At 41.0% G+C, this 144179-nt stretch overlaps 2 protein-coding genes across 4 annotated transcripts; one reads left to right on the plus strand and one right to left on the minus strand.

The window, feature by feature from the left end:
- The first annotated feature begins 293 nt into the window (after window positions 1-293).
- On the plus strand, window positions 294-18299 carry RTRAF (RNA transcription, translation and transport factor). Its single transcript, XM_003408607.4, has 8 exons — window positions 294-454; window positions 1650-1774; window positions 6430-6529; window positions 11274-11360; window positions 12309-12397; window positions 15160-15228; window positions 17807-17855; window positions 17973-18299. The coding sequence occupies exons 1-8, from the start codon at window positions 394-396 to the stop codon at window positions 18125-18127; spliced, it is 735 nt and encodes a 244-aa protein (XP_003408655.1). The 5' UTR covers window positions 294-393; the 3' UTR covers window positions 18128-18299.
- A 114-nt stretch (window positions 18300-18413) lies between these two features.
- NID2 (nidogen 2) lies at window positions 18414-98836 on the minus strand. 3 transcript variants are annotated; one of them, XM_064292475.1, is made up of 21 exons: window positions 98468-98835; window positions 97487-97795; window positions 79916-80148; window positions 73950-74680; window positions 63879-64028; window positions 63188-63433; window positions 61323-61523; window positions 57805-58035; window positions 50698-50841; window positions 49690-49818; window positions 48562-48705; window positions 36039-36158; window positions 34776-35006; window positions 27849-28070; window positions 27099-27268; window positions 24333-24462; window positions 23456-23627; window positions 22537-22694; window positions 21239-21362; window positions 19457-19569; window positions 18414-19131 (listed from the first exon to the last, which is right to left on the minus strand). In XM_064292475.1, exons 1-21 carry the CDS (start codon window positions 98699-98701, stop codon window positions 19121-19123), a joined length of 4203 nt encoding a protein of 1400 aa, XP_064148545.1. In that variant the 5' UTR covers window positions 98702-98835; the 3' UTR covers window positions 18414-19120. The 3 variants fall into 3 exon arrangements, with proteins under 3 accessions (XP_064148545.1, XP_064148544.1, XP_064148546.1); XM_064292474.1 differs by lacking the exon at window positions 18414-19131 and having other exon boundaries at window positions 19186-19569; window positions 98468-98836; XM_064292476.1 differs by lacking the exons at window positions 18414-19131; window positions 48562-48705 and having other exon boundaries at window positions 19186-19569; window positions 98468-98836.
- Window positions 98837-144179: the final 45343 nt, after the last annotated feature.

Genomic DNA, 144179 nt, shown 5'->3' on the forward strand with positions numbered 1-144179 from the left:
TACTCAAAATTCTGAACAGTATGGTATGGCCAATAGCAGAATCTCACATAATACTATTTTCTACATGCTGTATCAAGAAGGTGAGGAGAACACGAGGAAACTTGCTTCTCGGTTGCTTTCTACCTATTGTTCAGCTAGGGAGCTGACAATAAAGTTTATTTGCGCGTCGACGTGCCCCGACGCTGGCCCCGCCTCCCCATGCGGAGCCGCGATTGGTGGGCGTTCGCCGGCGGCCGCCGTTCCTAAGCCGCGAGTGGCGAAGGCCGCAGTCATTCTGGAGCGTCGCGGCGCCGGCCCACCCTCTCGCGGCGTCGTGGGTGCCTGCGCCGCTCGCTCTCCTTGCCACTCCTCTCCCGGCAGAAGCCCGGGGGACCAGAGCGAGAAGCCGGGGCCATGTTCCGACGCAAGCTGACGGCCCTCGACTACCACAACCCTGCCGGCTTCAACTGCAAAGGTGAGGTGGCGGCCCCGCGCACGTCTCTGACCCCGGCGGCGGCTCCTCTCTCAACACCCACCTCTTCCCCGTCTGGGACCCTCCGCGGCCTTGTTTCCCTCGTGGGCCTCCGGGCGGCCCCTTTCCCCCAGGCCACCACGCACCGCGGTTTTCCCCCGCACCTCCCCACACCCTTGGCTTCGGAGCCCCAGCACCCACTTCCCTGTCGGCCTCGCCACTTTTTCTACTTGGTTAACTCCAAGCACCCGTGCCCCCTCTCCTCAGCTCACAAAAACGAAGGCTTTCGTTTTATAACTTAACTCTTCAGCTCCTTCATCCCCCGGGCAATTAAATGGACGGTACCTTGAGTACCTGCTGTGGGCCCGCACGGTGCCGGATGTTGAGGAAGGTGCTAAGTAACTTGAAGACAAGTTCACCGCCCGCCAGGAGCTAAGGGGTGGGGGTCGGGGGGCAGTCAGAGCCCATGAAGCAGTTAAGACATCCAGAGAGTGCAAATGAAGTCCAGTACCAACAGTGGAAGAATAGACGTGTATAGCAACGTGCCAATTGTGTAGGCATCGTGGAAAAAAGTTAGTAGCCGATGAGCCGGGCAGCTGAATTGTAAATACAAAAGTATTGGAGGCTTTACTGCATTAAAAACTTTAGAAGTAGTAACACTACTACCCAATATTACTTTACTACCCCCTTCCACTCATTTCCTCCCATAGTGCTTGGCCTGGGGTAGACTAATACGTTTGAAAGTGAGTATCAAGTACAACCTGTGATACCAGACCAGTGTATAGTTCAAGACTTCATAATGGGAGCTTGAATTTGACTCACAGTTTGAAAATAATTTACAAGAGAAATATTATCAGTGTTGTGTTGATACATAGAAGCATATCAATTTATAGAATTTTGGGCTTCTTTCTTTTTTTTTTTTTTTTTGCCTTTTACTTAACAAAAAGAGCCTATGACAGTAGCACTTAGATCTGGATTTGCATCTTTGAACCTTAGTTTTCTCTTTGGTAAAATGGGTGTTTTACCTACCACAAGAGAATACTTTGTCGTATATGCACTTAATGTACCCATAACGTAGTACTTATGTTGTCTCAATTAACTTTTTATGTCGGGGTTAATTTCCCACAAGACCCTTTACCTGTGAAGTAAGTTTTCTACCTATTACTTATAGTGATTTTTGGTGATTTTTTTGTTGCAGATGAAACAGAGTTTAGAAATTTTATTGTTTGGCTCGAAGACCAGAAAATCAGACACTACAAGATTGAAGACAGAGGAAATTTAAGAAACATCCACAGCAGCGATTGGCCCAAGTTCTTTGAAAAGGTAATTACGAGAAAGCAAAGTAAAAGTACAGATAACTTCTTTAAGGATTATATGAAGACAGACAAGCTTAAAATTTTTCTTTTTTAAATAATGACAATCATTGTTTGAAAACCTGGATTTCAGGGGTTTAACTTTTTTCTTATTGTTGTTTATTTTGATTTAGAGCAAATTATGTAATCTCTGCGAAGCTTGAAATAGTTTTCTCTGAAAACATTGTGAGATTTCTTTAAAAAAACAGTGATATTCTATAAATGGTGATTAATCTCCCTTTAATTACATGGCCGAAATTAGGTTCTTTACAGTAGACTAAAAATATTACAATAATACACTTTTATTACTGCTGTTATATCAATAGAAGTCATTATTAACATGCTTAAAAATTAAGACTGTTGTGTTATGGTTATATTTGATGTACACAGGTGTCCCTTGCTTGTACAATAGAATTAATCTAAAATTCTGTATCGCATATTTTTGTTGCTAGAATAATGCACCCATTGACTTGGTCTAATTTTTGTAATATTTTCATAGAAAAAAGAATGGTTTTCAAATTATAAAAATTACATTTTAGAATGTCACCACTTATATTAAACATTTTCATCAGCTATATTACTTGGATGAATAAGACATTTTTCCTTCAAAATACCATGAAAACCAGCTGAACTTTTCATTTTATAGGGCAAAGTGATAAGGTATGTAACATTATCCTTTGAATCAATGACTGTGTGAATTAGGGCATTATATAACTTGCCTGCTAGCTTCTACAAACTTGAGCAAATTTATTAACCTCTATGTTTCAATTTTCTCATCAATAAATAGGGATAACAATGGTACTTACAGAGGTGTTGGGTGTTGTTAACGTCCCTAGGTGGTACAGACAGTTTGTGCTTCACTGCTAACATAAAGGTTGGTGGTTTGAACCCACCCAGGGGTATTGTAGAAGAAAGGCCTTGTGATGTGCTTTCTTAAAGTTTATAGCCAACAAAACCCAGTGAACCATTTCTACTACGTAATATACGGGGTTACCGTGAGTCCAAGTTGACTCAAGGGTGATGGGTTTAGGGGGCATTGTTAATTAATGATTCACCTAAAGTGTTCACAGAGGGGGCCCATCCATAGCACCACCCATATTATTACCACTGCCTCTACTGATATTAAAAAAAAAAAAAAAGTTACTGAGGAGTAGATTCCAACTCATGAGGACTCCATATGTGTAAGAGGAAAACTGTGCTCTACAGGGTTTTCAATGACTGATTTTTCAGAAGTAGATCACCAAACCTATCTTGCAAGGCACCTCCAACCTTTCAGTTACCTGCCTCACACATGACTGCACCACCCAAGGACTCCTACTGAGTTGTTTTCCTTTGCTCTTTTTTTTTTTTAATTGTGGTTTAAGTGAAAGTTTACAAATCAAGTCAGTCTCTCATATGAAAACTTATATACACCTTGCTATGTACTCGTAGTTGCTCTCCCCTTAGTGAGACAGTATATTCCTCCTCTCTACCGTGTATTCCCCGTATCCATTCAGCCAGCTCCTGTCCCCCTCTTCCTTCTCATCTCGCTTCCAGACAGGAGCTGCCCCCATAGTCTCATGTGTCCACTTGAGCCAAGAAACTCACTCCTCACCAGTGTCATATTCTGTCTTCTTATAGTCCAGTCCAATCTCTATCTGAATATTTGGCTTTGGGAATAGTTCCAGTCTTGGACTAACACAAGGTCCAGGGACCATGACCTCTGGGGTCGTTCTAATCTCAGTCAGACCATTAAGTCTGGTTTTTTTACAAGAATATGAGGTCTGTATCCTGCTGTTCTCCTACTCCAGCAGGGATTCTCTGTTGTGTTCCCTGTCAGGGCAGTTACCAGTTGTAGCCAGGCATCGTCTAGTCCTTCCGGTCTCGGGCTGATGGAGTCTTTGGTTTATGTGGCTCTTTCTGTCTCTTGGGCTCATAATTCCTTTGTGTCTTTGGTGTTCTTCATTCTCCTTTGCTCCAGGTGGGAGACCAATTGATGCATCTTAGATGGCCACTTGCTAGCTTTTAAGACCCCAGACGCCACTCACCAAAGTAGAATCCAGAACGTTTTCTTACTACACTTTCTTATGTCAGTTGACCTAGATGTCTCCTCCTCCCCTGCTACTCTGTCCCTCAAAGTGTTTGGTTGTATTCAGGAAACTTCTTTGCTTTTGGTTTAGTCTAGTTGTGCTGACCTCTCCTGTATTGTGTGTTGCCTTTCCCTTCACCTAAAATATCTGATTTCTACTATCTGATTAGTGAATACCCCTCTCCCTTTCTCCCCACCCTTGTAACTATCAAAGCAGACTTTCTGTGTTTAAACTATTTCTTGAGTTCTTATAATAGTGGTCTCATACAATATTTGTCCTTTTGTAGCTGACTAATTTCACTCAGCATAATGCCCTCCAGATTCTTCCATGAGATGTTTCACAGATTCATCGTTGTTGTTTATCATTGCGTAGTATTTCATGGTGTGGATATACCATAATTTATCCATTCATCTGTTGATGGTCACCTTGGTTGCTTCCATCTTTTTGCAGTTGTAAACAGCTGCAGTGAACATGGGTGGGCATATATCTGTTTGACAGCTCTTATTTCTCTAGGATATATTTCAAGGAGTGGGATTGCTGGGTCGCATGGTATTTCTATTTCTAGCTTTTTAAGGAAGCACCAAATCGATTTCCAAAGTGGTTGTACCATTTTACATTCCCACCGGCAGTGTATTTTACATTCCCACCAGCAGTTTCTCTACAACCTCTCCAACATTTATTTTGTGTTTTTTGGATTAATGCCAGTCTTGTTGGCGTGAGATGGTATCTCATTGTAGTTTTGATTTGCATTTCTCTAATGGCTAATGATCATGAGCATTTCCTCATGTTATCTGTTGGCCGCCTGAATGTCGCCTTTGGTAAAGTAGCCTGTTCATATCCTTTGCCCGTTTTTTAATTGGGTTGTCTTTTTGTTGTTGAGGTTTTGCAGTATCATGTAGATTTTAGAGATCAGACACTGATCAGAATTGTCGTAGCTAAAAATGATTTCCCAGTTTGTAGGTAATCATTGCTCTTTTGGTGAAGTCTTTGGATGAGCACAGGTGTTTGATTTTTGGGAGCTACCAGTTACTTAGTTTCTCTTCTGGTGCTTGTGCATTGTTAGTAATGTTTTATATACTGTTTATGCCATGTATTTGGGCTTCTAGTGTTGTCCCTATTTTTTCTTCCATGATCTTTATCATTTTAGATTTTATATTTAGGTCTTTGTTCCATTTTGAGTTAGTTTTTGTGCATGGTGTGAGGTATGGGTCTTGTTACTCCTTTGCTCTTAGAAAGTATTTTTTGAAATTTTAAATGGACTTTTTAAGACTTAGAAATATATTGTTAAAATTTTATATTTGTTGGTCATGTCTTACTTATGGCCCATTCACGTGTACAAGATTGTACAAATTTCTACATATAGAAGAGTATTTGATGAGTATAGAAAACCGAAGCAGAGTACCCAGAAGTGACAGTAAAGTAATGTAACTTAAAGATAAATATACTGGAACTTATACATCCAAGCAGATGTTATACTAAAAGTTTGCCTCTTTGGAATGATGAGGTCCTTTCTTAAGGCATACTTGGAACTTCTCTTTTGAAATTACTTTTAGATCCTAGGTCACAACTTTTGAATATCTTAGTATGGACAGTTTGTATATTTTGAGGGTATATTTGCTCTTTTAATCATGACTAAATCTTATGACTGAGGTGTGTTTCTTAGTAGGTGGATAACATTTTTTATTAGAAAATGAGTTATGGCTAAAAAGTGCTGATTTATTATTCCTAATAGGCTTTCCAAAACGGGACTCCAGAAGTTTTGAGTAAAGAGTGTCATTGCTGGAGTTAGATTTTAAGGTCCCAAGTGATTCATTTGAAGGACAACACTCGTTTGAATATACAGCTGCTGACACTTATTTACATTCCTTGGTTAGACCTTACATGGATATTACATGGCTTACTTTATTCAGTGGCCTTTTCATAACATGAAAGCTAAGGTTTACATAATAATTGATTTATCTGTATGTCCTCCTTTTTTAGTTGTCCTTTTTATTTAATTGCTGTGTGTGTACTGGGACCTGGAATCAGAAATCTTTGATTCCAGTCCCAGATCTAACGTGTATGACTGTTGGCAAGTGTCATCCTCTCTAGGCCTCAGTTTCTTCATCTGTAAAATGAGCATGTTCTAGATCAGTGATGTCTTACCTGGCATTTGTAAAGGTAAAATTTCAAAAAGCATGGTGGAAATTTTATTTTTTCTCAATAAGATGGTCCAACTTAAATGTTTCCTTTAAGTTATGTAATGCATCAAAAGTTGGGTAATATAAATGAAGTTTTAATTGGCAGTTATATGTGTCTGATTTCTAAAAAATGGGAAAACGAGTTGATTATAGTTGATTATTACTTACTAATGGCTGTTGTTGACAAACTCTAAAATCATGGGGAGGTCAGATGTAGACCAAACCTAAAAAAACCAAACCCATTGCCATCGAGTTGATTCCGACTCCTAGACCAAGAGGTCTTAAATGAGGGGATCTGAACAAAGGTCTCTTTCAACTCTCATTTTCTTGGTTCTTATTTTATGGTAATAATGAAACTGCCTTTTTTTCCCTCACAGTATCTCAGAGATGTTAACTGTCCTTTCAAGATTCAAGATCGACAAGAAGCAATTGACTGGCTTCTTGGGTTAGCTGTTAGACTCGAATATGGAGATAATGGTATGTTTTGTGTGGAATATGTGTTTTTAGAGATAGAAGAAAGGTTGGAAAGACAGTATAAAGATTTAAGGAACTTACTAGTTTGTGTTTTTGTCTTATATTGCTTTACCTTTTGTTCATATAAGATTTATACTTCCTCACACCCCCTTTCAGCATCTATTTAGAAATTTACATTTTATTTGTAACGTTTCTTCTGCATCCAGTCCCCCCCCAACTCCTAAATTGGCTACGAAAGAATTTTCTAAAACTAGAGTCTCTTTATTATCACAAAAAATTAAAAATACTTTATGCTGTCTTTCATTGCTATTTGGATTTTTCTTCTAGAATTTGAAAATGTTGTCGTCTCACAAAGTGACTTACTTTGGTGTATTTGCCACCTTGCACAGTCTGCTCCTTAGCCTTTCATGTTTAGAAATTGTTGTTAATGTCCCAGAATTGATAGGATTTCTTTATGTTGGGAGCGACAGGTAATTTCACAGTTACCTGTAAAATAATATCTTCTCCGTTACCACTGCCATAACCCTCCTTCAGGCTCTTACCACTTTCTGCTGAGGTTATTTTAATATCTTCCAAACTAGTCTCCTAAACATCATTGGCTTTCAGTTTTCTACAGTAGCAACCCCAAGCTCCTTATCCTGGTATTCAAGGCTTTCGATGACCGGTGTCCAACCAGTGTTTACACACTTGACATCCCGCCAAACAAATATCCATTTCCTATTTACATTCTTTTTTTTCTCCCTTCACTTTCTTTGTTCACATTTTTCCCTTGGCTAATATGCCATTTTAGTATATCTCTATAAATCTAAATCCTTCCCCTCCTTTTAAGATCCAGGCTCAAATGCCACCTAGCTGCAGTAATCTTTCTGAATTTGCATAGCTTTTACTCGGTGCCTTTTAAGTCATTCACCACTTTCTATTTTTTACATGTCTTATTGACCCCACTAAATTTAAGCTGATTTTCACATTGCTTTCTTGTATGGTTCCTGTATTAGTTTTCTATTGCTGCTGCAACGAATTACCCTTATCCGCCAGGCGCTCCTTGGAAACTCTACGGGGCAGTTGTACTCTATCTTATAGGGTCGCTATGAGTCGGAATCGACTCGACGGCAGTGGGTTTTTTTTTTTTTTTAAATGACTTAAAACAACACAAATTTCTTTCTTACAGTTCTGGGGGTCAAGGTTTTGGCAGGGCTGGTTCCTGTTGGAGGCTTTAAGGGACAATCTGTTTCCTGGGCTTTTCCAGTTCTAGAAGCCGCCTGCATTCCTTGGCTCATGGTCCCTTCCTCCATCTTCAAAGCTAGCAGCCTATGACCTTCCAGTCCCTCTCTGACTCTGCTTCTGTCGTCATATTTCCTGCTCTGACTCTGGTCCTCCTCCCTCCCGTCTTATAAAGGCCTTGTGATGACTTTGGGTCCATTTGTATAATCCAGTATAATCTTCTCATTGCAGGTTCTCAATCACATCTGCAAGTCTGTTTTTGCTGTGTTAAGCAATGAATACGTTCACAGGTTCTAGAGACTGAGACATAGGCATCTTTGGGGGAGCCATTATTCTGTCTGCCAGAGCACCCAGCATATGTCCTTGCACATGGTAGATGCTTATCAACCTCAGTAAATACTTGGCCAGTGCAATATGTGAGTGTGTACATATGCCAACTTGGAGGATCAGCCAGATTTTGCTCGTGCCTTAGACTTTAAGTTCAGCCATCTTTTCGTAGCAATCTGAAGAAAACCTCTAATTTGAAACTTTACTTTCCATTTTAATTTAAAAAGAAAATGCTTTTGCATTTCTTTAGAAAATAACTTACAAGCCTTGTGCCACTGGTAGTATTACTTGATTTTCAGGACCTTTTTCCAAGTGCTTTTTATCTGTGTGAATTAATTTGCAGTAATTTTTTTTTTTTTTAATATATTCCCTAGTTTATCAAAAGTATTTTTCAACTATTCCCAGACAAATTGGTAGTCATTATTGCAATTTCTGTTTTACACTTGTTTATTATATTCCATTTGTCCTCTGTTTTTTAATTCTTTCAACTCAGGTCATTCAGGTACAGAGAATGGCGGGTGCTGTATGATTGCATATCCCTGCAGTTGACTGTAACTCTAAATACATTTCTCAGTAATAGTATGGTCTTTTTAATAAATAAAAGATACTGAGAAGCTAGTTTGTGTCTGATACATAGTAAATTTTTGATATTGAAAAAGAAAACATGTAGTTAAAAGGTAAATGGCCTCAGAAGTATATTAAAAGTCTAGAAAGCACAATTTTGTTTAATCTAAAAATTCAGACTTCTAATAACAATGACTATTTCATTTAAAAAAAAAAAAAAAAGTTAAAGTAGTAATACTGTCCCTTACCAGTAGAAGGTGCTCATGTTCTGTTGTGGTTTTCCATTAATATGTTGCATTTTTCTTGACTTTAAATACTTATTTTAAAATGTTATTCTTATTCAATGAAAGTATTGTGAATTTTTATTATTTGTTCCTGTCGTAGTTATCTAGTGGTGCTATAACACATACCGCAAGTAGGTGGCTTTAACAAACAAATTTATTTTCTCACAGTTTAGGAGGCTAGATAGAAGTCCACGTTCAGGGTTCTGGCTCTAACAGAAGGCTTTCTCTCACTGTTGGCTCCGGAGGAAGGTCCTTGTCTCTTTTCCGCCTCTTTTCTGCAGCGGTCTTCGTGTGGCTTGGCTTCCATCTTCCCCCATCTCTGTCTGCTTCTCTGTGCCTATCTGCCCATTTTTATGTCTCTGGGTGATTGGTTTAAGGCACACCCTACACTGATATGGCCTCACTAACATAACAAGAAAACCATTCCCAGATGGGATTTCTACTACAAGTATAGGGATTAGGATTTACAACACATCATTTGGGGGGACACAGTTCAATCCATGACAGTGCCTTAACTTTTTCTTTTTTTAAGCCTTATATCAGTTTGTCAGTTAAGGTGATTAAAACCTGAGTTACATTTTTTTTCCTTTAACTTTTTTGACATCATTTCAGACTTACAGAAAAGTTGCAAAAATACTAGAATTTTCATATACTCAGATTCCCCAAGGGTTAAAACTTTATTTCATTTGCTTCATCCTTCTTTTTTCCTCCCACACACACACACACACGCACAAATTTTTTTTCTGAATCCTTGATAGTAAATTGTAAATGATTCCCTTTAACTGTTAAATATTTCAGATTACATTTCCTAAAAACAACATCGTCTTATATAACCATATCACAGTCATCAGGAAATTAACATTGATGTGCTACTGTCACCTGTAGACAATGTTCGTATTTCATCAATTATCTCAATAATTTTTTTATAGGGAAAATCCAGAATCACACGTTGTATTCAATTGTTGCATCTATTTAGTCTTCTATAATGTGAAAAGCTTCTCACTCTTTGTATGTTGTTACACTGATATTTATTTTGTATAATGTCCCTCAATTTGGGTTTGTCTGATGCTTCTAAGTGATTAGATTCAGGGTTTGTACTTTTGTTAGGAAGAACACAGAAGTGATGTTAAGTGCACTGTAATAGGAGGCAAGTGATGCAGGCTTGTCCCATTACTTGTCATGTTAACTTTGACCATGTGATCTTGTGGAGTAATATTTTGAGGCTATGTCAATATGCTGTCATTTGTCAAACTTTCCTCTTAGCTTTAGGACCCATTTGATGTTTTTTACCTGAATCAGTTATTATGATGATGATGATTGTCAAAAGGTGTTTTTCTAGTTCCTGTATTCCTTCTCCATTTCTTCGTGGCTTTTACTATAAGCAGGTTTTCCTTCTCTGGTTTATTTATTTAAATCAGTGTGGATGCATGGATTCTTATTTTATTCAATGGATCATAACCCTTTTTTGCCATCATGTGTTTTGATGTTTACGTTGTCCCAGATTTGGCCAGTGTAAGCCCGTTTGAGCTGAACCTTGTCTGACTTAAATTTTAGCGCTTTTATTTTTCCACCTTGATTTTTTAGTAAAAATAAAAGCACTGTAGTCAAAGATACTTTTTGGGTATTGAGTTTAGTGAATTATTATCAAGTATTTGTGTGTGTGTGTTCTTTTTAAGTATTTTTCAAGTGAAGCTAATAAAATCTACCTTTGGAATTCTGGAATTTTCAAATCTTGAAATAAATTTTAAGTTGAAGTATTGATTTTTTTTTTTAAAGTAAGGTTTTTAGATTATATATATATATCATTCAAATGAAGGTTTTGGAAGAAACGTTTTAGTGATTTTTTTTTTTTAATTTTATGTAATCTATACTTGCCTTTCTTTCTCCTACCCTTACCAAGTTTTAGGGAAGCAATGGATTCAGATTTCTCCCCCTAAAACTTACATAATGTTTGGAATGTATTACCTTTAGAATTGTTAATGAAAGTGTATTTGTGTCGAGCAGTCCAGTAATCGATTTTATCTTAATCAAAAAACTATAATCATATTGTCTTCTGTTAGATATTCAGTAGAAAAAAATGTTTTGATTGGATGCATTGCCTTGTACTTATAATCCGTTTGGCTTAAAGTCAGTAAAGAAGCAGTGTTGATTGTACTGCGGAAGAAAGACGTGGCAGGCACGCTGTTTCTGTAAAGATTTACAGCCTCGGAATCCCTAGGGGGCAGTTCCACCCCGTCCTGTAGGATTGCAGTGAGTCAAAATTGACTCCATGGCAGTGGAGTTTTGTTGTTGTTGTTGATTGCACCTTAAGTTGCAATTCTAAAAATTTTATTTTTTACCTGTTTTTACAGCTGAAAAATACAAGGACTCGGTACCCGATAATGCAAAAAATGCTGATAATGCAACTAAAAACGCGGAGCCGCTGATCAACTTGGATGGTAAGTCTGTAACTTAACGTGTCAAGTTTATCACCGGTGCGCAGTGCCGTAAACGTTGTTCCGTCCTAGAATGAAGTTTAGATTTACTTGGTTTCAGTAAAACCGAGAGCGTTTTGCGAAGATAGCATTAGTGTTGAAGTTTCATTCTCTGTGGTGCTTCTAACCTTGAGTTACACAGTACGCCTTCTTCCTCACCACAATTGAATATCTGAATGTTAAAATCATATTTTTTGATTTGGTTATAATAATTTGGTGGTTTTGATTTGTGTTTAATCATGATGCTGATTGCTTGCCTTCCTGGGTGTATAAATAATTTTCTTTGGTCTGATGACACTATGAAACAAGTAATAAAATTTTTCACTGTTTTAAGTACCAGTTGCCTTTTAGCAGTTTCTCCCCTTTTATACAAATATGAAGATTACAATTACTTAGATTATGAATTGTGTTAAATATTCTTCCACTGGCTGATTTATTGTGCCCTCTAATTTATAAGTTATCCTTATGAATTAATCAACTTCTTGGACACTCCAGTGCTGCTGCTTAGAGAAAAGGTTTTGAGAAAATCGTCCATCAAAGGGACCTATGTACTGAAATTAATAGCCTTGGGAAGAAATGTTAATTAAAAGTGCTGCATAAATGGGCCTTGCATAAAAAGTTATAAGACAAATCTAATGTGAGTTAAATTAGTCATTTATTGATTGTTCAGTTTGACTGATGAAGTTAATAGGAAAACTATTGACCTCACCGTGTTGATGCTCTACGCTGCTTTATGTTTTTTTCTCTTGCCTGCAGCAGTTATAAAAATGAGAAATTTGTTATCATTGTTACTGGGAAATTAAAAATGTTTTTTGTAAGTTTGTACGTTCACAAATATATGGCTATAATTATGTAAGTTTGCAGAGTTACAAGTTTTTTCTGTGTGTGTTTGTTGTTTTTAATATTTTATAGTAAATAATCCTGATTTTAAGGCCGGTGTAATGGCTTTGGCTAACCTTCTTCAGATTCAGCGTCATGATGATTACCTGGTAATGCTGAAGGTCAGTTTCATATATTTCATTCTTGACAGAAACTGTACATGTAGGAAAATTTCTTCATTTTTCTAAAAATTGACTCTGGTGTTTACATTAATGGTTGAATGACTAAAATAGAGAAATGTGGGATATAAAACACTTAATGGCCTCATCTGTTTTTAGATTGTCTAATAATAATAACTAATATCAAGGATTGAAACACTGTGCATCTGCCACTGTGCTAAATCATTTGCAAAGATTATCTCATTTAATCTGCCTAATAATTGTAGAGGTAGGTGCTAATATCTATATGTTAACATAAAAACGAATTATATATGCAAATATATATTAAATATACATAAAACGTGTGTGTGTGTGTACATGTAGATAAAGAGGATAGATAATGTCCCGGGTGACACAGAAAATGATAGCACCAGGATTTTAATCTAGGCGCTCTGACCCTGTGATCCATTCTTTTTTCCTACACTACCCCAGTTCTGTTTAGTCAGTCTCTTTAAGGATTCATAGTCTATGCTCATTAAGATAGTAGAAAATGTCAAATTAGTAGTGGTAAATTTGATCGATAATATATGCCCTAATACCGCTCTGAGTAAAGGTTTCCATCTTCTGAGTCCTGTATCTTAGTTAGGCCACTCAGTTCACCTTTACTTCAAGGAGCTAAATAGTCGGAAATAGGTCTCTTCTATTATCTTTTTCAGAGAGAGAGAAAATATACTCATCATATTCCAGAAGATTTATATCTAGTAATTGTGTAAGTACAGTAGGGCTTGCAGGTGGGAGGAGTTAGATCCCAGACTTGGAAATTATTTTAGAAATTATTACTGCTTTTATGAAAGATTAAAGAGCTTTTGACTTGACTTTGTGCATGTAAGGAGCCCTGATGGCATAGCGATCAAGTGGTTGGCTATAACCAAAAGGTCAGCGGTTCAAACCCACCTGCAGCTCTGTGGGAGAAAGATATAGTCTGCTTCGGTAAAGATCTATAGCCTTGGAAACCCTATGGTGCAATTCTGCTGTGTCCTATAAGGCTGCTATGAGTCTGAATCAACTAAATGGTGATGGATTTTTTTTTTTTTTTTTGGTGATACCTAGAGGGGCTTAAGCCATAATTTATTTTACTTCTTATAATTATATGTATTAAATGGCAGTTGTAACAAGAGAAGGTTATTATAATTCCTTGTGCTATATCTGAATATTAACTTGGATTTTCTTGATCCCAGATCGGATGCCAAGAGACCAAAAAATTATTTTTAGTGAAATTTAGCTCTTTCAAAGGCTTGTTCCTTACTCAGACTATTATGTAAATTGCCTTGGAGCAGTTCTAGCTGATCACGTCAGCTTTAACCATATACTCTGTGAGAGGAGACACAGACAATGCATAGCATAGTTGGGGTGCTTTTGTTAGACTTTGAAAACCCAATGGGAAAAACTATAAATCAGCTACAATGAAAGCTTTATAAAAATTCCTATCCTAGCTGCGTGTTTGTCCTTTGAGTTATTTTAAGAGGCATTCAAAAATACATGATAACATAGAAAACATCTTAGGTTTGCCAAGTATAAGAATGAGAATATTTAACTGTTTGACAGGCAGATTATTTACCACTGTTAAAGATTGGTCTGAGGGTTCTTTTCAAATACATAGTATTTGGTTTGTTTATATTATTTAAAAATATTTGTTTTCACACTTATTTTTGAGTTGTAATTGTCATCCTGCTAATTTAAATTCCCTGAAAAATATCTTGTTTTGGGGGTGTATTAGTTTCTTAGGTCTGCCGTAACAAAGTGCCAGAAACTGAGTGGCTTAAAACAACACATTTATTCTCAGAGTTCTTGAGGCTAGAAGTTGAAACCTGGGTGTCGGCAGTGTTGGTTCCTTCCGAGAGCTCTGAGGGAGAATCTGCTCTGTGCTTCTCTCCTAGCTGCTGGTGATGGCCAGCAGTCCTCGGGGATCCGTTGCTTTTAGCCGCATTACTTCAATTTCTGCCTCTGTCTTCACATGGTGGGCTCCTTGGGTTTCTCTTTTCCCCTTCTTATAAGGATACCCGTCAGATTAGGACCCACCTAACTTGAGCATGACCTCATGTTAATAAATTACTATATCTGCAAAGACGCTATTTCCAAAAGAGGTCACATTTCACAGGTACTGGGGGTTAGAACTTGACTGTATTTTTCAGGAGACACAGATCAACCCATAACTTGGGGTGTGTGTGGATGCATGTGTGTCTGCCATAATGAAATGCCATGATAATTTTTTTTTTTAAGTATCCTTTGAAAGGTCTGAAAACACTGTACTATAGTTAATTGAAAAAAAGCAAGATACAGATAAGTTTGTATGATAGGCTCTCCTTTGTATTAAAGATGTGCGTGCATGTGTACATGCATGCTTGTAGTGTCGGTCTTTTAAGGGTACACAGGGATCTGGTAATGGTTCTTCTGAAGAGGGGGATTGGTTGGCTAAGGCTGGGGATTGGGAAGGAGACTTACCTTTTACCATGTTTCCTGTATTTTACCATGTTTATTGTATTTTGTATGATGCATCTATATTACCTATGCAAAAACACTAATTGTCATGAGCATCTCTTTGTTACTAAATATTAAAAGTGTGAAAACTTAATGTAATAGATTTTTTTTTAATTTATTGGACAGTTTGTTAATGAAGTAGGTCTAACTTGATCAAATTAGACATCCTTATTCTCCTCACTCATAAGAAAAACATGACAGTTAAACAGTCTTTAAAAAAGTAGAAACAATATTTTTGGGTGTTACAGGCAATTCGCATTTTGGTTCAGGAGCGCCTGACGCAGGATGCAGTTGCTAAAGCAAATCAAACAAAAGAGGTATGTATGTTTTTATAAATTACAAATTAACTATTAACAATCATTTCTTTTGGTATTACTATGGGTTTAAGCTTTGCAGGTACAGCTTAAATTTTGCAGTTTAAAATTATTCATTCTATGTTAGAACAGCTCAGAGAAAAGATAGCTTATTTCGATAGGATTGAATTTAGTTCTTAAGCAAGTTGAAATTTTGGCAGGAATTCCAGGATGTATCTAGTTGCCGGAGGTCATTTGGATTTGTTATCTCACTTCATACCTTTGCTGCTCCACAGTCTGCCAGTACAAACCATGGCACATGCCCAGTTGAGGTTTATTTGAAGGCATTTGCCCTTGTAAAACTTCCTGGGTCATTTTGACTCATTGCTGAAAACACACCTTGTTACTAATAAATTTTCTTCTCTTTCAACGTAAATTCTATCCTCCCTCTTTTGTTTTCTTCAGAGAAATTGATTCTCTTCTCATTTTATTCTTTCTACTTCCAGGCATAAGTGATTATAAGAAAGTAACTTGCCTGAGGTCACCAGTTGATAAGTGTTGAGCTTAGGCAGTCTGATTCGAGAACTATGCTCTTCCATGGTGGGTGGGAGCAAAAGTCCATGTGCAGAGGTCTGGGTGAGCGTAGATCAACCCAGGTGAAGGAGGAGAAAGGGCTGTTCTACAGTGGTCTAAGGTTCAGGGTGCAAATGACTGAAGCATTATCATCCTTCAGTCCTGTTATGTAAGCTGAGAATACACTGTATACCACAGCTATCTTTCCCTTAGAGAAAAAGTAATACTTGTGGGGGAGGAATTTTTAGATTAACAGTACCAGAAATCCAAGTGTCCCCATAGTTTAATCAACTGTGGGACAGTGCAGAGAAAATGTCCCCAGGGCTTAGCATCAGCAAGTGTCTGGTAATGCCCCTCTCCTGCTGTGTAGATGCTGCAGTGAGGGCCTTGGCACAGCCGCCATTCTGGATTCTAATTACTCTTTTTTTGTCTCCCACCCGCATCTCACCCTAAACAATGCCTTCTGTTCTCTGACTCCTTAGCCAGGCTCAGCAGCCTTAAAAGGTTTTTAATACCAGGGTAATACATTTGCCTCTGAAAAAGTACTTAGTCTTCTTTTAAAGGGTCTTACCAGATTATTAATTATGTATGGATCAGGGCACTGGAAATTGTGTTAAAGATCAGGTTATTTCACCCACATTGTAGAACAGACAGTAAATTGTTTTGGTCGCTCATTCATTTAGCGAAGGTTTGGAAGGCGATATAGATGAGGGCTTAGCTAAATCTCTTTGCTCTTGTTTTCAAAATAAAATTTAATTTTCAAGCCATTTCAAAAGATACCAGCCTACAATAATACTTTTGAGTTCTTACAGTTTAGTGTTCTCATAACCATTCATAAGTGGTATTTATGGTATATGTGGCAGTTTTCAGGCATAGCTATTTCTTGGTGGTCTCTTGGCAGACAAGGAAAAATTGGAGCCTCTGGTACTAGAATGACTAAAAAGACACTCATTAAAATTCTACTCTTTAATTTTACTCACTGTATTTTCATACACATTTGTTACTTCATTTTATACCTTTTTTCAGCCACTTTAAATCTAATGAGATCTTCATTAATAGATTTGGCAAGAATACTAAAGCATTTGACTAGTTACAGCCTAGAAGATGTAACATTAAAATTATAGGTAGTGGGTTTTTTTTAAAATAGTAATGGTTTTATGGAAACCCTGGTGGCATAGTGGTTAAGTGCTACTGCTGCTAACCAAAGGGTCGGCAGTTCAAATCTGCCAGGCACTCCTTGGAAACATGGAGCAGTTCTACTCTGTCCTATAGGGTCGCTATGAGTTGGAATCAACTCGACGGCACTGGGTTTGGTTTGGTTTTGGTTTAATGGCTTTATATTGTATAATTAGCAGAAAGTCAAGACTGCTTGTCCTTATTTGATAATTACTGTGAAGTCTGTACAGGTTGGCATCATCAAACAACAAAATCACAGTCTTTGCTGTATGTCTGTGTATAGGTGCTGACTAGTTAGCTCTAGATGACTTAGTTTCATTTTCCTAGACTATTTCAAATGAACTATTGAAAATAAAATTAACGTAGGTAATCTGGTAAACATCAGGCTAACTGGGAAAAAAAATTTTTTTTTTAAATAGCTTTGTCCAGTTTGTAAAGACAATGTGCTCAGAAATAAACTTGCCTGGGGAAAATAATACTAAAAGTAGTCCTATTCCATTTGTCCTGTACACTGCTTACAAAATGGGCTAACAGCAGCACTGCTGAACTTCCCTACCACAGTGGTAGTGACAAAGCACTGCTGCAGAAGGGATTTACAGGCCCAGTCTGAAAGACTAGATTGGTTATGGCGCTTGTTAGTATGTTTAAGGGCCATTCTTTCCTAGTGGGTTGTAAGAGGAAAACCACTCACTACAAAGCAGATTTAAACAAAGAATTCTCAGTCCCCTTGCCACTGTAGCTAAAAGGGTTAAAAGAATAGTGTGCTGGTTCTCACAGTTTCAGATGAGAGGAGAGTGTTATTCTTAAGTATAAATCGTCTCATATTATCTTTTTTTTTTTTTTTTTTTTTAAGGGCTTGCCTGTTGCTTTAGACAAGCATAGTCTTGGTTTTGACACAGGAGGTAAGTGATTTTGTTTAATTCCAACTATTTTTATAGACTTTTGACTATTGGGAATAAATAACCTTAAATAAAAATTTATAAATAAATTATTAATGCAGTTCTTTTGTTATAAAACAGATGCAGTTCTTAATGAAGCTGCTCAAATTCTGCGATTGCTGCATATAGAAGAGCTCAGAGAGCTACAGACAAAAATTAATGAAGCCATAGTAGCTGTTCAGGCAATTATTGCAGATCCAAAGACAGACCACAGACTGGGAAAAGTTGGAAGATGAACATTTTAGGATTTCAGCTTCTGACCTACTTATAATTGGCAACTATGTACACTTCCGGCATGTGTTTGGAAATCAAATGTCACATTTTCTAGGGAGGAATTCCAGAAAATTGACTGTGTTCTAAAGATTTATCATCACTGCTTTATTAAAGAAAAAAAAAGTTTAGGAAGTAGATTTTTTTTTCCTTTTTAATGGACTATGTGTTGCTATGATTAATTTGCTTCCCCCTTTGTGATGGTACATCAACCCCCAACTTCATCATAGAGACATACAGATCCTCAGCTCATAGGAAAACTTAAAATATTTTATTGGCGTGATCTAGAAAACTTGGGACTATTACATCTTTGGTATTTATAAATGTAGTATTTTCTGTGGGTAATTCTACGGAGGCACAGGATCAGAAAATACAGATTTAATCACTTCAGCACCTTTTAATATAAATAGAAATGCATTGATGCAGAGGTAAAAAAAAAAAAAAAAACCTTGGAACTTTTTGTTAGGAAACTATAAATAAGTTGGTTCTTTCCCATCCATTCTGTATAGCCTTCTCTAACTACATCAAGGCTTGTGATATTTAGGATTGTGTTTTTACACTGATTACATGTACTTTAATCTTTTGGCCAAGAAGAATCCATAGCAAAAGTCGTTTAGAGTTTTAATATACTCTAATCGGTTCTCAGTTGAATGAATTTGACCTTTAAATACGATATAAATGTTTATGAAAAGTTGCTTTAATAAGCAACAATTAAAATTTGTTATTTTTTAAACTTGCAATAGCAACATTTGTTTTAAAAAATACAGTAGTAAAGACTGAGGTATAAACTTTTCACAAAATACTTAGTCTTTTTGCACTTAAAATGTTCATCTTGTTCTATATCCAGGAACTTCTAATGGCCAATTCCTCTTTCACTTTCTTCACCTTGTAGTGTTTGCAGTAAACGTCAGGGTCAAGATTCGGACTGTAAACTCCAAGTCCTCCTTCCGAATGTACCTTTACTTTCTTCCTGTGAGGGGGGAGTAGAGGCGTGGGGGTGGGGTCGGTGAGTATTTCGTAACCCAGAGTTGCAATAACAAGTCTTATAAAGGGAAAATATCCCAATATGCTGACCATTATGTGTGTATAGTCGTTAGGTGGACTTAAGGTCTTCAATCTGGACTCCCCAGCATGTTTGCATTAACTGTTTAAGCTCAGGGTGGCTCTCACTGGTGGTGGAGAGGGCAGTGTTGGTTATGCCAGTAGCAGCAGCCAGTGTCTGGGTCAAGGGTAATCAGATAAATTCCTTCCCCTCCCTGCTAACCCAAAGGAACACCCTGAAGAATGTTCATTACCTGTTGGGCAGTAGGGGTAGACTGCAGTTATCCCATAGAGATGTGATCGCTGCTCTGGGAGATACTCATCTGTAAACTGGCCACTGTCTTTATTTACTGATATAACACCATCCCTGGTAGCAAAGGAAGAGTGAATTTATAACTCATTAAACAAATTTAAGAGGTTTGATAGAAAGTTTTAATACAGAAAATCTCTGCCAGCCATCTAAAGTACATTTTTAAAGTTAATTTAGCCTAAGGAATTTTGACTCATGTAGACAGAATTTGTCTAAATCAGTGGTTCTCAAAGTGAACCCCGAACCAGCATCACCTGAGAATTTGTTAGAAATGCTAATTCTTTGGCCCCACCCCAGTCCTGCTGAGTCTGAAATCACATGTAGTCTGTATTTTTACATGTCTTCTGGGTAATTCTGATGCACACTAAAGTTTGAGAACCATTGATCGGAAATCAGTGGTTCTCGACACTTGCTGCATATGGATCACTTTTTTATGGCCTTTCTAGCCATGGTCTTGTAACTCCCACCAAAAGATTGGGTGGGACTGCAAATAAAGTGCTTGTGGCCCCCCAAGGGGATTAAACAGCTTACTAATAAGGTGCATGACACTTGTGGGGGTGGAACTGTGCAAATAAGGTATATGGAACTCTAATGAGGGGATTGGTCAGTGTAGCTTAAAAGAGCCAATTCCAGAGCAGAGGCAGACTTGACTACTATCAAAAAGAAGAGATGGGAGCAGTGTGTGTCCTTTAGACCTGGGATCCCTATACTGAGACAGTCCTAGACCCAGGAGACAGCTGTTTAACACCAGAGAAACAGCAGTGGAGAAATGGTGACAGCAAAACCAGGAGACTGGCAAGAGAAGGCTCCCTGCCCATAGAGCGGGAAAGCTGAGCGCCTTCAAGTAGGAGGCTTGCTGGTGGAGTGCCTTGCTCCAGGCACTTACTGGTAGAGCTAAAAAGCTTTATAACATTTGTCTGAGCAGGGCAGAGGCCAGGCCAAGGGAACAAAGGCCAGAGAGAGGCCTGCTTGTGGTCACGGTTGAGAAGAAGCTGTCCTGATCGAAGAATTGTATCCTGAATTGTAACCTTTTACTTCCCTAATAAACCCCATAGCTGTGAGTATGGTCTGTGAGTTTTGTATGGCCATTGTAAGGAATTATCAAAACAGCAAAGAAGTAGAGAGTGCTGTGGGAGGGATGGCTGGTGTAGAAATTAGTGAAAAAGATGGAGGGTGGAAGTATGTTTGACCTCTGCCTCCTAGGAATCAGCCTTGGGCTACTGACTTTGATTTTCCTTCCACCTTCTGAAGTTAGAGGAGGTCAGATGCTTCTACCACCAGGTTTTTTTTTTTTTTAATTTCCCCAGTTCCTTATTTGAGAACTCTTAGTCTATATTACAGTATTCCTTAGTTTTCCAGGCAGATAACTAATATGACCACAATGTCATAAAAAGACTGAAAAAACTTAAACCGTGTGATATACTTCATGGTACCACTTAAGGGGGTAGTCTTTTTATTCCTTGAAGAACAGATTTAGGTTAATCCCATTTTTGTTCATTACTTTAAGCTACATGTGACCAATACTATGAAATTTCTGTGTGAAGTAAAACTGTGACTTTAAAAGAAGTGATACTTGAAGGATGCTCTCTCTCGATGAAGAGAATGAAATGAAAACCTCAATAGAGGCCTTAATTACGAAAGTCACTTATTGACTTTTGGTTGAACATCTGGTGTGTCCTCCAGAACAGTTTGCCTTTTCAGGCCAACGTGTGAGGGTTGGGCTCACCTCCTCCAGTCAGTGTGGTAGAAGTGATCTGCATAGCTGACAATGCTGAAGGGGTAGTTGAGGTTGTGTTGGATGACACGCCGTCCAGTTCCATCAGGTAGTGTACACTCCAGTTTTTTGGTTCCTTTTAAAAACAGCAAAGGGAAAATGAGCCTTTTATGCCATGGTGGGTAGAGGGGGAAGCTCCTTTGCAGGTAGATTGCTTCTTAAGGAAAATAGGTAGAATAGGAAACAGGGTATTCTACTTCTATTGCAGACATAAAAAATAGCAACTAAAATTTCCGGTTCTATTACTTAGTCCCCAAATAGTTTTGTTCAGTAGCATTCAAGTTTTTAATAGAATTCAAACTCCAAATTCGTTTTTGGAAGAAAGGACTGAATTTACTGAAATCTGGCTAAGTTTCTCCCAAAGCAAACCATTAGAAGCATTTTTTCTAATTTATATATCAATTCTTAGCTCATAAATTATAAACATCTATGTAAATACTTGTCCTTGTAAGCAATGTATAGTAGCTAACGGCAGCCCTTTTACCAAAATCTAAATATTTTTAAAAGAATATTCTAGGTTGGAAAAAAAAATGGAAACATTACTCATATTTTTCAATGTAGTTTGGCCGCTGTAAACAAAGCAGTTTTCAAAAAATTATAATAACTCAACATTCAAGAATTTACAAGTTCCACATCTCAGAGTCCTGATTTAAATTTCAAATGCTTTTAAAAACTAACTTGTTTTAGACAAGTGTAAATGTTAATTTAGACTAAATTCTTCAAGAAGAGACTTTTTCATATTCTTTAGTATAGAACTAGACATATCCTTTCAGTTCTGCTAAGAATGAAAAGCACATGATAGAAATAGATGACTAGGTTATAAGCCACCCAAATTTATTACCGAAGGAAGCCATCCTGCCACATCACTTTTCAAATAATGTCTGCATAACAGCATAGTAACTGATAGTAAAGTAACATATTTGTAAGTAAATTATAACACCAGCAAAAAAGAAAAGAATAACCTCTTGTTAACAGGGCAGAGCTGTACAAAAATGAGTTAGACATAGTACTAGCTTTCAAACTTAACTGGCTAATTCAACTCACCCCAAACCCTACAAAGTTCCTTATAAGAATTACAAAATGTTCTTAAAGTTTACAGACCAAACAAAGGAATAGATTACCTGCTGTGTTGTCATAAATTTCAGCCAAATGATCTGAGTGGTGGGATTTGGTTTTGTAATAAAACCTGTTCTGGTGCTAGCACCTACTGTAGTGAAGGTTACCTCTTTGCATTTGATCTGTAGTATTACCTGCATCTGCCCAGCAGAGCAGTTTGGAGAAGGGGTCAAAGGTTAAACCATTGGGTAGCCCAATGTCTTTATTCACCAAAATTCTTCGGTTTTCTCCATTTAAAGATGACGTTTCAATTTTAGGAGCTTCTCGATTCCAGTCTGTCCAGTACAAGTTACTGTGAATAAATTAAAAAACCAAGATTGTAAAGAATAGCTGTATAGCCTGTGGTAGGCAGCGCCACATGCTTAAGGAATCCCCTTGAGGGTGGGCTGGATTTAGTGACATGCTTTTAGCTAAAAGAATGTGGCAGAGGTAATGGGATGTCATTTCCATTATTAGGCTTCAAAAAAGACTGTGTCTTCTCAGGTGCCCTTACTCACTTGCTCTGAGGCCAATTAGATGTCTGTTGGGAACTACCCTGTAAAGAGGCCCATGTGCCAAAGAACAGATGTCTCTGGCATTGGGTGTCTAGTTATTCTCGCTGTCTAATGGAGGTAAACCTTAGAGGTAAAGTAGCTTCAACACTATGGTTCTCAAATGTGTTGCTGAAAGAGACCCACTTCCCTTCCAGTTTAAGTGTTGTCTCCTCAGAGAGGCCTTGCCTGATCTAAGTAGCCCCAGTCACTCACGACACTATCTGAATTCTCTACATGTCACATCACAGACTAATATTTTTCTTGTTAGTTTGTTAATTTACTCTTACTACCTCCTGATAGAATGAAAATTCCATGAAAACATAGACCCTGTCTTTGCCTATAACAGTGCCTGGCACCTAGTGAAAAAGCACCTAGTAGATACCAATAAATCTTTGTTAAATTAATGAATTTGAACTTTTACTCTCTTCTTCTGACCCTCCCCATACTGCATTTAAAATCCAAGGGCTTCAACTCTGGATTCTACAGATAACAGACAAGAATTAGGAAAAGGTCAGCTGACCCTCTGATTGGATCCACAGTGATGGCTCGGGGATTCACCAGCTCTGTGTGGAAGAGGACCCTGCGCTCAGAGCCATCCAGCTTGGAACTCTCTATCTTATCCAGGCCACTGTCTGTCCAGTACATGGTTCTACGGAAATGGTCGATGGCAAGCCCCTCAGGGCTTATTAGACCTGGAAATAAAACAAAGGCAGGACTGGAGCATTTGCAGGGTATGAAGGGTAAATGTGAAGCAGAGAGATCTACTATGTTTAAATACCTTAAAAAAAAAAAAAATCCCTGAGAGTGCCTAAGTGCCAAGAACCAGGTTAATAGAGAAACAGATCATTTTGTTATTTTTTCTGCCATCTCTAGTTTCTTCTAGACTAGCTGACCTATCAGCCTGATGGCACTAGGTAGCCACAGTGCTGGGACCTGTCAGCATACACTATTGTCACACCCTGAATTCTTACCTCAAGCCTTTTCTTTCGAGAAGCTCAAAGGTCTTCTGTCACCTCATTCTTTATGTATGAATATCTTTGCATACTGAGGGGCTGGTCTCACACAGCTCAATGAAGTAACTTGTATAGAACTTAACTTCCCTGGGTGGTGCAAAAGGTTAACATGCTCAGCTTCTAACCAAAAGTTTGGAGGTTCTAGTCCACCCAGAGTTACCTCAGAAGAAAAGCCTGGCAATCTGCTTCTGAAAAATCAGCCACTGAAAACCCTACGGAGCACAGTTTTACTCTGACACACGGGGTTACCATGAGTCAGAATTGACTTGACAGCAACTTTTTTTTTGGATGAAAATAGAGGTGAGACTTTGGCATAAAAGAGGCAAGTAACTTCGAGTTAGTAGAATCAGACGAAATACAGATTTGTTTCATGAAGCTGCTGACCTGTATTAATGACCGTCTCAGGCTCTGCTCCTGGTTCCAGACTGGCGCGGCTGATTGTTCGTCCAGCAACATCTGTCCAGTACACCATTCTCTCCCGGCAGTCATAGTCAATTCCTACAACTATGGAGCCCTTCATGGACCAAAACGTAGAATTGGCAGAATTAAGACTCCTTGAATGTCCTCCAGGTTTATGCTCAGCTGCCTCTCTCATGCACAGCTGCAGTGAGCAACCCTGCACTATGGTCTCATGGGCAGCCAAGCAGAGTGTTTGACATGTGGATTACGGAGGCAGGCTTCCTGGGCTCAGAGCCAGGCGTGGCCACTTAATTAGCTGTGTGACTTTACTTAACTTCTCTATACTTTGATTTCTTCATATGTAAAATGAGGGTAATGACAGTACCTGTTTTATATGGTGGTTGTAAAAATTATTAAGATAAATGTTTTGTCAAGTGCCCTGGTGAGTAATTAGTATACAATAAGACCTCAGTAAGTGCTGTTACTGTTGGCAGTTAAAACAAAAGTGACTACATGAAAAAAAAAAAAGCCCCTCTTCAGTGATTAAAGGACAAAAGTCTCAGCAAAATAAAACCTGTTGCCCTTGCAACTCATAGCGACTCTATAGGACAGAGCAGAACTACCCCATAGGGTTTCCAAGCAGTGGCTGGTGGATTCAAACTGCCTACCTTTTGGTTAACAGCCGAGCTCTTAACCACTGTGCCACCAGGGCTCCCTTGGCAAAATAAGCCTTTAATATTTTACTGACTGAAAACTTACCCCTTTCAAATGTTAGCAGCACTTTTTTGAAAGAGCCTTCCTAAAATTTGCCAACATACCCAAACAAAAGCAACTCTCCCCACCCATGAGTGTGATGAGAGCTCTCCCCATCCAAAGTGCAATCACCTTTACCCCCACTTCTGCCTCTTATACAACTTAGGTTGTAGTCTTGTGTAAAAGAAAGGCTATAATTTGATGGGTTAAGGAACTGGGGAATGGCAGTCTCCCAACCAACCTCTGGCTAGAGGTCTCCCCTCCTTATTGCGGAGAAATTCTAAATAAATGACAGTCTTTGTGAAAATGCTGAGTCTGATCTTTCCACAACTGCTTCATTCCTTTTCCAGCCCAGCGGATGTGCAGAGCCAACACTGAAAGGTAATCCCGCTGTCCTTGAAGTCATACCAGTTCCCTCCTTGCTTAACAAAGCCCCTGGGGCCTGGCTCAATTTATGTCCCTGGGAGACTAGGCAGCACAACAAACACTGTACAAAGCAGGATTTGACTCCTGTGGAAAAGTGGGCAGTTTATATGGGGGGGACACAGGTAAACTACAATTTAACTTGAAAATTAAGATTATTAAATCAGTTGTCTCAGGCAAGAAGGTCCATCAATATGAGTATCTCGTAACCCAGGGAATCATGGGATTCATTAACCCATTTAAAGAGTTCAAAATTTCTTGGAAGAAAAACATCCCGGTTTAAATTTCTCCAACATGTACTTATAACCCATATCCCATTTCTCTTGTCAGTTCCACTGCCACTACCCCACCCAATTAGGGGCCCTTTTAGAAACAAAGTTAAGCCATCTGACTTGGCTATAATAGATAGCCTGAGGTGACAGCAATTTCTTACTTTCTAACTCTTCTAAAGAAGTTTTTACAAAATAACATGCTAGTGTTTGCTGGGGGCGGGGGGGGCCTCAAATCTTAAGAAAATACATCTTTTTCTGAACACTGGCTGCTTATAAACTTTTTTGGAACCAGATAAGGAGTTAGTTTGTTAACAGAAGTAAATTACAAACATGAACACTATGCTGTTCTTGTGGATTAGCAAATACCTGGAGCATGAAGTTGGAGCCCTGATGGTGCAGTGGATAAGAGCATGGGTGCTAACCAAAAGGTCAGCAGTTAAAATCTACCAGCTGCTCCTTGGAAGCCCTATGTGGCAGTTCTACTCTGTTCTATAAGGTCTCTATGAGTCAGAATTGATGGCAACAGGTTTGGTTTGGTTTGGTACATGAAATTGGGAAACAGAATTGGAGGATAATCCACTGTAAGCGTCCATGGGATACCTTTGGGCTAGCCCCCTTCTCTTTTCCTTATTCTAAAAAGGAAGTGTTTCTCCGAAGTGTGGTGGCAACAGGGAGGCTGCTGGTTCAGGATGCAGCAAGCATCCGTCCCTCAGGGAAAGCTCAGACCTCTCCCAGCCTGGCTTTCCCCAAACCTTCCTCTATAAAGTCAGAGCAAGTAAGGAAAGAGGCCCTATCACAGAGACAGAACCAAAACAGGAGTAGAGAGGATTGCAACAGTGGAACAATCGTTAACTGATTTTTGATTAATTGATTTCTACTTGGGGTTTTTCGACTGATCACAGAAACCACAGAAAGGCGGTTTCTGCGGTTTTGATTTCCACAATCTATGGAAATTGATGTCTCTGGCATGGGAAGAATGCTGGGGACTTTGGTTAAGATCCTGTCAATTCTTCCTTGGATCACCATCCTGCCTACATATCTTGACAACCCTGGACTTCCCTTTCCATGTATCTGAAACCCTGTGAACCAGCTGGAGACAATGGCCTTGGTCAGTCAGAGGTGACTCCCAGCCACAGATTGCCCTACTTTCTGCAGGGGTAGGGGCAGGCCCATAAAGATGGACTACAGCCAAGAAACCCTGCAAACCTTCCCTCCACCCAGGCCCTTGCCCTGAGAGGCAGCCTGCACTGGGCCTTCTGGAAGCCCCGCCTTGGCCTTGCCCCGCAGGAGGAATCCACTTTACATGTAGTGACAGCAGAGTCTTAGCCGCGTCCTTCTGAAGCCTGGTCCCGTTGAGGGGCAAGTGACCGATCTGCTGGCCCTGGGCATAGACCAGGAAGGTGCCCACGGAGGGAGGGGTCACATCAGGGCGGGGGGTCGGCCGGACCATGGGTGGAGCAACCGTGGGTATACCTGCCATAAAGAGTAGGAGGTGTGAGGATGGCTGAGGAAAGGAAACAAGGGCAGGGCAGGAGAGAAAAATGACTTTCCCACATACCAGAATCTCTAAGAACATTGAAAGTTCTTCACCCTAGACAGATGTGCTCCAGATGTTCTTTAAATGAAATTCTAATTTCTAGGTTTTTTTTTTAAAGATCAATTACGTAAATCACTGCTAATTACTAGGGAGGAAGACAACAAAAGACTTCCCTCTGAACAAAGCAGGGTTTTTATTTTTTTGTTGTTTTTTTAAGGGGAAAAACCAGAGCCAATATTGTATCAGCTTCTCTGTGGGGCCTCAGGGTGACACGTGTCCCCTTTCACTCTGGGCTGGGGAAGGGAATAGTAATCACGTTGAATTGGATTCCAGATGTTATAATTATAGAAACTGCTAATGACAAAACCAGACATGATTTCCAAATTGGGATCTTGGGTGGACCAGATTATAAATTAACACAGCCCCTCACTTGCCCACCTTCACCCACAGCAGGCAGCTTCCCTACAGAATAAGCCCTCACAGGCAGCTGAAGTGAGGGCTGGTCCTGGTGCTTACATGCAGGGGTTGTGCCTGGCTGGGAGCGGGTGCCCTCCACCTCTCTGCCATCTTTATCCACACACCAACAGAAGTCGCTCTTCCCGTGGCACTGCAGGGGGATGAACTGGCCTAGGTCGTCGCACTGGGGCACATACTGGTCATCGCGGGCTGTGCCACCATAGTGCTCCAGCAGACTTTCCCTCCAGCGCTCACAGACGGTCTGGGGCCTCTGGGTGGGCTCTGAGCATATGGAGAAGAGAAGCCTTTGATTGTGGGCCAAGGATAGCATGCAGCATGAACGCTCCAGATTCCCACACCTGGCCTCCCTCCCCTAGTATCTGCTAACAGAGGGTTGAGCCAGCCCCTGAACCCTAGGCAACAGCAACAGACATGCTTTGAAAAGCTCTCTGCCAGTTCAGAAGGGGCTGTCCTGATGTTCCTGTCTCGCAGGCCAGGAAGATCTGTCATCAAGGCCCAGCCACATAAGGAAAGAGCAAGTGGAGCTGAGATCAGGGGTGCAGGGCTCATGCGGCTTGGGACAGAGCAGAGACCCACGGGGGCCACCCCACTCAGGCCCAGGGTGGCTTCTGCTGACACAGCATTCGTAAAGACTCTCCTTGGGGACACAGTGGCCTTCATGATGCTCAAAGACAGCTATTTTTTCCCACTTGCTTAAAGCTACAGAACATGCTTCGGAGAGGGTTATCTTGAGACTGGCCAGTGTGTGTCTTAGGAAATATTTACTGAATGCCCTACTTGTGTGACCCTCAGTATCTGTCCATTGGAAAACTTAACTGAGTAAAAATAAAACTGTGGTGTAATGTGTGTATATATGTGTGTGTGCATGCATGTGTATATACACACATAACAAGAGATGGTACAAACAAAACTGACTCCCAGTTCCTAGAAATCCTTTGGCTAACCGGCTATGAAATTATCAAAGCCAAACATTTTTCTGCTGGCTCCAGCTTCCTGCCTCCTTGCTCTGCCTTTCCTTTTTCCAGCATCCTCTGCCCCTCCCTCCCAGCTCACCACCATCTTTAAACTCCTGTGAGCTTCTCAGGCAGAGCAGTTTAGCCACCTACAGCTTTTGCCCAGGCTGCTTCCACAGGGCAATCAAGGCCCTGCCCCACACTGCACCTGACTCTGCTGCAGCCCCTGTTGAAAGAACTTTTCCATCCGTTTATGACAGTATTACCTCAGGACCTAAAATAAAAAGACGTGCTTCTTTCTGAAGCCACGGTGGTTCGAGAAATCCCTGAAACTACTGACCTGAGATAATCTTTAAACTTTAAACCAAAAATAGCCCCTGAAGTCTTAAAGCTTAACTAGTAAAAAATTGTCTATCTTAAGCATTGTGCTCTTTTAAGAACTATCTATATGGGATCTAACTGATAACAGCAACTCGAAAAGTTACATAGGAACCTTGGGGGCAGTGAGTTTATGTTAATGGGGAAGGAACAACTCAGAAAAGGAAGGTGAGAATGGCTGCACAACTCGAAGAATGTAATCAATGTCACTGAATTGTACATGTAGAGACTGTTAAATTGGTGTATGTTTTGCTGTGTATATTCTCTACACCAACAAAATAAATAAAATTTGAAAAAAATTAAGACAAGGTACTTCTCCTTTCTTTTTAATTCCTACATCTCGAAGCCTATGAGCTCCAGACTCATATATATATATATAAGAACCTACTTGACACCACCATTTGGGTATGTAATATGAATCTCGAGTACAGCTAAAAAAACTGGGCCCTTGCTTTCCCCATCAAACCTGCTCCCCCCGGTCATTTCCACATTAGCAAACTGTACCTCTACTCTTTTATTGCTCGGGCCCCAAACCTTGGAGTCATCCTTGGTGCCTCTCTTTCTCTCACTATCCACATCTGTCAAGTAATCCTGTCAGCTCTATTTCCAAAATACAGTCAGAATATCTTCATGTCTTGCCACCTCTGCCCCTATCGCCCTGATCAAAACCCCATAATCTCATGCTGGGATTACTGCAATAGCCTTCCCACTGGTTTCCCTACTTCCACCCTCCTCCTGACCCCTCAGTGCAAGCTCAACCAGCAGCCAGAACAGCCCCTTTAAAACATTAAATCATTTCATGTCACTCCTTTCCTCAAAACCCTCCAATGGCTTCGAAGGACAAAGTTGGAAACATTATGATTGGGTCCATGCACCTACAATTTCTCTCAGAAATCAGGAAGGTGGTGAATAAAATCCTCAGAGATCAAACCCATCTAGTTAATTGCAAGACTCACCTTGTTTGGGGGGAGCCATTCTATCTCATGACCCTTATTAGTACCTCATGGAGAAGGTAGGACCCTGACTACCTCACCCAAATGTATCACAGGGAACCCAGAAAGGGAAATGACACTTCTTCAAACACTAGCCATCAATCCCAAGGTGGGTTGCCTGGAGAATCTCCCAACACCACCCAGTCCCACACCCCTAATGCAGAGGACTCATCTTTGGTTCAAGGGACCACCCACCTAGGCAGAGCTATTTGTTTGGGATGCAGACACACAGCAGAGTCAACTTCTGGAAAATGAGTGCTTCAAATCATTTACATGTCGGAATCCCTCTCATTTCATACTATTTGAAGCTACTTAGTTTTCAACCCATTTATGGATTTCTTACTCTTCTGCTTCTGGTTAGCAAGGGTTATGGATTGAACTGTGTCCCCCCAAAATTTGTGTGCTAATTCCAAACCTCTATGTCTGTGGTTATAATCCCATTTGGGAATGGGTTGTCTTTATTATGTTAATGAGGCAGGACAAGTGTAGGGTATGTCTAGAGCTGATCCTCTTTGAGATATAAAAGAGATTAAACAAGCAAGGCAAAGAAGAAGAGATGGGGTGAGATAGATGCCAAGCCACACGGAGATCTCCAAGAAACCAGGAAGCAGAAGCTGAAGAGACAAGGATCTTCCTCCAGAGCCAATAGAGAAAGAAGGCATTCCCTTAGAGCCAGCACTCTGAATTCAGAATTATAGCCTCCTAAACCGTGAGAAAATAAGTTTGTTTGTTAAAGCCATCCGCTCATGGTATTTCTGCTATGGCAACAATAGATAACTAAGACAGAATTTGGTACTGGAAGAGTGGGGTGCTGTTCTAACAGATACTTAAAATGTGGAAGCAGTTTTGGAATTAGATAGTGGGTAAAGACTGGAAGAGTTTTAAGATGCCTAATAGTAAAAGCCTAGATTGCCTTGAAGAGATTGTTGGTAGAGTTATGGACACGAAAAGCAATTCTGGTGAGAATTCAAAAGGAAGCAAGGAAAGCTATAGAGAAAGTCTATCATCTTAGGAGAATACATATGGCACAAGCAACTGAATGTGCTAGAAATGTGGATGTTAAATGTGCTTCTGGTCATACTTTAAAAGAAAATGATGAATATGTGATTGGACAATGGAAGAAGGGTAACACTTTTTATGCAGTGGCAAAGGACGTGTCTGAACTTGTTCAAATGTTTGGTGGAAGGCAGAACTTGTAAGTGATGAACTTGGATATCTGGCCGATGACATTTCTAAGCAAGATCTTAAATGGGCTGCATGGTTTCTCCTTGCTACTTATAGTAAAATTCAAGAGGAAAGAGATGGACTTAAAAATGAACGGTGCAAAATGAAAGCAGGACTTAAAGATAGAAAATTGTTGTACAAACTAAGGACACATGTCTAGATGTTCTCCAAGGATGTGGCTACAAAATCTTTTGTTAAAGAAATTAAGCCCGTGACTGATCGATCTAACCAGTAACCACAGCAGAAAACCCATCAGCTTAGACTGAAGGGGACAGAGAAAGAATGAAAGGAAAGAATGCTGTCTGCCTCTTAGAATTCTACAGGCAGGAAACAGGCCAAAGGAACTACAGCTGTTATCCTCAAGAAAAGAAAAGGACCATCCCTGCTGCAGCTCGGAGAGCAGCAAAACTCTTGGAAGGAGCACGGGAAGCAGGGCCTTCTTGTTTTCAAAGGGTGGGGCCATGGTCTCCTGGATCTCAAAGGGTGGGGCTACAGCCTCCTAGGCTTTAAAGAGTTGGATCTTTGCCAACTTGGTTCCAGAGTGTGGGGCTGCTGTTACAGTGTGCCAGAGGGGTGGGTCTGCCATGCCAAAGTGGCATAAGGACAAGGCCTGCTGGGGCCAAGGCAGGGGTGGGGGGGGTCACTATTCAGATGGACTAGGAGAATGGGGCCACCTAAAGCCAAGGGAGCAGAATTGCTCTTCCAGAGGGCCTGGAGGGCAGAGCTGAAACTCAGGGCCAAGGGGCCTTCATCCAGAATCCAGAGGGTATAGTCAACACCCAGAATCCCCAGGGCAGGGCCATTGCCCAGATGGTCTCAGAGAAGAGGATTATTTTCAAGCCTTGAGAGCTAATGTAAATTGTTCTGCTGGGTTTTGGACTTGCTTGGTGCCCATTATCCCCTCTTTCCCTCTCATTTTTCTCATTTGTAAAGGAAATGTCTACCATGTGCCTGTACCACCACTGTATTTTGGAAACAGATAACTTGTAATCTAGATTTCACAGGTTCACAGATGAAGAGAAATTTTGCCACAGGATGGAATACGCCCAAAGTCTCACTCGTATTTGATTTAGATGATGCAGAAGTACAGATTTTGAACCTGAAGTTGATTTAAGACTTTTGGTATGATGTGATGGGGTAAATGTGTTTTGCATGAATTTTGGGGAGCCAAAGGGTAGAGTGTTATGGATTGAATTGTGTCTCCCCAAAATATGTGTTGTAATTCCTAACCTCTATGCCTGTGGTTATAATCCCTTTTGGGAATGTGTTATCTTTGTTATATTAACGAGGCGGGATTTGTATATGGTATATCTTGCGTGAATCTCATTTTGAGATATAAAAGAGATGAAAGAAGCAAGCCAGAGAAGCAGAGATGGTATAAGATAGATGCCAAGGCACATGGAGATCTCCAAGGAACCAGGAAACAGAAGTTGAAGAGACAAGGACCTTCCTCCAGAAAGAAAGCCTAGCCCTTGAGCCGGCATTCTGAATTCAGACTTCTAGCCTCCTAAACTGTGAGAAAGTAAATTTCTGTTTGTTAAAGCCATCCACTTGTGGTATTTCTGTTATAGCAGCACTAGATAGCTAAGATAACAAGCGTTAAAATATTTTGGAATCTTGGGCACAGAGTGTTTTCTCCCTTAAGCTGACCCAATTATGCAGATGAAAGGTCAGAAATGGCAGCTGAGGCCAACCCAGCACCAGCAAGACAGAAGTCTGGGTCCATGGGAAAGAGTCTGCACAAAAGAACACGTTCTCATTTTAGTTATTAACTTCCCAGTCTCTTGACTCTTTTTAGAGTCATTGTCTTTCACACATGCTTGTCTTAATACATTTAATAGAATTCTGAGCTGTTCTCTTGCGACGCTTCCCAGCCATCTGATTTCTTCAAATCTCAGTTGGCATTAGAAATAAGACTTTTTTAAAGAAGACAAAGCATGAGTGAAACAGGATTTCTCTGTACTCTTTTTTTTTTTTTTCCTGTAGGATATTTTTCCAAAATATGGGGACAGAGAAGAACCAGGAATATCACTGTGAGGACAAAGTATCTGTATCTAGATAAAGCATTACCAGTTTTTACCTCTATGGGTCTTAGAGTCACTAAAGTCCTGGCCATAGCAATTAATACTGTTGAAAGGATTAAACTTGTCAGTAATTCTCCAGCCCCTTCTTCTTTCCTATGTTAAAAGCAATGACCAATATTTATAGGCCCTTTCTCAGTAGTAAAAATGGATGTAGGAATCATTTTGGCTAAAATAGTACCAAGCCAATGCTATGCTCTTCATAATAACATTCTTCTCTATTAATATAAAGTTCTTCTCATGTCTGAAGAATTCAAAATCATGACAGCATGACGCAGAAGCCTACCATGTCCCACATGAGCGGGGAGTGCTCAGATGGTAACAGACACGCTCATCATCAGCATCTCAGATCCTGAGACCTAATCCAACAGATCCCTGTGCCTCTTCTGAAGGTGGTTGGGGCAAAAGTGACTACCAGCTGACATGCTGGGCTAGACTATAGTGGACTGGAGTTATCAGGTTACAGCAAACTGGTCGGATCCACCTATAAGTTCCATACTTATTTTTCCTATTAACACACTCTTTAGACTGTTTCCTGCAATTTCAGAAGGCACAGTTAAGGGAGATAGTTACATAGGAAGGCAGTTTTCCTTCTGGACACGATCCTCTAGCTCTCTCTAAGCTATCTTAACAGATCCAGGGCAGCCTGACATACACACTCTATCTAAACTTCCAGTCGTGTACTATTTAAGGGTCAAAGATGAAATCTGGTGTATAACAGAGATTAAATGTTATGTGTGTATGTCTGTGTGGCTCTATAATATGAATGTGTATGTATGTGTGAAAATATTCTTCCTAGGAGGAAGGAGCCACCACCCATCTGTCAGTTTGTTGTACTGTGGTGGCCCTGGATATTGCTATGATGCTGGAAGCTATGCCACTAGTATTTCAAACACCAGCAGGGTCATCCATGGTGGACAGGTTTCAGCAGAACTTTCAGACTAAGACCAGGAAGAAAAGCCTGGCAACCTACTTCTGAAACTAGCCAGTGAAAATGCTATGGATCATGACAAAACATTGTCTGATATAATGCTGGAAGATGGGCACCCTAGCTTGGAAGGCAGTCAAAACACACAGTGGCCACAACAATGGCCATACCAATGATCGTGAAGATGATACAGGACCAGGCTACATTTTGTTTTGTGTGTTTGGGGTCATCAAGAGTCCGAGCCAACTCAACGGCTACTAACAACAACAGGAGAAAGAAGGCTGTGAAAGGATGCTGAGTGGCCCTGAGTCTGTGTAGTCTGGGCAAGGGTTATAACGACCCCATAGTCAGTGCCATCCTGCTTCTTGAACCCAAAGCCTAACCTGGAACAAGATTCCTGGTTGTCTTACCTGGTGCTCCGCAGTGAGGCGGGGTGGAGCCAGGGGGAGTCCGGGTGCCAGGGATTTCATGACCACGTTGGTCAACGCACCAGCAGAAGCCTGTGCTGCTATGACACTGCAGGGGCAGGAAGTTGCCTTGCTCATCGCACTGGGGGATGTGGAGTGGGGACCCAGGATAGGCAGGTTGTACCTGGACATAGCGCTGCTGGTGTTCACAGGGTTTCAGTCCTGAGACAGAGTCTTCAGGGTCCAGGGCAGAAGCAGACAAAGGGAGAAATAAAAGGCATTGCAACCTATTCTCTTTTACAAGCCAACCAACATCAAAGCCTCCTGTGCTGAGAATTTTTTTCTATAATTGGAAAATAGAATGACATGGGAAAAATAGCAATGCACTGGAATTTTGGAGTCCTGTATTTTCATTATTTGTGCCACTATCTATCTAATTTCTCCCCAATTTTCACACTTCACCCTAAAAGCCCTCCTTGCTGACTATAAGTAGTAAAGTAGACTCTTTCTCAGCCCTCAGGGTCCTATTGCTTTCTGGGTAAAATGAAGAGCAACCCATGGTTTCTCTCCAAACAGAGACTTTGGAGAAAAGAAGTGAAACTCCATTCATTCCTGGAAGTCCAGAATTTAAATCTGAAAAGCTCCATGTCAACGGTGGTGACCCAACTCTACTGTGCTGGCCAAGTTCCCCTACAGCAGTCACCAAGGGTACTTCCTACCGGCACACTAGTGTATACAGCTCCTGTTTAGTAAGCTTCACCTCAATCATCTAACTTGTAATCATCAAGGCAAAGGAGATAAGATAAGGAACAGGTCATACTTCAGGATTCTAACAATGCTAATAACTAGTGAACTTCAGTAAACTGCTATCAGTAAACACAGGAGTCTTGGGTGGTAGAGTTAAGCACTTGACTATTAACCAAAAGGTTGATGATTTCAGTCCACCCAAAGGTGTCTTGGAAGAAAGGCTGCGTGATCTGCCTCTGAAAGATCACAGCCTTGAAAACCCTGTGGAACACAGTTCTACTCTGCAACACAGGTAGTTGCCATGAGTGGGAATCAACTCCATGGCAACTGTTTTCCCCCTCCCCCTTTGGTTTTATCTGTAAACTAGCCAGCAGGAGGTAACTGGAAAATTCTAGAGCTTGAAAAATCTACCAACTAAGGCCTCAGACCTGAATAAATCCAGAGTGAACCAAAGTCCTGTAGAAATCTATTAAAAACCTCGGGAGTTTTATGTGCCTAATCTGGCCTCCCAAATTTTACCAGGTGTGCACTGAAATCCATCCCCATGATATCCAGGTTGGCAACGGCAGGAGAAGGAACCAGGGGTATTGTAGCAGGTAGCTGCAGGGTGACATCTGTTTTCCAAGCATTCATCAACATCTGCAGAGGTCAGCAACAGGGACAGAGAGAAGGTGAGGGAAGGAAGAAACAGGGTAACTTCATTGCACACCATCTACTAAACCCGTTGAAACCAAACCCATTGCCTTCGAGTCTACTCACAGCAACCCTTAGGACAGAATAGAACTCTCCCATAGAGTTTTCAAGGCTGTAATCTTAAACAGAATCCATATCGTTCTCCCACAGAGCAGCTGGTGGGCTGGAACCGCTGACCTTTTGGTTAGCAGCTGAGTGCTTAACCACTACACCACCAGGGTTCCTTATCTGTGCTACTACATGGTCTTAATGCACATGGATCAACAACAAGTTGTCAACTTCAGATGTTCTGCCTGAAATGGGCTCAGAAGAACTTCAGGCAGGAGTAGAAAAACCACTCTCATCTAAAAAAAAAAAAAAAAAAAACCAAACCTGCTGATGTCGAATCAATTCCGACTCATAGTGTACAACTGCTCCATAGGGTTTCCAAGGAGCACCCAGTGGATTCAAACTGCTGACCTTTTGGTTAGCAGCCGTAGCTTTTACACACTATGCCACTAGGGTTTCTGTCATCTAAAGGCAAGTAGAAAAAAGTCGAGGACCATGTGAGTTAATCCATGAGACTGAGAATGCTCAGTGGAAATCAAGCTTGTGTCAGTCCCTCACAGAAAAAAAAATATTCTGCAGTACATTTCTAGAGCATTTTTTAACCACACTGAATTTCAGGAAGTTATTACCTTTGAACTAACCTTTAGACTATAAATCACTGAGTTCCTTTCAGTTGCACTACAATAAAGATAAATATATGTAACAATAGTTTTTCCTTTCATTGTTGGCACTGTCTCCCCATAACTCTCATTTATAGATGCAAGACCCAGACATATACTTTTTCAATTAAGTTAGAAGTACATTTAGTCTTGCTTCATCCGTGTCCTAATACCTGGAACCCCAATAACAAGAAATTTTCTTTACTTTCCACTTTTAGAAGAGAAAAAGTATAAGAAAAATACTACCAGGAATTTTGAAACAACACTTAACAAAGAAAATCTAAATTTGTCAGGCATATCACCGTAAACAATTCGGGTCTCTACAGTATACATGGTAACATGAGGATTAATTTTCATAATATCTCTTAGAATTACAAAATCCTGAAACTTCTACAAGTGAAGTTATATTCCTTTTATTTCCTGAAATTAAAAAATGACGACAATAGCAAAACTGTGAGAGTTGAACTGTTAAAACCAATGCCCAATGGATGAGATAAGCTATCTTGAGACAGGAAGTCTTCCAGAGTAAAAAGAGGATAAACAAAGTGTGGAGGTCTAATCAAGACTCCACTGGAAATAAAACAAAGCAGTAGTCATATCCGCAATAATGACAAACATTTTTTTAAACGTGTGCATAGTAAAAATGTGGAATGAGATGTTCAGTGTGAAACCTAGAAAACGGGAGAAACCAGGACATTGTGTCAATTCGGTACAGCCCACGGCAAAGACTCGCAGAATCTGGGAAGCAGGAGACTTAAAAAAAAAAGTTGCTGCCAAGATGACTCTGACTTATGATGGTCCCATGTGCGTCAGAGTAGAATTGTGCTCCATAAAGTTTTTTTTTTTAATTTACTTTGTTATCGTTGAGAATATACCAGCAAAACACATACCAATTCCCCAGTTTCTACATATACCATTTAACGACATTGATTACATTCTTTGAGTTCTGCAACCATTCTTACCCTCCTTTTCTGAATTGTTCCTTCCTGGTTAACATAAATTCACTGTTCCCTAAGGTTCCCATCTTTCAAGTTGCTGTTGTCAATTTGGTCCGATACAGATAGTTCTTAAAAGCATAATGCTCAAGGCAGACTAGTTAAGCTAGACTGTTGTTTGTTTTTAAGAAGACTTCAAGGGATATTTTTGGTTTAAGATTTAAAGATTATCTCAGGGCAATAGTTTTAGGAGTTCATCCAAACTTCAGGGCTCCAAGAAGTCTGGAGTCGATGAGAATTTGAAATTCTGCTCTGCATCGGTATGTATAATAATATAACAATGATTAGGATTCTTCTATAGAATCTTTGATCAAAATGTTCAGTAACAGTAGCCAGGCATCATCCAGTTCTTCCGGTCTCACAGCAAAGAAGGTAGTTGTTCATGAAGGCAATTACCAACACATTCCATATCCTCCTTCCATCCCTCTTTTTCCTTTGTTGCTCCAGGCAAATAAAGACCAATTGTTGTGCCTTGGGTGGCTGCCTGCAAGCTTTTAAGACCCAGGGCACTACTCGACAAACTAGGAGGTAGAATAAGAAGCACTAAACGTGTTATTAGGCCCATTAACTGGGATATCCCATGAAACCATGACCCTAAACCTCCAAACCAAGAAACAAAATCCCATGAGGTGTTTGGTTGTACGTAAGCAGCCTCAGCAGTTTTTTTTTTTTTTATATACTCATTGTTGTAAGTACATCACACAACTTTTGCCAATTCAGCTTTTTACAGGTATACAACTTATTGACAGCAATTGCAATAAGCAATGCTGCAACTCTACCCTTAAAGAGATTATTTCCTTCACCATCAGCATCCCTCCTTCCCCCTCCCTCCTGCCCCTGGTAACCACTGAAAAATTTTGTTCTCTATATGTTTGCCTTTTCTTTTTCTTTTTAATATAAGTGAGGTCATAGAATATTTGTCCTTTTATGATTGGCTTATTTCACTTAGAATAATGTCTTCCAGATCCATCCATATTGTAGTATGTATCAAGACTTCATTTCTCCTTCTGGCTAGTATTCCATTGTATGTAGGTACCATATTTTGTTTATCCATTCATCTGTTGATAGGCATTTAGGTTGTTTCTACCTTCTGTCTGTGGTGAATAGTGCTGCAACAAAGATTGGTATACAAGTTTCTATTTGAGTTTCTGCTTTCAAGTCTTTTGAGTATATACGTAGGAGTGGAATTGCTAGGTCATATGGTAGTTCTATTTTTAGTTTTTTGAGGGATTGCCACACTGTTTTCTACAATGGCTGTGCCATTTTGCATTCCCCACAGCAATGGGAAAGGGTTCCAGTTTCCCCACATCCTTACCAAAATTTGTTATTTTCAATTTTTTTAATGTTAGCCATCCTAGCGGGAGTGAAATGCTTATCTCATTGTAGTTTTGATTTGTATCTCTCTGGTGGTGAGTGATGCTGAACTTTTCATGTGCTTGGTGGCCATTTGAATATCCTCTTTGGTGAAATGTCTGTTCAAATCCTTTGCCCATTTTATGCCATGTTATGATTGGGTTATTTGTCTTTTTGTTAAGTTGTTGAAGTTTTATACATATATTTTGGTTATTAGCTTCTTGTTGGATATATGGCTTCCAAAAATACTCTCCAGGTCAGTAGCTTATCTTTTCACTTTTTCAGTAAAGTCCATAGGATTTTCAATGACCGATTTTTTGGAAGTAGATTGTCAGGCTTTTCTTCTGACATGCTTCTGAGTGAGTTCAAACCACCAGCCTTTCAGTTAGTTCAGTGTTTAACCATTTGTGTTATACAGGGACTCTATGAAGGAGACTTACAGCCCTGAATTCGATGTGAACTCTGCCAGGGGCGGGGTGGCTCCTCACTTGGCTTCGCAGGACCCGGATAAGATCTTTCCTAGGATTATGCCCACCACCCTTGCTCTGACCACACTCATAATGAGCCACCTCCTGATGACTAAGGTATTTTCCCAGGTACCAGTAAGCAGACACTCTGGACACTAAACAAAGACATTCTGTTCACTGGAGAGGAATCTCCTAGATTGTAACTAACAAATTAGCATTCTGTTTATCCTGTCTCTGGAGAGTTTAGTCAGCATAAATCAGCTCCCTCGAGTTCAAAAAAATCCTAAATGCTCAACATAACCAAGTTTCAGACCACCCAGAGAGGCTCTGCCTAGGTAAGCAGGTGGCTTCCCTGGTTACCTTCATTTTACCTACAAAGGCGCAAAGTAGACTGATGAATTTATCTCCAAGGTTAGAAAGAAACAAGGTTGTCTGGTTAGTTTCTCAGTTAACAAAATATAAACCAATTAAAACAATAACGTATGAAAATATTATTTCCAATATAATCGGTATGAGTTTTATATTGTCATATTTGGTTATCCTTGAGGCTGGTTCTCTGTCTCTTCAAAAGATAACTCAAATGCCCAATTTGGTGAAGCTGGTGACCACCCAGGTCCTTGGGCCTGAAAAAGGCTATAAAACTGGCTGTAAAACCAAAGCTGTTAAGTATCAACATCCAGCCAAATGCAGGAAACCAAAGCTATTCACAATACATATGCTAAAAGTATTTCTAATGGTAACAGGAATCCCAAGCAATGGCAGGAAGCAGGAATTCCTGAGACACAAGGCCTATTTCTGGAACCTGTGAAGCAGTTTCTTCTGGTTATTTTTGAACTAGAGAGAGGGGATTCCTCAGAGCTGTCAAATCACTTATGTTCTTAAAGCCTGTGGCCCAGGAATTCCGGCCAAAGCTGAGAAACCTGCCTTCCTCCCCACAGATGCTGTTGCTGCTGGTACTAAAGTTATGGGCAGCCAGTAACTGTTATGAATGACCAAAGAGGGGAAAGTCCCTGGAGAGACTGAAGGCATCACATTGAGAAATCCCTGTAATGAAAAGGTAGAGAAGGTTGAAGATCACTGAATCAAAGCCCCTGACATCCTCCTTGGAGAGCCTCACACCATGATAGCAAGCTACAGTCCAGTTAGCCACTCCAGGGCCTGAGCTCAGAGTGGGCTGTGGCCTTGCTTCAGGAGTGCAAACGCTGAAGGGCTTTAGGGGAGTCAGAGCTTTTGTATACAGAAAGAGACCTCTTCCCTATTTCATAGGATGTCAAGTGTCGTGAAAGAAAAAGTGGAGACTTTCAGTCCCTTGCCAAGGGGGAGTTTTACTTATGTATTATTAGAGGTGGGGGACTGTGACTTATGCTTAACAATCACCGCTAATGATCTTTAGAGACTGTTAGAACATGGAGGTCAAGACAGTAATGTTCAAGGCATAGTAGAGCCCCTGTGCCATTTAGATAATGAAAAATGGCTCATTCCCAGCATAACTCTCCACACTATCATCCATAAGCTAATAAAGAACACGTTTGGGAAACCTGAGAGACCATAATTCAAGCACCTCCCCTCCTGAGCAAAAATGGCTCTGAGTAACAGGCCATCTGTACCCCAGTTTCCTCAATTGACTGACTTGCTCCTCCTTGGGAAAGTCCCTACTTAAGACAATCTGATTTTGTACCTGGCAACGTCACCAAGATCTAGAAAGACAAAGAGAACTATTATTAACATGACTGAGAAATATCCACTCACTCCAATATAGGGCTTAAGTCAATCCAGACTGAGGGAAGCTGGAGAAGACTGAATTCTACTTGGGTAGAAAAGTCTCCTGCCAGTGACTCAGACAAGATGAGAACCCAAAGCCAAGTGCAGCCTCTCCAGGAAGCCTGGTTTTTAACAAACTGTGTCTGGAGACAAACTCACACGTACCTTCTTATTGCTAGTTTGATAGAGTAAAAATATGTGTTTAAGAATATACACTTTTTAAGAAGTAAAAGTATCTCTATTTGCAGATGATATGATCTTACACACAGAAAAACCTAAAGAATCCACAAGAAAACTACTGAAACTAATAGATTTCAGCAAAGAATCAGGATACAAGATAAACATACAAAAATCAGTTGGATTCCTCTACACCAACAAAGAGAACGTCAAAGAGAAAATCACCAAATCAATACCATTTACAACAGCTCCCAAGAAGACAAAATACTTAGGAATAAATCTAACCAGAGATGTAAAAGACCTATACAAAGAAAACGCCACAGTAGTCAAAACAGCCTGGTTCTGGCACAACAACAGATACATAGGCCTACGTAAGTGGAAAAACATACCCTGCTCATGCATAGGAAGACTCAACATTGTGAAAATATCTATTCTACCCAAAGAGATCTATAGATACAATGCAACCCCGATCCAAATTCCAATGGCTTTTTTGTGTGTGTGTGTGCTTTAAGTGAAAGTTTACAAATCAGGTCAGTCTCTCATACAAAAACTTACACACACCTTGCTATGTACTCCTAGCTGCTCTTCCCCTAATGAGACAGCACACTCGTCCTCTCCACCCTGTATTCCCTGTGATCATTCAACCAGCTCCTGTCCCCCTCTGTCCAATGGCATTTTTTAATGAGATGGAGAAACAAATTACCAACTTTATACGGAAAGGGAAGAGGCCCTGGATAAGTAAAGCATTACTGAAAAAGAACAAATTGGGAGGCCTCACACTCCCTGATTTTAGAACCTATTATACCACCACAGTAGTCAAAACAGCCTGGTACTGGTACAACAACAGATACATAGACCAATGGAACAGAATTGAGAATCCAGACATAAATTCATCCACCTATGAGCAGCTGATATTTGACAAAGGCCCAAAGTCCGTTAAATGGGGAAAAGACAGTCTGACAAATGGTGCTGGCATAACTGGATAACCATCTGCAAAAAAACTGAAACAAGACCCATACCTCAGACCATGCACAAAAACTAACTCAAAATGGATCAAAGACCTAAATATAAAATCTAAAATGATAAAGATCATGGAAGAAAAAATAGGGACAACACTAGGAGCCCTTATACATGGCATAAACAGTATACAATACATTACTAACAATGCACAAACACCAGAAGAGAAACTAGATAACTGTGAGCTCCTAAAAATCAAACACTTATACTCATCCAAAGACTCCACCAAAAGAATAAAAAGACAACGTACAGGCTGGGAAAAAAATTTTGGCTATGACAAATCTGATAAGCATCTAATCTCTGAAATCTATAAGATACTGCAAAACCTCAACAACAAAAAGACAAATAACCCCATTAAAAAATGAGCAAAGGATATCAATAGGCACTTCACCAAAGAAGATATTCAGGCAGCTAACAGATACATTAGGAAATGCTCACGATCATTAGCCATTAAAGAAATGCAAATCAAAACAACAATGAGATACCATCTCACCCCAACAAGGCTGGCGTTAATCCCAAAAACACAAAATAATAAAAGTTGGAGAGGTTGTGGAGAGACTGGAACACTTACACATGGCTGGTGGAAATGTAAAATGGTATAATCACTTTGGAAATTGATTTGGCACTTTCTTAAAAAGCTACAAATAGAAGTACCATATGATCTGGCAATCCCACTCCTTGGAATACATCCTAGAGAAATAAGAGCCTTCACATGAATAGCACACCCATGTTCGTTGCAGCACTGTTTACGATAGCAAAAAGATGGAAACAACCAAGGTGCCCATCAATGGATAAACAGATAAACAAATTATATTATCTTCTCACAATGGAATACTATGCAACCATAAAGGACAACTACGAATCCATGAAACATCTCATAACATGGAGGAATCTGGAAGGCATTATGTTGAGTGAAATTAATCAGTCACAAAAGGACAAATATTGTACAAGACTACTATCATAAGAACTTAAGAAAAGGTTTAAACACAGAAGAAAACATTCTTTGATGGTTTTGAGGGTAGGGAGGGAAGGAGAGGGGTATTCACTAATTAGATAGTAGACAAAAATTATTTTAGGTAAAGGGAAGGACAACACAGAGGAAGTCAGCACAACTGGATTAATCCAAAAGCTAAGAAGTTTCTTGAATACAACCAAATACTTCGAGCGACAGGGTAGCAGGGGAGAGGGTCTGGGGACCATGGTTTCAGGGGATATCTAGGTCAATTAACGTAAGAAAGTGTATTAAGAAAATGTTCTGCATTCCACTTTGGTGAGTGGCATCTGGGGTCTTAAAAGCTAGCATGCAGCCATCTAAGATGCATCAGTTGGTCTCAACCCACCTGGAGCAAAGGAGCATGAAGAACACCAAAGGCGCAAGGAAAAAATGAGCCCAATAGAAAGAAAGGGCCACAAAAACCAAAGACTACATCAGCCTGAGACAAGAAGAACTAGATGGTGCCCCACTACCACCAGTGACTGCCTTGACAAGGAACACAACAGAGAATCCCTGATGGTGCAAGAGAAAAGTGGGATACAGACTTCAAATTCTAGTAAGAAGATCAGACTTAATGGTCTGTCTGAGACTCGAGGGACCCCAGAGGTCATGGCTCTCAGACTGTTAGCCCAAAACCAAAACCATTCCCAAAGCCAACTCTTCAGACAAAGAGTAGGCTGGAGCATAAGACATAAAATGATACCGGTGAGGAGTGTGCTTCTTAGCTCAAGTAGATACATGAGGCTTTGTGGGCAGCTCCTGTCTGGAGGTGAGATGAGAAGGCAGAGGGGGACAGGAGCTGGTTGAATTTTTTTTTTCGAATGGACAGGGGAAATACAGGGTGAAGGAGTGTGCTGTCACATTGTAGGGAGAGCAACTAGGGTCATATAACAATGTGTGTATAAGTTTTTGTATGAGAAACTGACTTGAACTGTAAACTTCCACTTAAAGCACAATAAAAAAAAGAATATGCACTTTCTAAAATGTAGAATCTCCAACAAATATCCTTTAGTCTCTGGGACACATGCACACTGTGGAGATCTTTATATATATTTATAATCTTATTTTGCAAGTCACCTTCATGATTAGTCCAACCTGATATGTGTGTGGGTCTTCAGGGAAACGACTATTCATTCTCTCCTCTCCCACAATCTGAAAGCTTGGAAAGCAACCACACTGTAACTGGGTGTGGCGGTGGTTGTTGTTAGGTGCCATTAAGCCACTTCTGACTCAAAGCGACCCTATGTACAACAGAATGAAACACTGCCTATTCCTGTGCCTCATCACAATTGTTACTATTCATGAGCATATCCTTGTAGCCATGGTGTCAATCCATCTCGTTGAGGGTCTTCCTCTTTCACTGACCTTCTACTTTACCAAGCATGATGTCCTTCTCTAGGGATTGGTCCCTCCTGATAAGATGTCCAAATTACATGAGACAAAGTCTCACCGTCCTCACTTCTAAGGAGCATTCTGGCTGTACTTTTTCCAAAACAGATGTGTTTGTTTTCTGGCGGCTCATGGTATATTCAATATTCTTCTCCAACACCATAATTCAAAGGCATCAATTCTTCTTTGGCCTTCCTTATTCATTGTCCAGCTTTTGCATGCATATGAGTTGACTGAAAATACTATGGCTTGAGTCAGGTGCATGTTAGTCCTCATGGTGACATCTTTGCTTTTTAACAATTTAAAGAGGTTTTTTGCAGCAGATTTACCCAGTTCAATATGTCATTTGATTTCTTGACTCCTGCTTCCATGTGCGTTGATTGTGGAGCCAAGTAAAATGAAATCCTTTACAACTTCAATCTTTTCTCTGTTTCTCATGATGTTGCTTATTGGTCCCATCATGAAGATTTCTGTTTTATGTTGAGGCGTAATCCACACTGAAGGCTGTGGTCTTTGATCTTCATCAGTAAGTGTTTCAAGTCCTCTTCACTTTCAGCAAGCAAGGATGTGTCATCTTCATATCACACGTTGTTAATGAGTCTTTGTCCAATCCTAATGCCATGTTCTTCCTTCATGTAATCCAGCTTCTTGGGGTGGTAGGCAGCCTGTAAGATAACCCCCAGTGATCCCAATCTCCAGGTATTCGAAGTCTATAATTCCCTTAAGTAACTTGCTTCTAACCAATAAAATAAAGCAACATTAAGGGGATGTCATGCCTGTGATTATGACTTTTATCTTTCTAGCACACTCTCTTTCCCTGGTATTGATAAATAAACTGCCATGGTGGAGAGGCCCATGAGGCAAAGAACTGAGGGTGGCCTCCAGGCAGTAGCGAACAAGGAAATGAATCCTACCAATAGCCATGTAAATAAACTTGGTAGCAGATCCATCCCTAGGCAAGCCTTCAGATGACACCTCAGCCCTGGCTGATCCCTTTCATAAGACCCTGAAGTAGAAAACCCAGTTAAGCCATGCTCAGAATCCTTACCTACAGGAACTATGAGCCAATAATATTTGGTGTTTAAGTCACTAAGTTTTAGGGTAATTGGTTATGCAATAATAGAAAACAAATACAGATTTTGGTACCTGGAAATGGGGTGCTACCATAACAAATACTTAAAATGGTGGGAGTGGCATTGGAACCAGCAATGGGCTGAGGCTAGGACAATGCTTACAGTATGATAGTGAAAATTGCCTAGAACACACTGTTAGTTGAAATCTGCACTTTGACGATGCTGTCAGCGAGGGCTCAAAAAGACGCGAGGAACATGTTTTTGGAACTGGAAGAGGGGAGTTCCTTGTTATGTAGGGCATAAAGCTTAGCAACATTGTTTCCTGCGCTTATGTGGAAAGCAGAACATCTATCTGATGTGTTTGTTTATCTAGTTAAGGAAATTTCCAAGCCAAGTGTTGAAGGTTCTGCCTCCTTTCTTCTTGATACCAATAGTAAAATATGAGAGGAGAGTGATAAATTGAGGAAGGGACCATTAAATAAGAAAGAAACAGAACTTGATGATTTTTAAAATCCTGAGCCCCTCCAGAGGGAAAAGATGCTAAAATTAAGAAATGGCTTCTATGTACCATTAGGATAATACAGCCTAGAAGTAAAATTTGGTTTAGAGAGTAAAGGAAAAAGGAAAAAGAGGAAAGTGGTACAGAAATAAAGCCAAAGCTGTAATTATATAACATTTTGTTAAAAAATCTAAGACCAAAGGATCAAAGTCATACAAAGGACCCTTTAAAGGGATTATGGGTATGCCTCGCAGATCCTCTAACTAGAGCTGGGAGTATCAGATAGCTTCATAGTCTTGTTACATGATTGAGTCAAACACCAGGACAAACAGGAATCACAACTGAGAGTGAACATCCTTCAATAACTCAGCACCAAGTATTCCTATTTAGGGGAAAACAACAACAAAATAAAAACAAGGCTGACCCGAACTTTGAGTTATTTCAACATAAGTTGTGAGTTTTCAAAAGAAACCATACAGTAGAACTTCTGTAAAGAAATGGGCACATCAGTTAATTGAAGAGCACAACTCAGACAATACCAAACAGCCTGACACATTCTGGGAAAGAGTGGAGGGCTGTGCTGCCCTTACACATTTGTTCCAACAATAGCATGTGACTTCAGCCTGCTTCTCTAGTCAGCCTGTCCTGCTGAAACCAAAGGGAAAAAGGAGCAAGGAAAGGGAAAGAATCAAACACCTGCTGAGGAGGGAGGGGAACCCATGCTGTTTAGATTCTCTCTGCAGCTCCCAGAAGTTACAAGATGGTTCTTAGTAAACCAGCTTAGTGGGCCCAGATGTACAGTGGTAGAAGCAAGCAGCAGTTCAAGGAGGGGTAAACCCTGCCTTTTAGATTTAAATTCCCCAGACAGACCTTTTTCCATTCAAAGCCCTTTTCCCAGCATTCTCTCATTCCCAGTATCACATTTCACCATAAGTTTGTGGGTGCTGCTGACAAACAGCATGAAATTGAGTTCGAGTCCAATTACATGTCACTGCAGATGTTCCGAACACCTCTAGTGGTTTATGTGGATTCACTGTGTAATTCCTAAAGTACTACTAACTGCAGCTCCATGAACATTTTACCTAGAGAGTTATGTGAAGTTTTTAAGCAACGGCTTCACACATTCTATTATTTCTGACAAAGTTAAATTGAGACAGCCCTGCATCCTTGTTTAGTGGTCCTGGTAACATACAGTACAAAGTCTTAAAGGTAGTTTGATTTCTGGGAGAAAAGTTTTGAGCAATTAGGTATGCATTAACATCCTTTTACACTGTAAAGTTCTTAATGAGGAGAGAGGAAGAAAAATAGAGAAAAAAATGCATACGTGTTTAAAGATTGCTTAAACTACCACTTCGACCAGGAAAGCTGCTCTAACTAAAAATCGGGTATGCCGGGAAGTACTAGATTAAGCCATTAACCAGAGAGATTGAAGGATGGAGATTTCCTCTTTCAAAGATGAAAGGAAAATATTCTATTTTTCCTTAATTCCTCCAACCTATTGGAGCCCTGCTGGCGCAGTGGTTAAGAACTCAGCTGCTAACCAAAAGTCTGGCAGTTTGAATCCACCAGCTGGTCCTTGGAAACCCCATGGGGCAGTTCTACTCCGTCCTATAGGGTTGCTGAGTCAGAATTGACTTGATGCCAATGGGCTTTTTTTTTTTTTTTTTTTAATGGTAGCTCCAAGGCTCAGAAAGTTATAAGCAGGCAGTACCTCCCCAGCTCTCAAGAAGTATCTCCACCAAGGAGAACCATAATATGCTCACCAACCAAGTCCAAGAAAAATCATCCTTGTCCCCCACACCCCCCTTTCTGACCCAAGGGACAACCTTTTCTCTGTTTCTTTTCTGGCAATTCCAAGGCTGTTTCCTGACTATGTGGGGATGCACATCCAGCTGAAGCTGACATGCAGGTACTCACCAGTACACTGGTGCCCGGTGCCCACATAACCAGGCAGGCAGGCACAGGTGAATGTGCTGCCTCCGTGGTGGATGCACCGGGCCTGTCCAGCAGGAGCACAGGTGTGACTGCCATCCTCACAGGGATTGGGAGGTGGGGCAATCACTGAAAAGAGAAGAAGGCAAGGATTCCCAAGGGTTCAGGCCTGGGAACGGGTGATCACATTGCAGTCCCCAGACCCACAGCATCGGTACATGTGGGGACTTGTAAGAAATGCAGGTTCTCAGACCCTGTCCAGACCCAATAAATCAGAATCTGAATTTCAGCAAGATTCCTAGATGGTTCATGTGTATATTAAAGTTTGAGAAGTGCTGGTCTGGGCTTGTGGTCAAAACAGTAGGTTTGAAAGGTCAGTCATCAAAACAGTCCTTGATTAAAGTTTATAACTCCCTGGAGCAATTGCTACACACACACAAAGATTTCTACTATCACTGCCACTTTTTTCATCCCACTAGATTAAAAAGTGCATTTTCTCTATTTATTGTCTAGCTCCATCAACGGATGAATTTGGAATTCTAGTTCTTTTGTATATATTTTAGGTCCAAAGTGTTTTTTAGAACACAAAAGGACAGAGTAGAACGGCCCTACAGGGTTTCCAAGAAGCATGTGGTGGATTCGAACTGCCAACCTTTCGGTTAGCAGCCACAGCTCTTAACCACTACGCCACCAGGGTTCCCTTTAGAACACTAGAAAGGGTGTATCTACTACAGATGGAGTTCCTTGGCTGTTCAAGCAGAACAAGTGTCTCTGAATTATACATCTACTTCATTCTAATTTGAAAAGCACTTGATCTCTATAAAGAGCTGTGGGTGTTTACTGCAGAGATTCACAGACTTGTTACATGACTGGGCCAAATACCAGGACTCACAGGAATTCCAAACGAGGGTAATCATTTTTCAATAACTCAACACCAAAAATATCTATTAAGGGGGAAATAAAATCAGGGCTGAACTGAGCTAGCTTTGGACTATTTCAATGTAGATGGTGTTTTCAAGGAAATCATACAGCAGAGCTTCTGTACAGAAGAGGGATTAAAGAGCAAGGTTCAGCAGTCTTTCTGCCAAAACGAGAAATGGTTTTGGTGCTCACCGATGCAAGTGTGCCGGTCATCTGCAAACTCATAACCACTCCGGCATTCACACTTGTAGCTTCCCTTCAAGTTGATACACACAGAGTTGGGGCCACAGTGATGGACACCAGTTGCACATTCGTTTACATCTAAGAAGGAATGAGAACAGAAAAGTGTTGCCTAAATCAAGGAGCGGAAAGCCTGAAAACTCAATGTTTTCTATCACTATGAGGTTCAGTAGGACTGAGAGTTGGTGGACCAAACAGGAACTGAAATGTAGTATTTCTAAGCACCAGAAATGGATGCATGTTTCAAGATCATCATAAATAATGAAAATGTATTGCAAGTCATTCAAGTACTCAGGAAGATATTTTTTGAACACACATCCTAAAAATTCTTTAAACATTTTAAAAGTATTGAGCATTAAAAAGAAAAATTATAAAAGTTTTTCCTTTTAAACATAAATTAAAAAATTACTACTGCATTTTGGGATATAATAGGTGAAATAGAACCAATGTCTGAAATTTAAAGTTACCTCTAAAACTTTAATAAATCTACCAAAACGGAACCCAGTGCTGTCAAGTCGATTCCAACTCATAGCAACCCTATTGGACAGAGTAGAACTGCCCCATAGAGTTTCCAAGGAGCACCTGGCAAATTCAAACTGCCGACCCTTTGGTTAGCAGACATAGCACTTAACCCCTATGCCACCAGGGTTTCTCAATAAATCTAAAGACTACTTAATATAGGCTCAAAATCACAAAACTTAAGAACTCAAAATATCCCAGAATTTGCAATAGGCATGTTATTTTCACAAGTCCCAGCCCACAAATACTCACTCCAATTTATCCTCTCAAACTTACCCAGGAATATGCTTTAGTTTTTCAATGACTGCTTTCAGTTAATAACTAAATTCATAGATAAGTGGGGATAATAAGGAAGACAAATGTTTGTCTTCTATAAACATAACTCCAGGTAAAGTAAAAAAAATGACCACAAGAAAGAAGAACAAAGAAGATGGCTCTTACCCACACAATTCCGTCCATCTCCCTGGTACCCAGGTGCACACTCACAGGTGTAGGCTAAACCTGTCCCTGGATGACACTGTGCTGTTGTGTCACATGTGTGGCTGCCATCATAGCAAGGATTCACTGGAGCGGGGTCAGAATCCACTGCATGGGTAGAGAGGAAATAAAAACAAAAGCACACTCTGACTATTGTAAAGAGAGGACAACCAAGGCACAGAAAGGAGACAGAAGTGTCCCTGGAACTGACTGTTTACTTGTCTGTGTTTTGTGGCATACCTGGTGACCTTGCAAAATTACTACTATTTTTTTAAGGGTAGGGTGGAAACCCTGGTGGCGTAGTGGTTAAGTGCTACGGCTGCTAACCAAAAGGTTGGCAGTTCAAATCCGCCACGTGCTCCTTGGAAACTCTATGGGGCAGTTCTACTCTGTTCTATAGGGTCGTTTGGTTTTTGGTAAGGGTAGGGTGAAATTTCAAAATGGCTTCTTCTTGCCTACACTGTGACAACTAACCTTTTCTTGTTTTCAGTAGGTTTGTGTCTAGGGAATAAAAATATCTAACACATGGCTTTAGCTTCCTAGTAACACTTCCTGCAGGACTCAATATCGTTCTACTGTCTCCCCCATGTCTCGCCATCCCCTTACTTCATGTGGGTGGGACTTACCAAAAGGTAACTCCTAGCCTAGACCCTAAGTACTTGCTGCTATATCCTACCTCATAGACTGGATTCCTCCCAGTCATTCTGGACATCTGGCCATTTCCCCAGTGCTTGCCCCACTGCCCAGGGCAGGGCCCTTCATTTTTTTTTCTGTTAGTCTGAACTAAGATTCTTGGCCAGGTCCCAGATGGGATACGCTTGCTTTCTGGTAAACTCCGACTATTTAAGGAAATGACAGTATATTCCTGGAGTAGAATATTCTCATATTATTGCCCAAATAATTCCCTTATTATTACCTAAAAATAAGAAGGGCCATGGATTTATCATTGGTTCACCTCAATGATGTTCGTTGGAGTAATAGAATCTAGGCCAAGTCAAAGGACCAACAAAGAGCTCTAGCACTATTTAAACTTGATGAACTTCAGTATGTCAGCATAAGCCTAGCTCTTCAAACGAGCAGACATCCTTAGGAGTCCCACTGTGCCTTTTTATCTCCTCATCCCTCCCCCTCTGGATCTCTGCGGCAGATGGGAAGGAAGCACACCACTAGGGCTGTGGTTACTAGATTAACTTGATAGTGTGGACCAAGTTCCTGAGTCAGTGCCCAGCATATGTTATAGCTGAGAATAATGCGGTCATGTCCTCACTGAAAGTCCAAGGTAAGAAAAGAATTTGATTCTCCCCTATTACTATTTCTTCATTTTAGGAGAAGATTCCATACAAAATGACTGGCCCACTCAGCAAAGGTAGAAAGTAATCTTCAACATGTTTTAATTCATAAATACTAACGGAGCCTTGGTGGTGTAGCGGTTAAGAGCTTGGCTGCCAACCAAAGGCTGGCAGTTCAAAACCACCAGCCACTCCTTGGAAACCCTATGGGGCAGTTCTACTCTGTCCTAAAGGGTCTCTACGAGTCAGAAGCAACTCGACGACACCTAACAACATCGCTTAGCCTTCTAATTCAATACTTTCCACCATGGCACATTCTAACATAAAGTCTCGTGAGAATACACAGATGTCAAGAGCTTATTACCCTATTAGGCATTAAAAGGAGGAGGAAGAGAAAAAGCAGCCCACTTGGAAATAGTTGCCTTGCAAACTTGAACAAGATACGTTAGTTTACCTGAAATTGAGAAGAAAATGTCCATAATTCGCTATGCTGATTTACCTGGCAAGACCAGCTACATAATTTGTAGAGCTCAGCATGATGAAAATGCAATTTTTTTTTTCCAAAAATTATTAAGAATTTCAAGATGGCGCCACAGAGTATTAAGCCAAGCATGGGGGCTTCCTGAGTGCAGGGCCCTGTGCAACAGAGGTCACGCCCTCGAAGCCAGGCCTGTTCACTGAATTTGGTTTCCAAAAACATTATTTTTCATACATTTCTAAAACCACTTGGCTATTCATTCTCTATGGTTTGTTAGCTTTTCTCCTATTATAGTAAGTAAAGAATAGAAATATCCTTCTTAAGACATTTTCTGCTTCACACTCACCCTCTTAAACTGCTTGACTCTGACAAAGGATCTGGAACTAATTTACTCATTTAATCAAGAGGGGAAAAGTGGTTTCCCTTAAATGAACAGTTCTTGGCTGTAGCCGTTCAGCCTTACTGCATGGCCATCTGCCCAAAGTCTCAATTCACCCAAAGGACCCCTGAAGTAGGAGCAAGGACAGGAAGCATTACTGGATCCTGTTCTATGACCCCATGAAAAACAGCCAACTCATACGTGAAACTCGAACAATTGGTGGGGGGCAGGGGGTGGGGGGTGGGGGGTGGGGGGTGGTGGTGGTTTTGGGAAGTCAGCACTGGCTGCAGGCTCCGGTTACTCACTGGAAAAGACAATAGTACATTCTAAACCCTGGGAAACCATGATGCTCCCACACCAGGTACAGGCAGCTGTGTTGTTTTACATGCATTCTAACTAGATAATAGCTCCCTCTGGAAAAAGCAAAAGACAAGATACTACTACACATCAAGAGGGGATGAAAAAAAGATTTTTGTTGCTGCTTTCTTTTTCTTCTTTTTTCTCCCCCTCCCCGCACCCTGCTGTTTTTCTCCTATTGAGGTAGAATAAACAATATTGCTGTTTTATGTTGGGTAGATGAAGTAGAGTTCAAACACAAAGGGTTAAAAAATACCCATTACTTTTTTTGAAAATTTGATCTAAATTATGAGTAAGTCCCAGGCCAATCAAGTCTATCCCAGCTCACCATTTACCAGCTGTGCCCAGGCAAATTACTTCACCTCTATACCTCAGGCTCATCATCTGTAAAATGGGGATAATAACATCCTCCATTGGGATAGAGGTTGTTGTGAAGATCAAATAAGTTAATTTATGTAAGGTACTTAGAATAGCTCTTGGTACTTGCCAGTTTGTTGGCTTTCTCTGGCTCCATGTTTGGTACGTCTCTGAGAAAAACATACCCAGAGGTATATGTTTCCCTAAATGATTTCACAATCTGAACAGGACTCTATAGCCTGGGAGTCTCTTGCACAAATGGCTATTTTTACATATCAGAGCTTACACCCAGCAAAGGGCTAAATGGGACTTTGATGGTAAAGGATGTTTTCCTCAGCTGTTTTTGTTTAAGTTGCTCCTTAAGAAATCTGCACTGGAGCCCTGGCGGTTAAGAGCCACAGCTGCTACCCAAAAGGTCGTCAGTTAGAACCACCAGCTGCTCCTTGGAAACCCTAGAGGGAAGTTCTACTCTGTCCTATAGGGTAGTTATGAGTCAGAATCGACTTGACAACAGCAGGTTTGAGAAATCTGCAATAACAATCTTTCTCTTCCAAATTTACATGTTCCTCTAAAATCAACTGACATTTTCATGTTATTAATTCACTACCTTACAATTCCATCTCCAGACACCCAATACCTGCACCCCCAACCAAGTTTCCTAAAACCAAACCAACAGACTCAGGATTCTCATTGGACGTCATCTCTGTCTCCCAGAGAAAGGTCTAGTTCTCTTTCCTTAAGATCTTGCTGTCTTAAGTAATGCTTCCATATGAGCCTCATTGAGTCTGGGGAGGCTTAAGGAGGCCTCCACTCCAGTAATGAAGCCCAGAATTGCTTGTCAGTTAGAGTCACCTCTCTGGGGTGCTGTTTCTGGACTGACAAGTACCAGCATGGAGCCTGGATGAAGAGGACAGTCTTTTTCTCCTCACATACTTCTTGAATTCTGGGGGAAAATACTACCTACTGGCTTCCAGAATTAAAATGTCTCCTTGATCTGACTCAGTGCAAATGCCCCTCCTATCTGTAGAGTTCCCTGACTTCACAGGATCATCCTCTGACTTGCCCAGAACATTTTTATCTGCATCTCATCAAGTCTGAGAACTACTGCTTTAGAGCTTTTATTTTGTTTTGCTCTTCTTACAACTTAAGAAAAAAAAAGATATAATTCATATACATAAAATTCACTCATTTAAAGTATACAATTTTTAATATATTCACAGGTTTCTGCAACCATCACCACAATCTATTTTAGAACATTTTCATCACCCCATAAAGAAACCACATACCCCATAGCTTTCACCTCCCATCTGCCCAACCCTCTCCACACCTAGGCAACCACTAGTTTACTTTTTGTCTCTATAGATTTGCTTATTCTGGACATTTCATATAAATGAAACCATAAAATATGCAGTCCTTTCTGACTAGCTTCTCTCACTTAGCATAATGTTTTCAAGGTTCATCCATGTTGCAGCATGTATCCGTACTTCATTCCTCTTCATGGCTGAATAATATTCTATTAAATGAATATACCACATTCTTTAAATCCATTCATTGGTTTATGGACATTTGGGTTGTATCTACCTTTTGGCTATTATGAATAATACTGCTATGAGTATTTGTTTACATGTTTTTATGTGGACATATGTTTTCATTTCTCTTGAGTACATACCTAGAAGCGGAATTGCTGGGTCAATGTTTTGAGAAACTGCTATACTCCTTCCAAAATGGCTACACCATTTTACATTCCCACCAGCAATGTATGAGCATTCCAATTTCTCCACATCCTTGCCAAATTCAAGGCCATGAAACTGTACTCCCTTGTTTTCTTCTGAGAGTTTTATGGTTTTAGCTCTTTGATCCATTTTCAGTTAATTTTGGATATGGTGTGCGATAGGGACCCAACTTCATTCTTTTGCATGTGGATGTCCAGTTGTCTCAGAACCATTTGTTAAAAAGACTACTCTTTACCACATGGATTGTTTTGGCACCTCTGTTGAAAATCAACTGACTGTAAATAACAGTATTTATTTCTGAATTCTCATTTCTATTCCATTAATCTGCATGTCTGTTCTTATGCCAGTACTACACTGTCTTGATTATCTAAAGTTTTGAAATCTGAAAAAATGAGCCCTCCAATTTTTTTCATCTTCTTCAAGATTACTTGGCTATTCTGGGATCCTTGAGTTTTCATATGAATTTTAGGATCAGCTTGTCAATTTCTGCAAAGATGTCAGCTGAGATTCTGATGGGGATTGGGAAGTACTGACATCTTAAGAGTATAAAGTCTTCCAATCCATGAACATAAAACATGTTTCCATTTATTTAGGCCTCCTTTTTTTAAAAAATGTTTTGTACAAGGGTCAACTTCAGTGAAGGGAAGAACAACCCACGATACAGGGTAAGTCAGTACAACTAGACCAAAGTAAAAGCAAATAAGTTTCCTAGACACATCCAAACACTGTGAGGGACAGAGTAGCTTGGGCTGAGGCCTGGTGACCATAGTTTCAGGGGACATCTATGTCAACTGGCATAACTTGGTTTATAAAGAAAATGTTCTACATCCCACTTTGGTCAGTAGCATCCCGGGTCTTAAAAGATTGTGAGTGGCTATCTAAAATACATCTATTGGTCCCATCCCACTCAAAGCAAAGGAGAATGAAGAAAACCAAAAACACAGGGAAAATATTAGCCCAAAGGAGTAAGGGACCAAATGAACCAGAAGCTCTACGAGCCTGAGACCAGAAGAACTAGATGGTACCCAGCAACCACCAATGACTGCCCTGAAAGGGAAAATAATAGAGTCCTGGACAGGGCAGGAGAAAAATGTAGAACAGAATTCAAATTCACATACAAAGACCAGACTTAACGGTCTAACAGAGACTTGAGGAACCTCCGAAACTATGGCCTCCAGCTACGTTGTTAATCCAGAACTGAAACTATTCCTGAAGCCCACTCTTCAGACAGAGATTAGACAGTACTATAAAACAAAAAATAATACGCATGAGGAACAAGCTTGTTAGTTCAATCAGATATACGAGACCGGCTCCTGTCCAAAAATAGAATGAAAAAGCAGGAAGAGACAGGAGCTGGTCAAATGGACACAGGGATGATAAGGGGGAGGGTGCTGTCACATTATGGGGATTGCCACCAATGTCACAAAACAATATGTGTATAAATTTTTGAATGAGAAATTAACTTGAGCTGTAAACTTTCACCTAAAACACAATTCTAAAAAATTTTTAAAATGTTTTGTAGGTTTCAGTGTCCGAGTATAATATTATACTTCTTTCGTTAAATTTACTCCCAAGTATTTTATTTTTCTGAAATGGAATTGTTTTCTTAATTCGACTTTCATTTTGCTTATTACTACTATATAGAAATAGTTAATTTTTGCATATTGATCTTGTATCCTGCAACCTTACTAAACCCTAGTTCTAATATTTTTTAGTAGATTCCTTAGGATTTTCTAGCTATACAATCATGTTATCTGAGAAAATAAATAGTTTTACTTACCTGAGAATATACTTTCACTTTTCCTTTCCAATCTGGATGCCTTTCGCTTCATTTTCTTGCCAAATTGCCCTAGTTAGAACCTCCAGTACAATCTTGAGCAAGCATCCTTGTCTTGTTCCTTGTCTTAGGGGGAAAGCAGTCTTTCACCACTCTGTGTGAAGTTAGCTGTAGGTTCTTCACTGATACAGTTTTAATTTGTTTTGTCTTCCAGGCATTGGTTCTTTGCCCCACCTCGGTTGGGTGAAATTCTTCCCATCAGTTTTAGCTAAAATGTCACTTTCTCGGGGTCATCTTCCCTGAGCCTCCAGATTAGGCTCATAGCATCCTGCACTTATTACAACACATACTCATCGGTATCATTCTCCCTCCTAACTTGGCTCCACAAGGGCAGCAGCTCTGCTGTCTTGTTCACAGATATATACCGACACAGATTAGTACACACAATTGGGTATTGCTGCAGACCAGCCTCATCTACTGTTTCGTTTCCTGGCCTTGGCAAGGGACACTGTTCTGAAAGTTTCTATTTTTTCCTCTGTCTCCACCTCAAGGACAGAGACCCTACCTTATATGTCTTTGCACCCCAGCACGTAACACAGTCTGGCACTCAGTGACCCTCGCTCTGAGGCTACTCAAAAAGGAATGAAGAAAGAAGGTGAGATGCAATTCATGGCCAACAACAGGAAAAAGGAAAACCTTACCTTCAACATGGCCAACTTGATTGGTCACAGCGAATCTAAGCACTCTTTCTTCATCATTGTACAAAGCAAAGGCCCGGTCTACATTCAGCTGCTGGGTGGTGGGGATGGCCTGGTGTCTGGGGGCATGCCTGCAGGTCTGGTATGTGATGTTCTGGTGAATTCGGTAGGACAATGTTTGGTTGATGGCACCAAATGTGAGAGAGTAGTCTCTGGAACTTGTGGAGGTCACAACTGTAATAGATGCATTATAGAGACAAACTTGTGAGCGAGTGAGAGCGTGAAGAGACAGAGATACAGAGATTTGCCTATGGGGTAAGTTTTTCTCCATAGTTTTTGTTATTGCTTAATACACTTATTCTTTTAAATAGTTGCACGATCATAGTTTACCAACTCATATAAAAAAATACATACATATATATCTTACTACTAAAACAGTTTGTGGAGGCTGGTATATGGCAAAACTACTTAGTCTTTTGAGATTCACTCTTTTTTTTATTGTGCTTTAAGTGAAAGTTTACAAATCAAGTCAGTCTCTCACACAAAAACTTATATACACCTTGCTACACATTCCCAGTTACTCTCCCCCTAATGAGACAGCCCACTCTCTCCCTCCACTCTCTCTTTTCGTGTCCATTTCGCCAGCTTCTAACCCCCTACACCCTTCTCATCTCCCCTCCAGGCAGGAGATGCCAACATAGTCTCAAGTGTCCACCTGATCCAAGAAGCTCACTCTTCACCAGCATCCCTCTCCAACCCATTGTCCAGTCCAATCCATGTCTGAAGAGTTGGCTTCAGGAATGGTTCCTGTCCTGGGGCAACAGAGGGTCTGGGGGCCATGACCACCAGGGTCCATCTAGTCTCAGTCAGACCATTAAGCCTGGTCTTTTTATGAGAATTTGGGGTCTGCATCCCACTGCTCTCCTGCCCCCTCAGGGGTTCTCTGTTGCGTTCCCTGTCAGGGCAGTCGTTGGTTGTAGCCAGGCACCATCTAGTTCTGGTCTCAGGATGATGTAGTCTCTGGTTCACGTAGCCCTTTCTGTCTCTTGGGCTTGTAATTGCCTTGTGTCCTTGGTGTTCTTCATTCTCCTTTGATCCAGGTGGGTAGAGACCAACTGATGCATCTTAGATGGCTGCTTGCTAGTGTTTAAGATCCCAGATGCCACTCTCCAAGGTGGAATGCAGAATGTTTTCTTAATAGATTTTATTATGCCAGTTGACTTAGATGTCCCCTGAAACCATGGTCCCCAAACCCCTGCCCCTGCTTTGCTGACCTTCGAAGTATTCAGTTTATTCAGGACACTGCTTTGCTTTTGGTTTAGTCCAGTTGTGCTTACCTCCCCTGTATTGTGTGCTGTCTTTCCCTTCACCTAAAGTAGTTCTTATCTACTAATTAGTGAATACCTCTCTTCTACCTTCCCTCCCTGTCACCTCTCATAACCACAAAAGAATGTTTTCTTCTCAGTTTAAACTATTTCTCAAGTTCTTATAATAGTGGTCTTATATAATATTTGTCCTTTTGCAACTGACTAATTTCACTCAGCATAATGCCTTCCAGGTTCCTCCATGTTATGAAATGTTTCACAGGTTCCTCACTGTTCTTTATCAATGCGTAGTATTCCATTGTGTGAATATACCATAATTTATTTATCCATCCATCCGTCAGTGGACACCTTGGTTGCTTCCATCTTTTTGCTATTGTAAACAGTGCTGCAATAAACATGGGTGTGCATACACCTGTTCGCGTAAAGGCTCTTATTTCTCTAGGATATATTCCAAGGAGTGGGACTGCTGGATCGCATGGTAGTTCTATTTCTTGCTTTTTAAAGAAGTGCCAAATCAATTTCCAAAGTGGTTGTACCATTTTACATTCCCACCAACAGTGTATAAGTGTTCCAATCTCCTGAGATTCATTCTTAGATCTTAATGCTAAATAATGACAATTATGCATTTATGTTGGTCTCACTGTATATCTTGACCTTTAGCAATTCCACACACACAACAGCTTATTGTGTGACCTTTTAACTATGAGAAATAAGAATGTTTTACTTTCTAATTACATTTTCAACTAATTGCTGGAGCAGGTACCCTCGTGAACTCCCTGAGTTTATATGGAATACTTACTCACAAGGCAATCCCTAGAACCTGAGTGGATACAAAGCCAAAGAACTGACAGGGAGGAGGTACTGCAATTGTTGCTGTAATCATAAGCAAAGAATAAATGTTACTATGTGTCAGCCACACCAAGTGCTCTGTATGCATCTCCTCCTTTAATCCTCACAACAGCCCCGTGAAGTAGGCACTACCATCCCGTGGGCAGAGGTTTACAGAGGTCAAATAACTAGCCCAAGCTTGTGAGGCTGGTAGGTGGTGGAGCGGGAAATCAAGTCTGCCTGACTCTAGACCTCAAGTTTTTAACTAATCCATCTCTATATTGCACATAGCTTCCACCGCCTTTCACTTAAGTAGGTCTGAAGATTTCCAAGGAAAGGAAAGGGTCCTTTCAATCTGAGTTGGTGAGTCCAGAGCCCAGTCTAAGTTATCTGGTCATCAGCTGTTGTGTGCGCAGTCTGAGACTCAGCTTCCTGTTCTCTCCCCTCCCTCTCCTGTCTGGCTTCCAGCACTCACAGTTCAGGAGAAGCAGGAACCAGAAGGGAAGGCACAACTCAAACCAAACCACCGTGCGAGACAGCAGCAGGTTGAGTCAGTATCTTTCACTCGGGCAGTGTTTCACAGAATGCATCAGATTTTACACATATTATCAGCCATGTAAGGGAGTCAGAAAAGGTGTTATTACCATTCCCAAGATGTGGAAATAGGTTTTCAGATGTTAAGTGACCTTTCCACAGATTTTAAATGGCACATCCAAGATATGAAGTCCTATTTTCTGACTCCAAACCCAATATTAATTTTACAACACTGTGCAGTATCCTTTCTGTTATTTTAAAGCAGGCTGAAGCTATCAGCGAAAGCAGGGTTACAGGACAAGTATAAAGTCTAATAATCAATATTTTTCCATGCCCCAGGCATCATGATTGTTAAAAAAGTGTTTACAATGATACAATTCCTACCCATCTCCATAAACAATGTTATGATTACTATTTGAAAGTACTGGGTAGGGACATTGATACTCCTGTGTATAGCAGCCAGAACTCTGCTCATTTATACTATATTTGATAATAACAATAAACCAAGGAAAAAAACAAACCCATTGACATCAAATCGATTTCGACTCATAGCGACCCTATGGTACAGAGTAGAGCTGCTCCACAGGGTTTCCAAGGAGCAGTTGGTGGAGTCAAACTGCCAACCTTTTTAGCACCCAAGCACTCAACCACTGTGCCACCAGGTCTCCAGTAACAATAAGGAGAACAAAAATAATGAAAGCAATATTGAGCTCATATTATGTGCTACACTCTGTTCTAAAGATATTCCATGTATGAATTCATTTAATCCTCAGGACAAGCTTTTGAGATATTACCATCCCCATTTTACAGATGAAAACACTGGTTACAACATACCTGAGTCAGAGTAGTGGTAAAGCTCCTTGTAGGGAGCAATGTGGGCTGTGAAATTTGCTGGGATGTAAGGCACCTGGCCTTGAATGTTGGTCTTAACACTCAAATAGTTCTCTGGGTCAAGTCCCTCAGCAGTTTGAGTGATGTGAACCTTCTCCTCTCCTGGGTAGAAGGTAACTTCCATGTCATGGGTAAAGGTTGCACCTGGGAGAGGAAAAAAATTCAGAACAAAGGGATGAAAAGTGGCCTTGCTTACACAATTACCAGTTGACATTTTCTCCTTCCAATTTCTGCTGTTATTAGAGATGATGCCTAAGAGGTTATCTGCTATTCAAGACTAAATACACTGAACTGCTGAGTCCATAAATTTCCAAGAAATGTTATTAAAGCGTGTGGTTTTATCTTGCCTCATACGACATCTCTTTGTAGGCACTTTTTTTCCCGTGAGAAGTAAGGTTGCCATATATAGTTTTGAAAAAAAACATGACATCAGTTAAATTTGAATCTTAGACAAACAAAAGATTTTTAGTATAAGTATATCCCATGCAATATTTGGGGCATACTGATACTAAAAATTATTTGTTGTTTAGCTAAAATGCAAATTTAACTGGGTGTACTATATTTTATCTATTTACTTTTGAACCCAGATTTTAATCAGACCTCGACTAAAGCCGAGATCCGATGAATCGCTCTGGAGCACCGCCACTGGAGGTGGGGAAGAACGATTCTCACAGCACTTTATTTCATGTGCAATAAAGATAAATCTACCAGAAAACAAGCTTTTCAGGTGGGAAGCTGAAGAAATCCAAAAGTATCCTATACATACTTGCTATCAAAGAGTGGTCCTTGGACCAGCAGCAACAGTATCTCTTGGGAGCTTGTTGAAAATGCACACTGAAAGACCCCATCTGGGGCCTAGTGAATCAAAATCTGCATTTCAACAAGACCTCCAGGTGATGTGTGTGCAGCTTAAAGTCTGAGAGATGTTGCTCTCTCAGAGACAGGAGGGACCTGGGGATGGGGAGGGAAGAAAGCCACCCTCTTTCCCATAAAGAAAATCATCTCTCTTTAAACCCATTGCTGTTGAGTCGATGCTGACACAGTGACCCTATAGGACACAGTCACAACTTCCCCCATAGGGTTTCCAAGGCTGTGATCTCTATGGAAGCAGATTGCCAAATCTTTCTCCTTGGAGGTGGCTGGTGGGTTTGAACCAGGGTTTTGAACTGGTTCATTCCAGTTTGAACCCCTGTTGAGAACTTGCATTTCTAACAAGTTCCCAGGTGATGCTAATGCTGCTAATTAGGGATCAATTCTGAGAACCACCAGTAGGGATCAAGTCTGAGAAGCACCTGAGGATCTTGTTAAAATGTAGATTCTGATTCAGCATATCTGGGGTAGAAATGTAAATTCTCAGTAGGGGTTCAATCAGAGTGAACTGACTCGAAGCCCTGGTTTGAATCGCCAACGTTTTGTTTAGCAGCCGAGTACTTAACTCTTCCAGGCGCCTTAAAATTATAGTTTTTACATCCCTGTTTGACAGATCTGTGCATAGTAACTCAAGCAAAGCCTGACCAATAAGTAAGCTTCAATGAATTGGAATGGACACAAATGCTCCAGAAGGAATCATCCTATTTCTCAGAGCAGCTTGGAGAACATTTAGAAGAAATCACTGTCAGTCAAAAGTCAGTCGTGCAAGGCCAAACCATCTCTTCCTACTCCAGTCAGAAAACTATGCACCCATGGCTCTAGAACATTAAACAGCAAGCGTCCTTCACTGTATAAATCCCAAGGTCCAGCCCCAAGGAGCATCACCGCTGAAGCAATGCTGAATACCACCCCCCTAGACTCCCAGACTCTCTACTTACCTGTGATGCTGAAGCCATTCTCTGAACCTGGTTTTTCTAAAGCAAAGAGCCAGCCAAAGAGGCCTCCAATGGGTGTGAGGGGGAGCAGAGCCTGGGCCGCGGGCTGTGGGATGTGGCTGATGGCGGTGTAGGCTCTGCCGTCATTGCCCACAATGTAAGCGTGCAGGTCCACGTCCGTGAAGTGCACAGGCGTATGGCCCACGCGGAGGTGGCCGCTCACTTTTCCATTGACTCGCTGAGGTGCACCTGAACGACAGCAATTACAGTCATCCTTGGCCTTCACCCAGGCTGAGGGTGGGAGCACACAAGTAAAATAATTCCACTGACAACTCCCCAAACCCACTCCTTCGAAAGTCATTTTAACCAGTTCCCAAACCAACCAACTATTCATCTAAGAAACAGACAGGTCTGTGTTTTCTTCCATCCTCCCTCTCTTCCCCCAACTTTGGCTCTAATGAGCTGGAGAAAAAGGAGAAAAAATTTCTGAATAACCCTCAAATTGGAAATGAGCCCAAATATGTTCATTCTGCAAACATTTTTTATTGAGCACCTATGAGTTGCTAGCTCTTTGACTCAAGCAGCGGTGGCGCATAACTGACACAGCAGAGCTCACAGAGGTAGCTAGAAATGAGCAGGCAGCAGGAATATACACAGAGCAACCCTCGACCCCCATGGAGCCTGCACCAATCACCTTCTGGCAGACAGTACTTCCCGTTTCCGTAAAACCTGGTCTGGCAGTGGCAGCAGAAGCCGGTGGTGTAGTCAGTGCAGAAGGCATGCTGGGAGCACTGCCTGTGGTTTTGTTCGCAGGTTTCCTTGTTGGCAGCGTTATACGTGAAGACTGAAAAATAAAACAAACATGCATTAAAAGAACAAAGTGATTCCAGCATTGCAGCAGCCAAGCTTCCTCATAGACACAGCATCTGCTCCATAAAATCAGTTTAGATTTGCAATAAACAAATAGGTTTTGATGTTTAAGAGACAGGAATAACATTCAACCCAGGGGAACTAAATCGCTTTGTCTTCTGACAAGAAGTACTGCTTACTGCTCCCGTATGGGTCTCATTGCAAAGTCGGTGAACTCAGAGGAGACTGGACTGCTGTGGTTTGAGTGCAGCAAAATGAAAGCAAACCAGTAAGTATATGTTAGGTTGAACTGTATGAAACTGCCAGTTTCACATATCAAAATGGTTAAATATTTGCAATTTTATACGGTTCAACCAAATAGTAATGACATCCTGAAAGGAAGGCCAAAGAGAAACTGTCAAATGTGGTTTTCGTGTTTAACAATTTTTCTCTTACATAAAACTTAAAAGCATGGGCTATAGCTACCAGAAAAAAAAAAAAAAAAAAAAAAATTTTTTTCCTGAGAGGGAAAAAGAGCCTTAAAGAGCAGATATACACCTTAAAGAAAAGGATTCATTATGACTGTGGCAAAGAAGAACTTCTTTACAGTAGTATAGGGTCACTATGAGTCAGAATCGACTTGATGGCACTGGGCTTGGTTTTTTTGGGGGGCGGGGGTTAGTATAGAGGTCTAGGCCAGAGTTACATGTTTCTAGGCAGCCATGGTGGACCAGTGTAGGCTTTAGTAGCTGTTCCTTCAATCTCTCACTTTGCCCATTTAAAAAAGAAAAAAGGGGCCATTTGCACTGCAAGAGAATTGGAGCAAAGGTCATTGTCCACAAAGGAAATGGTCAAGGGGGTCAGGCATGGTAAGTGGTCAGGGGTGGCAGAGGGGGCTTTCTCCCAGGATACTGGGGAATGAGAATCCCAAGCATGGCCACAAGGTGGCAAAGTGGCAGCACACACCTCTGCCTCCTGGTCCCCAGGAGCTGGAGTTGGTTGGAGACTGACTCCAGGAGCATGCTGATGACTCAGGGATGGCACAGAATCCTAGTGTTAAACACTGACTAGTGTCAAGTGCCAGCTCTGAGGATGAAAGATACCCTATTCTTAGGAAAAGCTAAGTGGTAGTTCCATGTCTAGCTTTGAAAGAAGGAAATGAGAGGGGATAGAAGAAATTAAAAGATCAATATTCACCCAGTATTCCAGGGGAGAACAGAAAGCAAACAAGCTAATGGGGAAGATACAGCAGCATATCTGTAATGATGCAGCCAGTAGAAGGCTTTGTATCAGCAAGTGAAAATAAAAACTAACACTTAATATATGGCAGATAGATGGTTTTTTTTTTTTTAGATGCTTAATATATGGCAGATAGTATTCTAAGAGCTTTACAGTTCACTCTTTTAAATTGCACAACAGCCTAGGAAGAAGGAACTATTTTTATTTCTGTTTTGTAGATTAAAAAAACTGAGACACAAAGGGTTGAAGTGACTTGTCTGATGTTGGGATTTGAACCCATGAAGTATGGCTGCAGAATCCATGTTCTTAACCCCTGTACCCAACTACCTCCCCTTTGGTCTTTGGACCCCAAGTATCTAGATCATGACAGCTAAGCGAAGGAACTGATTAGGTGTTCGCATTGAGTCAAAATGGGTTCAGCAAGCAAGATTTGAGTCATACTTCCTAAGTCAGGCTTAGTGGTAGAAGACAGTAGAGATTATTCAGTAGGATATCACAGCAGGTTCAAAAAGCACAGGTCAGAAGAAGTGAGAGTAGTACAGTAGCATTAGCTTTGAACAGTGCTTTACTGCTGCTTGTACTGACCCCTGAAGAAGTAGCAAGTGGAGGGTTGGCAGGACAAACAGATAACAACTTGACTCCAACCAGTGGAATATCTGATTAGGAAACTGTAAATAAAGTCAACTGAAGATTTGGTATAAGGTCTTGATGACTTGACTGAGAAGTTCCATTTTGATAAAAATAGAAAATTAGGCAAAATGTTGAACATTTTTAAACAGGAAATGGCAAAACTCAAGGCAGAAAAAAAAGGTAGAAATGATTAAAAAAAACATGGCTATTGCTATGGAGAAAATTATATACCACTTATTATTCATTACTTTGAGAAAAGGACAGGGGGACATTTTGAATGAAAAGAAATCAATGTAACTTGGGTGTGTCAAGACCTTGGACTTCTCCAGCTCAGAAGAGCAGCTCAGGGGGCTCACACACTCCTGACTGTGTTCACCACCATCAGCTGCCCCTCAGAACTCAGAACACAAGGGAGTAAGGCTGTAAGACTCAGTCTTTGCAGAAACTATGTCTGCCTTGGCCTCCTCGTCTCCCAAAGTGGGATGACACCCCCTTTCTCACGTCTGCATTACCCGAAATCACATTTCTCTTAAAGTACATCTAAGCACCAAGATAAAAAGGCAATTTGATGCTGGTCTAAAGGTTATTATTTTTAGGATATTCAGGTAAAAATAAAACCAAAAACCTACACACTATTCTGCCCCCCACATTAAAGAAATGATGGATTTGTATTGTATTTACTCTATTTCAGTTATTTTGTGAAAGCACGTTCTTTGACCTGATTCCTATTCTCAGAGTGGACTATGAAGCAGGGAGAGACTTGGAATGCAGGAGAGACCATAAAAAAAAAAAAAAGATATGGAGAATTAGGTTAATTTAACTAAAAAACAAGAAGCCATGGCTTTCTATGATAGAGACACAGCAATGCAGCTGGCAACTTACAAATGCAACTTGTGAAAACATTTACAAGTGGAATGCAGACTGCATTTTTCTACAAAAAAAAATTAATAAATCATGGTTGAGCTCCCATGAAAGGCTATTATGAGGCTGAAACTGTAGTTTTACGATGGGTTAAATAGCTATTGGTAAGCTGGCCTATAAGTTGAGGTAACAGTTTTGAGGAAATTGCATTCTCTGGGAGGAACTCACTCTTCCAGCAATAGATAAGGAAAAAAGGTCAGTTCTCACCTAATCAGGAGGAATTTAAGGCTCACTTTATAATCCCTCTTCCACCCTCCACTGCCCACCCCCCTTCTCCACACACAGGTGCACACATGGATTTGCACACTTAACACTTTCAAGGCAGCTTGTCAGGTGAGAGGTAAATGCCCCTGCCAATTTTCTTTCACTCATTCAATAATTCAACAGATATTTATTGGCAGCTCACTATGGAGCTGGCACTGGTCTAGGAGCAAGGAGTGAAAGAGAGAAAAAGTCCTGTCCTGATGTTGAATTCTTCTGGGCAAATTAAAAAAAAAAAATGCCATCAAGTTGATTCTGACTCATAGCGACCCTATAGGACAGAGTAGAAATGCCCCATAGGGTTTCCAAGAAGCGTCTGATGGATTCAAACTGCCAACCTTTTGGTTAGCAGCTGAGCTCTTAACCGCTGTGCCACCAGGGCTCCTCAGCAGTCAATAAACAAGTACGTTATTCAGTATGGAGAATGATATTAAGAACAAAGAAGAAAGGTAAGGGTGGAGGGGCAGGTGCACTTTGCTCTCTTAAATAGAGTGGTCAGGGAGGACCTCCGGGAGCAGATGACCTTTGGACGGAGGCCTGAAGGAGGTAATGAAATGAGTCACAGGTTCCGGGAAGCAGTGCACTGTGTCAGGGAGGCAGGGCATGCCTGGCTTGTGGGAGGAATGACGGGGGATGGGGGGCTGGAGGACAGTAGAGTAGAGAAGGCCAGAGAGGAGGGTCTGGCCAGCTCACATACAGCCTTGTAAGTCATAGTAAGGATTTTGCTTTTAGCATGGGTGAGATGGGAAGCTGCTAGACGGTTTTAAAAAAAAGAGAGACATGACCTGACGTACAGTAAATAGGAAAGAGATGGTCCTTGGTAGTAAGAAGTGGTGGTAGAGAGGATGAGAAGAGACCAGGCCTGAAATATTTTGAAGGTGGAGAAAACAGTTTGCTGATGATCCAACATGAGGTGTGAGAGAAGAGCCCAGGATGACGTTCACATTTTTTGGTGTGGAAACTGGAAGGGTGGAGCTGCCATTTACTGAGATAGGAAAGACCATGGAGGAGCAAGTCTGGGGAAGATTAGGTGTTCTGGTAACAGCTGCAAGGTAGCAAGGAAGTTCCACCCCAGCTCTGACAGCGACTTAGACCCCCAGAATGGCACCATGCAACCCTTCAGAGGCAGAGCTGCATTTCTTCCCAGGATTCCAGTGACCATTGAAACTGAATTACCTGGGATGCCTATTAAAATGCAAATCTCAAGGGCCTCCCTTAGGCCTACCAACTCTAGCTCTTTATGAGTGGATCCCAGGAATCTGCATTTTAGCAACTTTCTATGTGATTCTTATGCCCACTGATGTTGATCTTGGTACTCAAAATGTTCACAGCCTCTCATTTCTGAGCTAGAGATTGCTCACTAAGGTAGTTAATGAATTTAACATGATCAATTATCAGTTCCTGGGGTGGGTAGGATTTCAGGGGCTGCTCTCGCATTTATTTCTGGCCATCTGAGAAGTGGAGCTCAGTGTTGATAGCTTATTTAGGACTACATTCACAAGAATGCAACAGGAAGATCAGTTTGTGGAGGTAACCCAGAAGCCAAGTACCTTCCCTGGTGAAGGGAGAGAATAGAAGCTAGAAATGTCATCTCACACGCAGCTATCTTTCCAGAGCAAGAAAAGCCAGAACTCTGTCTCAATGTGACTTCTCAAATTCTTGTGGGATTTGCAGTTAGATCCAAAGATGCTGACCTACTTGAAGGCTCAGAGTCAATGTCTGGGTCCCAGCTGGATAGAATGTGCAATGAGCAAATGCAAAGACAAAAGGGCTTTTTTTTTTTTTTTTTTCTTTCCCAAGGCTCATTTGTATGCCCCTTTATATCATAGTTCTCAAATGTACTTTCACAACTTTTTTTCCTGTTCTGGTAAGGAGGTATCATCTCCATTTTAGAGATGAGAAAACTGAGGCCCATGGAGATTAAGTGATCTTCTAGCTCTAAATCCCATGCTCTTCCCATTATTCTAGCAGTTCTTAAGTTCAGTGGGCATCAAATCACCAAACGACCTCAATAAAAATGCAGATCCTGGTTCAGACAGTTGAGGCAGAGCAAGGAAATTAGAGTTTTTAACAAAGGGTCCCAGGTGAGTTAGATACAAGTGGATTAGAGCCTACACTTTGAGAATCACAGCTTCTATCTCATAGCCTACCCTCCCCTATCCTTACCCACACGGGGCAGACTGCTTGATTCACTGGGGGCCCACTCTCCGCCAAGGAGCACCTGTCATGGAGAGTCAAAGTGATAAAAAGACAAGTTGGCTGCCATCTCTGGGTTACAGCAGTAAGCAGAGACTGGCCAGTCTTTGATGGAGTTCACTTCTTAACAGATTAGTTAAGGTTGGAGCCGCAGTGGTGCAGTGGTTAAGAGCTCAGCTGCTAACCAAAAGGTTGGCAGTTCAAATCCACCAACTGCCCCTTGGAAACCCTATGGGGCAGTTCTACTTTGTCCTATAGGGTCACTATGAGTCTGAATCAATGCAATGGGTTAAAGGAACCTTAACACGAGGACTTAAAAAATCTTGTTTTTTCCTTTTTTTGTTTTACTCTTCTCATATGCTTAATAAGAAGAAAAATGAGGTGGGGCTATGCAAAAGAAAAAAAGGAAAGGCACTGCCAAAGTTCTTAAGGCTTACCCTAACTGGGAGTTTTTAACAAAGATGGAAATCTTCTCTGCACTTTTTCTGACCCATTCTTCAATCTTCATTTTTCCAGAAACACTTAAGCACTTGTCTTCCGCCCTTGGCCTGCCTGCCCTCCTTCACTGAGGGCTCTCACCCCACCAAGTGGGAAGTGGGCAGACTCCATGTTGTAGACTGAGCTTACTGTGTGAACACAAAGGGGGTCAGAGGGCTTTGTACATGGGGCGGGGGAGTCGTTTTCTCCACATGCTCCCATGGTAGCTGCAGTGACTTTTAAAACAATTTTTTACTGTGACATCAAGAAAAGGGCCAAGAACAACATGATGAACACAATTAATGTCACTGGACTATACATGTGAAGACTGCTGAAATGTCGAATGTTGTATTACACATACATTTACCACAATAAAAATAAAAACATAAAAGAGAAAAAGAACCAACATTTTCACTGCAGGACAGATTTTTCTAAGTCTTGCTACCTCCCAGGAAGGGTAAGAATGGTAAGGTTAGCAAGAAAAAAAAAAAAAAAAACAGAAACCACGACCAAATTTCAAATTAACAACAGTTGTATGTTTTTTCCTCCCATTTCCACAGTTATTTATTTTTTATGTGTGTGTGGTGCATGGTGATGCTGGTTAGGCAACATGACTAGGACCCTGGGGTGGTGGTTTACATCTGCTGTCACGACACTAACAAGTCTTTCCACTTCTGATGAAGGAGCTCGGCCACCTACCAGCAAGGTGTCTCCCCGTGTGGGTGTCTTCACAGGCATGGGGAGCCCCCCCAATCCACACACTCAGCAACCTGAAAGAGCACCCAGGGTTGGTGCTTCCACACCTGGAGGACTGCACGGGGTGGGAGAGCCTGCTCACATTCATCCCAGGGAAGAAGCCCTGTGAGCAACACACTCCTGTGGCCCTTCCTGAGGAAGGAGTTGGACTGGAAGCCACAGGGAAATCCCTGTTCACAGCCTGGGCTTTCCCAGCACAACTGCCAACACAGTAGAAACATTAGGATCCCCAAATGGAGTGTGATGTGACTGCCTAAGGAGTCCTGAATGCCAGCCGCCTACCTCCCTGCCCCATTTCTAAGTCATCATGTAGACTGAGGTTAAATTAAGCTTCCTACAGCATCAACTCAATAGGCTTAAGAACATGTAAGTTTCCTGTAAGTCAACCTCATTCCTTGCTACTTACAACACAGGCCGTCCCTGGTCCTAGTCAGCTGAAGCCCTCTCTGGCTGCCACCTCTTCACCCTCTCCTCTGTGTGTGTCTCTCTCTTTTTCTCCACTCATGTCACTCCCCTCCAGAAAGATATTTCCCCACTTTTCCCCTCCCTTGACTCAGACCTTTTGGTTAGCTGCTCCTTGGAAACCCTATGGGGCAGCTCTACTCTGTCCTATAGGGTCGCCATGAGTCGGAATTGACTTGACGGCAAGTGGTTTGGCTTTTTTTGAAGACATGATCTGAAAAGAACACAGACTTCTGAACCAAGAGAAAGGTCTACAAAAAGACTTCCTAATTAAAAATAAAATAAAAAGAGAGGGCCGGGATACTTTCTGGGCCTTTGACTGAATCTTACCTTAATGTCTTGGTTTAGCAAGATGACTACTACAAAGCTTGCAGGGGAAATGAAGATTTATTGGGCATAGTGCTCTCCATACTAGTATATCTCATTTTAACTCTCCCAACAGCTTAATGTGGTCTGGATTATCTCCATTTTATAGTTGAGGAAAAGGAGGGTCAAACAGAGTATATATCTTGCTCAAAACCACACAGCAGATCTGGGAATTGAGCCCAAGTCCATCTAATGCCAAAACTCACACTTTCTCTACTCCACCAGTAGAAAAAGCCAGTTAGAATGTCTCACTGGCCAGTCAGTAAGTGGGCATAGCTCGGTGTGAGTCTCTGCCACCCCTCCCCCACCAACTTCCCCAGAGTGAGTGTGTTTTTACCTGGTGTACCTACCAAAAAAAAAAAAAATTTTTTTTTTTACCTACCAAAGTTCCAGTGTTTTGTTTGAAAAAAGGGTCACTGCCCCCCATCCAAAAATTATTTACCTATTGCATCATTCTATATTTCATGTAGTCTCCTTAAAGATTGAGCTAAAAATAGGGGCTTACCTTTATGTTTTCTCTCTCCGCTCTCTAATATGATGCTTGCTAATTATTTTTTATTCAAGGTTCAAAGATTTCTTCTAGTTAATTTTTTTCCCTAAATGTCTCAGTATCTTAACCAGCCTTTTAATATGTATCTTTTCATTTCCAAGATTTCAGTACTAGACTCCATCCAGCAGCTGATAAATACCGCATTTCATGTTCCACAAGGGTTATAGCCGCCACTTTCTGTTCTTCTCTATGGCCAATTCCTCAAGCCTCCGCTGCCATTAATCCAGTGGCCTCAACCTCTCACAGCTCAAAGCAGTGCATGGAGCCCCTTCTCAACTCATTAATAAATGACTCCATGGATCTGCTTTTTATTATTCCCAAGTTCTTCCCAGGGCAGGAAACTAAAACCCACAAATGAAAAGGCCATTCAGGAATGCGGTATTACCTCAAGATCCCTTTTACTGAAATTTTTTGATACTCAGCTTTAACATTTCTTCAGCTATAGGGGGTTCATACTGAAAATTCAGGAGATTGTCAGAGGGATCAGAAGGTTCTGACGTCTTCCAATAGAATCACATCTACAACTGTACAGAAACGTTGGCCTGAGTCATGAATTAAGTCAGAACTATCTAGTAAGCACATTCTTCACTCTCCACTCACGCCAACTCCTATTCCCACCGTTGTAAATCTTCTAAAATTAGTAACAGCAGCCTCCATTTATTAAGAACCAACTAGTACCTGGGTAGTGCAAGTGGTTAAGGCGCTTGGCTGTTAACCAAAAGGTTGGAGGTTTGAATCTACCCAGAGTTGCCTCAGAAGAAAGGCCTGGTGATCTGCTTCTGAAAAATCAGCCATTGAAAACCCTGTGGAGCACACATGGGGTCAGCGCTCTGACACACATGGAGTTGCCATGAGTTGGAATAGACTTGACAGCAACTGGTCTGGTTAGTGCAGACATGAATCTAACATCACATACGCTATCTCATTCAATCCTCCCAATAAATTTATAAAAAATCAGAGGGCTGGGGGCTACATAAGCTGCCTCAGGTCACCTAGCTAGTGTGACAGCCAGAATTTAAACCTAAGTGTGATATCAAGGCTCTCATTTTAATCATTACATGATACCATTAGTCACAAAATATTTTCTTCCTTCCTGAAATAAGCACATTTCCAAGTAAAGTCTGTAGCACAGCAGCAGAACCTAGGAGTCTCTCTTTGTTAGATCAACATGTTTTTCCCACAAAAGGCTTGAGAAACAGAAATGGTTTAAAAAAAAAAAAAGTGGAGGTTCTAAAGACCACTTTCACCTCTGACCCCTTTCCTGCTGTCACAGGTCAGATGAGCAGTCACTGGAGCAGATGGAATGAATCTATGGTCAATTTTTCATTCACGTTTTTATATCCCTGATTGGGAAGAGAGAGCTGACATAACAAAGCTCAACAAGGAAAAGAAGGCAGGCAACATGGGCTCCGTGTCTGGATTAATTAACCACTGCTTGATATGGCATCCCCTCGGCATTTCACTCCTCGCCTCTCACTCCAGTGAGTCAGGAAATGAGGACAGGGCTCCAGGGACGTGAATACCACAGCTGCACAGCCATGAACCAGAAATGACAACAGACACAGGTGTTTAGTTCTTTTCTTTCCCCATTGGCTCTCCACTCCCACGCACCAAAAAATGTATCCCTATAGCCATGGATTGCCCCATAACAGAGTAAGAATCTGGCATGTTCATCTGAGCAGACACAACTAGCCACTTAAAACTAAAGCACTAAGCCCTCCATTACTGTCATAGTATACGAAGTTTACCTTTCAAGACTGAAATACTTCATTACTCTTGAGAACTTAGCTGGCGCAAGCAACCCATTTCTTCCCCACTCACTTCATGAAAGCCATTAAAAAAAAATTTATTAATAGTCAAGAGATTCAAAACATGCCTGCCAAGATTTGTTTGGCAAAGGAAATTTGCTATATCTCTTGAAACACAGGGTTTAAAGATCAGTTCCAATATTCTTTTTTGCTAAACTTTTCACCTACCCACTTGAGAGAAGAATTCTGACTATATAAAATAAGCAGCTTAAAAATGAATTTTCAGCACCCAGTGTTCTAAACCACTTACCCTCAGTGTTGGAACTGATGTTGTCTTCCACTCCTACCACAAACCTCCTGCTACTCCGAGGTGCAGTGTGATCTGGCAAGGGGTAATGTGGAGGAACAACTTCTCCAGGACGAGCTGCAGGAACATCCGTTTCTGAAGGTACCACCCCCCCATCAGGGTAGGGCTGGAGGTGTTCATTTTCAGCGTAGGGTAGGGCTTTCTGGGGGGGATCCAGTGAATCTCTGTCTGTCTCTGGTGGAGCTGAGCTTCTGGTCTCTATCTGTTCAGAAGCCTCAACTCGACCATTTAAACCTGGAGTACCTATCTTCCCCTCTTTAGTTTGAGGATCCCAGGTAGCGGATTCTGTTTCAGGGTAGAATGGCCAATCACTAGGTGTTGGATGTGGCAAAAGGGCGGCCAGATCAGAGTTTGGTGGAGAGACATCACCTCCTGAAGGCCTTGAATCAACTTTCACGGGGAAGGAAACATCAACAGAGCCATGGCCATTCCCTGCCTCCTCTGGTTCACTAGGGGGATATTCAGCTTCCTCTTCATTCTCATCATAATAATCCAGATTGTCTTCAGTATAGTCACTTTCCAGAGCTGCAGTGTGGCTGAAGGAATGTTCCAGAGAAGCCAAGGAGTGGGCTTTGGAAAGGTCCCCTCCAAGTGTTGCTGGTCTGACATTGTCCAATGGGGAAGTGCTGCCAATATGAAAAGCCCACACTCCAGAAATCCCCAGGTTGCTTAGTCTAAATAAAAAGGGAACAGGTCATTGTAACAAAAGTGTCCATTCACCCACCTTTCTACAGGGTAAGCAATTTATTTTAAAACTGAAAGACAATTAAGATCAGATTCAGGGTTTTTACTGGTGTATAAAACCAAATAAAAGTGGACTCAATGATAACTAAAAGGATTATGTTGGCATTTTGATGTAAGCTATCTTTTGTGTAACATTCTATTTCAAAGGCTGTGTGCCCACAAAATGCTAAGATTATCAAGTTAAAAATTTGCTCAACAATCCAAATGTTTTACCTAAAATCTGGCTATGTGAAAACAAATAGACAACACGGGAATATTTTATTCTTCTTTTACTTCTTTGAAAACTTATAACAGACTCAAGAAAACTAATGCTTAAAAATCTTTCCCAAACACTTAAACAATATAACTACCATTTGCTTTTGAGAGATAGTTATGTGCCAAGTGCTTAACATTCTTCAATTCACTCTGCAAGATAGGGACACTTATTATACCCAAATTTATAAAGGAGAAGATAGCTTTAGAGAGGTTAACTAATCTTTTTAAGTCACACAACTAATGACTGGCAGAATCTGGGCATGAATTCAGGAAGCACTGGTGGCATAGTGGTTAAAGCACTCGGCTGCTAACCGAAAGGTCGGTGGTTCGAACACACCAGCTGCTCCATGAGAGAACGATGTGGCAATCTGTTTCTGAAAGATCACAGCCTTGAAAACTCTACGGAGGAGTTTTACTCTGATCTGTAAGGTCACCATGAGTCAGAATCGACTTGACGGCAACAGGACTGGATGTGAATTCAGCTCTAATACCAAAGCCCGTGCTCTAAACATTTATAGTGTATTATGTGGAAAAACCAATGCACTATGGTCATTCAGCATCTGAATTACCATTATCTTATGGAATGTTAAATACATTTCACTGTTTATTTCCATGGGCTAACCAGCTAACTAATTCACACAGAAAGGTGAATTGGTGAAAAAATTCAAAGAAATAAAATGCCCAAGCCTAGAAAATTTTGAGCAAATGCAGAACAAAGTTAAGGGGAAAGTAAGTAGTCTAATCAAAATGACAGGGGTCACAAACAAGAGGTCTTTCCAGAGACATCTGGAACCAGAGAGCTCACTTGTTTTCTCCACTAGAGATGAATATGTTCTTTACTCAGTCTTCCAAATCTCCCAATGACCCATTCTTATAGAATCAGTGATACGTTCTGAATAGAAAAATTACATGTAAGATTTCTAAAAATGAGAAAAAAAACTGGAACAAATAAGAGCTTGGGAAGCTTGAGTACACCACTTTACTACTCCTCTGGTTATATCCAAAATATGCTCAAAGTCTCACACGCTCAAAAGTCAGTCAGTGAGGGAACAGACAATAAATTCATTGAACTGTATAAAAAACAAGAGACTTTTGCTCATTTAGGTAAGGATTTGTCCTGTTAATATGGATTTCTATAGAAATAATATTTTCCAATACAATTCTGCGAATGTCTCTTTTTCTTTCTTGTATTCGTATGTGTACGTATGTGTTGTTGTTAGTGTTGCTGCTGCTGCTGCTCCCGCCGCTGTAGTTAATTTAGGGAAAGTGGAGCACAGAAAGCAAAACCATGATCCTTTGCGCAATACGCTACGTATACTTGCTAAGTTCACAAAAATTAATGTTGGTGTGTTCTGGCAAGCAAATAGAGAAAACTAGGGCAGAGAAGAGAAAATCCTGAACATCTGAGAATATTGAGTTTATTATCACATTAGACATGTTGCAGCTGTGAAATTTTTACTTGAAGTTAGAAATAAAAAACTGTAAATAAGCTTCAGAGAGTAGGGAAATACAAATTATGGCAGATAAAAGCTAAATAAAATAATCTAATTAAACATAAATTGATATCCTGGCTTTTGCCATTGTGTGCAATAAGTAACCAAGCTGAGATTATTCTAAAATCCAAAGGCATTTGGAAAGCTTAATGATAGAAAGAATTTACTTCTGAGAAAAGAGAATATGACTACAAAATGGAATGACAACACTTTCCTTGCTGGAGGGTAAAATGAGAAAACACACATAAAACACCTAGCACAGAGCCCTGCACATAATAAGCCCTGCATGTAATAAGCACAGAGTAACTACTGTCTTCTCTTCCAGGAGATAGAAAAGCATAAACTCAAAAAATGCAAATATGTACATTCATATTTAAGCTTGCAGAAAAAAATTATGACAAACATACTATGATTTACACAATTTATGACTTTTGAGCTTATACTTTTCAAGAAAGTTTGAGGGAAAGAAAAAGCACATTGAATAGGAAAATGTCTTTAGTCTTCAGAGATGTATGCTGAAGTATTTAGGAGTAAAATACAGTGATGTTTGTGAATTATTTTAAAACCTTTGAGCAATAGAAAAGATGAATATGGCAAAATGTTGACATATGTAAATCTAGTGATGGGCATTGGTCTCCCTAAACTTCTGTGTATTTTTAAAAATTTAAATGATGAAAAGTAAAACAAAAGACTATACTGAGGAACATCTGTGTAATTTTGAGATAGAAAAGGCCTTTCTGAGAATGACACCAAGGCCCGAAATCATAATGGAAAAGATCAAAAACTTTGATGAGCCTAAACTTACCAACTTCTAAATCATAAATAAATTTGATAATGACTAGGTGAAAATATTCACAGCATGAGCAGAGAGTTAATATCCCTACTATATTTTTTCATATTTATAAAAGCTCTTTCTAAACACCCCAATAGCAAATAGCAGAGCAGATGGACAGACAAGTAACAAAGACAGATATATAAATGGTTCTGAAACATATTAAAAGGTTTTCAGTTTTACTAGTAACCAAAGCAATTAAAGTGGAAATGTGAACATTTTATATCTATCAGACTGGCAAATATTAAAAGAGATAAAATTTGGTAGGGTAAGAAAAAAAAAAATTTTAGGGTAAGAGACACTATCAATTACAGCTCTAAATTAATGGTGAGGAAGTAAGTCGATGAGCATTTCTGAAGGTCAATTTGTTAATATGCATTAAAACGTTGAATTGAATATATCCTTTGTCTCAGCAATTCAGCTTTTAGGAATTTATTTTTAGGAGAAATGAGACGTGAGCAATGTGCATTACACTGTTTACTGCAGCATTATTTATAACAGGAAAAAATCAGAATGTTTTAGGCTTACAAAAACATTCATCATTATTGTCTTAATAATTTTTTTTTTTGCACACTTAAATGATTACATAGATATCTGACTGAAAGATGCCCATAATAAGTGTTATGTGGGAAAATGCCACACATATAGTAAAAACACCATTTTGGTTAAAAAAATTTTTTTTTTTGCATATGCCTAAAAAATCTGGAAGAATCGTTAACACTGGTTATCACTTGAAGTAGTTATAACGGGTAATTTTTACTTTTATATCACATTATTCTGTATTGTTTTTACTTTACTTTTTATATTAAGCATGGATTACACAATAGAAAAATCCCTTCATCAGTCACTTTGGCCCTATATCTTATTCAGCTCTCACAGAGTAATTACGAGACTTCTGGGAGGCATCAAAGCTAAAAATGGAGGAAATGTATGGAGAGGGTAATTGGAAGTGCTCTGTGTGGGTATGTGATTGTTCTTAGAGGCCTTCATGGCTGCTTTTAAGGAATACAACTGCTTTTCCCCACAGGCTTTTTGGACCCTGCTGTTTCCTGTACCTCTGCAGATGTTAGCGCTTACTCCAGTGCTCTGTAATTATTGATCCATCTGTCTGTGTGAGGTCTCCAGAGTAAAAGAAGAGGGTAGAACCAAGGGAGAGTAAGCAAGGAACTAAGTTTGCTCTAGAGTCCAGACTAAGATAACAGGTAGCCTAGATGAGGCCTAAAGATACCCAATGTGGGTTATAAGAATGGGAAAGGTGACAAGGATTCAGCAGAGGTTCTCTAAAAATAAAAATTAAACAGGAGGCAAAGCAAAGGAGTTCAGAGCTCCAGACTGGTACTTGAATGTTGGCCTTGCCACTTAATAACTTTGAGATTATATGCAATTTACTTAACTTCCCTAAACTCATTTGTAAAACAGAGAAAATAGTTGTACTTACCTCCTAGAATTCTTGAGATTTAATTAAGATAATATTCTTCTGAGATTTAATTAATATAATATTCTTGTGAGATTTAAGTAAGTGTTTAGCACAATACCTGGCAAATAGTAAGCTCTGAATAAATGTCAGCTCTGAGTACCTGGACTGGGCTGAAGTGACCCTGTCTGGTAGTTGAGCAGAGCAGAGCAGAGCAAATGGTATACAAAGTTGTAAGGAGTTCGGGAATGATTTACTGAAACTGAGAAGTAGTTAAGGGAGGCAAGGAAGTAACCAATGTGTTCTGTCTAGCTTCCGGACCAGTATTCAGGAAAGGCATAAAAGCAAAACATAAAGAAAAAACCCTCCTGAAATCAATAAATATCAACAGATGCTAACCTACCTACTGGCACCAGCTGGCCTGACAAAAAGGGGCAGGGATTATTGTTGCACCAGCAAGTAAGCCATTGATGGGACTGAGGAATGTCTTCAATTCTGGCTACCTCATGCTGGTGGCATAGTAGCTAAGTGCTACGCCTGCTAACCTAAATGTTGGCAGTTCAAATCTACCAGGCGCTCCTTGGAAACTCTATGGGGCAGTTCTACTCTGTCCTATAGGGTCGCTATGAGTCGGCATTGACTCGACAGCAACGGGTTCATGGAAAAACAATCAGTATAATTTCAGGTAATGAAGTCATAGAGAAATCTCGAGACGTCTAAAAATATACCAATCTGTTGTTACTTTTGTTTGTTTTTCTTTTCCAAATTACATTACTTTTAACTTAATTTTTAACATGTATCAGTCCAAAAGACTAAATCACACTGCATCCTCCCGTGAAATGACTAACCTGGAAAACCTCAATCTAGGCAGTTATGTTACTGGATATTTCATGTGGTTCCAGGAACAATGTTTTTCATAGTATGCCACAGTGGCTTTGTAAATACACACACACTGTTTTGTTTCTGGTACCTATACCCCAATAGGACAGGAAAAATAAAAAATTTTGGTGACCTTGATCCTCCTAGAGTCTAATTTCTGGTTTTGATCTGGGGCCTTGCTTAGAAGCTACCAAGATATATTACTTAACGGTCTTGTGGACACTCAACATTGAGTAGCTTCTAAAGGTCCTGACATTCAAATAGGAGTGGGTTTAAGTCCTAGGTTACTTACTGGTAGAGATTTTTTACAGACTGTTCAGTGCTGGTCAAGCTGAAATATGGTCCTTCTCTCTTCAAATCATCAGCTTCCCCTCGGCAGAAGCCCACCCGGGCTGGGAGCTCGAGCTGAACATTGTAAGACTCTTTGGGGCGAGTTCCAAAGAATTGAAGGCCATTGGCAGGATAAAGAAAGAGGGCGTAAGTATCAGACTCATCAGATACCAAAACTGCCTGGAAAGTGTTCAGCTGAGGGGAAAAAAAAATGAGAACACCAGTTAGAAACACCCTTAAAAAGCAAGCAAACAAACAAAATGGAATGTGCACAAAGCATCATAAAAAGTGGAAAGGATTTTCTCCCTTCTCAGGTACTCATTGTATTTCTCATAAAAATCATAATTATTTATATAAAAATAACTTGGAGAACTACAATGAGTACCTGAAAATGAGCACTTTCCACTTTTTATGATTAAAATATTCTTTTAAATTTCCTCTTCTGTTGCAAATGTAATTTTATATTACTTATTGTTAAACTCATCTTTAACCAGTCTGGATTAATAGCTGAAATATGCATAGATAACACAGAGGTTAAAAAATTAAAATACATGCACCACCATGGAAAATAGTTTGGTGGTTCCTCTAAAAGTTAAACATAGAATTACTATAGCCCAGCAGTTTCACTTCTAGGTATATACCCAAGAGACTGGAAAGCAGGGACTCAACAAATACTTGCACACCAATATTCACTGCAGTATTATTCGTAATAGCCGAAAGATGAAAACCCAAGTGTCCATCACCAGAAGAATGGATAAACAAAACATGGTATATACATAAACAATGGAATATTATTCACATAAATAGAAACTAAGTTCTGATACATGCTAAACATGGACAATCATGTCGTAAAATACCATGCTGAGTGAATAAGTCAGACACAAAAGGACAAATACTGCATAGTCCTACCTATATGATCTGGAGCAGGCAAATGCACGGAGACAAAAGGTTACCAGGGGCTTAGGGAACGAGGGAATAGAAGTTATTACTGAAGGGGTACTGAGTTTCTGTTTGTAGTGATGCTAAACTTTTAGAAATGGATAATGGTCACTTAATTGTACATGTAATAATGGTTAAAATGGCAAGCTTTTTGTTGTACATATTTTACCACAATAAAATTTTTTAAAAAATGTTTTTTAAGGTTTCAGATTTCTCTTTTTCAAACCTCTTTGAGCTGGTAACAAACAGTAACTTCAAGGTGATCTGTAATCTGGCCCCAAACTCTCTTCCAGGCTTAGTTACACCACAACTTCATCGGATTGTTTAATATTCCACATTTGTACCATGTATTTTCATGCTTCCATACTCTTGCTCATGTTTCCCTGTGCCTAGAAATCCTAGTAAGTCCTCAAATGCTGTTTCTTTGAGGTGTTTTGTGATTCCCTGTAGAATTATTTCTTCTTTCTTACCACTTATAATACCTCGTGGGTGTTTTTAGCTGCGATTCACCTCATTTTGCCTTATATCATGTTAGCTGTTTTCATGTTCGTAAACTCTATTCATTTGTTCACTTGTATATTAATTCCAAAAGCCAGGTGCCTACTAAGAACTAGACAAAGGAGCAACAGGCAGGGAGGCTCTGACCAGAGAAGTCTCACAGTTTAGGAGAGAGAAACAGCCATGGTTGGAATTATAAGAGTGCTATTGGACAAGGTGGTAGAGGCCACAGAGGAGGGTGTGTGCCCAAGACCTTGGGGCTGGGGGCAGGGAGGCTTCACAGAGGTGGTTTGTGAATGTTAATAAACACTGCAGGAGCCTAAGCAGACCAGGAAAGAGAAATCAGGAGCCTTAATTATCCACAAACTCAACACTCAGGCTCTGATAGAATCACTCTTATAGTTCAATTTACTCTCAGATCTTCAACAGAACACTTTCTGTCTTTACCTACGTCTAGTTATCTTTTTTTTTTCCATAATATCTATTGATATATAACATCTTAAAAGGATGTTATATTCAGGAATCTGATAATACCTCCTGCTCTAAATCCTTCTCCATTTACAACTTAGTAGGCAACTGGAGAAGTACTTTAAAAATACTATTTACTTCATGAAGCCCTGGTTGCACAATGGTTAAGAGCTCGGCTGTTAACCAAAATGTCCACAGTTCAAATCCACCAGCTGCTCCTTGGAAACCCTATGGGGCAGTTCCACTCTCTCCTGTGGGCTCACTATGAGTCAGAATCAACTTGAAGGCAATGGGTACTCACTTCATAAATAACGTGACTCTCAGAAACATTATATACTAGTAAGTACTATTGCTTTCCCATTTTGCTAGACAGACAAAATTAGGCACAGAGAAGATCATCTCATTTTACTAAGTAGAAGACAGGAAAGAAAAGGAATATGTCCTACATTTTGCTCCGTCCTGAGTCCTTCCCCATATGTTGCTCAAGCTCTTCTCTCATTTTAATTTTTCCTTTCAGTGTTTAATTTCAAAGTATAGTTTTGAGGTTTTGCTTATAGGACAAAGGAATTCAGGTATTAGTATGCTTTTCAAGAAAAGCAAAATACTATACAGCCTTTCTTTTAGTTCTCTAACAGAAAGAAATCATCTTTCTTTTTTTTTTTCTTCTTAAATCCACAAAGTAATAGTCAGGGAGCTTAGCATATTTGTTATTGTTGTAGTTTTAGGAAGCTTTGACTTTCTAAAAACAAAAGGCAAAGAATATTTTCCAGAATTCCTAAAAGTTAGGAAACCATAACTTCTGCCAAATTTAAACAACTGCTGTTCTGAATCATGTCTATAACCAAAAACCAAACCCATCGCCATTGAGTCAATTCTGACTCATAGCGACCCTATAGGACAGAGTAGAACTGCCCCATAGTTTCCAAGGAACGCCTGGTGGATTATACCACCGGGGTTTCCACATCATGTCTATAAAAAACCAAAACCAAACCCACTGCTGTCGAGTCGATTCCGACTCATAGCGACTCTATAAGACAGAGTAGAACTGCCCACATAATTTCCAAGGAGCACCTGGGGAATTCGCTGATATATGTTACATCATCAATTAATGTTGATTCAATAACTTCAGAGTGTTAGTTTAGTTAGAAGAAAAAACATTCAGCTAAGGAAGGAAAAGTACTTAAGGAGAAAGAAATTCATATTAAAAAGCTAAGCTTTCAAAGCTCCTGGCATTGATCTCCCATAATAAAAGTAAGATAGGAAGAAATCCTGGTTCTAAGTTTAGAGAAATTCCATAAGATAAGGAAGTTGTACAGATTGTGAGGGAGTTGGTGAGAAGGGAAGGGGAAAAGTAAACAGAGCTCCAAAAGGGGTAGTCTGGCATTTGGCTCTGGGGATCTGGGTATTTAGTACTTTATTTTATTTAATCTTTCATTTCAGTTAAAATTTACTCAACATCTTTTATATGCCATCCCTGAGACAAGCACTTATTATAGGTGCTAAGGGTTTAATGTACTTGTCTCTACTGAAACAGGCAAATATCAGAGGAAGAAAATCTCCTCTCAAACAGAAATTATGATCCAGAATATACTCCAAAAGAGTTTGGCTGTTTAAAATCCACCCAGCACACCAAATGATCACTTCTAAAGTTTCTCTCTGTTCCACAAAATTCTACATCTCCCTGCTAAAGAGCGCACTTCATTAAGTCCTGAAAGGCTGCTCCTCCCAAAGCACTCTTTGACTGGCTTCCAAACCGGAAAGGTCATTACATTCCTAGACAGATACAAGTCTTTGCAAGAGCCCCACACGCTCTGTCTCAGGAAAGGAAGCCCTCAGATGGGCTGCCAAACCCCACAAAAGGGTCACTGGTTCCTAACTCCCCCAGGACCCCAGAGAGAAGAAAGGGCCTCTGGCAAGAGGAGCAAGAGGAGGATCAGGGCCAGTGGCCGCCGAGCCTCAAGGTTTCTGCCACACTGTTATCACAAAGAGAAAAGCCAGAACCCTCAGCCAAAGCCAGGCAGAAGGAATCTGACTCTCCCTCCCAGGTATAGGACGTCACCAATCAATGATGATTTGACACGCGTTCAGAGCCAGGCTAACGGATACAAAACATGCCCCTCTATGAGTTTCTAATTTTTGCAACTGGATTCATTAATTTCAGTCATCTAGCAAAAAATCAGAACAGTGCCAAAGAGGCTGCAGGCTTGCAAAAATGGGAATTAAAACCAAGAAGTAGGGGTGACTCCTACTGGGGTCGTGAAGCTCTCCTTCCTGTCTTCCTTAGGGCCACATGCTTTCTATAGCTATAGGATCATTGAGTTCTGGTCTTATCTTAAACGTTGCTTGTAGGACATTGTCACATATATAAATTATCTCATTCTATTTCTGCCCTAAATCCTATAAATTCTACAAAAATTCAAAGATAAATGCTCAGTGCTATCAAGTTTCCTATTACATCCTTCTTGATTCTTGTTGTTCTTGGGTGCCATCAAGTCAATTTCAACTTGTAGTGGCCCCATGTGACAGAGTAGAACTTTCTCATAGGGTTTTCCAGGCTGTAACCTTTACAAGAGCAGATTGCCAGGTCTTTCTCCCACAGAGCCACTAAGTGGATTTTAACCAGTACTCTTTTGGTTAGTAGCCAAGTGCTTAACAGTTGTGCCACCAGGCTTCTTCCCTGACACTTACTCTTTAGCGAAACTTCAGCATTTCTTTAATCAATTTCCCTACATGTCTCTTTTCTCTGTACCTTCACCACTATATCTCAGGCTAAGGTTAAACTCTTTCAGATAGATTGTAGGCTCCCCTTCTTCCAGACCTTAGCTCCAGAAGTCAAAAAGCTACAACAAAGAACTGCTTTTACCTCTCATTGTCTATGTGGAATACAAGTACACACACACACACACAAAACCCTGCAATGACTAACATTCTTTGCAACAAGGCAACATGACCTCAGTTCCCATATATTCCCCATACTACACAGATCTGTGTAACAGTTCTCTGCAACTCTCACTGCCAAAACAAAACACCCTTTCCCAGAAACACCAGTTTTTAAGAAGCATTAATTCTCTTTATGTCTTGTGTCATTAGTTGTTTGACAGTCAACACCAGGACTTCTTTGCTCTATGACATGCCTATGACAGTTCAAGGAATCTCAGGTGAACTGACTTGATAAACACTCTTTGCTCACATTTTTTCAGATGCAATTATACCTTGACATTTATCCAATATCAGGTGCAACATTCTGTCACACCCACTATGAATATCTATGGACAGAAAGGGCAGACACAGAACTAAAATTGTTTTATGTGGTAAAGAAAAGATGCCATTCCCCTGATACCTTAAAATTTCCAGTAACTTTGAAATATAAGGTTAGGATGCCAAGGTTTAAGAAAGGCATGCAGAACTCACAGTCCTTCGAGTTAAGTAGATTACTGTTTGCCAAAATCAATCTCCAAAGAACTATTAAAATAAGAACTCAAGACCCAGGGTTCTTTAAAAATATTCAGAAGAAGCTTCAACATGGGTAATTGAAAAAACATCCTCTCTCCAAACAGAATTCTCATCTCCTTTCTAAATGAAACAAATTCTGTAGCCAACTCAGCATATGGTAATGTTTGGAGAATGACTTTAATTAGAAAAGTAAAAGAAAGATGGAAGCTACAACCCCGCCCCCCACCCCACCACATACATAAAAGTTGTAATTCAGAGTCCTTATCCAAAGAATCTTAGGTTTTACACCATAGCATCCTCATAAATTAAGAGAAATGAAAGAACCAGAATCTGGTCCTATCAAGCCAAAGGAGGGGAACACAGATTGACTGAGAATCTGCAACCTCTGAGTGTAAAGAACTACAATGGCTAACTGAAAATATCACCTCAGTTAATCCTCACAACGATTCTACAGGGCAGGAGGCATTGCTACCCCATTTTAAAGGTGAGGAAACTAAGACTGAGTCTGGGTCATTACTTTCAAAGTCACTTGGTAACTGTTTATAAACCACTTCTTTTTTCAAGGTGTTTTTATCTTTATTGTTCTCTTTACAACCACCCTGGGTATAAAGGTTAACATTATGTGTAAACATGGCTAGGCCGTGATTCTCTGTATTATACAATTATCCTCCATTTTGTGATCTAATGTAAGTAGAGCTTTCTTAGGGGTGAGGCCTGCATCCAATATATATGGATGTTCTGGGGAAGCTTTCTCCCAATCCTGCATCTGACTCCTCATCATCTAACCTCCAGTTCTTGGGACATGAGCCAGCAACCTGCCACCTGCCCTGCAGATTTTGGAATTTCCCAGCTCTTATAGCCCCGTGAGCCAGCAGCCTGCTCTCTGACCTGGTGGTTTGAGAGTCATCAAACTCTGCAACCATGTGAATCAGGAAAAGCCTCTAGCCTGACACTTGACCCATGGATTTGGGATTTTCCAGCCTCCACAACTGCATGAGCCATTTCCTTGAAATAAGTCTCTCTCTCTCTCTATGTATATACACACACATACATTTCACTGGTTTTGCTCCTCTAGAGAACCCAGCTGTCTCAGTCATCTAGTGCTGCTGTAACAGAAATGCCACAAGTAGATGGTTTAACAAACAAAATTTTATTCTCCCAATTTTCCCCTGGACTAGGAGTTTCTCTGTGCAGGAACCCTCGGTCCAAAGGATACACTTTGCTCCTGGAGCTTCTTTCTTGGTGGTATGAGGTTCCCCTGCCTCTCTGCCTGCTTCTCTCTTCTATATCCGAAAAGAAACCAGCGCAAAGCACAATCCAATTCTATAGATTGAGTTCTGCCTCATCAACACAACTCATTAATATCATAGAGGCAGGATTTACAACACATAGGAAAATCACATCACATGACAAAATGGTGGACAATCATCCAATACCAGGAATCATGGTCTAGCCAAGTTGATACACACTTTTTTGGGGGACACAATTCAATCCATGACATTCCACCCTTTGGCCCCCTCAAAATCACATCCTTGCAACACGCAAAACACATTTACCCCATTATATCATAGCAAAAGTCTCAACTCCAAGTCCAAAATCCAAATATTCCTCTTTATCTGTGAAATCTAGAATACAAGTTATCTGCTTCCAAAGGTACGATGGCAAAACAGTCATAAGCTAGACATTTCTATTACAAATGAGAGAAATTGAAGGGAAAGAAGGATAACGGGCACCAAGCAAGTCGACAAAACACATTACATTAGTCCTCAAGGCTTTGAAATTAATCCCTATTCTCTGAGACGATTTACACAACGGCCCTGCCCTCCAGATTCTAGGTACTGGTCACACTCCCTGGATTCTGAATGGAGGCCCTTCAGCCTTGGGCTTCATTCAGCTCCCCCTTCCGGGCCCACTGGGCGGGCAACTCTGTTCCCTTGGCTTTAGGCATACCATTCTCCTAGTCCACTGAGTGGCAACTCCACTCTTAGAAATACCAGAGGCCATGGCTCCCCCCTTTGAAACTCCAGAGGTCATGGCCAGACCTTTTGAGACTGAAGCAGCTCCGCTTCTGTGTTCCTTGTCCTCTCAGCCCTTGGGCCTCACGCTCACATCTACCCTGCGGGGGCAAGTGTTCCAAAGCTCTGTAGCTCCACTGATAAATGCCTGGAGGCACCCCCACTCCATCAGGAAGCCTCTTGCACACAGGTACTCAACTCTCTAGCTCTGTAGGTTGGCTCTGGCATTGTCTGCTTCTGGTCTCCTGGTTCTGCTGCTACCAGGCCTCTGCTGCTCCAAGTTCCCTGCCACCTCCAATCTTCTGCACTGCCACTCCTCTACCCATTCACAGTTTCAAAACTGCTTGCACATTTTAGGTATCTGTTAGAGCAGCACCCTACTCACAGTACCAAATTCTGCCTTAGTCATCTAGTGCTGCTGTAACAGAAATGCTACAAGTGGGTGGCTTTAACAAACAAAAGTTTATTCTCTCAATCTTCTGGACTAGGAGCTTCTCTATGCAGGAACCCTGGCTCCAAAGGGCATGCTCTTCTTCTGGTACTGCTTTCTTGGTGGTATGAAGTCCCCCTGTCTCTCTGCTCGCTTCTCTCTTTTATATCCCAAAAGAAACTGGCTCATGACAAAATCCAATTCCATAAATTAAGTCCTGCCTCATCAACACAACTGCCGCCCATCCTCCCTCATTAACATCATAAAGGCAGGATTCACAACATATGGGAAAATCACATCAGATGACAAAATGGTGGACAATCACATAATACCAGGAATCATGGTATAGCCAACTGATACACACATTTTGGGGGGATACAATTCAATCCATGACACCAGCCTAAGACATTTGGTACCAAGAGTAATTCTACAGGGACAAAATCATAAGGGTGAGTTTTCTGAACTCATTCTCAAGTCTGGTTAGTCTTAAAGGCATCGATGACTCTGCCTCCAGTAGTAAAAAGGGCACTACTAATCCATGGCATGAGGTGGCAATAGAAATGCACAAAATATCACTACCACTGGATCAAATACTTGTGATAAACAATGCTCTGAGTGATTACATACTTGATGCTTTTCTATAATTTTGTAACAATGGGACATATAAGAAGTTGGTGGTTGGTCCTACTTTTGCTAGACAAAGTGGTGAAAGAAATGAATGAACTCAAAGCTTCAGAGTCACAGCTTAAACACCACATACAAGACCTGAAAGTTGTCACTTATGCCCTGAAAGGAAGCCTTATTTCCTGTAGTAACAGAGATGATACTGCCGAAAATCAAACCCAGAGTCTTATTGCAAGAGTGGCTGAATTACATCAGTTGAATTCCCAACATTGAATAGTGTCAAAGTTAAAATGAGAGTATTCATTGGGAAGAAACAGGATCCTGAAACTTGGGATGGGATGGGGACATATGGGCAGATAATCAGAAAACTGAGGACAGTGAGCCCTTAAATTCTGATGAATCACTCCTGCCAACAGAACCAGCTGTCTTACTCCCATCTGAAGGGATCACTCCTTCTTTGTATGCTAAGCAACCCTCCCCACTAAAACCATTAACCCTTCCACCCCCATCAGATGAGATTAACCCAGCTGTGGCTAAAGAATCTTTGTCTAAGATATTGCCTGGGGTGGTGCCTGGGGCATTGCCTGAGGCAGGTGTCTTACAAGACATTGCTGAATGTCCCCAGGACCTAATCTCTCTACACATTTTTGCTTCTAGACCTATAACCAGACTTAAGTCCCAGCAAGCCCCAAGAGGTGAAGTACAAAGTGTGACCCAGGAGGAGGTACACTATATTCCAAAAGAACTGCTTGATTTTTCTAATGTATACAAACAGAAACCTAGGGAATATGTGTGGGAACGGCTATTAAGGGTGTGGGATAGTGGTGCAAGGAACATAAAATTGGATCAGTCTGAGTTTATTGATATGGGTCCACTAAACACAGATTCTTCATTCAATATTTCAGCTCGAGAGGTTAGGAAAAGATCTAATAGTTTAATTGGTTGTTTTACTGAAGCATGGATTACAAGGTGGCCTACACTAAATCAAGTTGAAATGACAGATTTGCCTTGGTATACTGTAGAAGAAAGTATTCAAAGCCTTCGGGAAACTGGCATGTTAGAGCAGATTTATCAGACTGGACCCACAGACCCAGCCATGGAGTGCCCAGAGAACACACTTTTTTACCACAACCTTGAGGAACAAATTTGTGAAGGGAGCCCCAGCATCCTTGAAGACCACTGCAATTGCATTTTATGTAAGTCAGATTTGATTGTGGGAACTGCCCTAATTGAATTAAGACACTTAACTACAATGAGGTTGATTGGATCTCATGGTGGTAGGGGACAAGTGGCAGCACTCAATCAACAAAGATAAGGTAGGCATGGTTACCATAATGGACAGCAGAGTCAAAGCAGTAATCAGAATAGCCTGACTCATGGACCTATGGTGTTGGCTACTTAGTCATGGTATCCTAGGAGTGAAAGAGATGACAAATCTACTAAGTATTTACTTGATCTGTGTAAGTGGAAGAATTCTAGGTCAAGTGAACAGCAGTCTAACTCAAATCGCCAGAATAAAGAGTCATGATTCTTCAATTTATTCCCAGACTTCAGCCAGTTTATAGACATACAACCCCTTGAATGAAAGGGAGGCCAGGTTTCCTTGAGGAAGGACCCCACTATACTGCCAAAAATTTATACCATTAAGCTTTCTCCCAGCATTCCCCAAAGGGATTGATGGTCTTTAACGAGAATGTTCATTGGGGAAAAGGAAATAATCAGACTTTTGGGGGATGCTGGACACTGGTTCTGAACTGACACTAATTCCGTGAGACCCAAAACATGAGTGTGGCCCACAACTCAGAGTAGAGGCATAGGAAGGTAGGTTATTAATGGAGTCTTAGCTCAGGTCCATCTCACAGTAGGTCCAGTGGGTCCCCGAAGCCATCCTGTAGTGATTTCACCAGTTCCAGAATGCATGATTTGAATAGACATATTCAGCAACTGGTAGAACACCCACAACGGATCCTTGAAATGTGGAATAAGGGCTATTATGATAGGAAAAGCCAAGTGGAAGCCATTAGAACTGCCCCTACCTAGGAAAATTGTAAACCAAAAGCAATACCGTATTCCTGTAGGGACTGCAGAGATTACTGCCCCCATCAAGGACTTTAAGGATGCAGGGGTGATGATGCCCACCACATGCCTATTCAACTCACCTATTTGGCCTGTGCAAAAAACAGATGGATCTTGGAGAATGACAGCGGATTATTGAAAAATTAACCAGATGGCGACTCTAATTGCAGTTATTGTTTCTGATGTGGTTTCATTGCTTGAGCAAATTAATACATCTCCTGGTACTTGGTACTTAGCTACTGATCAGGCTAATGCCTTCTTCTCCACACCTGTTTCAAAGAACCATCAGAAGCACTTTGTTTTCAGCTGGTTACCTCAAGGTATATCAACTCTCCAGCTCTATGTCATAATTTAGTCTTGCAGAGACCTTGATTGCCTTTCCCTTCCACAAGGCTTCACATTGGTCTATTACATTGATGACATTATGCTGACTGGACATAGTAAGGAAGAAATATCAATGACTCTAGACTTATTGCTAAGATATTTGCATGCTAAAGGGTGGAAAATTAACCTAACAAAAATTCAGGCGCCTTCCACCTCAGTGAAATTTCTAGGGGTCCGGTGTTGTGAGGCATGTCAAGATACCCTTTCTAAAGTGAAGAAAAGTTGTTGCATCTGGGCCCTTGTACGACTAAAAATGAGGCACAACTCCTGGTAGGCCTCTTTGGATTTTGGAGTCAATATATCTCTCCTTCGGGTGCGCTACTCTGACCTATTTATCAAGTGACTTGAAAAGCTGCTAGTTTTCAGTGGGTCGCAGAACAAGGGCAGGGTCTGTAAGAGATTCAAGCTGTTGCACAAGCCGCTCTGCCACGTGGGGCATATGATCTGGGTGATCCAATAGTTCTTGAAGTGGCAGTGGCAGACAGAGACGCTGTTTGGAGTCTTTGGCAGGCCTCTATTGGTGAATCACAGCACAGATCCTTAGGATTTTGGACCAAACCCCTGCCATCCTCTTCAGATAACTACTCTCCTTTTGGGGAACAACTTTTAGCTTGTTAGTGGGCCTTAGCAGAGACTGAACACTTAACCATTGGCCACCAAGTGACTATGCAGCCTGAGCTGCCCAGCATGCACTGGTTGTTATCTGACCCACAGAGTCATAAAGTTGGATGTTCATAGCAGCACTCTATCATTAAATGGATGTGGTATATATGAGATCAGGCCTGAGCAGGACCTGAAGGCACAAGTAAGTTACATGAGGAAGTGGCCTAAATGCCCATGGTCTCCACCGGTCACATTACCTTCTATCTCCCAGTCTGCATCTATGGCTCCATGGGGAGTTCCTTATGATCAGTTGACTGAGGAAGAGAAAACTTGTGCTTGATTTACAGATGGTTCCGTGTGATATGCAGGCACCACTTGAAAGTGGACAGTGGCAGCACTATAACCCCTTTCTGGGACCTCCCTGAAGGACAGTGAAGAAAGGAAATGCTCCCAAGTGGGCAGACCTTCAAGCAGCTCACTTGTTCTTTACTTTGCTTGGAAGGAGAAATGACCAGATGAGCAATTGTATACTGATTCATGGGCTGTGGCCAATGGTTTTGCTAGAAAGCCAGGAATTTGGAAAGAACATGATTGGAAAATTGGTGACAAGGAGGTATGAGGAAGAGGTGTGTGGATAGACCACTCTGAACGGGCCAGAGAAGTGATGATATTTGTGTCTCATGTGAATGCTCACCAAAAGGTGACCTTGGCAGAGGAAGGTTTTAACAATCATGTGAACGGGATGTGGATACCAGTCATTCCCTTTCCCCAGCCTCTTCCATCATGTCCCATGGACTCATAAACAAAGGGGTCATGATGGCAGTGATGGAGATTAGACATGGGCTCAGCAATACAGGCTTCTACTCACCAAGGCCTATCTGGCTACAGCCACTGCTGTAGTGCCCAATTTGTAAGCAGCAGAGACCAACAGGGAGTTCCCAACAAGGTACCATTCTTCAGGGTGATCAACCAGCAACCTGGTGGCACATTAATTACATTGGACCACTTCTATAATGGAAAGGGCAGTATTTTGTTCTCACTGGAGTAGACACTTAATTCTGGATATGCACCTGCCTTCCCTACTATCTGTGGACTTAAAGAATGCCTTATCCACCACCATGGTATCCTAAACAGCATTACCTCGAATCAAGGAACTCACTTCATAAAAATGTAGTGCAGCAATTGGCCCATGCTTATGGAATTCACTGGTCTTATTATATTCCCCATCATCCTGAAGCAGCTGGCTTGATAGAATGATGGAATGGCCTTCTGAAGATACAATTATGGCACCAGCTAGGTGGTAATACCTTGCGGGGTTGGGGCAATGTTCTCCAGGAGGTTATACATGCTCTAAACCAGCATCTAAACCAGCATGCTGTTTCTCTCATCACCAGGATTAACAGGTCCAGGGGTCAAGGGGTGGAAATGGCAGTGGCACCACTCACTATTACTCCTAGTGACCCACTCCTCACAAAATCTTTACTTCCTATACCCATGACCCCATGCTCTATCATTCTAGAGATCTTAGTTCCAAAGGAGGAATGCTCCCACCTGGAGACACAACATGGATTCCATTGAACTGGAAGTTAAGAATGCCACCTAGCCACTTTGGGTTCCTCATGTCTCTGGATCAACAGGCAAAGAAGGGAGTTACCATATTGGCTGGTGGGACTGATCCTGAATATCAAAGCAAAATCAGGTTGGTTTTGCATAATGGAGTTAAAGAAGATTACGTCTGGAATACAGTAAATTCCTTAGGGTGTCTCTTAGTACTATCATGCCCTGTGATTGGAGTCAATGGAAAAGTACAATTCAGTTCCGACATGAGTACTGATGGCCCAGATCCTTCATGAATGAAGATTTGGGTCACCCTACCAGGCAAAGAACCATGACCAGCTGAAGGTCTTACGGAGGGGAAAGGGAATACAGAATGGGTAGTGTAAGAAAGTAGTTCTAAATACCAGTTACGACCACATGATCAGTTGCAGAAATGAAGACTATAATTGTTACGAGTATTTCTTCCTTTTTTTATTATATGTGTGAGGATGGTGCAGGTTTGCGTGGTGTTTCATTCTGTTGTACACAGGGTCACTATGAGTCAGAACTGACTCAATGACAACAACGTGTGTGTGTGTGTGTGTGTGTGTGTGTGTGTGTGGAGAGAGAGTAAATATTTTTGTTTTCTTCTCTCCCTTATCACATTACTTATTATAAAATATAAGGCGTAAACACGGCTAGTGCGTTTTTGGTTGTATGCATGTTAGGCACAAATATGATTTTATTATTGTCTTTATTTAGAGATTATGTATGGTTTAAGGAGATGTGTACAGGTGCCAAGTTGACAAAGGGTGGACTGTAATGGTTAGTGTTACGTGCCAACTTGGCTAGGCCATAATTTTCAGTACTATATAATTATCCTTGATTTTTTCATCTGATGTAAGGGGATTTTCTTTTGGGACATGGCCTGTATCCAATATATAAGGATGGTCTCGCAAAGCTTTCTCTTGATCCAGCATCAGATTCATCATCATCTGACCTCCAGTTCTTGGGATGTGAGCCAGTAGTCTGCCGTCTGACCTGCAGATTTTGGGATTTGTCAGCTCCATAGCCCCGTGAGCCAGCAGCCTGCCCTCTGACCTGCCTATTTGGGGTTTGTCAGCCCCTGTAACCACGTGAGTCAGGAAAAGCCTCTAGCATGATGCCTAACCCACAGATTTGGGACTTTCCAACCTCCATAACTGTGTGAGCCATTTCCTTGAAATAAATTTCTCTCTCTCTTTCATATATATACATATATATATGCTTTACTGGTTTTGCTTCTCTAGAGAACCCAGCCTAAGACACTGGGTAAGGGAACCATTATTCCAATGCTAAAGATGAAGAAATTAAGAAAAATAATTAACAGTTACCTTGTCTGTAATTTTTAATTTCCAATAAGACCTGATAAAATTTGGATGTTAAAGCTCTAGCATGATTTCATAACCTAGAGCCTCTGTGCAGTTGCTCATCTTGTAGATTCATCCTGCTTAACTCAATTTTGTCTTTTTTTTCTCTGTTGAAAAACTACCAGATGCAGTTGAGTTCTCTTCAGAGCATTGGGATACTAATTTGGAAGTGATAGTGGCATGAAAATTGTCTTTGCAAGCAGGTTTCATTCCAAGTTCATTCTTCCTTTGAATGAAAAACAGTGCGAAGGACTCTTCTGGTACTAAGATCACATTGAGAGAATAAAACCCAAGTCTTATTTATTGAAAGTCTTTGGAAAAGGCACAAATATTACTTTATCTACCTACATCACCTGAGCTAAGGAAATGGGTTTCACATGAAAAGTGTGGACAAAAGCAAAAAAAAAAAGAGAGACTAAGAAATCTGTATTCTAAACCTTTCTCTGTGCCACTAACAGCACAATTCTGAACAGTTGCTTGAACTTCTATTTCCTTTATCTGTGAAATGCAAACAATTATTCTTGTTGAACCTATCTTGTTAGAATTGTTGATGGGAAAATAGCATAATAAAATATTGTTATAAGAATCTAACACGATAGCTTGGATAAACAACACATATAATGATTGTCTAAGTAATCAGTCTTTCCTTTGAGCCTTTACCTTCTCAGTACAGTAAAATAGGGCTCTCTTAAAATAAAATGAAAAAATCCAGTCGTACCAATCTCCTGCTTAAAATCCTTCAAAGTCTGCCTACTGCTAAATAACAAAGTCTAAGCTCCTAGCAGCATGTGATCTGTTCCTACCCTATGGCACGTCCAGTCTCATATCCCACCACCCTTCCTTTTCAGGAATAATGTACCAAATGCAATGCCCCAAACATATTATCTGTACATAGATGATGTGTCATATGCTATCTCTTCTGTGTGGAATGTTCCACCCTGCTCAACTCAGACTCAAAGGAACTTCTTCACTAAAATCTTCCCAGCCAGATTGAGGCTTTTGACAAGGAAGGAGTTATGCTCCTTAAGTAAAGTGATTACTATACTTACTACATTGAACAATAATCAATATCCCAACTAAAGTATGAAAGTATACCTTTTCATAGTGCCTACCCCAGTCCTGACATACAGTAAAAATGTAAAAAGAGTTTGTTGAATGACGAAATCTCAACTCTGTTTAAACATAAATTATTTATACGTACATATAGGAATTTTTTTTATAGGAATATGCCGCATATAAAATATATGTTTAGAAAAAAAGACTGGAAGAAACATAATAAATTATTAATTAAATTATTAACCTCTGGTTAGGAGAATTAGACAGTGTTTGTTTTCTATGTTTTCCAAGTTTTTTATTACACTTAATTTTTCAAACAAGTTTTTTTTTAAACTTGTAAACAAATATGAATGAATGAATGAACACAAAATAATGGTGGGGATCTTGCCTTATTCATCTTTGTGTCCGCTCCAATACTCCACCCAGCCCAGTGTCCTGCACAAAGGTGTTCATTATATTTGTTTGAATTGAATTTTATTCTGTTGAATTAAATAATTGAGATGTCTAATTCATACAGAGCCCCGGTGGCGCAGTGTTTAAGTGATATGGCTGTTAACCAAAAGGCCAGCAGTTTAAATTCACCAGCCACTCCTTGGAAACCCTATGGGGTAGTTCTACTGTGTCCTCTAGGGCCACTATGGGCCAGAGTCGACTCCACAGGAACATTTTTTTTTTAACTCATATATTTAGAAATTATTCAGTAAATGAAATTAAATATTGTCTGACTTTAAGTTAAATGGTAAAAAACATAAACACAAGTGATTTCTATATCTAGCATCTTTTTTGCTTAGTGCACATTTTAGGATATACTCATACCCTCAGAACACAGAATAAGAATGGCCACCATGTTGAACTACACAGTGACAATCGGCAAGTTACTTAAACTCTTAGGAAGGATCTTTCCATAGCTAAAAAACACTCTGATGATTTAAAATTGATGTAAATTTTACGTTGGAATATGACATTTTTAGCTTTATGTCCAATTTCAAAGGAGGAAGCACTTACCTACTCCAGGAATGAGGCACTTCCCTACTTGCCAAGCCACCCTGCCCCACCTGATGTACATTGGGAGAATTTCAGTGGCCTTCAAATGGCTGTGAAGTCTACAGACTGGGAGTTTTACATTCTTCAGGTGGAGACTGTAAAACAAATCAAGGGCAGTCTCCTGCACACTAAGGAGCAGGTAGACTGGTACCTGGAGGGCAATTTGGCAAAAGCAAGCAAGAACCTTATAAAAAATGCATCCTCTGTGGACCACCAATTCTACTTCCTGGAATGTCAACTAAGGACATGTAGAAAGATTTAGCTTAAGAAAGAAAAAAAAAAGTGCTTTGCTGTATTATTAATAATAATGAAAAACTGGAAATAACCTAATGACCACTGAGGCCACTGGTTGAGTAAATTGTGGTATATATACTGGGTGGAATTGTGCAGTGTTATAAATGATATAGAATTATACTTATTGACATTAAAACATATTCACAATATATTATTCAGTGGGGAAAAAAGTAGGTTGCAAAACAATATGTGTAGTGTGAACACATCGTTAATAGGTACTGACAGACACAGATGTGAGCAGAAAAAAACCTCCAGAAGCATGCTCATGGAAATTTTTAACTGTGGTAGGAAAATGAGCGGTTGTTCTTTTAAAAATTCCCTCTATTTTCTGATTTTTTCCTTCCATGAACATATAATTAAAAATAATACTTCTATACTTAGAGGTGATTCTAAAAATAAACAAGTGAACAATAAACCACCATGTGTAAGTTCAGAAGGGCTTTCTTCAGCTGCACTCTGTTCCTCATATTCCCTGAGCAAACCTCTCTTGGGTACAGTGACCATCTCTTAGAACCTCAGAGGAAGCCTGGATATAGCTGCCTTCTTCACTTCCAGGCCACTGAACCCTGGGTGCCACCAAATGATACATTAGCTTCAGGGCTGGCGCAGGCTCAGTAAACACCCGGAGCCATTTCCCCATTCCAGCTCAGTAATCACGCCCATTCCCCAGTTTGTTGGGCTGCAGAGCCTTGCTTGTTACTTACCTCCCCAGAGGGCGGCGCCCCTCGTGTGACCTCCTCATAGGCGCCCACCTGCTCCCAGGTCGCCAGGAAGGCATGGGTGGGGGCAAAGCGCGTGATGGAGCGCGGGAAGCCGGCGCGTACATAGCGGGCAGCTAGACCCAGCACTGCTGGGGACGTGTCCTCACGGTACAGGATCCGGCCCCTGCCCTGGCTGGTGTCGATGTCGGCCAGGAAGGGGGCGATGGCTGGGAAGTCTGTGGGGAAATCATCGTCTACGTATTGGGTCTCCCTCGGGAAGTCCTGGGTGGAGATGATGCCATTGGTGCCCACCTGAGAGGAAAGACAAAAAAGGTGACGGTCACTTAGGCTGCATGAAGCCACAGGGTGGCCACCACAAGCCCAGATGTGCTCGCCCACCCTGTCCCCCAGGGAGGGAAGGGCAGCCACGCTTCCAACCGCGCCAGGCACGAACGCACTGCATCCACCCACAGGGAGCCAGACTCCCGGCTCAGGGCGACCAGCGCACCTTCAGCGGGTGCGTGGTGCTTCACCTCTACCCAAAGAGCGGCTCAGTAGGTCCTGGAGCCCTGAAACTCGTCACTTCCCGAACAACCTTGGAGCCCCGTGTCCCTGGGGAGAAAACGCCCAGGTCCGAGGAGGAAACGCCCCAGCTTTGCTCTGCAGGCGTGCACAGCCTTCTCGAGGTGCTAACTGGAAACCCCAATAACCACCTTAGCGACTCCACATTCTTTTCTGACCGGGACGCGTATATGGCTGCGAACAATTCTTGCTCTCCACTGGTGGTAAAGAACTGCAGCGGGTCGGGCAGCAGCGTTGCTGCAAAGCTCGCTCCCACCCCAAGGGCGATCCGGACGGCCGGGCGTTGGGACTATTTTCCTTCCTCCCGCAGGCGGAGGTTCTGTGAGATAGACACTGCATGAAGCTTGGAAAGAAGCTAGGAGAAATGCGCCTAGTCCCGCACCAGGAGGGGGCTGAACTTACGTAGAGGTCACTGAACTGGGCTTCGTAGAAGTGCAGGGGGATCGCCAGCTTCACCGCTGCTGAGCTCTCGTCATCGCCTTCCTGCAGGAGCTGGTCCCCCCACGACTCGCCGTAGGGGAAGAGCTCGCCTGGGTGCAGCGCCGCAACCCGGGACAGCAGCAGCAGCAGCAACAGCAGCAGCAGCGGAGGCGGCTGTAGCAGCGCCGGCCGCTCGGCCGTCCGGTCCCCCTGCATGCTCACTCGGCCAGTGTGCTGCCCTGTCGCAGAGCGGGTCCCGGGTCCAGCCAGCCAGCCCACTAGCGGCTGCGCGCCAGCCTCGAACTAGGATCCCGGCGGGAGTCCGGCGGGGCAGGGCTCTCGGCCCTCCCAATGTGCTGATTGGCTGCAGTCCTCGGCCGGGGACCAATCGCCGGGTCTGAGAAAATTCGACCGTGGCCGACACATCTGGTTCTAGTTAAAAGTTTTCTAAGGCGGCGGTCGCAGAAGCAGCAGAGCCGGCAAGGTAAAAGCCCCAGGCCAAGGCTGCCCGGAGCTGCTCCTCCTCCCCCACTTCGTCCTCCCCTCCTCTCCTCCCCGGGATCCCTCCAGCCCACCCGTCCCGGCTACCCCGAGGTCCCAGCGAGGCCGGTCCCCCGGACCCAATGGCCCGCAAGCTCCGAGGGCAGCGGCGTTGCGGGGGGTGACATCAACCTAAGGGCGACCCCGGAGATGCCCCGCCAGACTTACAGGACCGGGGTGTGGTGGTGCGGCACAGTATGAGTTTGCGCCCTGCCTGGGTCTCCGGGCTCCCCTCGCCCTCGAGCCCAGGCTGAGAAGCAAAGGAGCATTGTCCCAGCTTTCTCGGCCGCTTCCCTGCACCGGAGACGCCCTGCCGAGAAACGCGCCTTTGTGCGGAGCCAGAGGCTGACTCCTAAATTCCGTCCCTTCCCGAAAGCCGGCCTCCTGGGGGGCTGTGCCACCCCGCAGACATGCCTGCCATTCCCTGTCCAGCAGAGCTGTTTACCTTCTCCGAGGTAAACCGCACGAGGGGAGACCGTGGGGGTGAAGCATTCTGGCTGGGAACCAAACAGAAATGGGAGAGAAGGCGAGGTGGCCGAGGTGGGAGGAAGCCGTTTGCGGGCGTCGGGGCTGCCTTGGCTAGCACAGAGATGGTAACCCGAGCCTCTCCGCAGCAGTAGAAAAAAAGGTGGCTGAAAACAGCGCAAGCTTGAAACCAGCTGTGCGAGTGTGGGGGAACCCCATCCACCATAAACATCCCCTCTAGAAGCCTCAGGAGACTGGCGAGATTTTATTACCATTTTTATTACCAAGGGCCTTGAAATTTCCCAGATAGTCAGGCGCGCCCCCCCCCCCACTCCGCCCCCGTCCGTGGAAGAAAAAAAAGGTATGTAAAAAGGAAGAAAAGAGCAAACCTTGAAAAGGCCTTAAGGGACTCTCAAAAGACAGGCTTCTTTTTGTGGGTGTTTATTCCAGTTATACAAATCCTTAGCGCCGAACACTAAAACCCTTGAAGATATCAGACTGTGATATTAACAGAATCAACAAAAGATGGAAAATTTGCCCAAAGCAGTTTGCTTCCTCAAACTGTGAAGAGTTGTGTATTTGCTCTAATAAAAACATTTATACTTGCACATACATTTTCTCATTTCTTAGCGGAAAAGGTATTTCATTTTACTGAGGAGGAAATGAAGTCTCAAGGACACTAGATAACTTGCCCAAGATCACCTAAAGCTAGTCCCAGGTATAAAATCCTTCATTGGCTCCCTGTAGCTTCTCCAAATGTCTCAGTTCACCATAATAATTGTAGCTAGCTAACATTTACTTAGTGATAATAAGTTATAGACTAGTGTGGCTGGCAGACAGATACTAAGATGGCCTGGTTGATCCCCATTTCTGGGTATTTATGTCCTTGTATAGTTCCCCACCCCCCGGAGTGTGGGCTGGCCTAGTGAGTTGCTTCTAACCAATAAAATGTGGCAGAAGTGATGGGATGTCACTGCGATAATTAGACTACAAAAGATTGTGCCTTCCGTCTGCTAGCAGACTGTTGCTGTCTTTGATGAAGAAAGCTGGTTATGTTGGGAAGGCCCACTTGGCAAGGAGCTGAGGGTGGCCTTTTACCAACACCAGCAAGGAACTGAATTCTGCCAACTAGGTAAGTGAGCTTAGAAGCTGATCCTTCTCCAGTCAAGCCTTGAGATGACACTCCAACCCTGGCTGACACTTTGCAACCTTATGAGACACTCTAAAGCAGAGGGCCCACTAAGTGGGGCCCAGATTCCAGACCCACACAAACTGTAAGTTACTAAACGTGCTTTGTTTTAAGCCACTATGTTTTGGGACAATTTGTTTTTCAGCAACAGATAACTATCATGACTAGACACTATGCTAAGGAAATTAAGGCTGAGAGGGGTTAAAAAAAAAAAATTATTGTCACATGGCTGGTAAGTACCAGAGCTGGGGTTTAAACCCAGTTCTGTCTGATTTCTGAAACTCTGCTCTTAACCACTAAATTATATTGCCACAAGGCCCTTTGCAAGGTAGCTCTAGTCTACCTTCCTAAGCTCGTCTCTTGCCACAACCACTATTTCCATTGAGACTTTAGTTCTCAAATGCAGCATTCTTTTTTATGGTTTGGAACATCATCACATGCTGGTCTGTATAACTATGACGCTTTTCTAGTCAAATTCATCTAGCCAACACCCACCCAAGAATTGAATCAAAACCCTCCTCCTTCAGGAAGCTTTCCCAGAAACTACAGTCTAATTTAGAAACCCCTTCTGCTTGCATCCATGTGCCCTGTGCTTGCCATTATTATATATTCAATCAGACATATCTCCTCCAAAACTGATTTCCATATGTCTCCCACATCACCACCACCACCACACCTCCAGAGCAGGGATTTTGTCTTATTCAGTACTTGGCAAAATGCCTGTCTGGCTCTTCAGGAAAAGCTTAAGAAATGTCATTGAATGAGTGAAGGTGAGCTAGCAGATCTAGGACTAGGACCCATGTCTCCTGGCTCAGAATGCAGTATTCTTTTTCCTACACCTCCATTCCTGTTAAGCTGAACCGAGTTCTCTAATTCTCTTTACCAAGCTGCCTAGCAACTCACCTACCACTATTGTCCAGTTTTCATCGTTCTTCTATTCCACAACTATTTCCTGAAAGTTTACCATGACAAACACAACTCTGCAAGAAATAAAGGACTACAAGATGTGGCCCCTGACCTTAAGGAGCTTATGATCCAGTTGGGAAAACAAAGCATAAATATGAAGGGGGAAAAAAAAAGAGGCAGCACTGCCATGTAGGGTGCATTTAACAACAAAACAGGCAAAAAGGGCCCTGGAACCAAGAGGATGTCACCAGTTTTTAATCTGATTCTGAGCACCTAGGAGTAGATTAAATAGAGAAGAAGTTGAAATGAGCAGTCCTGGCTTCCTGTCTGCACAGAGTGGCTAAATTCTACTCGAAATATGAGGCTTTGGGGAGCTGTGCTTGAGCAGACAATCCTTACTCTAATATTATTTTTAAAAGCCTCTGTGGCACCAAAAGAGTAGTTTCTCCTTTGAAATGTCACTTTGTGTCTTGGGGAAAAAGAAAAAATCTGTCATAGCTATTTCACTGGTCAAAGTAAATACAGAAGAAATACTTCCCATTGTATCCACAGCTCCCTCTTCAAGAGGAGAATGTCTGTGGTCTGCCAGATGGGCTAAAGAGGCAGAGGCCCCTTCTAGGCTTGAGGTTATACAGGACTTCTGTAGAAGTGTTTAGCCCCCTTGGTTTGGCTCCTTAGAGTAGATATGAGCATTGCTTGAAAGGCAAAATTAGTTAGATGTAGGATTTTTTATCCTAAGCCAGATGTTACCAGACACCTTGCCAATAGTCTCAGCAAAAGTCTCCATGGTTATATTTTCTTTTTATGGTTATATTTCTGTTATAAATATAAAGACTTCAAGAATGATGACATTTCCTGTTATTTTCATCAAGAGAATGAAAGCACATTTGCTCCATAGCGTGGCAAATAGATGTTGGTATTCGAGAACAGATTCTATCTATAGCACTGACCAGTGCCTGTGAATGTTGGTATTGGAGGTAGGCTTGGCAGAAAATGTTCCCATATTTGCTGTACACAGTGCTTCTTTGCATAACTTTCCATAAAATTCCAGGGTGGGTATGCTAGCATGTATAAAAAATAGAGTTGTGCTATGAGTCAGAACCAACTCAACAGCACCTAACAACAAACAGGACAGAGCAAAAAGACAGGAGGGGGATGAGTGTCTGAGCAATCAGTAACTGTCTACCTCCAGATTTCTTGTTACATGAGAAAACAAACCCATTTTTGCTCAAGCCACTGTTCCATGCAGCAGTGCCCAATCCTAACTAATCTCGTCATTCACTAAATCCTTTCTCTACATGTATCTAAAACACACATCTGACCATCACACGTCCCTGCCAGAAACTCTCTGGTGGGTTCCCTTACCTTTAAACCAAAAAAACCAAACCCATTGCCATCGAGGCGTTCTGACTCACAACAACCCTATATGACAGAGACCTGTCCAACAGGGCTGGGAAGGACCTCCCTGGCTTGGTTTCTGTGTGCCATTTCCTGCCCTTTCCTGCCTTAGGCCTTTAGCAATGCTGACTGTTTACAGTTCCCCATCTACACAAGCAACAGGACCCAGGTGTGCCTCTGCTTATGCTGTTCCTTGCCTGGAATACCTTCCCATCTTCTCATGATCTCTTATTTCCCTCTATATTCAGTTCAGACACCACATCACATCCCTGAGTTTCAGCTTCCACAGAGAGCCAATCCTCTGTGCTGCTGTAACACCTGAGCACTCTCGCTGTCTTAGGTCCTTACCTATAGTGCTGGGATAGCCTGTTAATGTCTGTCCCTTCAACTGGTTAAAAGGGGTTAAAAGGGTAGCCTTTATGTAAAGACATACTTCTGTCTTTTTTTTTTCTTATACTTTCTTAACTACAGATTATTTCTGTTTCAGACTGTTTTTTACCATGAGCCAGAGCATAGGAAGAAAGAAGGACCTTAGAAGTAGATGCCTTGATAGTCCCACATGGCCACCAGAATGTGAACCAGTCCTTAAGAAGAGGACTGCTTCTTCCTCATTCTGTATCTCATGAGTCTAGCACAATACCTGGTACAGAAGGGCTGTTTAGTAAACCCTTACTGATTTGAATTGGAAAAATATTCTGTAAAGAAATCTGTCATAACTCCTGTACTTTTTTCTGAATAACTCACTCCCTGATTCTTCACATATTTGTTACATTGTGGATTGTTGCTGGAAAAATAGGAATGAAAAGTGTGGCTCATATGTTGGTAGATGAAATATTTCCACTGATAATTATATTTGGAGATGCTATTGCTAATGGCATTATTTTCCTTTACAAAGAATAATGCATAAAGGCCAATATTGCCCTCTCCCCTCTTGTAACTCTTACTGAAAGCATAGGGTGGCCCACACAATTCAGCACTTAGTTAAATAACATCTGTATCAATCCTCTTTACAAAGACTTCTCTCTCCACCCAGACTGTAAGTTCCTCAAAGGTTCTACTTTTCACTTCCTTTAACACTCCCACAGCTACCCAACACAATGTTGAGTAAATAAGAGCTGGTCAACTTCTAATGAGTTGAGTGGCTGCCCAAGAATGACCTCAGTGTGTACTGTCTTCATGGGTAGTGGCTGTGGCTGTGTTTCCAGAGGCTGTTGTCCTTGGCTCCGTCTATACTTCTTTCCTAGACATGCTGTGCTTCTTACCAAATTGAGTCACCTCATTTCTGTTGCATGTGACCTGCTGGCCACTGTCACTTCCTTTAGAAGTTGGTGCATGAGTCAGAACAATGCCAATGAAGCCAATAATAATAATAATAGCAAGCCTTAATTGAACTTTATAATGTACTAGATTCTGTCTAAGGACTGTATATATACTATCCTATTAATTCCAAGAATATGCCTAATTTACAGATACAGAAACGGAGCTGAGAAGAATCGAGTAACTTTAATAAGATCCCAGTCAGTAAGGGTGGAAACCAGAATTCAAACCCAGGTAGTCTGACTCCTGGACCCAAGTTTTTAATCTCCCAAGACTGTTGGGCTGATTCCCTGGTAGGCCAGTTACTTTGCTCAGTACCTCTAATTCTGCCAGCCTGATGAAAGTAATTAATTCTAGTATTTCCTATCATTTATAAAGTTGTAATTGTTAATTGAGCATGATCTCATGCATGCTTGGAGAACTATAAATATCTAGACTTTGTAGAGAAAACATGATCCTTACATTTAAGGAGTCTGCATCTCTGATTCGGAGATAATAATAGGTATAGTTTATTGGACATTTATTATGTACTAGACACTGTCATATATTATTTGCAATCCTTAAAACAAACCCACGAGATAAGGAAAATGAGATTCTGAGAATTTAAATGACTCACTCAGGCTACAACAGCTTGTAGTAAACAACAACAAACAAGTGAAGAAAAGACAGAAATATGAAGACTATAAAATCAAGTTCTCTCCTCAGTCTTTGATTCTATTGATATAGATGGATACCCAAGTAGTGGAATGTCCACATGAAACACTATTCATATTTCTTATACTGTACTACTGCTGCCAAGCTTAGCATGGGTAAGAACAAGCTCTCAAATTCTATGTGATACAAAGTGACGTATGTCCTACAGCTGCCTTTTTTTTTTTTTTTTTAACCATGGCCATACAACCTGATAAAGACACTCCATGAGTTGGATAGGGTGGATTTCCCACTGCCAAAGTAAAGTGGAAAAGATCTTTGCTGATGGCATGGTTTTATTACCAAAAAGCTGAAGCAGACATCAGAAGCAGCTACATCTGTGTACTAACCATGAGAAAGGCAAGTGACGGTAAGTATACCAAAATGAAAATCATCAATTAAAAAAAAAATTTTATTGTGGAAAGTATATAAATAAAACATAAGCTTTGCCATTTTAACCATTTTTAAGTGTGCAATTCACTGATGTTAATTACATTCACCATATTATACAATCATCACCACTATCTATTTCTAAAACTCTTCATCACCCTGGTTTTCAACTTCTATATTTTGGAAACCCTGGTGGCGTTGTGGTTAAGTACTATGGCTGCTAACCAAGTGATCGGCAGTTCAAATCTGCCAGGGGCTCCTCAGAAACTCTATCGGGCAGTTCTACTCTGTCCTATAGGGTTGCTATGAGTCGGAATCGACTTGAAGGCAGTGCGTTTGGGTTTTGTTTTGTTTTGTTTTGGCATAGAGGGGATTTATAAGAAAAGTCAACTTGATATACATTTCAGTATCTTTATAAAATTGTATTCAACTGTCACAGCCAAAAGGAGCACAAGGAGACATGGCAACTAAAACACAATGTAGCATCCTAGATAGAATCCCACAACAGCAACGGAACATTAGGTAAAAACTAAGGGAATCTGAATAAAGTGTGAACTTGCATTAATACTAATGTATCAATATTGGTTCATTAATTGTGACAAATGTGCCATTCTAATGTAGGATGTTACTAATACAGGAAGCTAGGTACAGGGCACATGGAAACTCTCCGTACTGTCTTCTCAATTTTTCCATAAATCTAAGACTGTTTTAAAATAAAAAGCTTACTTAAAAATAAAACTATATCTAAAGACATTGCCTACTATGTTGATGAACCTTCACACGTAAGTTTTACAAGAAAAATATCTCCTAAAATTTGGGACCAGGAATAAAGTAGATGTCTCCAACCAAATTTGGCTGCCTGTTTTAGACATTAAGAAACGACATAACTCCATATGTATCACTTTGTGCCAACACTGGATCTACAAAATCCAAGCATTAAGTCCAGAACTCCTTGGGTTTGCCATCTGCTTTTAGAAATTATTTTAATTAGATATCAATTCTTTAAATTTATCATGCTGTACACCATATGTGTCACCTTTCACACCAACTCAGTCCACTTCCCACCTTCCATTGCTGTTCACTGCACCACCATTTCCAAGGCACCCAGACCGAAATCCTCAGTCACCTCTATATGACTTCCTGCTTTCTCTCTCATTGACAACCAATTACTTGACTAGTGCCACAGACCATAAATTCACAGAGATAAAGGTTATGTCTATCTTACCGATGTATTCCTAGCCCCTTGTGTAGTTAGTACCTAGCACCTAGTAGGTGTTCAAAAACATTTATTGAATTAATGAAGTTCTGTAGATTTATTTCCTGCAAAGTCTCTTGCCTTTTTCCCATTCTTACTGCCGTCACTCAGATTCAGGCCCTCATCACCTTTCCTTTCACTGAATAACACTCACTGGTTCACCTAGTTCTAGTTCCCTACTTTAGTCCCTATGTCCCACTCTATGAGAGTTCAACTGCTACTAATTAAACTATCTAAAATAACCAAATATGCCCCTTCCTTGCTCAAAGGCTCCCTCCATTCTCTAGCATTCAAGATGAGTGTTTGATATTATTCCTATGTCTGCTTTCAATAATAACTACATGATATGAATGAGGAGAAGCCAGAGCAGAGTCCAGATATATAGCAGCAGTGAAGGAAGACATCAATTAAAACTAATGACAGGGTCAGGGTGGGGATAAACGGCCTTATGCACGTGTCAGACTGTGGAAATTAAAAGAGGTATGTACATGAAAGCAGATTAACATGGTAAAGCATTACAGACAAGTATGTTTTAATAGTCAAGATTTACCCTGCCTTCCTATATGTGGGCACCCTGGTGGCACAGTAATTAAGAGCTCAGCTGCTAACCAAGAGGTCGGCAGCTTGAATCCACCAGCTGCTCCTTGGAAACCCTATGGGACAGTTCTGCTCTGTCCTATAGGGTCACTATGAGTTGGAATCAGCTCAACTGGCAGTGGGTTTTTTTTTTTTTCCTATATGCAGGAGCCCTGGTGGTGCCATCATTAAGCACCAGGCTGCTAACCAAAAGGTTAGCAGTTTAAATCCATCTGGTTGCTCTGTGGAAGAAAGATGTGGCAGTCTGCTTCCATAAAGATTAAAAAAAAAAAAAAAACAGCCTTGGAAACCCTATGGGGCAGTTCTACTCTGTCCTATAGGGTGGCTATGAGTTGGATTTGACTCAGCAGCAATGGATTTTTTTTTTAAATAGATGTTTATGATGATGACCTTGACTCTCTGACTCATCAAAAAGATGGAAAGTATTTCAGCATGGCAGACAAATGGATATCTTATTTTAGAACATTTTCTATTGTAGATTTGGTTCATAATCTTACTATTCTATACTCATAACAATCCTTATCTTTGTAGAGGAGTTAGTGGTTTTCAATGCATGATTTCACTTGCATTATCTCATGTAACTCATTCCAACATCCTTAAGAGATGAGCACCAGTATCCTTATGGGCAGAACAAGGCTCAGAGAGGTTGGGCGACATGCCCAAAGTCACCCACCTAATAAGTAGTAGTGCCTGATGTAATTTGCACTGTGGATTTGTTTTGTTTGTACACACATTCTTTATCTCTTTGTTATCTTGTAACTAAAATGTTGGACTTTGGATGACAAGCCTTTACCATCCCAGCACAGCTGTCCCTTCTCCCTACTGCCACCATTACATACACTTCTGGAGTGCATCATTCACCATACACTGTATGTAGTAGTACTAGTTATTGTTATTATAAGAGTAATAACAATAGTATCTAACATTTATCAAATGTTCCATGATCCAAGCATGTAAGCATCATTTCATTTAATCTTCACAGCAACTCTCTGAGGAGAATAATATTATCATCCCCTATTACATTCATAAACTAAGGCTCCGAGAAAGTAATTTGGCTAAGATTACACAGATACTAAGTGGTATAGCTGAGATTTGAACCTGGGCCAAAAAAATCCATTGCTTTCGAGTTGATTCCGACTCATAGTGACTCTATAGGACAGAGTAGAACTGCCCCATAGAGTTTCCAAGGAGCAGCTAGTGGATCCAAACTGCCCACCCTTTGCGTAGCAGCCAAGCTCCTAACCACTGCACCATCAGGGCCCCTTGAACCTGGGCCAGCTGACTCGAAACCTGAGTATTTAACATCTTCAATATAACATTGTACCATATACCCTGGAACTTTACAAAAGTCTCCACGTTTCTAAAGTACCCTCCTTTAACAGTGTCATTTGTGTCCCCTTGCCACATCTTCAATTTTTATTCAGTATATTGGATGTCAAATGTACTGATAAACAGGTGAGTTAATGATGCAGGAATGCTGAGCTTGTGTATCCTTCAACTTCATTATGGATTTAATCTAATTGAATTTCATGCACTTTTTCCTTGTTTCATAAACTTACAGAATTTTAGGACCGGAAAAGGCCTGAGAAATCCCATAATCTAACCCCCTCATTTTAGTGTGATAAAACTCTGACTTAGAGATTCAGTCACTTGTTCAAGCATTGTAGCACCAGCAGAAACAGAACTAGGTCTCCAAGCTCCCAGGCTAGGGATCGTTGAGCCAAACCTCCACGGTCTTCTGTCCCATGTCATGCCAGGGAGAAATAGACAAGATGAGGAGCACCCTCTGTGAGACCAGTTCAAAGCACTAATGATGCACTCTTCCCCCAGCTTTCTGGCTATTTTCTCTTCAAAGGAAGAGTATATAGGAAGGGCTTAATAGACCCCTGTTCACTTGACTTAGATGTGGAAGCATTAATGTGATAGTTTGGATTTAAAGACCTTCCTTTAGCCCCTACTCAGAGCATCTGGTGGCCACAGTAAACAGAATAGTAAAAAAAAAAAACAAAACGGAATAGTAGATAGAGTGAAATAAGCAGAAAGCTAGCTTGTTATTTTCTGGCAGGAGGGGAAAGGTGGACTATTTAAAAAAGAAAAGAAAAATGATGGGAAAGCATCTGGGGAAGGGCACTGTCTCCAGTTTAGACTCTTACGTGTGTGTGTGCAGTTAAGTGGTCACTTCATTAAGAACATCTGGTACTTCATAACCATTACTTACGTGCGGGTGTCACTTTAAAGACTTATTTATATGGGACAATCTGTTTCAGCCTCTTCTGTTCACAAGCCCAAATTTGTCAGGTCTGAATCATTAATAAACCCTGTGAATAGGCTGAACCTCATTTCTAGGAAAGTTCAGACTTCCAGCCTCAGGATTAGCAGGTTTTGTAGTGTTGGAGTTTATGTTTTTCTCCTTCTTCTCTGTCCTTTCCTCTGCTTTTTTTTTTTTTTTTCATTGCCCCTACATAACACAAAAAAACTGAAAGGTAAAATATAATTGGAAACAGTGCTTTTATTTTGCCAAGTACTATGCTAACTACTTAAGAAGTCGTCCTCATGCTGCCCACCTATGCGTTACATTTTACCTTTAGGAGTCTGAGCAGACCTAAGCTGTTAAGGTACACAAAGCTGTCAGATGAGAGAAGACCTTGCTCTAGCCCTCAAGTGTCATCGAACTAGGACCCAGAATGAGAAAGTGCTCCAAGGTAAGGATATTTACAAGTCTTTATATGTAATATTTCTGGTAAATCTCAAGGGAAAGAAAATCAGTAGTAACTACTCATTAGTCAACAACTTCACTCGTGATTTTAATAAAAACGAAGAAATAACAAAAAGAATTTAAGCCAAGCATGATCAAACCAATACAAATTTTTTTTGTATTTGACGAATTGATGGGTAGGGAAAGGCAACCCCGAAGTGTACTGGGAGAATTGCCTGGAGTTAAAGGCTCACTGAACCTCATCCGCAATCTGTGTCATTCACCCATGAATAACTGAGTGCTGACCTACACTTCATACAGTTAGTATCTATATGGAGAGTTTGCAAGCTAAAGATCTGGACTTTGGATCTCTCCTCAAGTAGCAAAAATATCAGTTATACTTGGAAACCATCTTTGTCAATTTAAAAGAACTTTCTCTTAACTCCACCCAGAAATTTTACAGGATGAATCAAGATTTGAGGAGGGCTTAAAAAAAAAAAAAAAGCCGCTATTTTCTTTCAATAGAATGTTTCTTTTTTTAAAAGTTATTTTTAAATTTACTTACAATAAAATTTACTTTTTTGGTGTACAGTTCTATGAGTTCTGACAAATGCTTAGGGTTGAGTATCTACCATCACAATCAAGATACAGAACCGTTCCATCACCCCAAAAGATTTCCTAGTGTTTCTACTTTCCTCACCCCACCTCTGATCCCTGGCTACCACTGAAAAAAAAAAACCACTGAAGTGTTCTTTAATCCTATAGTTGTGCCTTTTCCAGAATGTCATATAAATGGAATCAACTAGCCTTTTGAGTCTGGTTTCTTTTACTTAGCCTAATGCATTTGAGGCTCATCCAGGTGGTCCTATGTATCACTAGTTTGTTCCTTTTTTATTGCTGAATAGTATTCCATGGTATGGATATACCACAGTTTGTCTATTTACCAGTTGAAGGAAGTTGAACTGTTTCCAGATGTTGGTGATTATGAATAAAGCAGCTACAAACATTGATGTATAGGCTTTTGTGTGAAAATAAGTTTTCCTTTCTCTTGGATAAATACCTCAGAGTAGAATTGCTGGGCGTATGCTAACTTTAAAGGAAACTGCCAGACTGTACCATTTTATATTCCCATCAGCAATATATAAACAATCTGATTTCTCTATATCCTCTCCAGCATTTAGCGCTGTCACTATTTTTTACTTTAGCCATTATGATACATGTGTAGTGATATCTCATTGTGGTTTTATTTGTATTTCCCTAATTATTAATATTGATCACCTTTTAATGTGCTTATATGCCACCGTACATCCAGATTTTTAAAATGCCTTTATCTGATTTCAAACCTTATACATGCTCATTATAAAGCATTAAATATTATGGAAACATGCTACATGGAATATTAAAATTTCCTTTAATAATCTTACTTTCTTGTTATAGTTACTGTTAACAGCTTAGTGTATATTCCTACAGATGTTTTCTTTGTATAAGCTAATACATTCTTTTTTTGCAAAAATGATGCCCTTTTATCCATATTGTTTGAAAACTTGCTTTTATCACATAATAATCATGGGCAGCCTTCAACATTAGTATGTATAGATCTATCCCAACTTTTTCTAATGACTTCATGGTATTCAATTGTATGCTTTATTCAATTCTTTATTGTATTATATTTTTAATGGAACAGAAATTTGTTGTTTTTTAGGCCAAAAAATCACATTTTGACAATTTCATGTTTCTATATAACAGAAGTTGTATTTCTAGTATATTCTAGTAGTATTTTGAAGTTGTAAAAACTTCCTAATGAAATGATGCATCAGATATTTCTCAGCTTTGAACTGCAATTATGTTAAAGCAATAAGGACTGTTTTAGAGCCATGTGACCAGTTATGTGAAAATATGAAACAAGGTCCAGTTCTTCAAACTTACAGTTGAGCAAAAATTTCATGTTTATGTCTTAAGGAACGGGGCATATGGGTAGCTGCTGTATCATAAGAAATAGCAAGGCTACCAAGAAATTTATTGCATTGTCTTATTGCTCTGCAGGGTTTTCCATAGTAAACGAGATGATTCTGGTATGTACTTTCCGTTATTTCACTTAAAGCCAATCCCTTTATGCATCAATCACTACTGTTAACACCATAATATTCACATGGGGGTTAAAGTACTATTAGTGTTCTTCTTTTCATGATCTCATAGAGAAAAGATATGCTGGCAAGGAATGTAAATGATTTATTCCTAATGACTTAATCTTAGACCCTTATGCTTGCATAAATTTGGGGACATAAAGAGAAAATGCTGACAGTGTGGTCATTCTTAGGTAGAAGATCATTTTTGTCTTTTTTTGCCACAGACATATTTAATTCTCGGGGTAGGAAAGAAAAAGGAAATTTCAGAGACCTTAGTGGATCTTTCCTCTTTCTCTCTCCTCTCCTAAGAGTATTTAATCTTTTGGTTTTCCAAGCAAATCTCTTGCAGCTGCTTAGTCCTCTGTTCGTGCCAAGGACCCTTTGTTTATACTAACTGCACCCAAAGAATTCTTACACAAGTTGTACTGCTTAAGCTCTTTTGCAAGTCTCAGACTGTATCACGTCCATGGGGAAATATAACCACACTTTTTCTCTCTCCACATTCCTTCTGGTCAAAGGAGAATGTGGAAGATTTCATTCCTTAGACTCCAGATCTTAGACTAACATGGCTTGTGATTTGCATGTATCAATGCGTGAGACAAGTTTTATAAGCCTGTGGCTAGATGTGCCCACCACTTCCATACAGAGTGAATTTAAGGCGACAGACCTAAGAAAAGACCTGGAGTAATACTTAGTCCATCTGGATTCAGGTGGTTTTCTATCCTCAAAAAAGTCTGTGAAACAGAATAAAACAACTGGGCCAAGTTCTCCTGAAAAAGACTGGTTCCAGATATTCATCCACAGGTTCACAGCATCTCAGACCCAAGGAAAACATTTAATTTGATCATATTTTTAAAGCCCTTAAAGATTAAAAAATCGTGTGTTATTCGTATCATCGAACCTCAAATTATACAATAGGTTGAGCTAGTTCTCAATCCTGAAACATTTTTTCTAAAAGCTCAATGGCTATGACTGATTCATTCTTTTGTCGAACTGTTCTTTTCAACATCAAAACTTAATATTGTAAAATATTTGGATCATAAATACCATTCACTTGCATTGTTTCAATTGCCACCTGTTCAACCATTTTAGAAATGAGATAGGCAAAGCTAGGCGGGATCAAGTGACTTGTCTAAGATCATATAGCTATGCAGCGGCTGAGGGTGGAACCAAATCCAGACACATTGCTTCCTCCGCATTTTTTCCATTGCTTTTCCCAGAATACCCAGATTAAAAAAATTAAAAACACAGCCAATCATTCTGGTGTTTGCTATCACTCAGATACAGGTGACTGATATATGTATGTGTGTGTGTGTATATATATATATATACATATATAATATATTGGGGGACATTATATAGACAAAACTTCATCTATGTCCAATATGGGAGTGCCTGAGTGGTGTAAACAGTTAAGTGGTCGACTACTAGCTGAAAGCTTAGTGGTTCAAACCCACCCAGAGGCCCTCAGAGGATAAGCCTGGTGATCTGCTTCTGAAAGGTCACAGCCTTGAAACCCCTGTGGAGAACGGTTCGACTCTTCACACATGGGGTCTCCATGAGTCAGAATCGACTCAATGGCAACTAACAACAACAACATGTTCAATATTACTTGGCTAACATTACTTTTCTCCAGCCTCTCGAGTATTTTCAAAATCCCCTCCTCCTGAGTGCACCCCCCAATTCTTCTCAAAAAGTTCATCATCTACAGGGTTTATAGACTCAAGACTAGCTTTAGTCTAGCCACACCTAGCTCACTTGCATGTTGTGTGGCCTTCTACAAATCACTTAAACTCTTTGAACCTCTGCTTCCTCATTTTGTGAAATGAAGAAAACAATAGCAGCCTCGTCAAAATGACTGTAAGGAAGATCAGGTGAGAAAATGCATGCAAAGCCTTGCCCTGGTAAAGTGCTCAGTATCAGTCTTCCAAGAAAGCACCCTATGGGAATAAGTGTAACGGGAAGTTAAAGAGTAGAGGGACTATGGATCTTGCCATAAAATGGTGGGTGAAAAAAAACTTGCTCCAAGCTCGAAAATGCTTTATAACACACATTTTAAGCACTGGTTTGCTAGAGGTGGCTGATATCAGCAAAAGCCAATCCTGTGCATTTCTTCCCAAATCTGTGTTTAGTGGCACAGTGGTTAAGAATCTGGCTACTAACCAAAAGGCCGGCAGTTCCAATCTACAAGCCACTCCTTGGAAATCCGACAAGGCAATTCTACTCTGTCTTATAGGGTCACTAGGAGTGGAATCAACTCCAAAGCATTGGGTTTTTTTTTTTTTTTTTTGGTCTATGTTCAGTGAGATCAAATTGGTAGCTTGAAATCAGCCATGGTGGAAGTATTTACACCACAGGAATTGGCAAGCACTACAGAGTAGGGCCTCCCCACCTCTGCTGCCAGAGCCAGTTGTTAAACATTCCCCAGCACACCACTGATAGAAGACCAGGCTTTGAAGTCAAACAAATCTAGGTTTGCATCCAAGCTCTGTCACTTACTAGTGTACCTACCCTAGGCAAGCTTTCTCAGCAACCTAAGTCTCTGGTTCCTCATCTATAAGATGGGGATAATAGCACTTAGTTTAAGGGACAATTTAAAAGATTAAGTGAGATAATGTATGTGAAACAATTTACAATAGGGCCTAGCAGATGGTAATACCAAATAGTAGATGGTAGTGATTATTATTGTTGTTAAAAGTCTGGAGTAGTTTATAACTCAGCTTGGCCCTATATATTTTACTTCTTTTGAGTACTAATAAAGATGTGAATATCATTTTAGGGGGAATTTGTTAGCCTAGGTTGGGAAAGAATTTGTTCCATGGAAAAAAAGTCTATTCAAGTTCTTTTATTGTTTCTGTTTGGGAAAATATCCAAACAAATTTGAACATCTAAACAAAGATGATTTTAAAGCCAGAAATCCAAGTGCTATGAGTCTCCTCCGAGCATTTTTCAACAATGTTGGGCCAGAAGCCAGAACATGTTATAACCTTTTTGAACCCACCCCACCCTGCCTCAACAGCAGTCCTCCCCCAGAGAAAAGAAGTTGATATCACGCCAATAAGAGAATCTTTCTCCTTAGGATATCTTAAGGCTCCCATCTCTCTTTTTTTTTTTTTTCTTTAAAGGAAGTGTAACAGGCTTCAAAATGTCCAAATGCACTGAGTCCAGAGAAAGAAATGCTCAAATACAGAAATCTGTGATTCAGAGACCTGTGGATGAAGGGCCTGGACCTGAGGTCCCCTTGCTATACTGCAGGAATAGCCCAGACAACCACAGAACCAGATGCCCTGCTTGCCCTCACATCTTTCACCATGAAAGGAGTCACCCTTCTGCTGATGCCCCTGTTGGAGACCTGTTCTAATAGCACATGGCAGTCTTGTAGCACAGTTGGATGAAGGACCACCCATTCATTTCTAACTGTGTTGTCAAGGCATGCCAGGGGTGGGACAGAAAAAAGAGAGAGCAAACATGACTCAAGGGCATGGCGGAGCCCTAGAAACCACATGCCATAAGCTGGTGAAGGAAGGATGGGGAAGGACAGCTATTTGCAGGTCCACCAGTGTTGGGGAAGTTTTATCACTTCTTTTTCTCCTGCTGTCTGTCTGCTTTTGCTGGAGGTACTATCAAGAGCAACAGTCAAGAAATCAAATGACATATTGCATCAGGCAAATCTGCTGCAAAATACCTCTTTAAAGTGTTAAAAAGAAAAGATGTCACTTTGAAGACTAAGGTGCGCCTGACCCAAGGCATGGTATTTTCCATCGCCTCATAATGCATGTGAAAGCTGGACAATGAATAAGGAAGACAGAAGAAGGATTGATGCATTTGAATCATGGTGTTGTTGAAGAATATTGAATATACCATGGACTACCTGAAGAATGAACAAATCTGTCTTAGAAGTACAGACAGAACACTCCTTAGAAGCAATGATGGCGAGACTTTGCTTCGCTTACTTTGGACATGTTATCAGGAGATACCAATCTCTAGAGAAGGACATCATGCTAGGTAAAGTAGAGGGTCAGCAAAAAAGAAGAAGGTCCTCAACAAGATAGATTGACAAAGTGGCCACAACAATGGGCTCAAACATGGCAATGATTGTGAGGATGGAGCAGGACCATTCTCTAGAATTTCCATGGCACAACCATAAGCTGTACCGTCACTTCCCCATAACTAAGGAACAAGAAAGACAAACAGGACCTTAGAATGCGCTTTGTCCCACCAATAGGATCAAGAGATGAAATCATTTTTCTGAGTTCACACAGCTTGTTAATTGACTGCATGTCTAGAACCCAGATCTTTTGACTTCCTTTCAAGTGCAATTTCCCCAGTCCACACAGTGAAAGTTTTCAAGACCTAAAACACCAAGTCTCCTTCTCTAAATTGACTTTCTGAATTATACTTCTTCAGGTTAGCCTTAAACCAAATTTCTAAACAGCAACATCCCTCCTCTTCCATTTTCTGGCAGCTTCATATCACCTTAAAACCAGTTGCCAGCTAGTTGATCTGACTCATGATGACCCCCACGTGTTGCAGAGTAGAACTTTTCCCATACGCTTTTCAAGGCTGTGACCTTTTGCAAGTTGATCACCAGGCCTTTCTTCTGAGGTGCTTTTGGATGGGTTTGAACTGCCAACTTTTCAGTTAGTGGCCAAATACTTAACTAAGCCACCCAAGGACTCCTGCCTACCCCCTTAAAAACCAAAAAACCAAACCCAGTGCCGTCAAGTCGATTCCAACTCATAGTGGCCCTTCAGGACAGAGTAGAACTGCCCCGTAGAGTTTCCAAGGAGTGCCTGGCGGATTCGAACTGATGGCCCTTTGGTTAGCAGCCATAGCACCTAACCTCTATGCCACCAGGGTTTCCCATACCACCTTAGCTGGGCCCTAATTTCTATTCAGCAAACTTCTTGATCATCCTTTATGTGCTCACTCTAGCATTTGCCACAGAGGCTGGACTAGGTTTTTCCCACTTGCCCAACCCTCTTCACAGTCCCTCCCTTCTCCAGTTCCCCAGTTCTCTGAGAAGCCTAGAAACTCCCGAATCACAGAATATTAAAAACTAGGAGAGTCCTTAAAAATTATTCCATTCGGTGCTCTCATTCTGCACAGAAGGAATCAAAATTACTGGGCCTCAGAAATTAATGAGTAGTTCAAAGCACTTGGCTACCATCTTGTCTTGAGATAAGTAAAATATATCCATTTTACAGTTGAGAATCTAGAGATTCAGAGCTGTAATTAATTTGCTCATGATCATAGAACCAGCCAGCCAGGCACAATTTACAGCAATGCTCTTTTCCTCTTGTTTTCCCACCTTAAAATCCCCCTCTAACCATACATACTCTTCACCACTTCAGAATGTCTCTGTCATTTTCTCTCCTCCTTTCAATCAAAAAGTATCTTTAGAACATATACGATGTACTCAGTACGAAGAAAATGCTAGAGCTAAAGAGATGAATAAAACATTACCCTGCCAGAATTCAAGTTGGATTCAGAAGAGGATGCAAAATGAGGGATATCACCACTGATGTCAGGTGGATCTTGGCTGAAAGCAGAAAATACGAGAAAGATGCTTACCTGTGTTTTATTGACTATGAAAAGACATTCAGCTGTGTGAATCATAAAAATTATGGATAACATTGTGAAGAATGAGAATTTCAGAACACTTAATTGTGCTCATGAGGAACTTGTACATAGATCAAGAGGCAGTCTTTGAAACAGAACAAGGGGGTACTGCGTGGTTTAAAATCAGGAAAGATGTGCATCAGGGTTGTATCATTTCACCATACTTATTCAATCTGTATGCTGAGCAAGTAATTCAAGAAGCTGGACTATATGAAGAAGATTGTGGTGTCAAGATTGGAGAAAGACTCATTAGCGACCTGCAATATGCAGATGAAACAATCTTGCTTGCTGAAAACGAAGAGGACTTGAAGCACTTACTGATGAAGATCAAAGACTATAGGCTTCAGTATGGATTACATCTCAACATAAAAAAAAAAGAAAAACCAAACCCACTGCCATCGAGTCAATTCCGACTCATAGTGACCCTACAGGACAGAGTAGAATGCCGCCATAGAGTTTCCAAGGAGTGCCTGGTAGATCTGAACTGCCGATCTCTTGGTTAGCAGCTGTAGCACTTAACCACTACGCCACCAGGGCTCTTCTCAACATAAAGAAAACAAAAACCCTCACAACCGGACCAATAAGCAATATCATGATAAATGGAGAAAATATTGAAGTTGTCAAGGATTTCATTTTACTTGGATCCACAAATAACACCCGCAGAAACAGAAGTCAAGAAATCAAATGACATATTGCACTGGGCAAATCTGCTGCAAAAGACTTCTTTAAAGTATTAAAAAGTAAAGATGTCACCTTGAGGACTAAGCTGTGCCTGACCCAAGCCATGGTGTTTTCAATTGCCTCATACACAATGTGAATGCTGGATGGTGAATAAAGAAGACTGAAGAAGAACTGATGCCTTTGAATTATGGTGTTGGGAAAGAATATTGAATATTCGACAGACTACCAGAAGAATGAACAAATCTGTCTTGGAAGAAGTACAGCCAAAATAATCCTTAGGAGTGAGGATGGTGAGACTTCATCTCACATACTTTAGACATGTTATCAGGAGGGACCAGTCCCTAGAGAAGGACATCATGTTTGGTAAAGTGGTGGGTCAGCACAAAAAAGGAAGACACTTAACAAAACGGATTGACACAGTGGCTGTGTCTTAGTTACCTAGTGCTGCTATAACAGACATACCACAAGTGGATGATTTTAACAAACAGAAATTTATTCTCTTATAATCTAGGAGTCTAGAAGTCTGAATTCAGGGTGCTGGCTCCAGAGGAAGGCTTTCTCTCTCTGTTGGCTCTGAGGGAAGGTCCTTGTCAGCAATCTTCTCTGGTTGAGGAGTTTCTCAGCAGGGGTCCCCGGGTCCAAAGGACGTGCTGTTCTCCTGGCTCTTGTTTCTTGCTTGTATGAAGTCCCCCTGTCTCTCTGCTCACTTCTATCTTTTATATCTTGAGGGAGATTTACTTAAGACACAACCTAATCTTGTAGATTTAGTCCTGCCTCATTAACATAACTGCTCATAATCCTGCCTCATTAACATCATGTAGGTAAGATTTACAACATATGGGGAAATCACATCAGATGACAAAATGGTGGACAATCACAAAATACTGGGAATCACATACTAGCCAAGGTGACACACATTTTTTGGGGGACAATTCAATCCATAGCAGGCTGCAACAATGGACTCAAACATAGCAGCGACTGTGAGGATGGTTCAGGACCAGGTAGTGATTCTTCTGTCGCACACAGGGTTGCTATGAGTCGGAACTAACTTGATGGCCCCCAACAACACCACCCGCCTAAATCTACACTTCCTTCCTAGAAGTGCCTAGAGTTTAGCCTATCCTATTTTAAATAAGGGAGTCTCCTCATCTACCCAAATTATGTTTATTTATTAAATATATTAAATAGATTAAATAGATTTTAGGTCTAGCTACTCTACTGCCTTAATCTGAGTTCCTCAGAAAGTACAGCCTGAAGCTGCTTGTATGTTACTACTTAACTAGGGACTACAATCTCGGGAAACAGGAGTGAGGGCCATAGAGGGTGAAGCAGGCAAGGAAGGAGAATCCTTAGTAGAGTTTTCTGCCATTAAATTCAATTGATGCCTTGATCTTGTGGGACCATTCTGGGAAAAGCAATGATATAAAGTATGTCTGGTGTGGGGAAAAAAGGGGGAAATTTTAGCCACCAGTCCTTCTTCCATTGGTCAAAACTTTGCCCCATGGGGCATTAGTGCCTTTTGCACTTCCAAGTTGAGCATCTGTGAGTGTTGAGAGGGAGTCTGTCCTATGCCTCAGTAACAATAGGGAAGCTGTGAGGTTGGAGGCAAGAAAGGGTACAGCATGTACAGAAGATGAGGCCCTGTCAGGGTGTACTTGACAAAATTTGTCAGAGCCCAAGCCAGCGCTGTTTCCCACATTGGGGCTTGAAGAAGATGCAGGTGAGACCTGATGCAGGCATCTGATATACCTAGCATTGACATCTCTCCTGCTTTCTATTTCCTTATGCAAACAGGAATGACAAAAGTTGTTTGAAATTTTAATGACCTTTCTCTAGCTTATGATTCTATGGTCATGAGCCAGTAGAGCTAAGTTGGATAAGCTAAATACTGAACCTCCAGGTAATAATACTCATAAAAAACATACATCTCAATAGCTCCTTGAAGGTCAGGGTTGATAGGGCTGATCTTCTAATTGATCATATAACCATTTCCAGCACTGCAAAAGGAGATGTTTCAGGTCTTCTTGTTTTGAACATGAATTATAATAACTGAAAATCTGCTATTTAGATTCAAAACACATATTCTGCATGCAAAAAATATGGCTTTACCTGAATGTACTAAGAGTAGTCTTTATAGACTATTAGCCTTGCTAATAAAAATTTTCCAGAAAGGTTGGCTTAAGAATGAATATTAATGAAAACCATCATCTTTGGCATATGTTTCCAAAATTCAATAAAATCATACCCATAATTTTGCATGACAGATGTGGTTACTCTTGCTTCTTCCTTGTTAGCAGAATCCTGATTTTGTTTCAGCAGTCACCTCAACCCCAGTGGCTCAGTGTTAGGTCCTGGCTGGTCTAAATCTGTTATGTGGTCCCATTCATCATACTAGTAGTTGGTTTGGGCATGGACATATAACACCATTCTGGCCAATGAGATCCAAAGAAGTGTCAGATGAAGGAATTCTAGGAAATATTATACTTGATCTTAAAAAAGGTAAATAAAGGTAAACAGTCACTGGCCATTGTTGAGTGAAGATGGGGTGCATGGAGCTTCTGCAGCTATCTTGTGACCATGAGGAGAGCCAACCTGAAGATGAGGCTGATTCCCTGAGGAAGCATATTAGAAGGATGGAAAAACTCTAGATTCTTAATGATTTTTTTAGTCACTGAACAAACTAACCCTGAAGTTTCCTAATCTGTGGGTGTTATATGGAATAACAAGTCCTTCATTGTTTGGACTAGTTGAATTAAGATTTCTCCTACAAGCAGTTGGAAGCAGCCTGATACAGCAGGCCAGATTAAGTGGTTTACATGGGGATACAATTTGCAAATAATTTATATTGGAGAGCTTATCAGAAAGTATGCTGCTTAAAAATCAGAAGTTCTATAGGAATTTTATTTAGATTTTTTCTATGACTTGGTAAGAAATTAATATTATCTTCTTTAAAGTTGTTCTAGACTAAAATTACGGGTAATAATCTGTGCACAGAACTTTGGAGTCCTAATTGCCTGTGAAGACCCAGAAATGTTTCCTGAGGATGATTTTTGTTCTTCTACTCAGAGGCAGGGTAGCCATCTATTCAGACAACTGTCCTGATCAGGTTCCTTAATTTCTACAAAAGGACCATAATCTTACCTTGGCTCTACTGATTACCAAAGCATTTGGATCTGTTTTTAACTAGCAACCCAGAACATCCCTACTCCAAGCTTTTGCAAAGTATTACAACTTACAACTCTCTGTGGTCCAAGACTCATCAAAAGCTCAGATCCAAGAATAACCCAGTCCCAGTGCTGTCATACGATCCAAGAATGGAGCTTGCCAAATGACATACAATCCATCATTCTACTAGAAATTAGAAATTTCACCCTTGGCTCAAGCATACTATACAGCAACCATGGCTAGAATGTATGCCTCCTTCCTCTTCCCAAGCCATCATCAGCCATAAATACACTTTGAATTTATATTTTAAATTAAAGAATATTGAAGACACAGCCACCTAATTTCTGTTTTATGAAGTAATCCTACTGAAGCAGTGGTCCAAGATCTGAGTGGAGTCCTAGCCAAAGGAACATAGTCTAGTAGCCAAAAAGTAATTTCAAAATAATGCAGACTCTTTACTTTGATTTCTAAAACACAGTGAAGGCAATATATCATCCACAGCAATATTTCTTAAAATCTCACTTTTAAGTTCATTATCTTGATTGTGGTAGTGATTTCACAGTTGTCTATATATGTCAAAACTTATCAAATAGCACATTATAAGTATGTGTAGTTTATTGTATGTCAAATTTGCCCCCATAAAGCTGTAAAAAATAAATAAAACTATTGAAAAACTCCCACTTACTTCTGTTCTACCATCTGCTTTCCTCAGGCCCCACAGTTCCTACAGTCTCTCTTCTCCTAAATCCCTGGGAAAATTCCTGACTTGTCCTATTGTCCTTCATCATCCTAACCCCTGTTCTATCAATTCTTCATCATGAAACCTCAGAACTACTAGCCTGCAAAAGGTAGGACCCTGTGCAGAAAATAGGGGAGGAGGTAAAAACTAATTAGGCGAAATCAGAAACTTCTTTGAGGAGGAGTGGAGGCAGGGGACTGAGAGGTTAGGAACACACTTTTTTTTTTTTGGTACCCCTCACAGTGATGTCCTATATTTAAATGTGCCACTGGGAGGCTTCCAACCATGCAGCAATCTTGTTGTGGACTAGACTGGACTTTTTCTTGGGAGATAGCCACTCATGTATATCGGAAGTAGGCACTCATATGTATTGGCATGGAAACCAATTTCAAGTTGGCCATTTCTTGAGAGTTCTTGGGTTTTTTTTTTTTGAGGGGGGTTGTGGGGGGCCTCATGAAGCAATCTCTATTTGATGAACACCCTCATGCACTGTCTTGTAATTTGCAACTCCAAGTATATCAAGTCTTAAGTTCGATTGACCCCCGTCCAATGTTTCAAGATCAACTGTGTCCTTGATCTAAACATCAGAGTGAAATTGTGCTCTTGGCTGCTATCTGCAGTGATAATTTCAGGCTAGCACACAGCAGAGTGCAGTACTGTATAGGTCCAACATCCTATCCAGCAGCCCCCTCTTGTATTCATGATGAAACCATGACCCACATCCTCTAGTCTCAGAGTGATGCCAGCATGCAAGAACAAATTCTAGAACCAACTAAGATTTCAAAATAATGCACTCCCAGACTATTATTTCTCAAACACTATGAAGGAAATTCATAATTAACAGCAGTGTTTCTTAAACCACATTTGCTCTTTCTTCATGCCTCATGGCTCCTTCAAGCCAATCTTTCACCCAAAAATGCCTTAAAAGACCCCTCTTCCAACATCAGCCCACACACATCTTGGCTTCCCCTCCTTCTCCCTTCTCCACTGTGCATTACCAAAGCCCAGAAAAAATGAAACGTATTAAAAAAAAAAAAAAGATCTGCAAAGGCATAACTGTCTTCAAGATGAAATGATGGAGGAAGAGTAGAAATTGAGCAAGCAAAGCCAAATACTCTTTAAGGAGTGAGAGGAAGGAAAAACTGATGACATTCATATACTAATGACTTTTGCTTCATCACCAATCACTGTAGGGATTAGACAAGGAGAGTATATCATCTGTTACATCACTATGCCCTCTTTCTGTGAACAAAAGAAAATATTCATGCTTCAGTATCACGAAAACCTGTGCTTCTCCTGAACAGCAGATTCATTTTTATGGTTCCTGTGAGTCCTCTACTGGCAGTGTTTCTGTGTCTGCACAGGTCATTAGGAAGTTTAGAGCCAAATTTACACTGCAACTCTCGTAACGTATTGTACAGAGTCTATAGCATGCAAAACTATGTGCTAGTATCACATCTGGATTTAGTATTTCCTGTGCTTATTTTTCTCATCTACCCATGCCCTCATCTATTTATATCCTATATAGTTTTATGATGATGTCAGATCCATTGTGGAATGAGGTGGTATATTGAGTGAATGAATGAATAAAAAATCAAAAACAAAACCCACTGCTGCCAAGTCCATTCCAACTCATAGCAACACCACAGGACAGAGTAGAACTGCCCCACACAGTTTCCAAGGAACACCTGGTGGATTTGAACTGCCAACCTCTTTTTTTTTTTTTAAGTTCTTATTGTGCTTTAAATGAAAGTTTACACATCAAGTCAGACTCACACACAAAAATTTATAAACACCTTGCTATATACTCCTAATTGCTCTCCCCCTAATAAGACAGCATACTCCTTCCCTCCTCTATTTCTTTTCAAGTCCATTCGGCCAGCTTCTGACAATCTCTACCCTCTCATCTCCCCTTCAGACAGGCGGTGCCAACATAGTCTCATGTGTCTACTTGATGCAAGAAGCTCATGCTTCACCAGTATCATTGTCTATCCCAAAGTCTACTCCAGTCCCTGTCTGAAGAGTTGGCTTTAGGAATGGTTCCTGTATTGGGCTAACAGAAGGCCTGGGGACCATGACCTCCAGGGTCATTCTAATCTTGAACTGCCAACCTCTTGTTTAGCAGCCATAGCTCTTAACCACTACACCACCAGGGTTTCCGAATGAATGAATAGGGACACATATATCTTTCCTTCTATCTCCTCCTTTACAAGGTTATGCCTGCATTTTCCACTTGCGTTTTCTACTTCAGCTCTACCATACTACATCCGCATTTCGTTTCAGGGTTTTCTGATTTTTCCCAGTGCCCTGGGATTGAAAGCTGGAAGAAATCTTTGGCCTCTCCTGTGCCTTCTCTCTCAGGCAGTCACTAAGTTCTGCCAGTTCTCACGTCAGTTACTGCTGCACGTCTGTCCTTTCCTTTCCATTCTCAGTGCCAGATTCGTGTTCAGGTCCTCGTCACCTCATTCCTAGACCATTGCAGTATTTTTTCTAATTTTCTGGACTACAGACCTTCTCCATGGCAAACCAGCCTGTAGATGCTGCATTCTTGCTTCTAAAGCACCACCTGATGCATTGATGTTCAGAGTGGTTCACAGAGAACCTGATTTAGCTATTCTTGTGTGAGCTGCTTCCTTTTTTTTTTTTAAATTTTTATTGTGCTTTAAGTGAAAGTTTACAAATCAAATCACAAAATTTATATACACCTTGCTATACACTCCTAATTGCTCTCCCCCTAATGAGACAGCCTGCTCCTTGCCTCCGCTCTCTCTTTTGGCGTCCATTCCGCCAGCTTCTGACTCCCTCTGCTCTCTCGTCTCCCATCCAGATAGGAGATGCCAACATAGTCTCAGGTGTCTACTTGATCCAAGAGTCTTGCATGAGCTTCTTTTTAACTGTATTTCCTCATCTGCTAAATAGGGGTCATATTTGTCTGTGTCTCACAGAGCTGTTATAAGGTGTCTTAGTCAACTAGTGCTGCTATAACAGACATACCACACCTGGATGGCTTTAACGAAGAGAAATTTATTCTCTCACAGGCTAGTAGGCTACAAGTCCAAATTCAGGGTCTCACCTCCAGGGGAAGGTTTTCTCTCTCTGTTGGCTCTGGAGGAAGATTCCTTGTCCTCAATCTTCCCCTGGTCGAGGAGCTTCTCAGGCACAAGGATCCCGGGTCCAAAGGACACGCTCTGCTCCCGGTGCTGCTTTATTGGTGGTATGAGGTCCCCCACTCTCTGCTAGCTTCCCTTTCCTTTTATCTCTTGAGAGATAAAAAGCGGCACAGGCCACACCCCAGGGAAACTCACTTTACATTGGTTCAGGGAGGTGTCCTGAGGAAGGATGGTGTTAAAATTCCACCCTAATCCTCTTAACATAAAATTACAGTCACAAAGGACAACCATACAATACCGGGAATCATGGCTTAATCAAACTGACACATATTTTTGGGGGAACACAATTCAATCCATGACATAAGGGTTAAGGAAAAATTGTATAAAATAGCAAAGCATGTATAATGTCTCCTGTTTGAGGACACTATCAATCATTGAATGCACTTTAGGCAGTATTTAGGTTGTGGCTCATTAACTATCACTGAAAAAAACAGATGGCCCTGTATGGTGGAAAGTTATACAGATAAAGAGATCATTGCTTTGCAAAAAATATGTTGAAAAGCAGAGTCCTCTGCATAAAATATTCCTGAGAGGGAAGCCTTTACTTCAGCCCAGGAATGCCCAGCTACAGTTTCCATAGTATTTCCAAAAGTGGAAGGGAAATCAGCTTTCTGAGATCATTGGAAGTTCCATCTGGCTAAGGCCAATGTCTTACCGGTTAGTTTTTATTTCAACTCCTGTCTCAGAGTAGGCGCTATTATCGCTGCTGATACCTGCAGACCAACAGTGCTCACTGATCACCTCAGCCTCTTGATTTTGCAGATGAAGCATCATTATACAGGAAACTTTTTCTTTTTTTTTTTTACTGACTAGGTTAACATGTTGAATAGGTTAATCAATAAATGCCAGAAAAATTTTGAAAATAGGAGATATGCATAAGATATTAGGCATTAATAAAGACTCCAAGCAGTTACAAATATTTCCTGTCTTTCTCCTTACTTATTGTCACGATCCTGTCAGCAGTGAAGTACAGTTAGGTGTTTGGTAAGTACAAATTAACTAAGAAAGTTTATTTCCTAGAGAGTAAAGCACAGGGAAGGCATTTCAAAAAGATCCATGTCTTTTCACCTCAGGATAATGGCAGAATCAGAGAGCAAGGAGTGGCAGATGAACATTTAGATGGCAGACACTTAGAAGATTTTCTATTTTGTTTCAAATGATTTTGCAAAGATGGATATTCTACTGTCACCATGAGTAGTCTAATCTAATGTTTGGGCTTTCTTAGATCGACAGAGAACTTCCCTTTGCCTGTTGTTGTTGTCGTTAGGTGCTGTCGAGTTGGTTCTGACTTGCACTGATCCCATGTATAACAGAATGAAATGTTGCCCAGTCCTGTGCCATCCTCACAAATGTTGCTGTGTTAGAGCCCACTGTTGCAGCCACCGTTGAGAGTCTTCCTCTTTTTTGCTGACCCTCTGCTTTACCAAGCATGATGTCCTTCTCCAGGGATTGGTCCCTGGTAACATGTCCAAAGTAATTGAGACAGCCTCATCATCCTCTCTTCTAAAGAGCATTCTGGCTGTACTTCTTCCAAGGTGAATTTGTTCATTCTTCTGGCAGTCCACAGTATATTCAATATTCTCTGCCTGGCTGAGCTATTTGCTGCAAGTTCTAGCATTGTCCCTTCAATTAACATTCAAATATAAAACACTACTGTATATTTATACTTATATATATTTAAATCTATACAGCACCTTTGGAAGAATGAATAAGAAATGACAGCTTCTCTAGGTGGGTGCAGGCTGTGAAGAGCAGTTGATGCCTTCATATGAGAAAAAGGTGCTTGACCATCTAATGAATTCAGCCTGAACCAGAAAGCAGAGTTTGATTCCTTGGCTGCAAACCTTTGTGCAGTGCACAAACCCCTCAACTGTATGATATAATCCTTCAGATGACAGTCATCGCGACAACCCGAATTTTCAGCAATAACATTATCTGACTTCTGCACGTGTCATACATCTGTATGGAGCTTTGCAATCTACAAACTTCTTTTCACCATTATCTCATTTTATTCCTTCAATAATCATTTGGGAGCTATTTTCTCTGTTTCATAGACAAGGAGACTTAAAAAGCCATAAACTTGTTGCCATTGAGTCAATTCTGACTCATAGCAACCTGATAGGTCAGAATAGAACTGCCAGATAGAGCTTCCAGGGAGTTCCTGGTGGATTTGAACTGTCGACCTTTTCGGTAGCAGCCATAGCACTTAACCACTATGCCACCAGGGTTTCCTAAGAAGACTTAGAGAGGTTCAAGTACATGGCTAGTAAGGCAGGCATGAAAGACCAAGGTTTCTGTTTCATATCCAGTCCTTGTTCCCCAGCATCAAAGCTGTTCTTCCTTTACTCCCCTGTTTAAACACACCAGCTCACTTGGTTGGTTTCCATGCATCTATTTCTTCCCACCCACAATCATCATAGGAATCCTCAGCCTCACGTCTTTTTAGAGCATACAGCATGGAGCTCCAAAATCTGGACACCATCATATGCATCAACTGATGAGTCAATAAGTCTTTACTGCACATGTTGTCAGGGGAACCAAAGAACCACAAGCGTGATCTTCATAGTTGAGTGAAGTATTGCTCTCAAGTATCCTTACTACTAAAGCTTGCTGTTTGCGTCTCTTGAGAATGCAACGTTCCTAATTAACACCACAACTTGACAACATCCACACTGTTAATGCCATACTTACCCTCAGGCTTTCCTCATTTTGTACCTGCAGCATTTCCTTTTAGTTCCTAATGCCTACTTCAGCTTCATCATTTATACAGTCATTTTTTATTCTTTTTCTGACACCCCGTTAGTAACTTTCTCCTCTTCCTGCCTGATTTAGTGGCATCTACAAATCTAACCAATGAAAACTCAATTCATGATTTCAGATCATGTGAGATATTTCTATTTTATCTTCCAGCATGGATAGACTCCCTCGGTAAGGGTGTTAAACTTGCTCAAGGTCATGTCTCTAAATGCACTAGAGCAGGAGTCAACAAACTCTTCCCGTAAAGGGCCAAAGAGTAAGTATTTAAGATTTTGCAGGCCATACAGTTTCTATCACAGCTACTCAACTCTGCCTCTGTAGTGCAAAAGCAGTCACAGATAATATGCAAACAAATAGGTGTGACTGTGTTCCAATACAGCTTTATTTATGAACACCGAAATTTGAATTTCATATAATTTTCACGTCACAAAATATTGTTTCTTTTAATTTTTTTTCTGACCATTTAAAAATCTCAGTACCATTCTTAGCTCACGGGTAGTACAAAAGCAAGCAGTGGAATGGGTTTAGCTAGATTTGGTAACCCTGACATAGAGCTAAATATATAAATTAACATATCGAGATTATAACTTTCATCCTCCCCTTCTGGTTCCCAGGCAACTGAATCACTAGGATCAGATCCGAAAGTCCAGAGGTGGAAACTAATTAAAAACAACTTCAATAAAATAAATTTCATCTTTAATCTAAAAACAACTGCTCCCTTGAACCAAATATGATTACAGATCGCTATAGCTAAGTATACTCATTTATTCATATGAGGGTTCAGATTTTCATACTTCCTTTCCCATCACACTTGGGCTTCATGAAGTGTTCATAGGAAAAAAAAATATGAAAGGGTTTTTGATTCCCCATTAATAATAAATAGCTACTGGCAGGGAGCCCTTGCCACTCTTTGTGTTGCTTTTGGCTCTGGAGTCTGATTGGCCATGTTGACTTCTCTTTCCTGTCTTGGGTGATTTTAATTCAGCCCCACAGTCTAAGTCTGTGGTACTTGGTTTCCAGTTTGGTTACATGCTTCTGTGAGTTGAATAACTGATCTGGATTCAGGATAGTGGGTTATGGACAAATTCTTTTTCAAGAGCAATTTCCAGCTCGTGGGATAAATTGGGGAGAAAGAGCTGACAGAGAAAGAGAAATTGCCTGTGGCAGAAAATTTAAAATGGCATCCCAAACTACATGCCTCATTAGGACTTTGGACCTGAAAACACTACATACCAGAAGACAAGAAACGTGTACCCTGTGGAGTTAGCTATTTTGGGCTTCTTTAGCTTTGAGGTCTGGGTCATAGACTATTGTCTAAGACTGCCTGGTTTTTGCAGAGCTGACTCTGTGGCCTCCCCTCCTTTCCCTCATCCCATTCTCAGGTGCCTCTGCTCCTAGCATCTTCCTCTGCTTCTGCCTCAGCTGGAAATTTCTAGGTTTCTGCCCCTAATATTTCCCTTCACTTCCATCCTCTTGGTTGCCCTTTTGAACTGAGGATTCTCTTTCACTGGGGTTCTGTTTTCAAAGGCCACAGTTAGGTTCCTGGGGAGGAGAAGAATCCAAATTGAAACTGAAAGGTGTATTTCTGTGTCAAGTCAGTAATGAATGAATATATGTGTGTGCATATGTGTGTGTCTGTGTGTGTCTCTGTGTGTGTGTGTATCTTGCCTTCCATGTGGGAGTCCTGGGTTTGACTCCCAGCCAATGCACTTCAAGCAGCCACCACCTCTCTGACAGTGAAGGCTTGCATGTTGCTATGGAGCTGAACAGGTTTCAGTGGAACTTCCAGTCTAAGATGGATTAGAAGGAAAGGCCTGGCAATCTACTTCTGAGAAGTCAGTCAATGAAAACACTCTGGATCATAGCAGTTTGATCCCATTGTGCATGAAGTTGCCATGAGTTGGAGCCAACTCAACAGCAGCTAACAACAACAAATGTGTATATTTTTTCAAGGGTGTCATGAAACATATTCTCACACAATGCAGGTGAGTATGCAAATCAGAATACTGGATAACCTTGTTAGGATACAATTTGCCAACAATTTATCAAGAGCCTTAAAATTGTATTCTTTACACAACTTGACCAATGCAAAGTCATAGAAGCTTCCTAGATGCATCCAAACACCTTGAGGGAATGAATTACTGGGAATGAGGGCTGGGGACCATGGTCTCAGAGGATATCTAGGCCAATTGACGTAACATAGTTCATACTGTGGTGAGTAGCATCTGGGGTCTTAAAAGCTTGTGGGTGGCCATCTAAGATACATCTGTTGGTCTCATCCCATCCAGAGCAAAGGAGAACAAAGAAAACCAAAGACACAACGAAAACACAAGTCCAAAGGACTAATGGACCACAGGAACCACAGCCTCCACCAGCCTGAGCCCAGAAGAATTAGAAAGCGCCCAGCTACCACCACCAAACCCTCTGAAAGGGATTACAATAGAGGGTCCTGGATAGAGCAGGAGAAAATGGTAGAACAAAATTTAAATTCACAAAAAAAGACCAGACTTACTGGTCTGACATAGACTGGAGGAATCCCCAAGACTGTGGCTCCCAAACAGCCTGCTGACTCAGAACTGAAGCCACTCCCGAAGTCCACCTTTCAGCCAAAGATTAGACAGGCCTACAAAACAAAGAATGACACATGTGAGGAGCGTGCTTCTTATTCCAATCAAGTATATGAGAACAGATGGGCGACATCTTCCCAAAAGCAAAGACGAGAAGGCAGGAAGGGACAGGAAACCTGGATGAATGGACGTGGGGAACCTAGGGTAGAAAGGAAGAGCCTGCACACATTGTGGGGATTGCAACAATATCACACACAAAAAAAATTGTATCCTTTAATCACATAGCCTACTTCTAGGAATATATCCTCGGAGGAATAGCCTTAGTACAGAAAAGAGCTTTTAGCACAGAGATATTCATTGTAATATAATTATGATAGAACAAGGGTAACCTAAATATCCAGCCATGGGAGACAGACTAAGTTAACTATGTTTCATATACTTGATGAGTAGTGTATTTTTAATATAATGAAAAGTGAAAAAGATGGATACAAAATTGTACATACAGCATGATTCTCACCATTACAAAGGATATTTGCACAGAATAAATTGGAAGAAAATATTCTAAATAACAGTTACTTTCCTCTTTAAGGGAGCCCTGGCAGCACAGTGGTTAAGAGCTCAACTATTAACCGAAAGGTTGGCAGTTCAAATCCATCAGCCTTTCCTTAGAAACCCTACAGGGCAGCTCCACTCTGTCTTATAGGGTCACCATGAGCAGGAATTGACTTCAGCGCAATGGGTTGTTTTTTTTTTTCCTTCGTCTGCTTTTATGCATTTGATGTGTATACTGTATATAATACACTGTATACATAATACACTGTATATAATATGTACACTGGTATAATTGGGGGAAACACACAAAGGTTAGTGATACATTGCTTAGAGGAGCCAGGTGAATATAAAGTTGTATATATAAAATGAGTGTAAAGATTTAAAAAAAAAAAATCTACATAAAGGGCATCAAACTCACCAGACAGGCTCATATATAGATACAAGACTTAAAGACATCGGTAAAAACACATGACAACACTGTAAAGTGGACAGTGAAACAGAATGTCATTTCAGCTTGGCTGCCTGTTGATTCTATCCCTCTTCCTATTGCCTTGCTTTCCCATTGAAACCCAATCAGAAGAAGGGATCATGTCCCTTGAGCCTACTTTATTACAAGAGAGCAGTGCAGGTGGGGAGGGAAGTAGCTAAACTTCTGATAATTTATGATAATGCAGGATGAGTTGATGGCTTGGAAAAAGTGAAACATTTATATCTTACTCTAAATTATTTTAATTTTACTTTGAAAACTGAGCAGTTTCTCCAGAGATTAGGGGAAAAAAGTAACACCATCTGCAATTCTACTAAGACAGAGCTGCAGACGATGAAGAAAAAATATAAAGGACATTAGATTTCTTCTACAAATTCAAGAACTATGAAGAGCCCTTTTGATTTCCTTTATGTTTGTCTTGTAATTTCAAAGGACAGTTCAGGTTTCACTTTGTGCTTAGATGGGAGCTACTCTGCGCATGGCAGGAGTTGTATTTTCATTCAGTCTTTTGCTTTTTGAGAACTACTCTGTTTTCAGGGAGTCCTGCTTAAGAGACCATGTAGGGCTTCCTTCTTGGGCATAAAAGCCAATGTTTGGTGAGGTGGGCTTGCACAGAGTCCTGGCCACTGCAGCGGGTAGTGAATGGTGGTGATGATGTTGTTGGGGGAGAAAAAATGAAAAAAAGAAAACTAAACCTGTTGCTGTCAAGTCGATTCTGACTCATAAAGAGACCCTAAAGAATAGAGTAGAACTGCCCCATAGGGTTTCCAAGGAGAGCCTGGTGGATTTGAACTGCCGACCTTTTGGTTAGCAGCTGTAGCTCTTAACCACTATGCCACCAGGTTGGGGAGGAATTTGTATAATTTTGAATCTTCTGCCAGGACTAGGACTGCTTGATGTCCCTGGATTTTTCCCTGAAAAGTTATTTGGTTTGTCTCCAGCAATGTGCTGGTAAATAATTAACAACAAGTTCCCCAAGGAAAACACCCATGATTTATAATATCTGTTGATTTCTGTGGTGCAAATATACCCACCACAGCTGATTTCAAGCTACCAGCTGTCATAGCCACCACCAATCTTTCATGGAGGCTTTCGTGTTGCTACGATGCTGAACAGGTTTCAGCCAAGCTTCCAGATAAGACAAACCGGGAAGAAAAGCCTGGTGATCTACTTCTGGAAAAATTAGCCAATGAGGATTACAATGGTCTGACCTACAACTAATCACAGGGATGGCACAGGACCAGATAGCATTTTGTCCCGTTGTATATAGGGCCGCCATGAGTCAAGGCCAACTCAAAGGCAGTTAACAACAGCAACTGGCGTCACCGAATGCAGAAGTGGAAAGAGATGCACAGTCAGCTCTTCCCAGCTGGTAGGAGCAGGCCCAGCACACCACTAGTTTATCTGTTCTGCTGTGGCCAAGCCAAAGGATCTATAGCTTTCCAGCGGGGTCCTCAGCCTTGTAACAAAGTTCTTGCTACAAAGCAGTCCAGCTCTATTCTCTGCTGCTCTTTTCAACCTCTTTTGTTTAGACAAAAAACACACTTTTACTATTGGGGGTCTTTTTGTTTTTTTTTTAGCTTAACCATTTTATCTCTTAAAATATTTTACTGTGATATTTTTTCCTACATTTTTCTTTTTAATTTTATTGACTTCATTTCTTTACCATTGTTTATCTCAGAGAACACTGGATTTGGAATCACACTTTCCCTAAGAAAGACACATAGCTCATGCCCTGGTCTGCAATTACCAAACCAAACCCATTGCCATCAAGTCGATTCCGACTTATGGTGACCCTATAGGACACAGTAGAACTACCCCATAGAGTTTCCAAGGAGTGCCTGGCAGATTTGAACTGCTGATCCTTTGGTTAGCAGCCATCGCACTTAACCACTACTCCACCAGGGTTTCCATGGTCTACAATTAGAGGTGCCCTCAATTCACCTAAAATAGTTATGAGGGTCAAAAGTAACAATACATTTTACTATTTAATCTTCATTTCAAAAGTAAAAGTGTTCTTTGTAGAATACTAGGAAATATGGTTAGAAAAAGAAAAAAGAAGCAAAATGGAATAAATAAAAATCACCCATAGTTCTAGCAACCAGAAATAACCACTGTAAATAACTGGCATAAAACTAAAAAAAAAAACACCAAACCCTTTGCCACTGAGTTGATTCTGATTCATAGTGACCTTATACACCTATAGGACAGAGTACGACTGCCCCATAGGGTTTCCAAAGAGCAGCTGGTGGATTTGAACTGCCAAACTTTTGCCTATCAGCCAAGCTCTTAAACACTGCACTACCAGAGCTCCCAATAACTGGCATGTATCTATCAAAACACACACATTTGTAGTGTATCCCCTTTAATAGTTTCAGAGTATTACATTATATTGATTTATCTTAATTGATTTAACCAATACTCGATATTTGGATATTTAGGTTATTTCTTACATTTACACCTTTATATCTTTTTTTTTTTTTTTGAACTTTTGATTGGATTGCCAAACTAAAGCTAGAGATTGGAGTTTTAGAGGAAGTGCAGTGGGCTGTGCCTGGAAGGATTTTAACCAAAGTGCCAAAAATTCTGCTATAGAGAATGGAAATTATGAAATAACATGTAGTTAAAATTGTAGTTGACAATGATGAATCCATGAAACATCTCACAACATGGATGAATCTGGATGGCATTATGCTGAGTAAAATAAGTCAATCACAGAAGGAAAAATATCTATGAGACCGCTATTATAAAAATCCAAGAAAAAATTTACACACACACACACACAAAACAATCCTTGATAGTTACGACGGAGGGGAGGGGAAATCACTAATCAGATAGTAGACAAATATTAACTTTGGTGAAGGAAAAGACAACGCACAACACAAGGGAAGTCAGCACAACTTGACAAAGGCAAAATCATAGAAGCTTCCTAGACATATCCAAACACCTTGAGGGGCTGAGTTACTGGGGCCGAGGGCTGGGGACCATGGTCTCAGGGGATATCTAAGTCATTTGGCATATCATAGTTCATAAAGAGAAGGCTCTACATTCTACTTTGGTGAGTAGCATCTGGGGTCTTAAAACTTGGAAGCAGCCATTTAAGATACATCTCTTGGTCCCATCCCATCTGGAGCAAAGGAGAATGAAGGAAACAAAAGACTAATGGACCACATGAACCACAGACTCCACCAATCTGAGCTAGATGGTGCCTGGCTGCCATCACTGATGGCTCTGAGAGGGATCACAATAGAGGTCCTGGACAGAGCGGGAGAGCATTGTAGAACAAAATTCAAATTCACAAAAAAAGACCAGACTTACTGGTCTGACAGATTCTGAAGGAACCCCAAGACTATGGCCCCAGGACACCATGCTAACTCAGAACTGAAGCCACTCTCGAAGTGAGCAAAAGATTAGACAGGCCTATAAAATAAATAACTCATGTAAGGAATGTGCTTCTTAGTTCAATCAAGTGTACGAGACCAAGTGGGCAACACCTTCCCAAAAGCAAAGACAAGAAGGCAGGAAGGCATGGGAAACCTGGACAAATAGACACAGGGAATCCAGATGTAAAGGGAAAGGAGGAGGTTGCTGACACATTTCGAGGATTGCAACCAATGTCACAAAATAATTTATATGTAAATTTTTGAATGAGAAATTAATTTGCACTGTAAACTTTCACCTAAAGCACAATAAAATAACCAAAAATATATATAGTTGAAAGGAAGGGGAGAGAGGAGATATGACCTTTACCCAAAAATGGATTTTGTTCAATGGTGGAAACATGCTAAAGCACAAACCCCAGAAAGTGATGTTGTGTTGGGGATCTGCTGTCAGAGAAGAGATCTCTGAAGTCTGAGCTTTGGGGCCAAGCTCAGCTGCCTCCTGAGAGATAAATTACATTAGCTCTGTTCAGATAGGAATATGGAACTGTATTAGTCAGCTCCTGCTGCAATTCTGCTATTTCAGGCAAGCCCCAGATATCAAGGTCTCTGAATAACAAATGTTTATTCCTCACTCATGGTCTATAAGTCAGCTGCAGCAACTCATCTTCAGGACACATATGGGATTCAGGATGTAGGTCTCTTCCTCATGTCGCCTAGTACCGGAGCTGAAGGAGAGCAATTCCTGAAGCATGATGTCCTCCTGCAGCAGACACATGAAGCCCCTTGAAGCTGCTGTGGAGACCTGTCACATGATCGTCTCTGTCCGCATTCCATTGGCCAATTCGAGTCACATGGCCAAGCCACTGTAAGGTAAGGAGGTAGATGCTACTCCAAAGGGAAAGAGATTTGCTGAACAACATTGAATCAACTACACCAACTTTTCAAGGTATTGAATATTTTTTTATCTCCCAGTGGGGAAGGGATAATCTTTTATTATTTTTTTAATTGTGCTTTAGATGAAGGTTTACAGAGCAAATTAGTTTCTCATTAAACAATATATCCATTGTTTTGTGACATTGGTTGCCAATCCCATGATATGTCAATAACACTCCCCTTTTTTGACCTTGTGTTCCCCATTACCAGCTTTCCTGTCCCCTACTGCCTTCTCTTCCTTGCCCAGGCTGCTGTGCCCCTTTTTAGTCCCATTTTGTTTTATGGGCCTGTCTAATCTTTGGCTGAAGGGTGAACCTTGGGGGTGACTTCAGCACTGAGTTAAAAGAGTATCCGGGGACTATACTCTCAGAGTTTCTCGAGTCTCTGTCAGACCAGTAAGTCTGGTCTTTTTGCGTGTGTGTGAGTTAGAATTTTGTTCTATATTTTTCTCCTGCTCTGCCCAGGACCCTCTAGCAATATCCTATTTTTTTCCTTTCTGCATGAAAGAGAGAGCAGCCTCTGGTTGAAATCACTCTCAACAGGGTCTGCCCCTTCCCAGAGGATCAAGGTCCAAAATTCATTTCACCGCTGGGCCTAGAGAGAATTCCAGGGTTCTCCAAACTTTCTGCATAGTGACTCAGCCCCTCAAGCTGATCCTCAACCTTGAGGAGTCGCCCTTCCCCAGCCATAGTCCTAAGCATGCTGTGCACCTGGCTGGCTCCACCTTAGTTGGATTAGATTCAGGTGTCCACAAATTCTCCAGCTGCCTGAAGCCAAACTGCTTCTCAGCCTACAGGAGGTGGCTTTGCCAGTCCAGAGGCTTGAAATTCAGTCATTTTGGAATCATATATTTCCAATCCCTAAAAGACAAATAGAGATAATGACTATCTTTATTGATCTATTTCCCAGTGGCCACAAAAATATTCCTTCGGATGCAAACTTATAACATTAACAAGAAACAACATTTAAGAAAATAAATTGTACCTTCTTCCTAACCAGATTTTCGCATCCTCTTCTTATCTTGCTTACAGCATATATGGGTGAATAAACGTCACTTCCAATGACCATTAGAAGGTTGGCTTCTGAGATACCTGGCTAGTCTAGCCAAATGAGACTTTCATTTCAAACTGATGAACCAAGTACAAGCTGGAGTTTCCTCCAAATTCCTAGAAATAGTTGCGCTTAAAAACAAGATTAGGAATTTGGTTAGGAACAACTTAAATAGTAAGAGCTGAGAAGGGTGAATTGAAAAGGAAGTCTATAGCCCAGACTCTCATAAAACTGTTGAGGAAGGAACTGAGAAAAGTCTACAGATGGAGGCTGTATAAACTTGGAGCAGAAACGGGCCTGAGTTAACACATAGGGTGTAGATACCACAGCAGCAAATGCCAGGAAGCAAGGATGGGGTGTCTGCCTCCAGACCAGACCACACCAGAGACAGGAGAGCAGGTGGCTGATGACCTTATGAGGGAGTGGAGAGTATCAGCACCCAACAGACCAACCATTAAGATGCCCTGCCAGGTGACACATCCTGTCTTTCCTCTTCCTGAAAGCAGGCCAGAGTGCAAATCACAATGGCAACTCTTGCTTCTCTCCCCAAACAGACGATGCAAACATATGCAGCAGAAAGTCTAACAGGAAATTTCAACCACAGGTGTGAGTCTACAATCAAGAGAAATGAAGTATTTAAGGAAATCAACCTCCATAAATGAAGATAATGAACTAAAGAAATGGAAGAACTTATTTTTGACAACACAAAATTAGTGGAGCAACCCCAAATTCTCATAAAAAGACCAGACTTAATGGTCTGAATGAGACTACAAGAATCCCGGCAGTCATGGTCCCCAAACCTTCTGTTGGCTCAGGATAGGAACCATTCCTGAAGACAACTCATCAGACATGGAAGGGACTGGACAATGGGTTGGAGAGAGATGCTGATGAGGAGTGAGCTACTTGTATCAGGTGGACACTTGAGACTGTGCTGGCATCTCCTGTTTGGAGGGGAGATGGGAGGGTAGAGAGGGTTAGAAACTGGCAAAACGGTCATGAAAGGAAAGACTGGAAGGAGGGAGCAGGCTGACTCATTAGGGGGAGAGTAAATGGGAGTATGTAGTAAGGTGTATATAAGTTTATATGTGAGAGACTGACTTGATTTGTAAACTTTCACTTAAAGCACAATAAAAATTATTTAAAAAAAAAATTAGTGGAGCAATCAGAACAGCACTTAAGATTAGAACCATTTTCCTTCATTCTCAAACCACCGTCCTTTCCCCTTCTTCACACTGTAATACATTCTTGAACTGAGAACTCCTTATATAGTAGGAAGGAGCCCTGGTGGCATAGTGGTTAAGCACTCTGCTGCTAACTGAAAGGTCAGAGGCTCAAATCCACCAGCCCCTCCATGGGAGAAAGATGTGGCAGCCTGCTTCTGCAAACATTTACAGGCTTGGAAATACTTTGGGGCAGTTTTACCCTGTCCTGTAGAGTTGCTCTAAGTCGGAATCAACTCAATGGCAGCGAGCTGGTTTGGTTTCGTTAGATAGTAGGAATATGTTACAGACACTCCTTTATTTTTCCAGGTAAAAGCTATTTGGGGAAAGGACTTGTGTTAGAGTAGGTAAGGTCCACAAAAATCCACACCTACATCATTTCCTCATTTCTTATTTTAGAGAATGGCCTCATTATCCATCCACTTGCCCATTTTAGAAACTTAGGAGTCATCTTAACTCCTCCTCTTTCCAGACCCACCTGCCTAATTCCTCACCAAATCAATTCAAATTCCTAATTCTCTCTAAAAAATTTCCATCCCCACTCTGTATTCATATATCAGGTCATTGTCATCTCCCTCTTGGACTATTACAACAGCTTCCTAACTCTTCTTGCTGTCTCCAGTCCTCTCTCCCACCCACCCCCAATCCATTCTTTGCGTTTTAGCCAGAATGATCTTTCTAAAATGCAAAATTGGATCACGTCACTCCCGATGTTACAAAACTTTCCTTATCCTCCTTTAGCTCTTTGGACAGAGTTCAAATTTCTTAAAATGGCCTAAAGAACCCACAGAATCTGGCCTTTCCCTTTTTCTCCAGTCTTATCTCACCCCACCCCATCCCCTTTATTCCATACTCCACCCATAGGAAACCCATTTCATCTGTTCCTTCTCTTCTGTGAGATGTTTTCTTTGTTAGGAAAAGTTTCCTTTCCCTTTTCACAAGGCCAATAACTTATCCTTCAGGTTTCACCTCTGGGAAGCCCTCACGAGCCTCTCTTCAGTCCTCCTGTGGCACTAAGTACTTCATTCTGCCTTTATCTCTCTGGGCCATGTGCTTTCTTGTCTGTATCTCCACTAGCATATAAGCACCAGAGTCCAGAGACTAGTTTGTCCCTGTTTTATCCACAAATTGAGCAAGAAAAGCACACAATGGCAACCTTTTGAATGGATGTGCTGTCTGATGCCTTTATCTGCCCTTTTACAGCCCCTTGTGAACAAATTTAGAGCCCAAGAGAAATATAGCCAGATTCCTCTTCTCCTCCAACATGGATTTGCAGGCTCTTCTCACTCCTACTGTGACTTGCAGATCATTGGTTCAACAAATTCATTCAATAAGTACTAAGGAGTGCCAGTGGCACAGTGGTTAAGCTCTTGGCTGCTAACCGAAAGGTTGCTGGTTCAAACCCACCGTGATGGTTGAGTGTCAACTTGGCTAAGCCTTGATTTGCAATGGTTTGGCAGCTATATAATGATATAATTTTGTAGTTGTTATCTGATGTAATCACCTGTATGATGTGATCTGATGTGATCAGCCCAAACAGTTGTAAGAGGACTTTCTTCCGGGGCGGGGGGGGGGGGCTTGCATCCAATATATGTGGAAGTTTTAGCAAACTTGCTGGCATTTGCTTGCTCTGGATCCTGACCTCTGGTTCTTGGGACTTGAGCCAGTGGCCTGCTTGAGCAAATTAATACATCTCCTGGTACCTGGTATGCACCTATTGACCTGGCTAATGCCTTTTTTTCTCTATAACTGTTTCTGAGGACCACCAGAAGCAGTTTGCCTTCAGCTGGCAATGCCAGCAATACACTTCACTATCCTACCTCAAAGATATATCAACCCTGTAGCCCTATGTCATAATTTAGTCTGCAGAGACCTTGATTGTCTTTCCCTTCTACAAGACATCACACTGGTCCATTACATTGATGATGGTATGCTGATGGGCCCTAGTAAGGAAGAAGCATCAATGACTCTAGATTTATTGGTAAGACATTTGTGTGCTAGAGGGCAGGAAATTAACCTAACAAAAATTCAGGTGCCTTCCACAACAGTGAAATTTCTAGGGGTGCAGTGGTGTGGCTCATGTCAAGATACTCTTTCTAAAGTGAAGGATAAGTTGTTGCATCAGGCCCCTTGTACAACTAAAAAGGAAGGACAGCTCCTGATGGGCCCCTTTGGATTTTGGAAACAACATATGTCTCCTTTGGTTGTGCTACTCCGGCCTATTTATCAGGAGACTCAAGAAGCTGCTAGTTTTGAGTGGAGCCGAGGCTAAGAGAAGGCTCTGCAACAGGCTCACGCTGCCACACTAGCTGCTCTGCCACTTGGGCCATATGATCCGGCTGATCCAATGGTGTATGAGATGTCAGTGGCATATAGAGATGCTGTTTGGAGTCTTTGGCAGGTTCCTATTGGTGAATCACAGCACAGACCCTTAGGGTTTTGGAGCAAAGCACTGCCATCCTCTTCAGATAACTACTCTCCTTTTTTGAGAAACAAATTTTGGCTTATTACTGGGCCTTAGTAGAGACTAAACGCTTAGCCATAGACCACCAAGTCACTATGCAGCCTGAGCTGCCCATTATACACTGGGTATCGTCTGACCCACAGAGTCATAAAGTTGAATGTACACAGCAGCACTCCAGCATTAAATGGTTGCGGTATATACAAGATCAGGCCTGAGCAGGACTTGAAGGCACAAATAAGTTGCATGAGGAAATGGCCCAAATGCCCATGATCTTCACTCCTGTCACATTACCTGCCCTCTCCCGGCCTGCACCTATGGCGTCATGGGGAGTTCCTAATGATCAGTTGACTGAGGAAGAAAAAACTTGTGCCTGGTTTACAGATGGTTGTGTGCTATATGCAGGTACCACTTGAATATGAACAGTGGCAGCCCTATGGGGACAGTGGATCAGTGGTTCTCTTTCTGGAAGCTCCTTGAAGGACGGGGTGAAAGGAAATGCTCTCAATGGGCAGAACTTCAAGCAGTGAACCTGGTTGTTCACTTTGCTTGGAGGGAGAATGGAACGGATGTGCAATTGTATATTGATTCATGGGCAGTGACCAGTGGTTTGGCTAGACAGCCAGGGACTTTGAAGGCACATGATTGGAAACTTGGTGACAAGGAGGCATGGGGAAGAGAAATTTGGATAGACCTCTCTGAATGGACCAAAGATTTGAAGATATTTGTGTCTTATGTGAATGCTTACCAAAAGGTGACCTCGACAGAGGAGGATTTTAACAATCTTGTGGATAGGATGACATGTTCCATGGAAACCAGTAATTCTCTTTCCACAGCCATTCCAGTCTTTGCACATTGGACTCATGAACAAAGTATCCATGGTGGCAGAGATGGAGGTTATGCATGGGCTCAGCGACACAGACTCCTACTCACAAAGGTCGACTTGGCTACAGCCACTACTGAGCCCCCAATCTGCCAGCAGTGGAGACCAACAATGAGTCCCCATATGGCACCATTCCTCAAGGTGATCAGCCAGTAATCTGGTGACACGTTGATTGTATTGGACAACTTCTATCATGGAAAGGGCAGCATTTTGTTCCTACGATGATACTTACTCTGGATATCAACATGTGTTCCCAGCATGCAATGCTTCTGAGAGAACTATCATCCATGGACTCACAGAATGCCTTATCCACCATCGTGGTATCCCACACAGCATCACCTTGGGTCATAGGACTCACTTTACAGCAAATGAAGTGTGGCAATGTTCCCATGATAATGAAATTCAGTGGTCTTACTATGTTCCCCATCATCCTGAAGCTGCTGGCTTGATACAATGATAGAGTCTTCTCCTAAGGACACAATTACAATACCAGGTAGGTGGCAATACTTTGCAGTGTTGGAGCAATGTTCTCCAGAAGGTTGTATATGCTCTAAATCAGTATCCAATATATGGTGTTCAAAATATCCAGGATTCACAGTTCCAGGAATCAAGCAGTGGAAATGGGAGTGGTACCACTCACTATTTCCCTTAGTAAACTATTCACTAAATTTTTGCTTTTTGTCCCTGAGACACTACGCTCTGTGGGTCTAGAGGTCTTAGTTCCAAAGGGAGGAATGCTCCCACCTAGAGACAACACAGATTTTATTTAACTGGAAGTTAAGAATGCCACCTGGTCACTTTGTGCTCCTCATGTCTCTGGATCAACAGACAAAGAAGGGAGTTACCATATTGACTGTTGTGATTGATCCTGACTACCAAGGAGAAATCGGATTGGTGTTACATAATAGAAGTAAAAGAGGTTATGGCCGGAATACAGGAGATCCCTTAGGACGTCTCTTAATACTACCATGCAGGTGATTAAAGTCAACGGAAAACCACAGCAACTGAATTCTGACATGACTGCTAATGGTCCAGACCCTTCATGAATGAAGCTTTTGATCACCCCACCAGGCAAAGAACCACAACTAGCTGAGGTACTTGCTGAGTGCGGGGGAATACTGAATGGGTGGTGGAAAAGGTAGTTTTAAATGCCAGCTACAACCACGTGACCTGTTGCAGAAACTAGTACTATAATTGTTATGAGTGTTACTTCTCGTATGTATACATCAAATATTTTTGTTTTCTTCACTTATAAGATATGGGATATAAATGGGGCTAGTGCATTTTCAGTTGTACATGTGCTAGTTGTGTCATGTTAGGCACAAGTATAACTGTATAATTGTTTCTATTTGGAGGTTATGTATGGTTTAAGGAGATGTGTACAGGTGCCAAGTTGACAAAGGGTGCACTGCGATGGTTAAGGTTGAGTGTCGTTTTGGCTGGGTCATGATTCTCAGTGGTTTGGCAGTTATGTAATGATGTAAGTTTGCAATTGCGATCTGATGTAATCACCTCCATGATGTGATCTGATGTGATCAGCCAATCAGTTGTAAGGGGAGTTTCCTCAGGAGTGTGGCTTGCATCCAATATATATGGACGTACTGGCAAAGCTCATTGGCTTTTGCTTGCTCTGGATCTTGACCTCTAGCTCTTGGGACTTGAGCCAGAGGCCTGCTGTATAACCTGCTGATCTTGGGATTCGCCGGTCTCTGCAGGCTGTGAGTTAGTAGCTTGCCATCTGACCTGCTGATCTTGGTTTCATCAGCAGGTTTCATCATCAGCTGATATTTATACATACCCATGCTTCACCAGTTTTGCTTCTTTAGAACTCCCAGCCTAAGACACCCCCCCAGAGGCTCCACAGAAGAAAAGACCTGATGATTTGCTCCTGTAAAGATTACAGCCTAGAAGACCCTATGTGGCAGTTTGTCACATGGGGCCACTATGAATTGGACTGACTCAGCAGCACTTAACAACAACAACATGGAGTGCCAACATGGAGTACCTATGGCCTACTCTGTGACAGGAATATTTCATGTGCTGGAACACAATGGTAAAGAGAGCAGACACAACTCCTCACCCTCATGGAGTATAATTTTATAGGAAATTACGTGATCACCAGCCTCTTCTTCCCCACCAGTCCTCCCTATGACCAACTTGCCATTTTGCTGAAATCCTTCCCAGCTACTCATGAGCGCTGCTGGTATAGGACGTCATGCTTATAACCATGCATATAGCTTTTTTTCTTTGTTTTATTTTTCATATCAAACTTTTTATTATAAAAGATTTCAAACATATCAAAAGAATAGTAGGATAGTAAATCCCCATGTGCCGAACACAGCAACACATAGCCAGTCTTATCTCATTTATTCCTCCCATACACTTTCCCACTGACCACCAGATTATTTTAAAGCAAAGCCAGCCATCCCGTCATTTCATCCATAAATCTCTTCCCA

This window comes from Loxodonta africana, chromosome 10 (genome assembly GCF_030014295.1).
Source record: "Loxodonta africana isolate mLoxAfr1 chromosome 10, mLoxAfr1.hap2, whole genome shotgun sequence".
Classification (NCBI taxonomy): Eukaryota; Metazoa; Chordata; class Mammalia; order Proboscidea; family Elephantidae; genus Loxodonta; species Loxodonta africana.

Coding starts and splice junctions, on each gene's coding strand:
- RTRAF (XM_003408607.4), top strand. CDS start 394: ATGTTCCGACGCAAGCTGACGGCCCTCGACTACCACAACCCTGCCGGC. Junction 15,229..17,806: donor AAGCAAATCAAACAAAAGAG/GTATGTATGTTT, acceptor TTTTTTTTTAAG/GGCTTGCCTGTTGCTTTAGA. Junction 17,856..17,972: donor TCTTGGTTTTGACACAGGAG/GTAAGTGATTTT, acceptor GTTATAAAACAG/ATGCAGTTCTTAATGAAGCT.
- NID2 (XM_064292474.1), bottom strand. CDS start 98,701: ATGCAGGGGGACCGGACGGCCGAGCGGCCGGCGCTGCTACAGCCGCCT. Junction 58,036..61,322: donor TTACCACTACTCTGACTCAG/GTATGTTGTAAC, acceptor CATCTATTACAG/TTGTGACCTCCACAAGTTCC. Junction 28,071..34,775: donor GCCTCACTGCGGAGCACCAG/GTAAGACAACCA, acceptor CCATATGCTCAG/AGCCCACCCAGAGGCCCCAG.